The sequence below is a fragment of the Mytilus edulis genome, chromosome 8, assembly GCF_963676685.1.
Source record: "Mytilus edulis chromosome 8, xbMytEdul2.2, whole genome shotgun sequence".
Taxonomy (NCBI): domain Eukaryota; kingdom Metazoa; phylum Mollusca; class Bivalvia; order Mytilida; family Mytilidae; genus Mytilus; species Mytilus edulis.
In genome coordinates this window covers 74,290,092-74,434,270 of record NC_092351.1, presented here as the reverse complement: position 1 = coordinate 74,434,270, position 144,179 = coordinate 74,290,092, and the positions used below count along the sequence as shown (strand labels likewise).

The following is a 144,179-nucleotide window of genomic DNA, read 5'->3' as shown; positions in this document are numbered from 1 at the left end:
AGCATGTTAACAGTCGGTCAAGTGTATCAGGTATATGCGTTGTGAATGTCAGAGTTAGTTAATCGCTTATAGATTGTTTTTAAGCGAAAAAAAAGATCCGAGAATTGATTAACTACTAGTAATATATTTTTTTTTATTTCATTGTTACTTCGTACGGTCTCAAGTTTTTCCAATACTGCCCTACTCTTCCTTTCTTTTAGAAATAGGATCAGCATATAAGGCGATCGGGACCTTCAAACTGTTTTCATCTGCAAAAACTTCAAATTTCCTTAAATACCTATTCAGTGACAGCAACCAAACAACGGATGTTTTGATGCGTCTGAAAATCTCAGGGTAGATGTGTTTTTACATAAAGAACATTCTTTAAATGCTTTAGCTTCAGAGATAAAATGAAACACCCATGTTCTATTATAACAGTGGCAGCCATTTTGGTTGATGGTTTAGGTTATCGGATACCTTTTTAAAAGGCCAAGTTTGGTTTTGTTTGTCCCAAAGGTTTCATAGAAGAAGATTTTTATAAAATAATCAGACGACGGATGAGAAAAGCTCACTTAGCCCTTATGTATTTTGTTATAATAAAACGTACTATTAGAAAAACGATATTCCCAAATTATTCGAGTAGAAATGAAATTCGTTCATATAATTTAACAAAATGCTAGATTGTGATCAAATTTTCATCGAAATGTAACGTGTCGCGGGGGTGTCAAGTAAAGTGTCTCTAGGTAGTTAAGGCATTTATCAAAACCGTCAATGAATTTGCCTACAACTTGGTCTTCATTTGATAATTCAAACCTTTTTGTTATTTTGACTTTAAACAGTTTTGGATGTTTAATTTGCTTAATATCATAGTTTTTGTAATATGCATATTTATTTTTGAAATAGAGAAAAAAAACCTTAATCTTTTCTTGACGGAATTCTGTGGCTTTCGTATGTATGTCACACAAAAATCACGATCACAGTCAACATAACTTGAAAAATTCACTTGATAAAAAACACTATACCAAAAGACAGCTACACCTACCGTGAATGTAGCCATTAAAAGAAATTAATCATTGATATTCTACAAAATGATGACAGATTTTCATAGAAGTCTGTAAACAATAAGGAGATAAAAAATAGAATTACCCAAATCAATACAAATATCATAAATAAAGGCAACAGTAGTATACCGCTGTTCAAAACTCATAAATCCATGGACAAAAAACAAAATCGGGGTAACAAACCAAAACCGAGCGAAACGCATTAAATATAAGAGGAGAACAACGACACAACACTGAAACGTAACACACACAGAAACAGACTAATCATCAGACAAAACACCACGAGAATAACAAATGTAACATGAAAACCAAATACATGAATTTGGGATAGACAAGTACCGTGCCACGTCTTATCTCAATATCTCAAAAATAAGAGAAAACACAAACGACTCAACGTTAAAATGCAACACAAAGAGAAACGAACAATATTATAACAATGACCATCTTCCTGACTTGGTACAGGACACTTTTAAAGGGGAATAAAAGTGGTGGGTTGAACCTGGTTTTAAGGCATGCCAAACCTCGCACTTTAATGGCAAAGTTAAATATAACATTGAAATGACAACATAATATTACAGGACTACAATACAAATAAATAGGAGAACATATTAGACACAGAAAAACATGATTAATAGATAACAAAAAGCATCAGGTTTAAAAATTCAATACGCCAAAAACGCGCCTTGTCCACACAAGACTCACCAGTGACGCCCAGATATAAAAGATCGAAAGTGAAAAAAGTACAAAGTTGTACAGCACTGAAGATCAAAAGTTGAAAAGGTTTTGACAAATACGGCATTGTTTTTATGCACGGGATAAGAACATCCTTATTATATAGAATACTTAATGCTATTGCAAACAGTAAATTTTAACAAATGAATATGAAAGAGATATACATAACAGTTACCAAACGTGTTTTTCTGTTTTTTCTATTATTGACAATATTGTAATCCAAACGGATCGATAATTCTGTTTTTATCAAACTACAACTGTTTACCTTTACCAACAGGTATATCGATCGATTGAACGTTATATCATTTAAACATTAATAAACAATCTACCTTTAATTAAACCTTATGTTTAAACTTACCTAACAAAAGAACTTTGACCTCTTTTACCAAGTCGTTTTTGTCCTTCTTTATTCGTTTTTCATTTTTTTTTATTTACTTGCTTTTGCTTACTTGTAAAGCACAACATTCTTTTGATGGTTGTAAGGTATTATTACAATAATCAAAAACATTCTCCTACTTTGGAGCACCAGCAAAGTGGCTCAACAAAATTCAAAAGTGATTGGACATGCGAAATGTGTAAAGTCGTTGCTATAAATAAAGTAAACGTCACTTCATATCAATTTAAAAACAAAATTGAAAATTTGCAAATACACATAAATCAAAACTCATTTGATACCAGAAATTGCAAATAATTAAGTAAAAGATATAAGTCTAAAAATGAGGTGGAGTAAGCCGTCTCTGTTGTTTCTAGTTCTGGGAATGTATTTATGGAACCTAAGCTTTAATTGTTAATGAAATAACATCATCAATATATCTAAATATGCAATTAAAAGACCTAGTTGGTTCTATTTTTTTGTTTTTGACAAATGTCTGTAGGAACTCCAATTTATATGAAAATAGGACGAGGTCGGCAAGAAGAAGTTCACAATTCGTTCCATTAAGAATGTCATTTTTGTGGGACGTTTATTAACTTCAAATTCAACAAAAACGTTGTCATTAAAAACTCCAGCATACTGATCTCTTGTTCCTTTGTGTAGCATGTTTTACTCCTAATAAAATATGGTATCACAAAGTAATAAATTTATAGTGTATGCTTTCATTTTTATGTTAAAAAACTTTGTGGGTTATTTCTTTCAGAAGGATTTTCAAATTCTCATGGAGAATGGTGGTATTCATGGTTGAAAAGGTTTTGATAGAACTTGTTTCAGAAAAAGATCGAGATCGAAATTATCAAGTTGTTCTTTCGAGGAATTGTTTTAAAATCTACAGATGGTTAATACCACTTCGAGAATAAACAGTTTCACAGTATTTCTGATTACCCTCTTTAAATACGGAGAGAATGTTTTCAATCTTATGGACACTTCGAACATACAGATATTCCGGCAATGTACCGTTGTTTGCACGAAATTTTGTGAAGCTTATATATCCAATACGTCCTAGGTTAGTCCTCACCATAATCTCATCCTTATTAATTCATATGTCTTTGCAAGTTGGATTACCTAGTAATTATAAGTGCTCATGATTTTTTTAAAAGACGTTCGTAGTAGTTCAATTTTTACATACAAAGACAATAATATTTGAAGCTTTGTCCACAGTAATAACAAAATACATATAGTGAAGAAATGATAGACATTTCACAGCCTCTTTGTCTCTGAAAACGGGCGTTGGCCAATCATTCACACATTATGAATACATACAACGTTCTGTAAGCGACCTGATTGTTTTGATCCTTTTTAGCTAAGTGGGCAGTTCAACTTCTTCTCGATTAGCACAATATCAATAAACAAACCTGACTATTTAAAACTTTCTTATTTTCTACAAATATAAAGTATATATTCTATATAATTCAAATAAACCTTTCAACAAGGATTCTACAGTGATCCCAAGTCCCCAAGCTTTAATTTGATACATCAAACAACCAAATATGGCCGCAATTGACAAAGATACAGCTATGCGTAGGAACTATTTTGTTTTAAAATATGTACTACTTTCTTCTCATGTTCTTTCCAACCGGGCCTAAATCAGCGGTTCTATACATATTGGTCACAACGTGACAATCTGAGCGTCACTGGTTAGTCTTGTATGGACAAAACGCACGTCTGGCGTATCAAATTTGAAACCTGGTACCATTTTTTTAGGTATTATTCGTGTGTTTCTCTGTTATTTATTTTCTCCCATTTATTTGTATTGTAGTCCTGTCGTGAAATGTTGCCATTTTAATGTTATATTTAGCATTGCCATTATAGAGGGAGGTTTGGCATGCCACAAAAAATAGGGTCAACCCACATTTTAATCTTAAAATGTCCTGTACCAGGTCAGGAAAAGGACCATTGATATATTATATATAGTTTGTTACTGTGTGAGTAACATTTTAATTTTTTTTTCTATTGTGTCTCAGTTCTCTTCGTATATTTGAAGCGTTTACCTCAGTTTTAGTTTGTAACCCGGATTTTTTTTCTCAATCGAATTATAAATTTTGAACAGCGGTAGACTACTGTTGCCTTTATTTATACAAGAGTCTATAATGTATTTTGGGATGCTACGAATAACCGAATAACAAAGAAGCTAATGTCATCTAAGTGTGGACATCACAATATAGTAACTAATTACATGATTATTAATTATGTAATAAATATGCCATAATGAAATTAATCTTTTTTTGCAAAATTAACCTTTTTTCCTTCTTTTGGTACCTAATCTATAAAATTTAAAGCTGTATGAATGAACTTACAACAGTTTAAAGTTGTCTGATATGAGGTGAAAAAATCATAGTATTGTGCTACCGTATAGCATATTTATCATATTACCATATGACACACAAATGTACTAATAATTCTACCATTTTAATGATAATCTAAGCAACCAGTAACTAACCAAAATTAATTCACAGTGTAAGAATAAAATCTTTATACGTCGTACAATATCACCGGTGATCAACAGAAGCCAAGCATTAAAGATATATCAGTATACGTGTGTGAATCGATAAAATACATTTTACCGGATGTAAAAAGACACGTCACACATATCTTTACTCAACTCGCTACAGGTAATGATATTTTATCAGAATGGTGGTCTTATTCGATTATTTATAACAAACTATTTTAACAGTAACAGTGGATGGAAAGTATTGACTGAAAGAAGCGAAACAAACAATGGAAAGTACATAAACTATAGTTATCCGGAACGATCTTCATTAATATTAACGTAATATATTTTCACTATATTTAGTAAACTGTAAAATTTATCAATTGATAAACAACCAAGTTTTTTTTTGAACCATCAACATGATCAAGTAAATCAATAAACAAAAATCTGTATTAATGCATTCTTTCTATATTTAGATTTCAATAAAACACAACTTTACTTTAAAGACTGGATTGTTAACCGGACAACGTTTGACAGATACATTAAATATCCACAAGTCACTCTTGATTATCTTGGCATTTCTGAATGGCCCAAGCTGCAGCCTCGACTTGTGAAATATGTACTGCTGGACCTGGAGAATATTATTGCCAACAGTGTGATCAGTTATTTTGTGGAAGCTGTAAATTATCTCATTTACGCACGAAAATAAGTAAAAACCACACGTTTTTAAGTGGGCCAAACATCAACAAGGAAGAAAAACTCCTTTGTACAGAACACGACGAAATTTTCTTTTTCTACTGTAATGATTGTGATACTCCTGTGTGTAGAATTTGCTCCGTAGAGAAACATAGTCGCCATTTGATGACAGACCTTACTAAATCAACTGAAAAGCTTAGATCCGAACTTGTCAAGACCATTGAAACGAAGATAACAACATCGAGTCAAAACGTTAGCAAAATTGAAAGAGAAACAAAAGCCTACCGCGAAGAAGTCAAAGCAGTCATCAAAAACATAACTGATGACGGAAAATACTTGAAGAACTTGATTGATAAGAAAGTAGATAGTTTTGTTAAACTAGTACAGGATGAGGAACACAAAGCATTACAAAACATGTCTACAATAACCAAATTATATAAGGGAGTTTTCGAAAACTGTCAACAATGGCAAAACAATATCACAGAAATGGAAACAATAGCAGATGTACTATTGTTACGAAAGCTGAAACAGCTTAAAATCGATGTTTACAATATAGATTTAAAACACGTTCCCGAAATGTCTTATGTGTCATACAGGAAGAAAAATCCTTCAGGCACAGAAATTGACAACCTATTCGGAGACCTGCAATTCCGGTAAGTAATCTGTACATAGAACAGGGATAATTATTTGGATTAAACATGGAATAGGTATAAGAAATGTTTTATAACTTGAAAGTGTGTCCTATATCAATATGATAAGGACAGCATATACCAAATGGACATTCAAAAGCATACATAAAAAATAAACCGACAACACCTAGACCAAAATACGAAAAACAAAAACAACCAAAAAACTTACAACACTGCAAAAAATAAGAATATACCAATACAACAACGATCTTTTACCTCCAAAGTGTGATACATAAGCTACTGCCATTATTGTTCTTTTTTTTATATAAAAACATTTTGCCCGAAACTGATTGATCATTCTTGTTATGTTATGATGTTTGTGCTTAAATCATGTAAATAGGAACTCGCACGTTTAGATATGAAACGTCTCCATCTTTTTACCCTCTAAGTTGTAACTGTCCTCGTAGTGATTAAGTATGAAATGCGCTTCGGAAAACGTATGTGTTTTTTTCCATTATTGATTGTTAGTGTAAATAATAATTTTGTTTTTATTGTGTGTATTCTTATTTGTATAAGCATCGTAATTATTTCCCTGTTTTAAAAAAAAAGATGTTTGTTTCCTCAAGTTTGGCATCCTTTACATGTAAAATTTCTGAAACCTAAAACTTCTCTTAACGTTTGGCGTATGACATAATGAAATTCCGATCAATATTAATCAAATTACCTTATATGTGTTCCCCTGTACATTACATGTACCCACTGCAATGATTTAAATAGGTATTTGCTTTAAATATCTTAAAAAAAGTACGGCTTATTATAAAGTGATGTTTTGTGTTTTAGAGAAGGTAAAGCGTTACTGGAAAACACTGAAAACCAACAAAATACCAGGTAATATAATTAATTGATTGTTTAGCAAAGTAAATATAAGTCAATGAATCTTATACAACTTTCGAACACTACTGTTTTAAGAATATAAAAGCAACCATTGACCATTGAAGATGAAGACAAAGCTAAAGGCACAACACACATTTGCAGTCAAGCATTCCGTCATTTGAATTCACTTTCAGCATGTTCAGACCTTGTGAATAAACGAAGTACAATATGTTGATAACCAAGAGATGGCTGAAGATTCGTAAAAAAGCAGTGCAATTCTAGACGATCTTTAAAAACAAGGAGATGTGGTATGATTGTCAATGAGACAAATATTCACCAACGTTCCAATAAAACAGATGTAAATAATCACAGGCTGCTGTTATACTTTCAACAAATTACTACACCGTTTAGTCTGCTATGAAAGATTTTCTTTGTTGGCGGAAACGTGTTTGGAACTTGATTTTATACCAAGGTTTTTGTTGTAAATTTACACACATTTTTGCACAAATTTCGGTTCTGTCATATTCGTCATTTCCCAGTCGTAGTGTGCAAATATCAGCATACTTTCACAGATAAGAGTAACACACTTGATAATCATATTTCAGACAAAAAGAACCAAAAGAATCACAAAAGAAGTACAAATACGAATGTAATTCTTGTCGGTAAGTAAGACTAATGTCCACATTGAAAATGTTATTTCTTTAATTGTCTGGGTTGGTTTTTTTACTTATTGAAACGTCATGTCGAGGGTGTTGGTACATTTGATATGAATACACTAGAACTTGTCATTACTGACATTATCATCTGTTATGATATATTATAGGATATGGAAAATGTATCCAGTAAATAATAATATTGAAATTAATTAAGATATGTTAGGAATAAGTGACTTGTGTGGAAGAGTTGAAGTCAACAACATCATAGCGAATTATCTTAAAAACACTTGTATACAGTACCAATTGGCCGTGAAAGATGGAAAATAATAACTACTTTTTATATATGTAACAGGGTCAATTCTTGGGGTCAAGTAATAACCAACTCTGTTTAGGGTTCGGATGATTTAATACCAGTATAAGAAACAAACTGAAATAACAATATCACAATTATAAATAACAGTTCTATTATAAAACTGAAGTAACTTAAATTACACATTATCACATACGGTAACAGTAAAATACAATGTTTTTTATTATTGTTTACTTTACTTCTATAAAATATACTACAGAATCACTGAGCTGATGTCACGTGTACTTTGTCTTCTTTTTTTTTTCTTTTTTTTACTTTGTCTTCTTATTGCGGTGCACTACACAATAATATAATCCAAGATCGTAAATAATATATAGTGTTTACCAGTTTACTATGTGTACGGTACAAAACTAAAGTTAAACTGCAAATATACATAAAGGTAATCGAAACATACGATATTATTTGTTCTTTAGATACAATTACATCACAACACTCATTAAATTGTAAATACTATGTACATAAAGACTAATTAACCCAATATATCAAATATGCTTAAAACCGTATATTTAAAGGGAAATAATCCATAACCATTTTGTTTACAACATTACATAATTAAAAATAGATTGACTCTTACCCCTTGTGGAGTGAGTTTTTACTGGCAAGGACAAGTTCACTAATACATTCTCTATATAATTACATCAATGGAGTCCTAAAACCAAAATGCAATCATAAACATTCGGACTAGTAAAATATTAAAATATCCAATATGACAAATTAACTCAAGTTCATTCATAGTTATATACTTCTATCATTACAATGTATACTAGAAGTGTACAAACAAATATTTAATTTAACACTTTTTCCTTATTTTGTTTAATATGCCGCCATTTATGAAATATCAATTATCTGTGTAAATAATTATATTACAATGCAAATTATTTAGTTCTATATTCTATCGTGACAAATTAACGGTAGATAATAAAATATATGTAGCACGAAGCTAAATAAAATATTCTCGGGTACATCTATCATACTTATGTAATAACCAAACTTAACGAGGAGAACGAAATCATATAATAGAAACTTTGCTAAATTTAGCATTTACATGTGCAAATATTAATTATATAACAAAAGAAGTTAACTTACATTAATCAGGTTATTAATATGTTGTGTCCACAATAGAAGAAAACAATAATATACAGGTAATGTAAATTCGGGACACAAACTATCAAGTTTCTGCAATTTTCGAGTTCCCGTGCAAATCTACCTGGTCAATACAAAATATAAATTGACCGCGAAAATGACAATGACCAATCAGATACGTAATTTAACCTAGAATCATTTGAATATTCATGAACTAAATATGAAAAGTAAAGTGTAGATTTGGATTTAAATAATAATTTTCCTTGATCAAAATTCAAGAGTTAAACATAAATAATAATTACAATATTTTTACTATTATTGAATAGACGTAAAAATGAAACTACTACATTCTCCCCTCTGTTGAAGAACATGACTTCCATGTCATTGTGTCTTTCTCCCTCTTATGACCTTGTCGTCCTCGTCAAGCTGTTTACATTTCAACTGTTCTCAATAATTTTGATGACAGCTCTCCATAGTTCAATCTCTAGACCTCTAAATCGCCCTGTTTCTTCCTGCCTTTCTAACAAATGTACTTTTCTAACCAATCTGGTTTAGCAATAGCCTGCTTTGTTGTAGTGACATAATCTTGCAGGTACTACGGTGGTTTTCGGTTTCTCTGAGGTCTAGCAAGTGTGGTAGTTTCTGGTATGTGACGTGGTGGTGTAGGTAAGTATCTACGTCTTCTTTCTCTAACTGATTGTACTGTTGTAGTTTCATCATCTGTGGGTTCATCTGCCTTTTCATCTAGAGATGGATCCTCCGTCAATGCACTGTCAGGATCTAATTCTAAAGCGTCAGCTACAATATTCTGTCCAGTCGCTGCAGGTTTAACATCCTCTGTTCCAGGGGTAGGTTCTTCAGCATTTCCTATGTCTGAAGGTAAAGCGTCCTCTACTAAAACATTAATCTGGCTACTACCAACGGCATCATGATCGTCACCCGTGTCGCTGATAGTTACATTATATAGTCATGTCTTTCCACCATATCTGCTTCACTGTCAGTGTTGCTAGGTGTACTCCTCCCTATCTCTATTATCCAATACCTCTGCTCCGACTTCTCATCTGATACCGATGCAGTCATCTTTTCAATGCTGTCCCCAACAGACTTCGTCGGTGGTCGTCCAGACTTCTGTGGTTTACGCCTCTGTCTAGGTGCAGGAGTTATCTCAGACTCAACAGTCTTTGGCAAAAATCCAATTGGAAGTAGAAGATTGCGATGAAGTGTCTTCTTTCTTCCAGTTCCGTTCTTTCTTGACCTCATACACAGGTATCTCTTTGCTGATTAACAATCTGGTATGGATCTTCTTCCCACTTATCAGCTAGCTTATGATTCCCGTCGAAAGCCAAGATCTTTACTAGGACTCTGTCGCCGGTTTGTAAGATGGCTGATCTAGCTTTCTTGTTATAGTTGCATTTTTGTCTATCTTTCCCAATTCTTGAGTGTTTTGATGCCAACTCGTATGCCTCTTTCAATCTTTTCTGTACGGTTTCAATGTACTTGGTCACTGGTTGCTTCTGTTCATTACAAGGAAGGTTGAAGGCGATGTCAATCGGTAATATTGGTTCCCAACCAAACATATGGAAGTACGGTGAGTATCTGGTAGTTGTCTGTCTGGAGCAGTTGTAAGCGTGTACCAATCCAGCAATGTGTGCTTTCCACTCTTTCTTCTGCGTTGTTTCCAGTGTACCCGACATACTCAGTAATATTCGATTGAAACGCTCCATATTCCCGTTGCCCATAGGATGGTAAGGTGTAGTACGTGATTTCTGCATGTCTGTGATGTTACATAGTTCTTTTATAGTAATCGATTCAAAGTTGGCACCTTGGTCGCTGTGAATACGTTCTGGCAATCCATAATGTACTATAAAGTGGTTAAATAATGCTTCGGCGGTAGTCTTTGCTGTTTTGTTTTTCGTTGGAATAGCCAAGGCATAACGGGTAAAGTGATCGGTAATCGCAAGAACATTTTCAAAACCTCTTTTGGATCTTTCTAGTGACAAGTAATCCATACATACTAGTTCTCAAGTGGTTGGTATGTTTCAATGCTAACTAGTGGTGCCCTTTCATTAGTCGGTGTTTTTCGTCTTATGCATCTATTGCATTGTGTAATCCACTGATCTACATCACTTGTCATCCCATACCGTACAAATCTATCTCTTATAAGTGACAGTGTTGTTTAACTGTTTGGAAATCAAGTGTAGCTTCTCTGAATAGAACACCATCTTTCAGCTGTAACTTATCGAAGTTATTGATGAACCCTGTATTCTCTGATGATCTTTCTAGTTGTCCCTTAGTTGGCTTGCGATGTTCGGATACCCAATAAATCCACTCTTTTATCCTGTAATCGCTCTTTTGTTCTGATTTGATGTCAACCATGTGCTGTGCTGGTAAAGATGTATCATCCACGGTTGCAAGAGTATTCATTGACAGAGTATCGACGAAAGGTTGAGTATGTTAAAGATTTCTGATGGTTTTGACAGAAGTAGCATATAAGTTGGATATAGAACGTCCAAGTAACTCGGGGAATCTTGATAACGAATCAGCATCTGCATTCTTGGAACCTGGTCTGTACATGATGTTAAATTTGTTATGATGCTAATGCTGCAATTCAACGGTGACCAGTTGCATCTAGTTTGGCTGACGTTAGTACGTACGTAAGAGGATTGTTGTCGGTCAATACTGTAAAAGTGTTTCCATATAAGTAGTCGTGGAATTTCTATGTGACAGCCCATTTTTATGCCAAAACTTCTTATTTGTGTACTGGGTTATTTCGCTCGGTCTTACTAAGTCCTCTATTTGCGTAAGCTATGACACGCTTCTTGTTTTCCTGTTCTTGGTATAATACAGCTCCTAAGCCTTGCATGGATGCATCGGTGTGTAACTCAAACTGTTTATTGTATCGTGGAAATCCAAGTATAGGTGGTGAAGCTAGTGCTGTTTTGAGTGTTTGGAAAGCTTGTTCTTGAAGATCTCCCCATATCCATGATTGGCTGTTTGGTTCACGGAGTCTTGGCTTGCTTTTCTTTGATGAGCTTTTCTGTGGAGGCATTACATCGGTGAGTGGTCTTGCTATTTTCGAAAAGTCTTTAACGAACCTTCGATAGTATCCTACAAAACCAAGCATCGGACCTCTGGTGTTGTCGGACGCGGCCAGTTGGTTACCTTGTCTATCTTTGCAGGATTTGGTTGTATTCCATCTTTGTAGACGATGTGACCTATATATTTGACTTTCTCTTGAAGGAATGTGCATTTCTTTGGCGATAGTTTAAGGTTGCTTTCTCCTAACCTCTGTAATACTTTCTCTAATCTTACTAGATGTTCTTCATAAGTATCGGAGAATATGAAAAGATAGTCTGAATAGATAAAGCAGATATCAAGATGGAGGTCTCCTAGTATCTCTTCAATTAGTCTCTGATATGTCGCTGGGCTGTTGACTAATCCACACGGCAAGCGGTTGAAATCGTAAAAGCCTAGTGGACTGACTGTGAAAGCTGTTCTTTGCTTGTGGGACTCTTCTACCTCTACCTGATGGTACACACTCTTCATATTAAGTACAGTATATAGTGTGTTACCTCCTAGAGCGTCTAGTATCTCTTCGCTGCGTGGTAAAGCATATGAATCCTTCACGGACCTTTGATTCAGTTGTCTGTAATCAATACACATTCTGAGTTTCCCATCCTTCTTTCGACAAAGTACCACATTAGATGACCAAGGTGAGTGTGAGCGTCGTATTATGCCAGCTGTGAGTAGTTGTTGTAGATGTGTACGAACTTCATCAAAAATGGCTGGTGGTATACGCCTATGTCCCTGCTTGAACGGTGTATCATCAGTTAGATCTATTCTATGGCGAACTGCATCTGTATGACCAATGTCGGTGTCTGACATACTAAATACATCTCTATACTGTCTGAGGAGTTGTTAACCTTTCTAACTGTTCGTTACTGAGTACGTCTGTTGGTAAGTGGACGTCGTTCAAAACATTATAAGCTGTATCATCTGGTTTATCTATATCAGCAATTGAAACGGGTTGCAGCTCACAAAGGATGGCATTAGGTGAAACTGTTATGGTTCTGGTTTTTAATATTACTGATATGTACAGGTACTAGTCGGTTATCTCAGTATTGGTAGTTGACAAGTGTTCGAGCTATGTCTAGGTCTACAGGTACTGCTGCCTTATGTGTTGGTTGAAGTATTCCGCATACAGGGTGGTACGGCAACTCATGGACCATATAGCCTTGAAGCATGACATCTGTATTCGGTGGAATGCGAACAGTCTTCCCCTCTGTGCATTTAATCAATGCTAACCTGATGTTTCTCTTGTTCAGCTCTTTCTCTCTGAGTAAAAGGCATCGAAACGTCATATACCATGGAGTGATCAAGTTCGCGTTTTTTAAGAATCTATGACCAAAACGTTGTTTTACATCACCTATTGCTCTATGTAATACGTTGGTACCAAGTAGCAAATGTACAGCCTTGTTGTAGTTGCTATCAGGGACTACCAGTAGTAAGCAAGGTTGTGGTAAATCTGATGATGATGCTCCAGGTATTTCTAAATCGACAGTGATGTAACCATGACACGATAAGTTCTCTCCATCAGCACATTCAATGTGAAGAATACGGTTAGGTGTCTGTATAGTATGATCATGTACGTATTTTCTATGAAATTACTCGCTGACAGTGCTAACCGTGGAACCTGTATCTAATAAAGCTGTAGCTTGAATACAATGTATCTTAACAGTGACTTTGTTGGTGTTACCTAGTAGTTGGTCAGTGACATCTTGTTTTGACTGTTGCTGTTGGTATGCACATGTTCTATCTTCAGCGTTCATCTGCTGGAAGTTAAAGGCTTGTCGTGAATGGTCTAATCGTATACGGCAACCAATGGCTATGTGATTAAGTCCTCCGCATCAAAAACAAACGATAGCATCTTTTGGAATAGAAGTTGCAGTAGGTGAGTAGTTTTGGTTGGCTTGGTTGTCAAAGTCGTTGTCCCAGTAAGGTCGTTGTCTACGTCTACGACGATGGCGTTTCTTCTTTGGACCATACTGTTCCATGACTAATCGGAAGAATGTAGTAGCCCACTCACTTAATAAATGCCAAGAACAAAACCGAAAATGAAAAACAAAATACTTTCACTTCCAAAAGCCTATGTCTATAAAAAGGTGTTTCAAAACAAAAATGTTATAATACAACTATACACTACATAACCACCACACTACTAGAGTAGCATCATTACAATAAATCAAAATGGTAAATTTTAATCAATAACTTATACTCAATTCTATAAGTACTAAAATACACACATATTATATCAAATACACATGAGTGTGCAATAAGTACAACCAAATATTCAAATGATTAAGCATCATATGCAAATGAGTGCACACATATACACAGAATAGTATCTCATTATAAACAAAATAGAAAAAATTAAAGTTCCTGATGAATCTTTACTTGCTACTTTTGACATAAGTAGCATGTACACTAACCTTTATCACACTGAAATAATAGAAGCAGTTAAAAGAGCTTGGCAAAAAATTGAATCCTGCCACTACGAAATTCCATTACCGCCAAAAGATGACTTTCTAGAACTTTTGAAAATATCACTAGAAAATAATGAATTTGAATTTAACAGCAAAATATATCGACAAAAAAATGGTGTACCTGAAGGGGTACCAATGTCTCCTAGTCTAGCAGATCTACGAATGTTTGAAATAATAACCGATATTTTAAACAGATTTAGACATGCACAAGCAATCGCACACTTATCAATTTATAGGGATGATGGATTTATCTTATTTGAAGGCTCGGAAACAAATCTCCTTGAACTCTTCGAAATCGCCAATAGCATACATCATCTTATAAAATTTACATATGCCATATCGAAAACTAGCATACAGTTTTTAGATATTCCAGTTGTCAAGGGATAAAGATTCCTTGAACAAAATATCCTGGACTTGAAACTATATCGAAAACCAACTGATAATTCCCAATACTTGGACAGATCATCGGCTCATCCATCGTCTGTATTTAATGGCTTTATAATTGGTGAAACAATTCGCTTTATCAGATCCTCAAGTAAAAAAGAGGACTTAGACTCTCAAATTTCGCTCTTCAAAAGTAAACTCTTAAAAAAAGGATACAAAAAACAAGAAATAGATCCTTTGATATTTAAAGCACTCGATAGACGCACAGCTAGCACATTAAAATATAGAAACAAATCATGGGAAAATATTCCCCTATGCTTCATAACTTAACAACTAGGCAAAATCATACGAAAGCACTGGCACATTATTGAAAAAGACGAAACTGCTAAACAGCTCTTTCAGAGACTATTATAGCCTACAAGTAGGAAAATAGCTTGAAGGGCATGCTTACATCATCAAAACTCAGATAATTCATTAAAGAAAAACAAAGCTAAAACTGTAAACCATACTTTGAAAATATAGGAATACGCCAGGTGTCGTGCCCCAGTAATATTATACAGTATCGAATGTATACAATCAATAAAACTAGACTTTAAAAATACAGGTTAGGGTTACCTGATGAGAAATACCTTGGCATAAAGCCTAAACCGAAACACCAGGGGTATGAAATGATAATAGACTAGACATATGATTATAATCATTTAATGCTATTCTATGACAAGATTCAATCAATCAAACATTCATATGAACCAATACGAATCAATTAAGCCTCTGCATGGCTCATTGGATTGGTTAGGGACACGTCTTATATTTAAAACTCAATCAAATTTTATTTGTAATTGAATAAATTAAAATAATTCAACTGTCACTTATTTCAAATCTATTTAATCAAACTATAGATTTTTCAAACTCTGCCTAAGTTCAACACAGAGTAAAAGTACTATATACTATAACTGTATACGATAGTCTTGCTTTCTGTATAAAATGTACTTTTAATGTGTAAAAATATAAGTCAATAAATTCTACAAGAACATCTGTACTCCCTTATAAATATAACCAATCAATCACCAAGTGATGCTAATGTTCAATGAACAAATTTAAAAAAAATTGCAATGTTCGAATGTAAAATGTTTAATTGTGAAAAGGTCAATATGTAAGACGTTAACCAAAAAATTTCAAAGTCCAGAAGTGTATGTATGAATGAACAATGTCAAAGTGTAAAAAATGTTTAACAGGTTTAGAATAAACCCTCCATATGGTGATTATACCTGTATAGAGGGATAATCCTTCTATAGAGGGATAAGATTATCCCTCTATAGAGGGGTATTTTTGTTTATACTGGATTTAAATCAAAATAGGGCATAATGGCATTTTCTACTTATTATGGCAGTAACCTGCAACTGTCGATGCACCAATTTGTGTACTTAATTTAATATACACATGTCCAGTTTGCTGCTTATCTGACTAAATATACAATCTATTGTTCACCATGATTGAAAGCTGTGATGTTCAGGTAAATTCTACTCGTTTATGCCTCAATGAACAGAATTTCTGTTGTTAGATTTAACATGAAATTTAAAGGTTAACTATTCCTTTTGTTGTTGATCATGTGTTCAGATAGGTATACAATAGATTGCGAGTTTTGTCTCCTTAGCAGAAAACTGGTCATCCTAATTTTTAGTAAAGTGCATATGTTGATGCATATAATGCTAGAGATTATAGCCAAATTGAATATAACTAGTAAATGCCATTCTGCCATTCTGCCCTAATTTGCTTTAAATCTAGTGTAAACAAAAATCCTCTATACTAACTGTGGTATACCAATAATACTACATGTATGTAAATATGCTATCTAGCAATGTATGTTGCTGTAATAAGTAAGTGTTGGTGTTGCAATACGATATAGTAATCGACCAATATATGCTATCTAACTAAAGTCTCCTTTATGTAAACAAATTAATGTATGTGTAAAAATATTTTTTTCAAAGTGTGTACTAAGCAAACTATTTCAGTACACAATTATAATATACATATAAATAAAAGGCATACCTTATAAAGCAAAGTTACTTTTCTAATTCCAATCACAATAATAAGAATTAATTTAAACATCAAATGTCCTTTTTTCAATTAAGAAAATCAAAAAGTCTAAGTTACTAAAAGTAACTACCGGTTTCACAAATTTTCATAACTGGAACACGGTATAAAATGTTAATGTAAATAAACACATGTGGACATCAACGGATGTAAACACTGGCAAGTGCATCTTCGGACATCTGCGCATGGTTGGTAAACAAACATAACGTGGTCTCATCTGTCGTCTGCTTCGGTGGTCATACACACACACTGGTACCCTAATCTGACTGTGCCATCTATCCAAAAACTAGTTTGGGCGCCATTTTGTAACAGCGTCAATTCTTGGGGTTAAGTAATAACCAACTTTGTTTAGTGTTCGAATGATTTAATACAAGTATAAGAAATAAACTCTGAAATAACAATATCACAATTTTTAATAACAGTTCTATTTTAAAACACAAGTAACTTAAATTACACATTATCACATATGGTAATAGTAAAATACAATGTTCTTTATTATTGTTTACCTTACTTCAATTAAATATAATAGACCATCATTGAGCTGATGTCACGTGTACTTTTTTTTTTTTTTTTTTTTTTATCTTTATTTTTTTTATCATTATGTCCTTTTACTTTTTATTGTGATACAACCCTTGATCGTAAATAATATATAATATAGTGTTTACCAGTTTACTATGTGTACGGTACAAAACTAAAGTTAAACTGCAAATATACATTTAGGTAATCGGAACATACGATATTATTTGTTCTTTAGATACAATTACATCACAACACTCATTAAATTGTAAATACTATGTACATAAAGACTAATTAACCCAATATATCAAATATGCTTAAAACCGTATATTTAAAGGGAAATAATCCATAACCATTTTGTTTACAACATTACATAATTAAAAATAGATTGACTCTTACCCCTTGTGGAGTGAGTTTTTACTGGCAAGGACAAGGCACAGTTCATTAATACATTCTCTATATAATTACATCAATGGAGTCCTAAAACCAAAATGCAATCATAAACATTCGGACTAGTAAAATATTAAAATATACAATATGGCAAAATAACTCAAGTTCATTCATAGTTACATACTTCTATCATTACAATGTATACTAGAAGTGTACAAATAAATATCTTCTTTAACACTTTTCCTTATTTTGTCTAATATGCCGCCATCTATGAAAAATCAATTATCGGTGTCAATGATTAAATAGCAATGCAAATTATCTAGTTCCATATTCTATCGTAACAAATTAACGGTAGATAATAAAATATATGTAGCACGAAGCTAAATAAAATATTCTCGGGTACATCTATCATACTTATGTTATAACCAAACTTTACGAGGAGAACGAAATCGTATAATAGCAACTTTGCTAAATTTATCATTTAAATGTGAAAATATTATTTATATAACAAAAGAAGTTAACTTACATTAATCAGGTAATATGTTGTGTCCACAATAGAAGAAAACAATAATATACAGGTAATGTAAATTCGGGACACAAAATAGCATACGTCTGCAATTTTCAAGTTCCCGTGCAAATCTACCTGGTCAATACAAAATATAGATTGACCGCGAAAATGACAATGACCAATCAGATACGTAATTTAACTAAGAATCTTTTGAATATTCATGAACTAAATATAAAAAGTAAAGTGTAGATTTAGATTTAAATAATAATATTCCTTTATCAAAATTCAAGAGTTAAACATTAATAAAAAATACAATTATTTTGAAGTACTTTAAAGATATTTTTACTATTATTTAATAGGCGTAAAAATGACACTACTACATATAGCAGACACCATATCAATCCGAACCAAAATATAACGAACAGGTATTCTGTATCCGATGATGCGTTAACGTTTAACACGCTTCATTTCCTTAATGTTACAGCAATGTATTTATAATATTCAGAATACTGTTATGTTGATTGGACAGCGGCAATGTATTTGTGTTACATAACTGCATACACGTTTTCCTCTAAAACTTAGTTGGTCTTTTCAATTCAACATTTTATGAATTTCTAACAACATTTTGCAAGAAAAAATAAACGAAGTCTTTGAATATTTTATACTGTATTGTTATTTTGTAATGATTTTATATTTTTTTTTACAGGATTAAGCGGGTTTCAACGTAAGTATATAGCGCTTAATGGACGATTACAGAAAAACAACGTCGTAATTTACGTAATTGTGTGTAGGTGTTAAGTAAACTTTTGCTCATACTACAAACCATTCTTTTTCTTTTTATTAGATTTATACAATCAAGACGTTAAAGCTATTTGACTGTTTTGCCGAAACAAATTTGTATTTGTTTGTGGTCAGTGTAATTCAAAATTCGAAAAAAAGCTATATGTTTTTTTTTTAATTTGATGAAAATTATCGAATAAAAAAATCCAATTTCTAAGCAAACAATTAAAATTAAAATTAGTAAATGATATAGTAGGAAATTGTCCAGTGTTAACAAATACCGTCCAATCTCTTTCTTTCACTTCTTTTAAAGTAGAAAAAATATTGAAAATTGAGCATACTTTAAAATGAAAAAATATAACGTAAAATCACACGACAGCTAGACAGATTAGACATCAGGGTATCAAACTTGAAGCAAGCGAACATTCAAAATCAGAGACAATACTAAGACCAAAATTAAGAATTATATAAATGTGTAAACAAAACATAATCATTTGCATATTTGTTGGAATTATAGTGATTTTAGGACATGTAATAGCACACTGTGTGTCCCCAATAGAGTGTTTCCAATATGTTTTTGGTAAATACAGTCGGAAGGTTGCATTCAGAAAGTATAGACATCTTGAAGTACATTTTCTTTTCTAATTGTATTGAACCTTTATTCCGGTAATATTTGAAGAACACAATGTACACACAAGCGTCTCTTCTACTACAGTAAAGATTTGCTACTTTTCAAAAACACTAAATAAGACACAAACTTTTCATTTTTTACAGGACTGAACCTATTACAACGTTGAGTGGGTATGTATTAAAGTTATAATTCTTTTCAGTGCTTAAACAGTATGAAGATTGTTTTATTCACAAAAAACCTTAATAACTCGGTTGTGATCATATTATTCCGTCTATGTGAAATAACATTTTTTTGTATGAGAACAATGGTATATTGATGAAACTTCAGTAACTGATTGTATAATCTTCAGCTGACCAAGAGAGGTCATGTATTTATATTGATTACTTAAACAATGTAAATGATTCAACAAACATTGACCGTTCAAATATGTTTGGTTTAATTTATCTTTCGTGTTCATAGCATATTGGCATTGGCATGATTTTAAATAAGCATATTTATATTAACATTGAACAACTGTTAATATTGAAATATTAACCATGCAATAAAATTTTATTGTTGCGTATGTTACGACAGATTACGATTTTTACAAAACGATCATTTGCACTTTAATTGTAAAATAGTCCAACGATCAATATATTTTGTGTCTTATATTAGAGCAGTTATTTCTATTTTACAGTATGTAAATAGTTATCAAAGGTACCAGGTTTATGATTTAGTACGCCAGACGCGCGTTTCGTCTACATAAGGCTCATACGATCAATAAAAGTTAATAATAATACCAGACACAAAAATGTTTTATTAATTTTTGATAAGCTAATTAACACTTTTCTTATTTCATATTTTTGCAGTCAAGGTTTGCGCATGTAAGTAACACGTTTCAACCTTAATCATATCATATCACACTCATCAAATCCCTGGGATGTTATTGTATGGGAAAAAACACATTCTATCTCGCATCAATTAGTTGTCCTTGAAACTAAACACAATGGTCATGCCATGAGAACTTGCATTATGTCTTGTTGGAGTTTTCACAACACGATAGCCCATGTCTTTGTTTGATATACGGTTTACATTTATTTAAGAAAATGAAATTAACACGTTTAATAATTATATGCATCCGAAGCGCTTTTCTGGATTTACCTTCATCAGGAAAGCCAAACATTTGAAATCCGAAGATGTAAAAGTACCGAAACCGTTGAAGAGCTATATGTATAAACACTAAAATAAATATCCAAATTCATCTAAAGCCAACTTTGCCTGAGGGAGTTGAAACTTTAGATTCTTAATAATTTTAAAATTTATAAACGGATAAATTTAGTTAAGTTTGTTAAATCATGTCAGTATTTAACTGTTTTTCTTATTTTGACTGTTGTTTATAAATATACATATGTAGTGTCCTATTTATGGAATGTATCCCAAAAATAATCAAATTAGAAAAGCGCTATTGACACGTGAAATGTAGGTCCCGACTTATTATATTATTTTCCAAAATTCCCAGTAGATGAATTTACAAAATAAGAGACACAGGTTTCAACTTCTTTGGGCAAAGTTGACCTGCGACGAATTTAAATATTTTTTTGATACTTGTTCAATGTTTAATAATATAGCTGCTAACTGTTCTCCATATAAATGAATTCATAACTTTCATTTTTTTGGATTTCATCACACCTGATGCATATTGAAACCTGAAAAGTGTTTATGATTATATATAAAAAAAGAAGATGTGGTATGATTACCAATGATACAACTGTCCACAAAAGTCCAAAATGACATAGACATTAACAACTATATGTCGCCCTACGGCCTTCAAAAATGAGCAAAGCCCATACCGCATAGTCAGCTATAAAATGTCCCTACATGACAATATAAAACAGTTCAAACGAGAAAAACTAACTGCCTTATTTATGGCCAAAAAATTAACAAAAAACAATTATGTGACTCCTAAACAAACGACAATAACTGAATTACAGGCTCCTGACTTTAGACAGACACATACATAAATAATGTGGCGGGTTTAAACATGTTAGCGGGATCCCAACCCACCCATAACCTGGTACAGTGATAAAACAGTACAATATAAGAATGAACTATAAAAATCAGTTGAAAAAGGCTTAACTCATCAGATGGACAAACATACAATTGGACGTGGCCTGGTACTTGTACATTCCGACAACAAAAAGACGCTAGGAACAAATCTGAGAGTACCCGCAGTTATCTGACAGCAAGTTTAGAGCCACTAACAACTAAACAAAATCATATAAACATCATGCTAAACAATCAATCCGTACACATCCAACATCCATCATCAAATGGATTTAGTGTAAAGACGTCATAAACAGTCAGAAAAAACATGAAGTTGTGAAATCCAATACCATACTATATTTAGTGGGTTTTTTTTTTACCATTCAGCGTTAGAGTTAATGTATGTTCATTTTGCACATACGTTTTGATAATTAATCGTAAACTTGGTCGCTCTTAGTTTGTCCCACATTATGAATTTTATAGTAACCTTACCTCACTTATCACAAAAGGAATGTGTCGTATCTGCTCCTTGTTTATTTCAATGTATCCAATACATAATTCCAGTAAAACTACATGGTACTTCATTATATAACCGAGATATAAGAATTTATGAAAGTGTTTGTAGTGTAACATCATATTTTAAAGTTTTACAAATGTTTTGTTTCTGTGCACAATATGTATATTTGATAGTAAAAAAAAATCCCAAACAATACACCAATGACGATAGAAACAGGGAATGTTTTAACTTATACTTAATACACATAACAAACGATTTATGAAGTTGGTGCTTTTATAATGTATCAAACATTCCAAGATTATTAGTGTTTATCGTCTAAAAACTCAAATGAAACGACTGTTTTTCTTGAACATGTTTAATGGATGTTACTAGAAACTGTTAGATATTTCTAGTTTGTTCATAGATATAGAAAGATGTGGTGTGAGTGCCAATGAGACAACTCTCCATCCAAATAACAATTTAAAAAGTAAACCATTATAGGTTAAAGTACGGCCTTCAACACGGAGCCTTGGCTCACACCGAACAACAAGCTATACAGGGCCCCAAAATTACTAGTGTAAAACCATTCAAACGGGAAAACCAACGGTCTAATCTATATAAACAAAACGAGAAACGAGAAACACGTATATATTACATAAACAAACGACAACTACTGTACATCAGATTCCTGACTTAGGACAGGTGCAAACATTTGCAGCGGGATTAAACGTTTTAATGGATCCAAACTTTCTCCCTTCCATGCATGCATATGCACCAGAAGATTCTTCTTATGAATAAGATTTAATTATAGGTTAAGAATATGGACCTCCTTTTTGGAGATATTTGTGATTTAAAATATGGCGGGAAAAGGCTGCGTCGGACTTTTACCTTATATTTGCATTGATATTATTTGGTTCTCAAAACAAAAGAAAGAAATCAAGAATCTTCTAAAATTTTGATAAATTACCTTTCTTATATTAAAAAATAAATGGGTGTTATGAGGTAAAATACTATACCTTGTTTTGTATGGAAAAACACAAAGGAGTTTAAACATTTGACACGAATTCCAGAATCTCACCTAAATACATCATTAAACGTTGTGCGTTATTTTCTCTTTCATGTTGTGCCGAACCGTATAGAACGTGTACATATATATATATATATATTTGTTTTTAATCAGAGATGATTTTTTATCGATCATGTATAGCAGAATGGAAACAATTCTCCTCAATAGAAGCGAGTAATTTAATTCAGCTGTGTTTATACGCATAAGCTATATGTATAATGTATTATGTTTAGCGCTCTAATATACATCTACATCTCTATGTACATGTAATGCAGAGAAACACAAAAGTCTTATACTATATATATATAAATTACCGTTTTTGCTCGATTTTTATTTATCTTTTCAGGGATTGCATAAACAGAAGTTGTGTTCGGTAAGTATATGGTCATTGTACTGTAAAAAAAAACCGGTTTAAATAATTTTGACTATACTTTTCTTTGCAACGACCGACTTGTGATCGATTCTAATCTAGAGCATACAAAACATTATGAAATAGTACAAAATGCTGTTACAATGTCAGACAATTTAGACTTGTGGTCAATCTATGATTTGATCAATCATGCCCCTTCTGAATAATCATCAATAATTATAAAAAGTGGTTTACAAGATGATTATATTTCATCAATAATGAATTGGTAGCTAAATACAGTTATACAATAGTCTGTTTGTCTTTGGTTATTTTGAATTTACAAATTTCACCACCAGTATGCTTAGGAAACAACACTCAATCATTCGAACTGAAGGTTTAACAGGTGAATAAACAAATATTTCGAAAAAAAAATCAGGAATGACATGCTTAATTAGAAAGAAATTAATAAACTTAAACAATGCCTACTGGACTTTAATTAATCAGGTGCTGGAAACGTTGATATATTTTTTGTAGTAAAAATAAGTTTAATAATTGAATTGAGCTGTATCGCGTGCATCCAATAGGTTTTAGAATATGAACAAGGTTCAAATTAGGAGTTAGTTATGTTTCGACTTTATCGAAGTAGGGTTAAATTTTTGAAATAACTAAGGCTTGTCTACCTCAGGATGAACTTAGCTGTATTTTGCAAACTTTTTTTGGTCCTTAATGCTCTTCAACTTCGTACTCTATTTGGCCTTTTAAACTTTTTTTGGATTCGAGCGTCACTGATGTGTCTTTTGTAGACGATAAGCGCGTCTGGCGTATATATAAAATTTTAATCCTGGTATCTATTATGAGTTTATTCTCACATGATTCGAGTGTGGTTCAAACTCCAAGGCTCCATTTTAAAGGTCGTACTTTGACTGGAAAAGTTAACATTATATATGTTGCAATAAATAGGTGAAATTAGGAATTACATGTTATTACTAAAATTTATGAATTACATGTAATCCCCAATGCACTTAGTAAATACAAGTTATTCCTTAAACGGCCCAGTTATTACCAGTAATTACTAATTTTAAAATGAATTTTTACACCTATTTACTAACTGTTAAAACAATGTTGTAATATGGTCAGCTGATCAAAAGTTATGGTAATACCAACTATAGAACATCAGTGAGTACTCTTAAAAAGTGATTAGCCTAAAATGTACCTTTTTGTTTATAGGATCATTAGCTACGAGATATACAAAAAACAAAATATGACTTTTTTTGGTTCAATCATTTACAATGAAAATGATATTGTGAAATTATGTTTTAACTAGTCAATCTGGTACTGGTGCACTTGCAAGTGAATAATGTAAAATTTTAGAATTGTAAGGTTTCGCGGAACCAGTATCTCGCCTACTTTTGCTGTTAATCGCTGGCTCAACAAAAATGGGGAAAAAATATTAAAAGTTTCCTCCAGAAACTATCTTATGACAAGTGCTGTAAGAAGCTTCTGTCCAAATTTGGTAAAAATCCAGGATGGTTTATGAAAAAAAATGCAGAGTGTATGTTATATTAACTGGTGAAAAAAAACCAAAGTCCATTTATAAGGAATATATAAAAAAGGATTTTTTTTATAAACTTTACTTATGGGTATTATCTTGTGATCACAGACAAGCTTCTGTCCAAGCTTGGTAGAAATCCAGGATATTTTGAGAAATTATTAGAATTCTAAAAACTTTAACCACAGTGTGAATGTAATGTTAACTGACATAAAAACTAAGTTCATTTATAAGTCAAATACGGAAAAAATAATTTTATTTTTACAAAATTTACTTCTTGAAAATTATCTTATTATCATAAACAAGCTTCCTTTCACGTTTAGTAGAAATTCAGGATAATTTAAGAAAGTTATCAAAATGTGAAGAATTTTAGCCACATAGTGAATATGTGTGGACGCTCCTGACGACAGAATGGTTTGCTATGTCTCGCTTTTGCGACAATAGTCGCAGTTTCGGCAAAAAGAAACAGAATGACAACATTGAAAGTAAATTAAAATGAATGGACCAATTAGTTGACTTATACAATCCACAAAAAGATGATTCTTATAGAAGTAAAAACGATGATAAAATCTTGTTTCAGGTTTATAAGCTAAAGATTGGAGGTCTTGCAAAACTGATAAACTAGAGGCTGACCTTGGGTATATGTACAAACATATTACTTTATTGAACATTCCTGTTGTTACAATTATTTCTATCTATAATGAACTTGGCCCAGTAGTTTCAGTGGAAAATGTTAGTAAACATTCGTAAATTTTATGAAAATGGTTAAAAATTGACTATTAAGGGCAATAACTCCTTAAGGGGTCAACTGACCATTTTGTTTATGATGACTTATTTGTAAATCTTACTTTGCTGAACATTATTGCTGTTGACAGTTTATCTCTATCTATTATAATATTCAAGATAATAACCCATAACAGCAAAATTCCCTATTCAGGGCCAGCAACCCAACAACTGGTTTTCCGATTCATCTGAAAATTTCAGGGCAGATAGATCTTGACCTGATAAACAATTTAACCCCGTGTTAGATTTGATCTAAATGCTTTGGTTTTTGAGAAATAAGCCAAAAACTGCATTTTACCCCTATGTTCTATTTTTAGCTGTGGCGGCCATCTTGGTTGGTTGGCCGGGTCACCGGACACATTTTTGAAACTAGATACCCAATGATGATTGTGGCCAAGTTTGGTTAAATTTGACTAAGTAGTTTCAGAGGAGAATTTTTTTGTAAAAGTTAAACAGACGACGCTTGACGACTGATGCAAAGTGATGAAAAAAGAGAAACACAGAAATATGAAATGTGACCCTAAACACCATCAAAGTGTATAAATTTGTTTGTGAAGAATGTCAGCTTCATCGCAACAGTCTGACAAAAGAAGTCTTAAATAAACCTATTTTGTAAAAGGAATTTAACTTGTGTCATTGGGCAAGTATGCCTGATGGAGATTTAGATTTAAAGAAACTATGATATTTTAAGAACTATCATGATTATTTAACCGAATTTGGCATTATCGAATGTCTATCAGCAAAAAGAGGTGACGAAGTTGCCTATAAACTTCTCACAATTTAATGCATTTCTCAAAAGTGGATTGATATCATTGTCTTGCATGCTGAAAATGATTTTTAGGGAGTTTCAAAACTGTTAAAACAACGATTTTCATGTTTCAGTTCACAAACACTAAATAGTATACACTTTTGATGTGCTTTATATTCCTTAATCTTTAATTAAGTTAGCTCTAAAATACCTACCCTTTTACTTTCTTATTTAGTATCTTGAATTATATCTTTAATTTTATAACAAGAATATCAAGTTAGTAAATAGCTGTAAAAATGACAAAAAAAATCAGTGAATACCAGTAATCACTGAAACAACTAGTAAATACATGTAATTACTAAATTGGCTAGTAATTACAGGTATTTACTGAAATGTTTAGTAATTACGTGTAATTCCTAATTTCACCTATTTACTGTAACATATACATTATCACTTGAATAGAGATTTGTCTCATTGGCACACATACCATATTATCTTATTTATACACACATGTTGAATTTGAATGTGAGTCAGATTCTATAGTATGTTTTAGAACTTGTCACGTAAAGGTTAGATTAAAATCCCAACTGTTCAGTATGAATGAGTTGTCAGGCGAGTACAATTTTGAATGTATGAAAAAGATCAGTGCATTCGAGTACGACATGTATCAATGACCATTACTTGTTTTCCCCGTATGTATGTAGTAAGGCTTTATTGTATCTATAAAGCATATCTTTCAAGAACTTTTGTCATTCATTTACATATGGTTTTAAATGTGGATGTCCGTATATAATTAATATTAATTTCTGATTAGTTTTGAGGTAATTGTCTCTGTATGTTTTCAAATTAGTTTCAGCGTTTGAAGACTCATTGGTAGCATTCGGCTGTTATATACTCTTTGTTCGGGTTGGTGTCTCTTTGAAATATTTTATCTTTCAATTTTTGTTTGAAGAGTATGAAGATAGTGGGACATGTTGTACCTCGCAAGACGATATTGTCACTACATCGCAGAATAAATCGTGTTAAAACGCAAACATTCCAAAAAAATCAGCTTAAATACATACATAAGATCATCTTTACTGTATGTTGATATTTATAATTACAGTCATGTTCTCAATGTTTATGTCTAAATAAGTTATGATATTTTGATATATTTTTTAAAATAGCTACAAGAGGACAACTTGGCATAATTTGGTTAGTGATGCGTAGAACAAGATATCGGGTCAAGGACTAAAAGATGTCATGTATATTGGAAAACAACAATAACAGTTATCATATGAACATTTAAGAGACAAAAATTAACATTTTTTTTTATTTAAAGGTTTAACAGACAAAATGTCTCGAATATTTTTATGACAATGGTGCATTTCTAATTGTATCTTTAGGATTGTATATTCGTGTAGATATCTGTATGTATATACACAGTGTAAAGGTTGAAATAAAAAAAAAAACAAAAAAAAACAGAAGTACTCACAAAAAACCTATACAAACAAAACAAGTAAAAGGAATGGAAACTATGCATACGGAACGACCAAAAAAACGCAACACTAGATAATTGTTTTTAATTTTATTTTCAAGTATGCAGTTTTTGTTTATATAAATAGCAATTTCATTCACTACTTCATTGTTTTAAACAAAACAGTTCGACAGTTCAAAAAAATAAGTCATTGTTAATGTTCAAATGATATGGAATGCACAAAACTGCTGATTTCTATATTATTGAAATTCAATTTGTAACGCTCGTAGTCAATGACTGCCTGTGACCAACGACAAATTGATTGTCAATAACGTCAAATACTAGTCGGACTATGAGCACTTTTCTTCCTGATCTACATATCGATAACAAAAAACCTAGTTTTGTGATTGTATCAACTTTCCGACCCTCCCTTTCGACATTTGCGAGATTTGTCTTGGTATCCTTACCCTTTTAGGAACACCTTCACAACAATATTTTGTCTGGATGACCGTTGGACAGTTTCTACACTATGTTTCTTATCACATTCTGGCTGAGCTACAGATCGATAAGTTTGTTAACATTATTTGTATTATAGATTTTTATAAACTTTTTATTAGCTTTTCGGGCTTTTATACAGATGAAATAATTGAATATTTCTATGGCAATTTTATATATGCATTCGTTCGTGCATATTCATTTTGAACTGTTAATTTCGCAATGATGCTACTCTCCCGATCGCAATCTTGGATATTTTATATACACGAACAAAGACTTCGTCAATTTACGCCCTTCAACACGGAGCTTTGGCTTACACCGAACAACAAGCTATAAATAGGAACACTATGTCGCAATGTACTCCACAACAATGATGTATGATGATTCTTTTAAACATTCGAGTTTTTGAACTTTCGACACTATTTTCGTCAATCGAAATTTATTTAAGCTTTATACGAAAATAAGTTTGTAGTTCCGTTAGCGTCGTCCTACATACTAGTATTTACTTCGTGCTTAATGTTTTGAAACAAATACAAAGCTTTATGTCATGTCTCACCCAATCTAACTTTATTTTTTCAATACGACTTCAGTATCTACCATAAAATTAGATGCACAAATATAAATCTATTTTTTTGGGTTATAAAACGCTATACTGATTTCCACAACACATACACAAAATATCATTTTTTCCAATATCGAAATTTTTAATCGACAACAAGTTGAACAAATTTGTTTAAAAATAAGTATTGATTTTTCAGCCAACAGTCATTCCGATTTTTGTAAGTTGCCATGTAAAGCAAAGTTCATGCAATACTTTAAAATAAAAAAAAGCAAATAAGACCAACAATGTCCTATTACTCAATATCCAAAATGTCCAATAGTGCTTACATCACATAGCACAGCGAAATCGATAGTGAAGATAAAATCGCAGTTATAAGATCTGCTTCAAGCTTTGATATTTTCCTCGACCTTGAGACGGATGAACGTCTTTAAACTCGAAGCTTTGACAGACATGCTGATTTCAACTTTCTGTTTGTAAACCATGAATTTGTAGCAACACACTTTACGAGCGTTTGGTAACTTGAGTGTACTCCATAATGCCCGCGTCACACTGTCCCGATTTCTATATACGATGGACACCCGAATGCGAAAATTGTACGTTCGTACGAAATTGGTCCCGATCTCGTTCAAATACCATAAAGTGACCGAAGCAAGTTCGATGAATAACGAAGTCTATACGATGGTGTCGAAATTATATACGATAGCAAAAGATGGACATACGAAGGTTAACCGAAGACCGGTATTAAAGCTTCATATCTCAGCCAAAGCCTACACGATGGATCACGAAGGCTACACGATGGATTACGATGATGGCGCGATGGCCATACGATGATAAATAATGGTTAAATACATGTATGTACATAATACAAGTATACAAACGATCTAAAAATGCGTTTTACCTGTTTTGAACTTTTTTTATGATACGAACAGAATTTCGACAACATATCGTTTCTGTACAAGTCTGCCATGCATGTCGGGAAATCGATCTTTTTGTCTAATTCTTATAAAACTTAGTTTGTTATCCCCTCGCCTACTACATGTAAGTTGCGTGTAGATAAAATTGTTATGGACACTCTAGAACCTAAATGCTCAAAACTTGGTATGTATTACTCGTTAAGAATATCTTAAGCGCTATTAACTTTAAAGTGCAAAGTTCAAGGTCACAGTTGAAGTTGTATTAGAAGGTTGTATTAGAAGGTTGTATTAGAAGGCAATATCATCATTGTGGACACTCTAAAACCAATACGCTTCAAAAGATTTTAACCACATTTAGTATATTTTTACTGTTGTAATGATCTGACATTTTTTACGTTCAAGGTCATGTAGATGGACTTGTTTTCTCTCCTTGAAATAGCATAATACACAGGAAACTGGTTGCTAATTTTTTTACTTGCTGGTTTTTAAGACACTATTTAAGGTATATCCAGTTATTGAAAGTTTTGGTTGATTTCTAAAAAAATAGTTTATGTATCAAATATGCATATTCAATTTACCATTTTCTGCATGTATCATATACAAATATAGTGTCCATATTTGTCCCCAATATGTTACATACGAGGGGATGCCACGCTCAGCATTGCCTTGTTTGAACTGTAAAATGTGTGCACTAGTCTAAATAATCACCCATGATTATGCCCATGTTTACTGATCTATCTTAAAGGTAAGGTAATGGGTTTGTTGATCCCTTTTATTCAAAAAGAGCTCTTTCCAGGAGAATATCATAATAATATAGAAAATAGGAAGGATGTGGGGAAAGCAACAAATGAGGCAAAATATGACACATAGAAAAAAAATTGGTTAGGGAGTACCATTCGTGTAACAACAACTCAGACGATACATAAAAAATCAGAACAATGAAGAAAAAGTTGATTTCCCTATATACATGTACCTGCAGTGTTGGTGTATGAGGCGCGTTTATGATTTTCATTATGTTACTTGATATGAAAAATTGACAAAAAAATGATATTTGACTTGTAAAAGTAAATCCTGAGCCTGTAATAACTGCTCTTCTTGCTCGATTTGAATTAATAGAAACAACGCTGTCGCCTTTCTTGTTCTCATAGAATCATATGATATGAGCTCCATGTTTTGTGAAAAATTTTCTTAACTGTCGTATTAGACTGACCAGTGCATATCGCGCATGGCACTTAAGTAAATGTATTTTAGCGCGAAAACTAACTTACATTTAGCTGGATTTATTGACGTCGTAGTTCCATCTTGTCGTCTTCGTACTTTTATTCGATGGCAGCACGACGGGATTACGAGGTCTTCACAAAGTCGTGTTGCCATCGTAAGACCTTCGGGTAGCTTCGTGATTCATTCGTGTAGACATCGTAATGTTAAAACTGCCCGATGGTAACGATGGAAACACGAATGCAATACGATGTTCAAAGATGCATTCCCGGTGACATTACGATGGTGGGGATGGTGATACGAACTCAAATCGAACCCTCAATATCGGACACACCTTCGGGGATTTTTTAACATGTTAAAAAATTTAGAACCCTTCCCGAAGTTGTCCCCGAAGGCTAGAAAAAGTGGCCGATGGTTCAACGATGGTAACAGATGGCACTACGAATAGCCCGATCTGGATACGGTCAGTCCCGATTTTGAAAATTTCCATAATTTTGTTGCCATCGGCGTAAAAATCGGGACAGTGTGACGCGGGCACAAACATAAGTTTGCATCAACAAAGTCTGAGAAATAACAATTAAATATAGACGTTAAATAAAGGCAACAGTAGTATTCCGCTGTTCAAAGCTTTATTTACGCTCATTTTCGTGGATTAGGGTATTTATTCTCTAGATATCAGTAAAGATGTTGATATGTAATTTTATAGACTGTGTACTTTTTCGATGACAGCTTTATGACATTGTGTTGATTCGCATGTAGTGTGATGCATTCGTGTACATCACAGGAGACACTTACCTTTTTTGGTTTGAGTTCATTCGATTCCCTCCGAATGTGTGTGTTTTCTCGGGTTTTTTTTATAAGCTTTCCTGATTTGAGTACGGTCAAACAACTGACACCTCAATAACTATGTTTTTTTATAGTTCTTAATATATTTATCTCATCGCAAATGGAAAAATCAAAAGCAACAACAGGACTTTCCTTGGTATGTCTTTATATTTCGCTCTAATATCACATCTTTAACAACTGCAAAGATATATCTGACATTCTCTTTGTCTGTAATGAAAAAAAAATATCTCACCAGGTTTTGCAGTCATATATATCAATCTATTAAATATTCATAGGCAGTAAATTGAATGAAAATAAAGCATATGTTTTTTTTTTTATTTAAACGGAAATGTATATTTCAATGTTTAAACGACCCTGCATCGGACATTAACTTTAGCTTACTGTAGTTTGGAGAAAAATATATTACGCATTCTCAAATTCAGAAATCGCCTTATTTCAGTTATTGAAACAGTGCAATGGTTCAACGAATTAGTTAGCTATATTCAGTTAATTACCAGACAAACAGGTGAAATGTTCATAGATGATCCGATCCGGGTCTGTATTTACTTCTAAAAACATCTGCAAAATGAACTGTCTTGCTGCCTGTGCATCCTTTCTTGGTCCTACAAAAATCGACATGTTAATGAGCGAGAATAACTGAACAAATTATTGGTTCACAGCTTAATAATTTGTGTAAGGATTTGAACCCATAGTTCCTTATTGCTATGCATGAACAGTTTGTTTATGGTTACGCACAGAAAGTTGTTTTTTTGGCTATGTAGCGATAGTCACTTTCTGGCTTTGTACTAATAGTTGGTGCATGGTTAGCACTAATAGTTGGTTGTCTTCGATGCACTTGTATTCTAATTTTTATAACATCCAAATTACCTTACTTATTACAACATTATGGTTTAAATGCAGTCAGTTTTTGTTAATATAAAAAAGAAGATGTGGTATGATTGTCAATGAGACAACTATCCACAAAAGACAAATATGACACAGACATTAACAATTATAGGTCACCGTACGTCCTTCAATAATGAGCAAAGCTCATATCGCATAATCAGTATAGAAGGCCCCGATAAGACAATGTAAAACAATTCAAATGAGAAAAATAACGGCCTTAGCACCATAAAACTTTCATAAACTGTCGGTAAACCTTGACGAAAAATATGTACAGTTTTCAACAATCATTAAGAACTCACCTTTAAATTCAGGGAAGTAATCCACAATATGGGAAACCAAGATTTTTTCTTCTAAGATGTCTTTCTTATTTAAAAGCAGCAATATTCCACAGTTTCTGAACCATTCATTATTGATATATGTCTTAAACAGGGTTTTAGCTAAATCGATACGGTTCTGAAATGTGCACAGAATCGAATTTGATATTCATATTAACATTTTGCTTAATAAAACTGTTCAATATAACATAATAATGTTTTTCAAAATATTTATAAAATGATTAACTTTTTCATATAAAATGAGAAATTAACAATTAAATAAATTTATCAGCTTCGTTTGAATTTAATAAAAAAATATGCTGATGCACAGAAATGGAGAAGATGAAACCAACCACAATTTTGATATTCATTTAAAATTTTGAATGCGAATAACAAATACAAAATAAGATTTTTTCCGGACAAATATCCTACAATTAACAACAATACGATACTTTCAGAATGACAAGTCAAAGTTGGTGAATGTGACTTAATATTAAACGCTTGGTATCTTAACATTCATCATATTACTTTTCATACTATATTGTATTTACTTACTGTATCATTAATTTCAATTTGATCATAATCACTGAGAGCTAAGATAAACATCAGGACTGGAATACTTTCAAAATAATGAATCCATTTTCGTCTTTCTGTCCTAAGGCCTCGTATATCAATAATTCTATAAGAATTGAATGAATATAACATAAGAAGTCAATAGAAATATTCAAATATTATCTCATAATATCATTTCAAAACGATTGTTGTGTGATATCTAAATGTAGTGTTGTCGTTCGAATATCGTATATCGATGGTAGATCATAAATGATACATGCTTTATTTATCAATAAATACATTTGGTGCATCTACTATCTTCTGATTAGTTAAAAGTATTACTTTTATTTTCAATGATGTCAATTTTAATCGCGACACTCCCACTCTGACGTTGTACGTTCTCATACGCCAACATGTGTGTACGTTTATAGATAGGGGTACAGCAGTAATCATTGCTTAATAATCCAAATCAATATAAAAACAAACAAATAAATCTTCTATCAATTTAGATATAACAATATAAACATTTTACTACTTACCTGAGTGGAAGATCATCAACATGATAAAGATATTCTGCTATGCCATTAAAATTAACAGTGATATGCGAAATATCTTGAACCGTGGGGATATAGTTAGATTCTGTTACTCGGTCGATATGTTGCATAAAGCTGAAATCAGATGGCAACTAGAAAGTGTCTATACACGTGTTGTAAAACTAACACAACAATAATGTATACTACATCGAGAAATTCACCAAAATTAAAAGGATTTTAATACAAATGTAAATGTCATGTGTTTTCTTGTATTGCCAAAATATATGTGACTTATGTGACTGACTTTAGATAAGCCAATCAAAATACTTAAAATAAACCATGACACGTTCAATTATAAACTACGATACATCATATATAATTAGTTTACGATTTTTTGTAAATATTTGCTGATTTCTTTGATGCTATATTAATATTATAACGTATTATACAGACATTCCATTACTGTAACAATGGACAATATTTTATAATATAAATGCCTACTGTGCTCTCTATGTTATTTGATTGTTCATCAGCATGCGTTTACATTCTCCCTTTGTTGTTCGTGATTATTAAATTTTTACAAGACTATTTTATCGGATGTTTAAATCTCTTGATGATTACATCTTTGATTATCAACCTGCAAATAAAAGGGACACACACAAAGACACGGGATTACCTAGGCAGCAGTATGACATATAGTGATTGATATTTTCAGTTTGATTGAAGGGATATTTTTCAACATCCATCGAAAAACTTGGCCCTGGTGACTGAGTCATCTTTTTAGTTCACTTTAAGAATATTAAAAGCCGTTCAACATCGAAAACGGGATTGTAAACCCTGCTTCGACAAAATGCGTGCAACTTAAATTAATTGACTAGGATAACCAGTCTCCCTGTCGACTGTAGGTGGTTCTCTCCAGATTGACGATGGCGTCCTATTGTTACACTTCTTTGATAATTAAGGCTCCGTGTTGAAGGCCGTACATTGGCCTATAATGGTTTACTTTTTTTAAATTGTTATTTGGATGGAGATTTGTCTCATTGGCACTCACACCACATCTTCCTATATCTATTGTGTAACACTTATTATAACCCACAGCACTGAATAACTTACTACCGCTGGGAGTCTGATAACTGGTATGCACTCACTTCTTCGCAGCATTGTCTCAACCTCGGTTCTGACCATAATCTCTTTATAGTATGTTTATCTTCTCTGGTAAATGTTCTAACGTTCGAATATTCTTTTTGCATCCTGGCATTTTCCTACCAAAGAAATCTATCATGACAAATCTTATCATATAAGTAAATAACGAGTTAGTTTAGGAGTAATGTTTGTAATGTATTGATTTCAAGGCCATCGTCTTGGGAATGAGCTTTTCAGCATATGACAGTAACACAGGAATTTAAATTGATTTTCGTAATCTTACTTTCAATTTCTTAACGTTTCTCTTTCCCTTTTCTCTATCATAGAAAACACAACGGAACGCTTATGCAAGATAATTGTATACAAACAAAGAATAAAATTTAACGAGCAAAAATATCTAACTATTAGGTTAATAGTTACTAAGACTTTACCTTATTTTCAAGATTTTCGTAATCTTTGTTTAACAATTTCCTTTCAAAAATCAAGTCTTGAATTGTCTTAACAATGTTTTGATGTATAGGTACAATAAAATTCCTTTTCTCATCTTCAGAGAAATCAACTCCATGGACAATCTTCAACTGTCGTATAAGAGTACTTTTGGCACTCTGATTTGTGCCTTAAAAATCAAATATATACATCTTATTCATACATCTACCAGTACTTATTTGCATTTTAAAAGATTCAGTTTCTGAGCACACTATTGTTTTATAAGAAATCGTTTATGAATTGTATTTTATAGCATGTTAGGCATGTACATCAGTTAACTTAAATACTTTATATCAGAAAATACTGTGTTTTGATTTGAATTTAATGTGTTAACTTACCTAACAAAAGAACTCTGACCTCTTCCTTTTTGCCCTTTTTGTCCCACGTTATTCGCTTTTCAATATTTATACTTTCTTGTATTTGCTTATTTCTACAGCACATAAACATCTTTGTAACGATCAGTTACGTAAAGTGACAATAATCAAAAATTTTATCCGGCGCTGTAGTACACTTGAACAAAATTGTATTCCACTGAAATATATCAAACATGTTCATGATGTAAGGGACGTGCTTTATATAAATTCAAACGTCAGTAGACATGCTTGAAATTAAGAAGGATAACATCCGTGGTTAACAGTAGTTGTAAAACATGTAAAGAAAGTACTATAAATAGATGTGTACGTCAGTGCACAGGTTTTATATTAATAGTAATAATAACATCTACCTACAGTAGTAGAAAAAACATAATCGTGAAAAGGAAGTGATATATATAGATTAGTACGTCACTGCACATGTTTAAAATAAAAGAAACACATATAAAACGTGTACAAAAATTGCTATAAATAGATGTTATCGTCAATGCAAAAGATAATAAAATCCTGAAGGTACTAATATCCTACACACACAGAAGTAGAAAAGCATATTATCGTAAAAGGGAGTGCTTTTAATAGATTTCATGAATATATCCTTCTTACATGAGACAAGAAGGTAAACCCACATATTTTAAATTTGGTTTCAAAACATGGATTATTGTTTGGTATCAAGGTGGTACCCAACACGTTCACTAACATTAATTTGGCTCGCTTAATTTTCATAAAAATTTGCCAAAGAATTTACTTTGACCCTTTAACAAAAATATTAAAATATAAAAAAAAATCAACCAACAGTTTTGTCAGAAAATTACACTGCTTATATAGCAATTTGACAAACACTAATTTTGATCATTGAGAGGCTAATATTCCTTTTACAACACAACGTAGTTAAAACGTTAAGCTGACTTAACAGAGTTATCTCCCTGTAGTGTTAGGTACCACCTTAAACAGTCATAATGTAACTTTGAGATGAAGAACAGGAATACAACCTTTGTTGAAAAACAAGAAGAAGAAAGACAATCACAATCATAATTCGGCAAAACAAGACAACTATACATGCTATATAACAATAAATATACAACAAAAGTTTACAAAACACGACTCATACAGCTAATGTATAAACATTTCGCAAATCCCACAAATAGAAATTACAAGTGTTAATAAATGATATTGATCCTGATAGAAAAGCATAATTTATTATATTTGCGCACTTGTGTCTTGTGTCTTTTGTATTTTCTGTTTTTTTTAATATTTAGTGAACTAGCAAATATTCGGATATGTGATTTGAATTTTCAATTAGTAAAACAGATTTATACAGGAGAGGAAATTCAGTTATCATTGCGAAAACACGCAACGAGCTTTGTCCCGTTTTCTGGTTAAGAAAATATATTGCGTTATCAGGTATTATAGAGAAGTCCGACGAATTTCTCTTTACTGCCATTCGCTTTATGAAAATATCTTGCGAGTACAAAGATACTTATAAGTCTAAGCCCCTTTCTTATACCAGATGTAGGGAGATTCTACGGTCAGCACGTAAAGACATTAAAGGGTTAAGTATTTGCACGGACGGTTTCGGTTGAGGGTATATAAGGAATGTGTGTGGGTCTGTTTGATTAATGCGACGTTTGTTACAAAGTTAGAAAGGACGTGTTAATATATATTCCAGCTTTCCCTCCCTCCCCCTCCATCTAGAAATAGCTTTGTACATCTGGTGCTTATATAATTATATAACATGTTGACATTGATACATTTGTTTGATCTTTATTGTTTTTTGTTTGACTCGTTGATTACATAAAATCTATGCGATCTTTGTAACGAACGCACAACCTTATTTCTTGGTTGTTGTTTATTTTAGTTAGATCAGAAAATATTAATTTTTGTACGAATGAAATGAGATATAAATAAAATTTATTTAACGGACTTCGATATGGTTTTTACACAGCCATTAACGTACTACCAAGAAATCTTTGGAATGTAGGGATTTATTGTCTACCAAGAAATTTCCCGATGAGGAAACTGGTAGATGACGAACATCGTAAAGGATACCTTATTGGACCATTTACAAAACCTCCGTTTGATACTTATAGAATTAGTCAGATTGTTGAAGGAATATATTAAAAAAAGAAACGAATATTCTAGACCTTTCGGCGCCTCACAACAATGATGAGCATCACAGCATCAACGAATTAATTAATAAGAACACTATTCATTAACCTATGTAAGAATTGACGACGCTAAATATATAAATAATTCATTAGAAATTAAAACTCAATTAATTATGTAAGTTTGTCGTAATCGATGCATTCAAATGAACAACTGTGTGTTGTGTGTCAACTGCAGGTAGCATGTAATTTGTTTTGTTCTTGATTTACAATATGACAGAACTCAGTGATTACATGATACTAGAAAAAAAAATATCCCCAAGCATTCACACAGTGTGCAGCGCACAGTGCTCGGAATGTTAAGTATAATGTTGGTGTCAGTTAGTTTACATTCATTGCTTTTTATTCAATGACACCAAGAGGTTTTCTGTAACATAACGTGTTGCCCTTAAGCCGAAATATTTCTATAATCAAAATAATCTTTTATCATGTTTTAAATTTTTTTGAGTATTTCAACAAAACCAGACTGGGTATCTTGAAAAACTTCTTGCAGGGCGTTTAAGGCTTTATATCAACAATAAATACTTTTAGTAATTATGGTATATTGTATGTGATCGTTCTTGTAAGAGTACGCATCAATAGTTGTCAATTGTCTGCGGTCAGGGTTTCTTTCATGTATTTGTCTATCTCTAATCATTGTTGTGAATACCGACACAGCAGACCAAAGCCAATTAGCTAATAAAACATCAATGCGTTGATCTTAATAATACCACTTGATAACAGAAGTACAAGAGTGAAAGATTCCATCATTTAGATAACTCTCACAAAAAGGATGCCTACAACAGTTCTGAAATCACTATTAAGGACATGCAATTCGTCTTCGGCTCCTGAATTCTGCTTCCAAGGTGGTTGGGCCAGACGGCACCTTCTGCCGCAGACACATAAACTCAGCCGTTGGGTAAGACAAGCATATTACAAAATGCGAGTGAACAAGCAGATCAAAGCAGAATTAGGAGATTGGTTAGACCAAAAAAAAAAGAGTTGTTCACGGATAGTGCAGGGGGTTCCAAAGAAGGTATGGAATCTATTTTGCAGGTAAGTTGGCCCAAACCAGATGGAAAATGAATTGGGTTGACACTGAAATCTCCAGAGATATGATATTGATGTCATCCGAGTTGTTTCTAGATGTAGCAGCACTTAATTATGTCCATGTTTTGGTAAAAAACAAAAGTTATTTTTATGTTGATAATCAGGCGGTTGTTCAAATCATAAATATAAAAACTAGCAAATGAATTATCGATTTACTCCACCCTTGCTTTGGGACTGACAAGTTCTAGAATTTGCAGCTTTGCAAAAATATGGAAAAGGGATAACGATTGGTCTACATATAGGTACATTGTAACTCTACTCTGGGACCTCCTCCAACTCATCTTTTAGAGAGAAGGCCTACACCTGTCAAACGATAGGCCACTAATAACTGGATCATTGGTAATACAATTTTTCCCTGTCACTCCCAATGGTAGGTGGCAGTGTAACGGTGTTTGAGTACCAGAGGTTTTAAACGTCTATGTCAACATAGAAAGCCATTGCATTGTGTATGTGAAATGGTAATTGGTTGTTACGCTGACGCCTCAACAAAATGTTAAAGAATACCTTGTAGCCAAAAATTGCCAAGTGAAATTATACAAGTTTTAGTCGTCAAAATGTTAATACAAGTTGGTTTAATAAAATGATTGTTTACTTTTAATGTTGTTTTTTTTGTATTGGACAAAGGTTATCAATGCATAAAAGCGGGTGTAATTTCCCAACAACTGAGCAAAGTATGCCAACGTCATGTAGTATTTTAATCTTGGTATCTGTAAATTACAATGGCAACCATCATAGAAAGACACTCCCTTTCAATTTTAATCATATCATGCATATGTTTATATATTCTGAGTACTGACGTTGTTTATCATCTAAATAAAATGTTATACTATTCTTTTATTTGTCTGTATGCACATTACGCTTACTGTTTGGGCATTACGTGTGCTGGTCTGTGCGTCCGTTCGTCCGTTCGTTCGTCCAACCCGCTTTGGGTTAATTTTTTTGGACGAGGTAGTTTTAGATTAAGGTGAAGTCCAATCAACTTGAAACTTAGTAGACATGTGTCCAATAGTATGATCCTTCTAATTTTATTGCAACATACTTTAATATATAAAAAAGATGTTGTGTGTTTGCAATTGAGACAACTTTAGTCTAAATTCAACAAATAAAAGTAGTCGGTAAGACGTATTCGTTACATAGTGTGCTAGTGACCGATTACGATTAGTACTTGTCTGACCCGAGATATCATTTGTATAGTCACTTTGTACATAAAGCACGATTTTTTGTTTCAGATCATATCCGTATTTCAGCATAACCTGATTGATATGCAATATCTCAATTTCAAATAGGTTGATTTTTTTTCTGTTTTTTTCTGAAAGAGATATAAGTCAGTATAACTTATTAAATTAAGCTGGACGTGTTTTTTGTTCATGTCATATTTGAAATATTTATTGTGGATAACTTAACATGTAATGGTAATTCCAATACAAAATTTATAAGAAAGCAACGACTGTTATTTAGTTTTTAGTTATCTGCACACATATCATTGATACATTATAAATGAGATGATGACATATGATAAAGAATGGCGACGACATTGTAGAAAAATTAAGAATAAGTTATTTAGTCGAGTTCATGTGAAGATTGGATTTAGATAGTGTAATCCAGGTATAATGTTATTATAGATTAACGTGTAAAGTACTTCTTAGGGTCAAGTACCAGTCAACAGAGCCAAGTAAAATTAAGAGAGGCCCAACTCATTTATTTTTTCGGGAAAATGTTCGTAAAAATAATCTACTATAATAACTTCTGATTTCAGACTATCACTGTGGTGTATTTAAAGAAAAAAGGATACGTAAACAAATTTTAATCATAACCCCACATTCTTTAATTTTCATTTTGTCCACTACTGTTTGAACAACTCAAACATTTGACGTTTTTGTGTCGCAATATCATTTGTTTCGTTTGGCGAGAGGCCTGAAAGTAGAGTTTATTCTTTTGTTTTTGTTCGATATGTATATTTCGTTTTCAATATGACTAAGTACTTACAAAGCACATTTTCTATTATTGCAAGCCCTGAAAAAATATGAAAACAGATCGAAACAATCGTAAAAAGTGGTAATGTGTATTTACATTTCTTAAAAGCAGAGATGTTCATCATGTATATCGAACAGCAATTATAAATGGTAAATGATAAAACTAGCTTATTTTAAGTTGATATAAACAGCTTTTAATAAAAGAATAAAACGTTATTCTTCTAATGGCTGTTATGTGTTTCAAGATATTATACATTATCAGTCAAAAATCAAGTCTTAAGAACAAAAACATTATAGATTTACTCAGCACTTGTTATACGGTTCCATATAAAATTAAACAGAAAATGAGACAACATTTTAATGCTGTAATACAACAATTTATCAAGGCAATTATTGCAAATTGGGAATTACCGAATAATGAGATAAAAATAGCTAAATACATATTTTCCTGAAAATGAAATACATGTAGATATATTCGCTTACTATACAAGTTATGAACCTACAAAACAACTATTGTATCAGCGTCATCTGTTTTGTTGACGGCTTTGTTGAAATTATTTGTATTTTTTTAGTGTGTTTTTAGTTGTTTAAACCCGCTGCATATCCGAAGTCGGGAGACTTGGGATTCTGTTATTTTATATGTAATGTTTTAAATTTTAGTTTATTTATATATTTTTGACTTTAGTTTTTGGTAGGGTTGTTGTATCTTTTGATTCTTTCAATTTTATGTTTAAGATATAAACAATGTTTGCTGCTGGATAATAGTCACATCAATGAATCTCAATCATATTAAAATTGACCATTAAAATGTCTGTTTCTGTAGCTAATCAAAATCTGTCAATATAAGGGAGCTATTACATTAGAATTTTAGCTAGCTAAATTAAGTTTAATTAACTTCAATTAAGCTAGAAAATCAGGTTTAACTACAATTTTTATCAGATAAAAGACTCAGTGTTACATGAAAGAAGGTAGACATTAAATCAGGATTATGTTTTATCTAATGAACGTATACACTGATAGTCCTAATGTTTTAAACGTTAAATAATGTTGATTTCGGGGGGGGGGGGGGGGGGAGCGGAGTTGGAAGCCAAATTTACCAATTATCAATTTCTCTATTGAATGTCGCTCATAAAATATAAAAAAAAATGTATAGGTGTAAGGTTTATTGACTGGCAATTCCATATTACGCACTCATAATGAGACAATTGAAATGAACGAAAGTCGTGAGGAAACCGGGTTAAATATTTAACAAACCCAGTATAAATAGTAAAATACAGGAAAGTGAAGAATTTGATTCTTTCAAAATCCCGAATGAAGTCACAGATATTCAAGGTACTAATCACCTGCTTGTCTCATACAAGAAGGCATACATAAAGAAAAATGTGGTCTCATTTGGAGTTTCTGATGAAGGTCAATCCAGAAAAGCGCTTCGAACGTAAGAAATTATTAAACGTTTTGTTTTCAAATATTTTAAAGGCTGTTGTAGACAAATCTGGCGTCAGACGTGTATATTTGTATTTTCTGATATTGTAGATAAATGTGATTTAGAATCAAATTAGGCAACTTAATGAATAGATTGTTTATCAATGCACACAATTTCAAAACACTTCCCTTTCTGTGAACACAGTTATACTAGTAATTTTACTTTCAAATATTCGTATTGCAGTTTTGTGTACATTATACATGTAGTAACCTTGAATATTATTCAACACTAAAACACTTCCCATAATTGCAGTTTTAGAGCAGTAATTTGAAAATCTAATTGAGTAGTGCAATGCTAGTTTAATGGAAATATTTTAAATGTATCTATATTGAATTGCAAAAGTAACATTATATGATCTGTTTGAAATATAATAAATGAGATAAATATACGTATATTGTTGAGTCCATTGTTATATATTTATATGCAGTATGTGCTCCTTTTTTTCATGTATATGATGCCGAGTTTTTCACGTACTGCAATTCCATGTATAGTTATATAACTGGATTATTAAGGTTGAACACTGAAATAATTATAATACAAAACTATGTGTGTCGTCAACATGATATTGATATTGCAATAACAAAACTAACTTTCATCTGACTAATGGCTTTGTTCTCATAAACAAATGATTGAAGATGCATTTTTGTACATATGCAGCTCTTGGTAACACATGATTGTGATACGATACAGGCAAATATTTGTTACTTACATGTCTAAACCCTGATCCCTAAAATATGTGATAAGACAAATTATAGCTAAGAAAATATATTAAAACAATTTGAAATGTGTATTATTACGGACTAATAATCTTATTTTAATACTACAAATTGAAAAGTTTTTGCTCAAACAAAAGACACACAAAATATGCGAGCTTGATAATCGGATTTTAGCAAATGTTGCATACAAATAATGCTGTCCATAACTCACATGATTCAAGTGCAAGTTTAAATTTTTGAGAATCTTAATCTGTCCCAATATACGAAAAAAATGGCGAATATTGAGGAATTATTAGACGAATTGAAAACAACTGCCATATTCTTGACTTGGTACTTTCTTATGTAGAAAATTATGGATTAAAACTGGTTTTAAAGGCGCATACAAGTTAAAAGATGTTAAAAACAAGATGACACTACATATCATTAATATGCAAAGTCACCACATCAACATAACTAATGTGTATTTTGCGTACTTTGATTCCAACTGTAAGCAAATCGTTTTATGATAAAATCAAAAATACTTTGATTTTCAAAAGTAAACTAAATTGCGTTAGTTATTTCTTATCAATAGTCGTCTTTGGATCGCCATTTTGGCGATCTTAGCAGTCATCATGTTTCTTACTTCCTCGTTCAAAATTTACTTAATAGTATTAATGTTTTGCATATGCATTGCTTATGTATATATTATAAACGAAGAGCATTACTATAATTTGACACGTGTTATTTGTGTACGAAAGACAAACATTGAATGATATAGAAATACTAGTTTTGGTGCTTCATTATTCCGTAGATATAGCTTACATAGTACATGTAGTGGTTCATTACAGAAGACACATTGGCTCTATTCATTAAAAACACATCGGCGTTCTTAAAAAATGAAGGAAAAAGTAAATAATATAAAAAAGAAGATGTGGTATGATTGTCAAAGACATTTTATCTATTGGTTATATTTTACACATTGCGACTTGGATAGCAAATTGTCTCCTTGGTACTTATATGCGATATTCTTATTTCTGTATACACATGTATATGTCATTTAATTCAGATATATTTTCGATCTACATGTATCATTTCTTTTAAAATAATAAAAGTTTATGAGACTCGCTCACTATGTCTCTATTTATCTACTAAAGTTTCACCAGTATGGGGTTTTCATAATAATGAACTTAATTACATGGCCACTAAGCATTAGTATTTTAACACTTCAAATATCAATCCAACATAAAAGTACAAACATCCTCGTAGTGTTCAAACAATTAGGAGAAATAATAATTTCAATACATACCTGTCAAATATTTGAGGCTCTATACTGCAAAAACACACAAAACAATGCTATTTTGTTATAATTATATTGAAGTTTTAGGAATTAGTCTATGTTGTCTGTTCTATGGTCGGGTTGTTGTCTCTTTGACACATTCCCCATTTCCATTCTCAATTTTATGTTTTTACTTTTGGCACGTTAGAACCTCGCGCATCCCCAGTTTCTCAGCTTCATCTAAAACAGTTTATATTATGCTGACATTGACTTAATATTGTACATTTATATGTTCACACGTGGGAGCTGTCCTGAATTATATGTACCCTTTTAAGTGATATTGATAGGTATGTTAAAGAGTTGTTTTAACTTGTGTATGTTCACAAACGTTAAATTACACGATTATTAGCAGGTTTACATCATTTGCGTTCAACTTTGAAATTGCAAATTAAGATGTTACATAGTACATGTAGTAAAGTATACATCATGGTTTTTTACCATGTTGACCGACGAAAACAAAATGGCCATATTTACTCACCGACGTCGGTATCGTCCTAGATAACAGGTTTTATATCTGTGTAGTTACAAGAAGGTGTCAATGTACAATGCTTACTCCATGACCAGTGAAAAGTTTTATATACGAACAAAATGAAATAATTCTAATGTGTTAGCCTTTTTTTATATATTTGTGTATAATTACTTTCTACATAATATATGAAGCACGTATGATTGAACAAAACAAAGTATTATTTGACAATAATTTTGTATTTTGTCAATATCTATATCTACATAAAAATGACCACTGCCCTATCCTTGATCTTGATACCTATATCATTAACGGGAAACTCAATACCAAGAATTTTGATCAACATGATAAAAGAGATGATTGATCATTTCCTATCGTTGATTATCCATTTTAAGATGTTGACGTTCGTTTGTCATCATCTTATGATGTCTACATATATCAACTTGCAAGATTCGCTCGTGTATATAACAACGTAATATATTTTAGCAAAAGAAATTTGTGCAATATCGAAAAAATATTAAATCTGGGTTTCGATATCACAAACTTGTCAAAATATGTACTAAATTTCATCATCGGTACAAGGACATCATTCGTAAATATAATTCAACATGCTAATCAAATACGTGTAGGTAATTCACATCTACTATGGTAATATTCTTTACAAAGCACAAAAATTTCACATCAAAGCTAATAAAACCTTTAAACAGACTTAGTATGGGTCCATTATCACTCAACTAGTAAATATTGATTTTCAGGTGCCAGCTGGAGTACGCCTTCGTGTTCGGGACTTTCTAGCTTTATTAAATAACTGTTGGTCTTCGGCTGCTGTTTGCTCATTGGTCGGGTTGTTGTCTCTTTGACACATTTCCCATTTCCATTATCATATTTAGATTAAATTTCGATGGTATGGTGACAATAAAAAACGAAATGAATTGTTTTAATTGGTGTAAAAAAAAACTGATGTCATATGCTTGATAAGACATTTCGGTAAATGTTTAACATTGAAAAGTAATAACAGGATTTTTATTTACAATATTCGTGCTCCCAATTTAGCTGGTGACAGAAAATTATATTTTGAAACATATATACTTATTGATAACAATGATAAAAATATCGTTCTTGGGGATTTTTACGGTGCTCTTACAAACAAATTAGATAAAAACCGGTGTCTTTTCGAGACAACATAGGATCGCATGAATTGAAAAAAATATATTGTCGGGCATTTGGAGGTTATAGACATATTGAGAAAGCGAAACCCTTAAAACAAACAATTTACTTTTTGCTGGGGTAACCGAAGGTCACAGTTTGATTGTATTGTTATAATCGAAGAAAGCTTCCATATGCATCGTAAAAGGAAAAATAGTTATTTTCCGTTCAGTGACCACGACGGTGTACTCATGAACTGAAAAGTTAATGAACCAGAACGCAGTCCTTGAACGTGGAAAATGATCTCAGCTTTTTTCCACTATAGGCTGTTCCTGCGTATAAACAATGGTTATCAAAGGTACCAGTATTATAATTTAGTACGCCAAACGCGCGTTTCGTCTACATAAGACTCATCAGTGACGCTCATATCAAAATATTTATAAAGCCAAACAAGTACAAAGTTGAAGAGCATTGAGGATCAAAAATTCCAAAACGTTGTGCCAAATACGGCTAAGGTAATCTATGACTGGGATAAAAAATTCCTTAGTTTTTTGAAAAAAATCAAAGTTTTGTTAACAGGAAATTTCTAAAAATGACCAGATTATTGATATTCATGTCAACACCGACGTATTGACTACTGGGCTGGTGATATTTTCGAGGACGAAACCTCCACCATCAGTGTCATCGACCCAGTGGTGTAAATAGTTATCAAAGGTACTAGGATTATAATTTAGTACGCCAGACGCGAGTTTCGTCAACATAAGACTCATCAGGGACGCTCATATCAAAATATTTAGAAAGCCAAACAAGTACAAAGTTGGAGAGCATTGAGGATCCAAAATTCCAAAACGTTGTGCCAAATAAGGCTAAGGTAATCTATGCCTTTGATAAGAAATTCCTTGGTTTTTCAAAAATTTAAAGTTTTGTTAACAGGAAAATTTTGAAAATGACCACATTATTAATATTCATGTCAACACCGAAGTGTTAACTACTGGGCTGGTGACACCCTCGGGGACGAAACGTCCACCAGCAGTGGCATCGACCCAGTGGTGTAACAAACCTGAAGATAATCAGCGTCATTTTCTGAAAATTAAATATATGAGCAGATGTATCGATTTTATCAACTTATCTAGAATATGTAATTACTCCGCATTTTGATAACAGAGAACACACTATTATTTCATACACATACCAAAAAAAAAACACCAGCAGAAGTTTTATTTCTAAATATACGTCGGTAACATCAGACGTCACTGTAGACAATAATACTCCTTTAACTTTCACTGTGAATCGTCGAAGCTTGTATATTTTTCCGATGGCCATGTTATTACGGGGGACCTTAATATCATCCAGGACAGAAAGGTTATAAACTTTTTGAGAAAAGGACCAAGTTTTCGTGATCCATCTCAAATAGATTTGAAACATTATTTATTGAAACAAATGAATGACTGTTGTAGATAATAGAATATCACATTTCAAAAAAAAAGTTAGAAGTATACAATAGAGTACACACTACGCCTTTTTCAGATTAAGAAATCAACTTCAAGAACTTCCTAAGCGATTTGTGTTTTTACCGGACGACAAAGCAGCTTACATGTGGTGGTGTTATAGCATAATCATAACACGGACGTTCTTAAAAATGAATTTTTAAATTCATCTACATTCAAGTCCATGCACTACACAGAGGGTCATATAGTTAACAAACATATCATATCCACATCGTACAGCTTGAGGCTTCTTCTGAACATTTGAAGTTACTTTCTATGTATTAGTTACCTAAACTACAAAAAAATCCCAGTAAAATATCGTTTCATTACCATTGATTACGGCATCTAATAAGTGTTCTACAACTAATATTTCTGTGCTTTTAACATTATCCTCCATTGCTATCAAAGAGCTTGTCTAAACTATTGTAATAAAATATATGAAAATAGTGAAATCAACTATTTTTGGATTGTAAAAAAATCTTTGGATGTTTTAGATAAATAATGTGTTTTTGATGGTACTTTGATTCTGTTGAAAGTTTTGACTTTTTTACTCTTTACACTACAATTCCAAACAAAAGTTTTCCTATTTGTCTAAATGGTCGATTGGTAAATCTGAATGCGAATATATTTCTTGCAACTCATTTAAAGCTTTCTTCCCTGATGAGAAAGGTAAATATGCTAGATATACTTACTTGAGGTGTGATGAGATGATTGAGACTGTTATTTTTTTCCCTCGATAATATTTATGTATGTTTCAGCCACACAGTGTATGGACAGGTTGTAGGTGTTCCTATGTGCACTTATTGTGCCCCTTCAATAGCAGACTTGTTTTTTTTGTACTGTCATGAATCACAGTTTATGACCAAACTCAGTATAGGCATGTCTAAATTGCATTTAATTGATAAATTCAACAGCATTTAACGTTATATCAATAATATTTTTCGTTAAATAATCAAGAATCTTCTCAATATACTGCCGACATTTACCCAAACGAATCTACTTTATATTATTCAACATTAGAACTAGGCCGTACGTTTTCTCGTTTGAATTGTTTTACATTGTCATGTCAGGGTCTTTAAAAGATGACTATGCGCTATGGGCATTGCTCATTGTTGAAGGCAGAACGTTGACCTATAGTGTTAATTTCTGTGTCATTTGGTCTGTAGTGGAGTGCTGTTTCATTGGAAATTACACCACCTCTTTTTTAATAGTACGTTCGGGAACTGGAAATAAAACAAAATCAGTTCGAAAATAATTTGGAACGGTGAGAGGAAACTAAGATTAAAATAAAAAGTACTACTAAAGAAGTTATAAAGCACTAAACAGTTAATGAAAAACAAATGAATGAGTTGGGAAATTTTTGAATAATATTATTTGAGAGCTAAAATTAAAAGATTGTTATGACAAATAAGCCGAAGTAGCAATATTTAGGTCTAAGATTTATTAATACGAGAAAGACGCAAAATCTAAAAGGTTTTTCTTTAAACTAATTTTTTTAAGTAGAATAAAGTGTTCAGATGGAAGGTATACAGATCATAATCTGTCTACAAGAACAAGTATCTTATCTTAAAAAAAATCACTATCGAAGGTTGGGATACTGCATAAAACCGATTTCATCACCTATAACATGAACTAAGTGAGAGAAAAAAATATATGTGTGAATCGGAAATAATTTTTTGTGAAATTAGTAAAGCCGTTTCAATGTAGAAACGTGACAAATCCCCTAGGAAAGATCCTATTGTGAATAAAATTTATAAATAGTTTTGGTATTTGATAAGCAACTACTAAGTTTGTGAATCTCAATAAAGAGGTTTGATAATACTTATGTTTAAACTGGAAACATAGAGGACATAAGAAATTGACGTCATATAATACTTTTGAACACAAAAATTGATTTGGTTTAAAACAAAATTGGCAAATCGCAGAACAGAGGGCCTCAATGGCCATGTGGTCGAAGTTGGTATAATACTTTATTCACCACTTTAGCAACACTGTGATTTCGAATTCCTCTCGTTCGGGTGCACTCAACTCCAATCTTAATTGACTAGGATTATCAGTTTGTTTTTCTATTAAAGATCAGTGTTTTTGTTTCCGGGCACCCCGGCTTACTCCATCAATAAAATTGACCCCCACGATACAGCCCTCGGATGGTGTAACACGGGTATGGTGTATGGCATATGGCATATGGGGCAATCAAAGAGGTTGTAATATGCTATGGTGTAAGAGTAATGGTATAATGGAGTAACGTGCAATCGGGAATGGTGTATATAAATGGTGTATTAGATTGAAAACTTAGCAAAATATTGATAAGAATTGATTCTTAATTATACATGTCATATACATTAACTAACAATATTGTGATAAAAACTCGTTTTTTTTTCTCTCACATTAATAGAATTTGAAATTAAATTGCATCATGGTGTAATGTGTAAGATGTATGGTGCAAAGATGTACCCTGTATGGTGTAATGCTGTATTGTGTATTTTCAAAGGCAATAGATAACAACTGCAAGATACAATAGATTTCTGTAAATAAGAAATTGAGAAAGAGGTGCGATCTTATTCTTGGACCAACAAAAAGCGAATGGATAGATTTTTGTTTTTTTTTTACATTTAGGTTTAGGGAAAAAGTTATGAGTTGGGTAAACATTTTATTCATTAAGTATAAGATGTGTACTCATATTATACTAATTTCTAACTTCTAGGTTTGTAAGCGTAGCTTGTTGAATTCACCAAGGATGCACGAACATTCCCATGTTCTGCAAGCAGAACAACTTGCAGCGTCAGCTACTTACTAGAACCCGGATATAATGGCACAAGTTAAATATGTTTGCTGACGATATTCAACTCTTTAATAAAAATAAAGGGTCTATCGAAGAAATATTTAGAACTTAAATCTGTAAAAGTACGCGTATGGGGCTTAAATGAATATGAACAAGACTGTGGGTATGTATTTAGTGATCATAGATTTATTCTTACGAGATAGCACCAAACATGTTTGGATGATGCTCTGAGCGAGCCTTTTTAGTAGACTCTTCTCAGCGTAATAAAAAAATATATATGGGTTGCTGTATGCAATATTCTCATTTTTAAATGAAAATAAAATAAATGTTGAACCATCCGCAAACTGTAATTGACACTTACACATAATTCGTTAAATAAGAACATGTCTACATAGAAGTTACACAGAAACTTACGTTTTTCCGTGCCGATATAAGTTAATCTTTAAAAAGCTAATGTTTTTGTTTTCTATAATTTGTCATTCATTAATATATAAATATATATCTATATGCTTACTTTAAAACCTGTTCTGTCCTGTAACAAAACACCGATAAAATTATCAAATTACAATATAATACAGCATGCAATATAATACAGCATACTAGTCTAATAGGATAAATACGTAAATAGAAAAAAACACACAAGGATAAGTATGCCGGTTGTGTGGTTGTTTTATTGATTTTCATCCTGTTAAATAAAGCTTTATATTTCTATTTTATAAAATAACTGGTACCAAAAAAATATAATAGAATTTCGCGGAGTTCAATTCAATTTTTATTTAGTCCTTTTTTCCCGAGCTATATGTATTATTTTAAACATTATGCACCTGCTTGAGACTAAAGGTTCTGTCGATTTAATTTTTTTGCAAATATTTAAAAAAAAAATGACATTGGAAAACGATACATTTGAATCTACCTGGAAAGTAAATTGTAACAGTTATTAACAGTACATCTCTGGGTCGTCTTTTAAAATTAGAAAAAAACTAAACTACACTTGCAATGTGTTGATTGTTTGTACTTACCCGCAAAAACAGCAAAGGTATCTGTACCCTTTGTCCATTGCTTGTAGCCTGAAATATGATTGTTTACACTGCAATCTTTTTTGTAATATTTATTCAATGTATGTGTAACGAAATTATATACATTGTATATGTTTTGCTATCCTATGTAATTTTCCTTTGTTCTTACTGAAGGAGAATTTCCTTGCTCATAACACTAGAGTAATAATAAAAAAAATGATAGCTAGACAGAAAGAACGCCGTACCTGTTCTCACTGAAATTAACAACGTCGTCATAGATTAGATAGCGATAAACAGATTACCATTGGTCATCTTAATTTGATTGCTCTTCGAACCGGTACAAGCAAGAAAATCAATCTAATGGAGATGATCAACGATAATATATAAATATATAAACAATGATAAACATGTTATCGATAAAGACAAAACATACGAATTACAGATGGGTGTGGTCATAACTTGTACAAGTGTTAACTTGGAGCAGACTTGTTGACTGCGTTCTAAGAAAACTTGAGAAATTTTAATCAGACAATCAAGTTAAATTCGTCGTTGGTAGACCAGACGTACGGTTATCCTTTTTAGAACTGTTGCAACCTTTTGACATGTCTGCTCTTGACCAGACTTGTGGACAAGTCTTCTTTTGACCAAGTCCTGAGGACGGGTTTACACTAGACCTGACTTGTGAACAGGTCTACGCCTGACCAGACCTGTGTACAGGTCTGCTATTGGTTAGACAATTCAGATAAATAAGATTCAGCTTATCTGTAACAATTTCATGTTCATGCCTTATATTTATTGTACTCTTATATGCTTGTACGACGCTAGATTGAAACTGCAGAGCAAAAGGTTACAGCTTTTTTTAAAGAGCCTAAGTGGTCGAGTAGTCTAGCGCGTCGGTCACAGTGCAGTGTGATTTGGAGCCACGATATTAAATAGCATGAGTTCTAATCCCGGTGAGATAAGATAAATTTTTTTGGCTAACGCAAATTTACAGCATTTAACATTGATTGACTGATAGTTAGACAAATCATATATATACAGAATGTATTCTCAGTCTTGTATCATCATCACTGCTGGCGATCAAATGGATCAAATCTGTTGTAGAGTCGTCACTTGTTCAGACATAATTATATATAGATATATCCAATGATTTCTATTCAATTTATCTTGTTCTTCGAATGTACAGAAACAACAGAAGAATACCGTAAAGAACCAAAAAGAAAATTTATAAACGTGTTTAACGCCAAGCTTAGTGCTTAGTAGTTACATGAACAATAACGGTGCGTCATACTACTAATATGTTACGAACAATGACGTTACGTCATAATACTAATGTGTTTCCCATAACAACGTTCATAGTCTTGAAAAGTCCCAAGATGGATGAAAGCGCTAGACAATGCTGCTTTTAAAACTCTTTCTGTGTATTTAATTTTTAATATATATTCTTATTTTCATTAAACAATGGCTATAAAATCTCATACAGCTATCAACAAATAATTGATTGTGTTTTTTAAATAAGAAGGCGGATAGAAAGGTTATCCAACGCATCTGAACAATATCATTATATCATAAGATATCAACATCATTGTTGACGTTGCTTTGTATCCAGTTTTCCTAAAATTTACTTTATGCTTACATTGATATTTCACCGTAATTCATCTTGTTTGTGATTCGATTTTCGACAGAATAATCTTACCATAATTGTTCCGTTTTCGGAAACACAATGTGTTGTTTAATAATTAACAATCTCGTCAATTTCGTCAATTTGTCTTTGTCGATTATCAATTAGAATGGGACGTCTTAGAAATATACTCGTTGTGCACATGCATGAAATATTTGCCACTTGAAATTTGGTTACAAATAAGATCAATCAAGGCATGCCATCATTAAACCGACTTAACAGTATCAAAAGGGAAACTCATATAATTTTCAGTATAAAGTACAAATAATATCATACCCTTCACAACATCCGGAACTACTTACTTAGTGACATGCTGACAATCTAAATTAATGCATAAAAAGTTTTGCGTCCATTGTTTGCCAATATCATAAATATTGCATTCGTTTGCATTATACACTCCATCCTGACGTAAAAAAAATATGTCTGATTTATAAAATATGGTCAGTTTTGGTTGGTACGGTCAAAAATTTTGCTATACCAGTCAGTCTGAGGCACAAAAACTACTGAAATGTTGTTATGTATCAATATTTTGAACAAAAGGAGGACATGCTGGCACTCTAAATTTATATTGACACATTTTGTACTCAATGTGTTAAGATATGGCTGTCAATTTGTAATATACATGCTATACATTCTATCCTGACATGAAAATATTGCTGAGTTTTTCTGTGGATGTATAGATTCACATGCTTCAGTTCGGGTTGATGCCATCAGATAATTTTGACGAACAAATCAGCATGAGGTATCAAACCTACTGAAAGTTGTTACATAACAATATATTGGACAAAATGAGGACATGTTGTCACTCTTAAATCTATTCGGACAAAATTTTGTAGTATTTTTTTCATATATTGTTGTCATTTGTCTTATACATTTAATTCTGACATAACATTTTATTGAATTATTATGCCAATATATAGGTTTTACACAATTAAGTGCAAACATGATCAGTTTAGGTCGATGCGGTCAAATAATTGTGTTGTTCTTGTCAGCATGAGGTATCAAAACTGTTGTTGTCTCTTTGACAAATTCCATAACTTCCATTTTCATTTTTTTCTAACCTTGATATTGACTGTGGCACTAGTTAACTCCGTACCCATAAAAAGTAAAGGCGTCTATTTATTTAGCAGCAGCGCTTTAGAAATTTTAATCTTAGGTTTTTACGATGATATTTCAATGTACTTATTCAGTCAAACAATTATTACCTGTCACTTTGTGGATTGTCAGTGTGTCTAATTAAGACTGTATCTCTGAAAAAATAGAATTTTATGTATACAGAATATGTTTAATTGATTGTGAAATTTTTTTTATAAGTATAATGCAAAACCTATTAAAAGAGTTTAAGGGTATATAGATCATAATAAACTATATTTTAATACGCAAGACTCGCGTTTCGTCACCGTCTTTATTTCATATAAATCTCAAATTATTTCACCTCGCAATATTTTAAAGGAAGCCCAACATGTCCAAACTGTTTCAAAAATCTAGGTTTTTGTTTTATCGGCTTAAAAATTAACAGATCATCCATTTTAAAGTGACATTTTTTTTATAGAAAATTAAACTAATGTTTAAATTTGGTAAACGATTTAAGAATGGAAAGATAAGTGAATAAGTAAATACGTTCAATTTTTACCACGTCATAAACGTTCTGTAATATATATTGTAAGCTTCAATACGATTGAATCACTAAGTCTATAGATTCATTTATACTACTTTCACAGGTGATATTTAAAGAATTAAACATATCAAATCTTAACATGTGAAAACAAAGAATATATTAGTTCTTATAGATCAAAACCGGAACCTACTACAAATATGTATATACACATCTTCAAAAGAAAGATGAAAGATACCAAAGGGACAGTCAAATTCATAGATCGAAAACAAACTTATAACGCCACGGCTAAAAAAAAAGAGAAGACAAACAGACAAATGATTGTACCCTAGGCATAACATATAATTGACCTAATTAACGTTTTCTAATTATTTATGAACGGGTCAATACATTATTTAGAAATAGTATTTGATATCTTGAAGTTGGCTAAAAAATTATTACTCAGGGTAAAATTCCATCTTAAAATTAATTTTCGCAAACATTGGTATCGATTAAGTGTAACTACAAACATGACACCTTCAAACGTTGATGTTTTGAAACTGTTTTATGGGATACTTTTATCAGAACAGATGGAACAACTCAAACAAATCCATGGGTGAATTAGTAATTGGGTTTGTTAAAAGCCATACGAAAAGAAAGGACAAACAATGAACATACACCAAATTAATCGAAAGTCATTATATACTCATCATCGTTTTTAAAAGTAAACCTACCGATATTGCAACTCTCCAAAAAGGTTGCTTATTTCTGTGTCTGAATGCTTTTTGTTTTGGTATGACGTAGAAGGCACATCAGGAATCCTATGTAATACTAATTGGTCAATTTCAGTTTTAAGTTTTTTCAGCTTTTGTAACATTGGTCCGTCTGCAGTATTCTCCATTTCCCTGATATTCTGTTGCCATGTTTTACATTTTTCTACAACTCCCTTATGTTCGTTACTATTTGCAGTCATATGTTGTTTATCTACTTTTTCCGTATCCTGTACTTCCTTAATCAAAGATTCTACTTTCTCATCAATTAATTGTTTTAAGTTATTACCATCGTCAGTAAGAGACTTAATGACAGCTTTGACTTCCTCATGATAGGTGTTTGTGTTTTCCTGAAATCTGCTCAGGTTTAAGTTGGAGGTGTCTAATTTTGATTCAATGTTGTTAACCAGTTCAGTTTTGAGTTTCAACGTTGATTCAGTAAGGTTTGTCATCATGTGTTTTTCTTTGTGTTCTGTGCAAAGCCAGTTTTCTACGTTGTTGATTTTCTCTCCGCTTAACAACGTGTGGTTTTTACTTATCGTTGCACGTTTAGGAGATAATTTACAGCTTTCACAAAAAAACTGATCACAATCATGGCAATAATGTACACCCGGTCCCGCAGTACATATTTCACAAGTCGATGCAGCAGCTTGGGCCATTTTTAATGTTCTTAGTGACCACTAACAGTTACCTATTAGTTTATTTCGTTATCTGCAAGTGTAGTTCGGAAAAGATATTCCTGTTGTAAAATACAAAAATATAAAATATTTATGTAATAAACAAGGAGAAGAAAAATGAGAGTCTTAAGTAATTAATGCTATCGGTCATTCTAAAAATGAATATTTTCTTATTGTGCTTAATATCTGTTTTAAAACATTCCTTCAATATAGAACATACAGTAGAACATACAAGATAGGATAAAAATTGGTTTGTATTAAAGTGTTTATACTTACAGTAGTTGACGATTTGTAATGTTAAATCTGTTTCTAATATAAATCTCTTATTCATCTTAATTAGTCAATTATTAATTGTAAATAATTTCCTAATATCATCAGAATATTTTATCATTAACAATCAAATGTAGATCAAACAACTAATTGACTGTATTTACCTTTGTACCTCCAATGAATAGATGAAAGATACGTTTTAAATTGTAGTTTACGCATTGATGTGTTTAAATACCATTGTACTTAGTATACATTTGTATATACATTTAAATATGACTTCCAATACAATACATCAATGTATAACACACTACAAGTATAATAGACTTTGTTTAATGCAACAAACCTAACATTTATCAGAGACAATGATTTATATTATAATAACATAAAATATCTACATCAAGTATGGGTTCACCTTACGTATATTTCTTTTTAAATGTTGCATGCAATGACGATAAAAACGTGTAGACTTCCAATCGCAGATAACATTTCTCAATATAGCATTATTAATTGTGCATATCTATTTTTACCGTTATTTGCGGTATAATTTTAAGCATTGTAGATCGTCGTTGTAGGTACTGTAAAATTAATAAAAGTCCATACCCTGTCCGAGTAATATATTTTACGAACCATTCATTATGTCTGATATTGTTTCAATAATTTGCGTATCCATTTATTTTTTCAAATATTATTTTAAACGTTTATGTTGAGGAAAACTATATAACTGATGTTAAATGTGTACGGTTTTTGACGTTTTATTTGTGAAACAAAAAAAAAAACCCATTCCAACTACTTTTTTAATATAATCGTGTATGTTTAATTCAATGTAATTTAAAAAATCGGCGTTCTGTTAAAACAAATGTTCATCTATAAAAAAAGTACTTAATATGTATTGATTATAGCCTTGATATCTGGTCGATTGAGGTAATACGACTCTCGAGAAGCATACCGGCTGAGGTCGATACAACCTCGTATTGACCTCAAACAAAGGCATGCGCATTCTTTTTTTTTTCAGAAAGTATATCTTTCAAATGTTCTTACTGCAAAAGAGCATTATAACCTTTTTGTATGTTTGCGCCTGTCCTAAGTCAGGAGACTGGCCTTCTTTAGTCAAGTAGATTGTTTTTAATTCTAGTTGTATCTGTTTGAAAGTGTAGTGTGATGTCTATTCGAATTGCACAAGTACAAATGTTGGTTTAGGGGCCAGCTTAAGTCCACCTCCGTGTGCGGGATTTTCTTGCTGTTAAAGACCCGTTGTGGCCTACGGTTGTTTTCTGCTCTTTGATCGGGTTGTTGTCTCTTTGAAACATTTCCAGTTTCCATTATTTTTACCTAATGTAACAACAGAATTATCAATGTGTATAGACCTTTTCCGATTTAATTGTAACAATATATAGCACTAAACAGACTAGAGAAATATTTTTTTGTCAATACAATTATTCCACAAAGCCACTTACACTACATTATTTCAGAGATAACCGTACACTATTTGTATATGAAGCTGTTCCTTTGCAGGTTTGTTATCATATTGGTGCTGAGGTGAACATTGTAATGCATATTAACCGTTACATTGCACCAGTTAATTAAAAGTGTGATTTTTATATCTGGATGCAATACTTTTAAGAATTAAAGATTTTCTCTCAAATTCTCTGGTTCAATTATATTTAAATTTTTCTTTGACGCACTATTATCAATTTCTGTCAGAATTTCATCAAATTAAACAAACCACATATGCATTCTTTGAATAAGATGAAAGCTGATACACCATATTTGCATCTTCCAAGTCAACAGGAACATTTTCCTCTTCTTCAACTGTAACGATCCTTTGTGACAACAACAGTTGTATTTTATGTATTATTGATTGTCTGTTAGTCTTTTTTCCATAAATTTAATCATGACGTTGTCAGTTTATGTTCGACTTATGTGCTGAGATCTCCATTTCGCCCCTTATACAAAAAAGAAGATGTGGTATTATTGCCAATGAGACAACTATCCACAAAAGACCAAAATGACACAAACATTTACAACTATAGGTCACCGTACGGCCTTTAACAATGAGCAAAGCCCATACCGCATAGTCAGCTATAAAAGGCCCCGATAAGACAATGTAAAACAATTCAAACGAGAAAACTAATGGCATTATTTATGTAAAAAAATGAACGAAAAAAAAATATGTAACACATGAACAAACGACAACCACTGAATTACAGGCTCCTTACTAGGGACAGGCACATACATATATAATGTGGCGAGGTTAAACATGTTAGCGGGATCCCAACCCTCCCCTAACTTGGGACAGTGGTATAACAGTACAACATAAGAAAGAACTATAAAAATCAGTTGAAAAAGTCTAAACTCATCAGAGGGTATTCTTGAAAAATAACAGTGGTTTGCAGCAAAACAAAGTATTTTAATTATGCCATGGAGACTACAATGAATCTTTACTGTTATTAGTAGGTTTGCCCATTCATAGTTTCAACATATGCAATGTACATGGTATTTACCAACTAAACATATCACATTTTCCTATTAATGTCCGGTTGTAACATATGCAAATTACAAACAAAAACATGTATGGTGTAATGGTGTATTACATATGGTGAAATGGTAGAAGATGTAGGGTGCTATGGTTTATGGTGTAACGGGGAATGATGTAACGGTGTATGATGAATGATGTGATTGTGTAACGTGTATATAAAGTGTTGTTATCAAAGTTAAAAAATTGCCCAATATTTAATAAAAAACTGATTTTTATTTTAATACCTAAATTTACAATATTGTGATCAAAATAAGTTTTTTTATAACATTTAAATAATTTTATTGTCAAAGGAACGTCCAAGTACTGGTTGCCTAAGAGTAACATCATTACGTCTGGATCCCTACATCTTACGACAACATTTGCAGAAACGGTTCCTCTGCGTAAATCATACTGCTCGTCAGACAATAGGCATACACCAGAGACCAATTAGTGATGAAAAAGCCCGGAGTAAATTAAATTATCTTGACTTAAGTTGTCGTCGTCCTGTCAGAGGTCATATTCTCAAATCATATCATCGCCGTGAACGACTACAGAGTGCCACCCATCGACAAAATTGGCGAAATAAGCAGTGGATGATGGCTTTCTTTTCAGACGATGACCGTTACTACATTTCAAATTCATATGACATGACACGAATCTGGAAAAGATAGGACAAAAGGTATCCAAATAAATACAGGATAGAAAGATATTCATTGTGAGTTCCAATAGGTACATGTATGGGGCAGAATAAGCTTAAATGGAAAATGAGGGCCTGTTGTCTATCAGTATCTTGGATCAGGAAGAAAAAAATGTTTCAATTCAAACCCGGCTAATTTTACGACCAAATGATGTGCCGCATTGTGTACGCCAAAACCCTTGGTTTGTGTAAACTTTCCCCCAAAACGTGTATGGTGTAATGGTGTATGGCAAATCGTCGCTGGGCTTCTAAAATGTCGTATATGACTTTTTTGGCTAAAAATACTTTTTTACATTAATGGTCTGGGCGAGAGGAAATCTTTGGTATTACAAAATAGCATGCAGTTAGACCAATCAAAATGTGACATATTACAAAATTGCCAATGTCAGTTGTTTGTAAAGATTGCTTCCAAAATATTGTATGAAAACATGAAAATCGTTGTAGAATGGCTTTGGGAAAAAAATAATTGTACATTTCTTTATTTCTGTGAAAATAATTTAAGTTCTTGGATAATCCAGAAATGTCAAAATTTTTATTTCACTGCTATTTATAAAAATGTTCAAGTTCACATACGACATTTTGGAAGCATGCATTTTGCCAAAATTTTCAAAGCCTGTTTTTGAGATATTTTTTTCTTGAAAAATTTGTAATTTACAACATTTTAGAAGCCCAGCGACGATATGGTGCATTGGTAGAAGATGTATGGTGCTATGGTGCATGGTGTAAGGGGAATGGTAAATGGTGTATGAGGAATGGTGTGATTATGTAATTTGTATATAAAATGTGGTTGTCAGAGATTAAAAATTTGCAAAATATTGATAAAGAACTGAATTTTAATTTTATACCTTAATTTACAATAGTGTGATCAAAATTAGCTTTTTCAAACAAATAAATAATTTTGTAGTCACACGCCTACTTTGAAATTAAATTGCATTATGGGTGATTTCGGATGGTGTAGATAGAATGTGTTAGGTGTATGGTGCAAAGGTGTAACATGTTTAGTGTAATGGTGTAATGGGGTATGTTGTTAGTGGGAAGATTACAACATCCAAGGACTGTATCAACACTTTCCATTATGACAATGCACGTTTGCATACTGCAAGAACTTCAAGGGACTTTCTACAGCAAACCAACAGTACTTTAATGCCTTGTCCCGCTCTTAATCTGGATAACCCGATAGAAAATCTATAGGACGAGTTTCAGAGAAAACTGAATGACAAGGATTCCTATGCACTTTAACAACCGTCTTATTCATTCCATGTACATTATATGCCAGGCCGTACTCATCGATAATGGAGGACACACACGCTACTGAAAAGTGACCTGTATTAATTAGTCCTGTGATATGGTGTTGCAAAACTTTATTAATGAACAGTAAATTAGCCGAAATGACACAGTTTGTCAGGAATACGACAGTTGTTATACATTTTTTTTTATGTGTTTGAGATATTGATTTTGCCATTTCACATTGGACTTTCCGTTTAGAATATTCCTCGAAGTTCGTTTTGTTTTTATTTTTATATGGAACCCAATTAGTGGGAGATATTATGGACATAATTGTGCAAATCGTGATACAAGCATGAAATTTGGTATATGGGTGGATTAAATGATATTTAAAAAAATCAGCTGCTGGCCATAAAAAAAATCATTTTTTCAAGATGGCCACCGCTCATTTTGCAAATGGCGTCATTTCCAATTGGTAACATTTCGTAAATCTTTTGAAAGCTGTTTAATAGGTATAATCCAATGTAAGTTTTGATAAAACTTCAATTACAAATCCTAAAGTACGAACAAATAATACCTACATGAATAAAAAAGTGACTTCCGGTCCCAAAATGGCGGCAAAACGTTGAAAATTTCAATTTTATCATGCCTATCAACTTAACAAGAGATATCACTGACTTTGTTTAGTTAAAATGCATATATAGTTTGTTTAGAAAGACAGGTTGCTTATCTAATAATTTTCTGACAGTTACCAATACACAAACATGTACACGGAAGGCCAGAACGGTAGCATTTACAGTTAACAACACAGCTGAATTTCTTGCATCCGCATTTTAAAAATCCTGACACGAAAATTAGTGGCAACCAAAAAAGTCTACTTTGGTTTTCAATTGTCATTTTATTAACCGAACTCTTGTGTCCATGACTTGGTATATGAACCTGTCGAATGCATAAATCTGGACGAGCCAAAACATGTCCAACTTGATATGCTTCTCTTTTGATGTACCCCAGAAAGATAAAATCGTTTGCAAGGAGGCAGAGGCCATATGATGGTGTTCAACCTACCACAGTTAATGATAATTATTTTGTGGTAGGCGGAATAGCATCATAAGGCCGCTGCTTCCTTGCAAACGATTTTAATCGTGCCTCCTTATTAGGAAACGGTGATGTTTTCGTGCATGATACAAATAAATACGTCTATGATGTCCATGTCTGTGTCTTCATACAAAATTGGGCAAAAACGTCCGTGACATCTGAGAATACTTCCAATTTCTGCCAAGCTGACCTTTTCACTTTTCGATGAAGTGCCGACACAGTGTCACACCCACTAAATGCACGGAAGAAGGAAAAGCTGCTACACGAGGACCAATCCCATTTGATATGACTTGTACAGAAAGTCTTTATTCCTTCAAAAACCTACCCACAATTTGTCCACACATAATCTTGCAAGTACTGCAATTCCTAATACTACTACATCTATGTCAGTACTACTTAAAAATACTTTTTACAACCATTTTCAGCAGAATGTTTATCATGGACAATCATTCATTCTGCTTTTGTATGATTACAAGGGGATAACTGGGAGGTATCCGTATTGAAATTACAAAGAATATGTACACCTTGAGTAGCATAAGCATTTTCATTAGTCTCTAAAGAAGCAATTATGTCGTAATTCATAATTGAACGCCAGAAATTAAACTGTGGTCGATATGACTCTATTACCTTACACCCGTTGATCACATACTTCAACGTCACTGAGCCATGAACTATATTTTCTGTGTTTACGTCATTCTACAACAGATGATCATTCCAACGCTTTCATTACGACTACCATTATCAATTTAAGCAAACCACATGAAGTTATGTGATGCGCGTTTCCATTCCTAATTACATTTGAACATACTTGAAAAGCATCTGCCATTCAAGGTGTTTCAATATCGGTTTCAGTGAAGGCACTTGTCCATCCACTATCGCGATATATTTCACTCAGAATTTGAAAACAAGCCATGGACAATCCACCAAACATGTCGATAAACTTTTATTCTCCCTACAAATCTTGCCATTCCAACTGAAATTGCTTAGCCAATACCAAAGGGTTTATTTGCAGCTATAATTGATGTTTGCCCGATATTTAGAAACTTAACCATCTTTTTCACCTTATCCATCGAATGCTTGATCATTGCAACTGAAATTGCGTGTTTTCAAACAGTGGCGTCAAAGAAGTAACATTTTATATTCGAACAGAAGAGCCTCGATGCTTGGAGGAATGAATGACGACCAAGATATGTTTAAGAAATTCAAATCCTCATCTGTTAGAAGAACTACGATTTCCATCATTGTACCCATGTAGTGCGTGTAACTCGTTCTTTATTTATAAATAGTTTGCGCATGCCCGAAATTGTTTAACGCATGTGTATCATAACCTAAAAAAAGTCATAAAACAAATGCATAACATCATTAAAAACTCAAAAGCGCTAAACATGTAATAAATTGTTCAAATGTTTGTGTGAGAAGTTTGTAACATTTTCACGCATGCTCAAACCAAAACATGTCAAATATTTATTTTTAGTATAATTGTCACATGTAAAGAAGGTATCCATCAAACCTGATAATATTTTTTACTTAAAGAAGGTCAGAGAAAATGTTTTCCAGAAAAATAAGTATTTCAATCTTGAAAAAACAGCCATTTTGGAAAAGGTGGTGGCCATCTTGAAAAAATGAAAGTTTCTTATGGCCAGCAGTTTTTTTTCTTAAAATGTATATAATAATGATGCTTCGTGCTAATTTGCATGCTTGTGTCATCATTTGCACAATTCCCTTGATTTTGCTTGCTAATATCTTCCACTAAAAGTCTGCATACATTCCTCTACAAAATTTGTAATTCGTTGGACAATTGAATTTGTGGTTTTCGGATCACCACGAAATCCACGAAAATTGTTATCTAACGAATAATAATAGATTTATAGTATATGGATCCCTGACAACTTTGAGGCTGTATGCTTTTTATGTACTTTGACTTGTTCTTCTTCGAATATTTTTGCATTAGAAAACAAAATTATGATTCACAGTTACCAAATGACTTATTGCAGGGCATACAAAGACTACAAGGTTTTATAAAGATCAGATTTACTTAATATTTGATTTTCATCAATGATGAGGTGAATGTATTAAAGGAGTAGGTTCAGTAAGACCCCTTTTTGGCCCCAAAATATAGCAGTTTTACAAAATTGTTAAAATGTAAACCTTAAGTTATTTATTGGACAGTAGAATGCTTCTGCTACATAAATATCGGCTGTTTTTGACAATACAATGCACATATATCAGGTACTAGCACCATTAAGTCAGGCTAAATTACTGAAATCCTCATAATTTTAGCATTTTAGTAAAATTTTAGACGGTTTTCGTGTAAAACGAAAGTGGCCGCATTCGTGTTCATCCTTAATATTGTAAGTTGTATTTTATGATAACACATAACATATATAAAGGGATAAACCATGGATGAGTAACGAGGTTAGGCGAGCGATTCGCAAGCGTGATCGTTGCTTCAAAAAATATCAACGGACTCGAAGAGACGAAGACAAGTTATATCACATAGTTGCTAGGAGAGAGGTCAATCGCTTAAAACGAGACGCAAAGCAAAGATATGAAATTAATATCATTCGCTCATTTTCTAGAGAAAACCTTAATCCTAGGAAATTTTGGTCCCTTAGTAAATCTGTGTTAGGTTACAATTCAGATAGAACTATCCCCCCTTTAAAAGATAACATGAATCTGATATCTGATGATCTTGAGAAAGCAGAACTCCTTAATTGTTATTTTTCTGCTCAGATGCACTTGGGTCAACATGAAAATGACTTGCCCGCTCTACCGCCATTATCTTTTCTTACAGTAGAGCGTCTTCAGGAGATAGTAGCTGTCGGAGAAGATGTTCTTAAATATTTACGCCAATCTAACCCCCATAAGTCATGCGGCCCAGATGGCATATCAAACCATATCCTAAAGTACTGTGCTCATTCTCTGTATAAACCACTCACTAAACTCTTTAATTTCTCACTCCATTCTGGAGTATATCCATCTCTCTGGAAAGTATCTAATGTGTGCCCAGTGTACAAAAATAAAGGCGATAAAAATATCATGTCTAATTATCGACCAATTGCTCTACTATCATCTGTGTCCAAGATCCTTGAAAAAGTCATCTACAAGGCTATCTATGAGTTCTGTGAATTTAATGACTTACTCATCAGTGAAAATTCGGGCTTTAAGAAAAACGATTCAACAGTGAATCAACTACTTACTATTACTCATGAAATTTACAAGTCATTAGATAGCGGTAAAGATGTATGTACAATCTTTTTAGATGTTTCAAAGGCCTTTGATAAGGTTTGGCACAAAGGCCTGATTTTCAAACTTAAACAATTTGGCATTTGTGCCTCCCTTTTGTCTCTTGTAGAGAATTACCTCTCAGGTCGTACTCAAAGAGTCGTTATTAATGGTCAGACATCATCGAGTCAAAACACCTATGCTGGTGTACCCCAGGGCTCTATACTCGGTCCTTTGCTTTTTCTTATATATGTGAATGATATTAAAGATGGAATTGTCAGCAATATCAAACTGTTTGCTGATGATACGTTCCTTGTCAAACAAATTGATGACATCTCTGATTGTTTCCAAACTCTGAACAGTGACCTCGTCACGTTGAACACATAGGCCCAGCAATGGTGTGTAACATTCAATGCAGAAAAAAAAGGAGTATCTTATTATTTCTAAGAAGAAGCAAATACCACACTACCCTCCATTGATCTTAAATAATGTGAATATAAAGAGAGTTACATGCCATACACATTTAGGTCTTATCTTGAATGATAAACTTTCTTGGACCGATCATATTGCTGATATTTGTAAGAAATGTCATAATAAACTGAACACTATCTTGAGGATGCGACATATATTACCTAGATTATGCATTGAAAAATTATATAAAACATTTGTTCGTTCATTGCTAGATTATGCAGATGTCATCTATGATAACTGCACTAGCGCCGATTCTGCAAACATTGAACATTTACAGAGACGTGCCTGCATTATATCTGTAGGACTCGGAACCGCGATGGTACTCCGAACCGCGATGGTCACGCTGAAGTGCGATGGTCCACGCTGAAGTGCGTTGGTTAATACGCTGAAGTGCGATGGTGACATTGTGACGTTAACTAGTTGATAACTATACGCCGAAGTGCGATGATGGTTACGCTGAAGTACGATGGTCTTCCTGTGACATTGGAAAAAAAGCAAAATGTATATACAAGCTGGTTAAATGAAATAATATCATAACGATTTGAGAAAATGTATAGCCTTTAGCCTAGAATTATGAAGATTTTAATTTTCTGTTTATGTCAAACAAAACTTAAGGCTTTAAATTTTGATTTTTTTAATCTAATTTTAAAATATGCTAATTCTCCGATTAGCACGCAGTAGTTGAGAGTAAAATAATATGCCGTTCAAGACGAAAAAAAAAAGATACAGCGTGTAGGTCTGTATAATAGTACCTAGAAGGGTCCATCTCATTTTATTATATATTACGACAAAACTTAGAAATTGCTCACAACAATTATTCATCCATTTATATATACCCGATTGCTCACGGAGTAAAAAAACACTTTGTGCATTTATGTATGACAAATAGCGATCCTTGTTGATTATTCCACGAAAAAATTAGGTGATGACAAATTGGGAAGTACATGTAGGGATCAGTTACATTGTAGGTCAATTTTGGCCTAACATGTTGTAAAACATCAACACTGCAACCACTATAAAAAAAAGAGACTAGAATGACAGTGTTCTTACAAATCAGGATTCATCATCATAGCAACTTGATATAGCAAAAAACATTACTAGTACAATAGTACATTTTTTTTCTATTAAATTGTCGATATAGAATCACGAGACTTTTACTTAAAGGTAAATCCAAATTAATATTTAGATCAATATGCTTTATTTATTTGTTTTTGGTTTGTGGCATAATTCCTAACACTGGTTTTCCGATATGCAGACCAAGTTCATCCATCAGCTGCTTTGCTCTCAATGATTTGTTGCACGACTAGTTTGTAACCTCAACACTTATAATGCTCAAAACTCTTCGGAACTTGAATAGTTCGGTACTTTCTTTTCCCCTTCGTTTCCTTTGTTAACATGAAACCTTCATCTACACAACCCTATCGTCCTGCCTGCGAATCTATGTTGTATTTTACTAAGGCGAAACGTCACAATATGCTAACGTCAGACCAAACCATCGCACCTCAGCAAAAGGACCATCGTACTTCGGCGTGGACCATCGCACTTCAGCGTGACCATCGCAATTCAGCGTCCCCATCGCACCTCCGAGTCCTACATATCTACTGGGGCAATCAGGGTCACAAAACATGTCACTTTATTGAAAGAGGTTGGTCTTGAGCTTCTCAAAACACGCCGTCAAGTTCATAGACTTACATACTTGTACAAAATTAAAAATCATCTTGTCCCAGATTATCTTTGTAATTTTCATCCATTGTTCCATCATAATACTGAAAACTATAACTTAAGATGACATGCTAACCTGATACCCATCAGGTCAAGAACAGTAGCATACTATAACTCTTTTCTTCTAGCTACGATTAGAGACTGGAATAGTTTGTCAGCTGAACTAATTACAGCAACATCTTTGGCGAGTTTCAAAAGGTTGTTAAAGAAGAATCTCAATTTGTGTAGTAAAGTAGTAAAAAAATATATTCACGAGGACATGGTTACGAGAAAAAGATTCATACTAGATTACGCTTAGGGCTAAGTGCTCTTAATGACCACTTGTATAAATATAATCTAACATTAAATAGGTTTTGCGATTTCTGCCCAGGTAACTGCATTGAAAACACTGAGCACTATTTAATTCATTGCGCCCGTTACACGAACTATCGGATTACTCTTCTACTTGGAATTAAGAATCTGCTTTGTCCAGATATAAATATAGCAATGTTGCGGGATCTATGTCCCAACTATCTGAGCAAAATATTAATAGAAGGTAGTGATGATTTGTCTGATGATACTAATTTAGAGTTGTTTGAGTGTGTGTTTCGATTTATTAAATCTTCGAACAGATTTTCTCGATAGCTTAAAAACTTTTTTTGACCTGATTGTGCTCAAAATTGTCTTTCCATAATCACTATTTTATATTACTGAATCATACATGTTTGTTAATTCGTGTGCATGTGAGTAAGAATGAGCGAGTGATTGGATGGGTGTGTTGTATTTGTATGTTTTGTCCTGTACATATTGTCTTGTCTTGTGTTTAACATGTTTGTATTCAAAACTTTGATAATTGTGAATCTGTATATATCTATGTTGAGGAGATCCACGCGTAGCCTCTGGCTGTTGGCAATCCTCTTTAAATAAATAAAGAATTAAATTAAATTATATAAAGGTTGAGGATGAACACGGATGCGGCCACTTTCATTTTTACCAAAAACCATCTGAAAAGTGACATTTTCCGGCATATTTGGTAGATTTTTCATATTTGAGCTTGAATCGGATCGTTTTTAATGACTAAATCTGTTCAAATCTTTCACATAAACTAATTAATTCAAATAAAATAGACACTTGAGTGTTTCAAAAGTGGTCAAAATCTTTCGTCAGATGAACCTGAAATTTGCGGCCAAAATCGATCCTTACCGGACCTACTCCAAAAAAAATTTGAAAACACATTGATATGACCTCAGGAAACGCTTGCTTCATGGTCTGTGTTCTTTTCCCGTTATGATTCTTAGAGGAAAGTTGTAGCTGTAAACTCTATTTAAAAGATATTTTTTTACCGAGCCCATGTATATCCGTTCGTATATTAGGCATTTGTGGTGAATGCTTTTGTATACATGGAATTAAGGAAAATATTCATTAAAGTTCATTACGGGTTCTAAAATCTAATACATTGCAGTACAATATTTCCATAAAACAATAGTTTTTAAATCATTTTCGAATGAAGGAAGGGGTAGTATGGAATTTTAGTATAAGTTTAAACTCAAAAGTTTGAGGCACATATACATATATTGAAAATATGCATCACAGTCCTGTTTGTAAGTTTGATCTTTGAAACACAAAACAACAAGTAATGCATATGAACTGTCGAATCTAGAACCTATGATTCAAATTGTCACGAAACTTAATAGCAACGAAGGAACAGTTTTAATCGTAAAGAGAGTTCCGTTTAAACATTGCATTGTCAATAGTTACAGAAGTGCAACCTATATTTTTATTAATAAGTTTCCGTTCAAAAAAGGTAAGGTGAATGGATGTCGGGAAAGCAGTCGTAGTTTGATACAAAAATAGAATACTTGATCAGCTAGGACTAAAGTATTAAATATAAAAAAGAGAAAGAAAAAAGCTAAACTAGATTGTAATGATAATGGTTATATTATTAAGTAGGACAAAAGAATTACTACACGTAGTCTATTTACACGTGTGTTGTTCACCTGAATAGTTTACCCCATATAGTTAACGAGGATAGTATATAGTCTCTCTAATGAAGAATATTGTATGTAAGTCATATCAAAACTTCAAATTAAAAACAAAGATGCATATGTTTCGTTTTTATAACTTGTTGGATAGTTTCTATTATAAAACGTATGAATATATTCTTTTTCCTGAAACACATCCTTTTTTTAATTGTTGGCTTCCAGACGTTTATTCGCCAACATGTTTTTGTCTGTAGTAACCTTGGCATGTAGTGCGGTGACTGAAGGCAGGTTTTTTTGAATTTAATCTCCCCACCGAACACACACCTACATAATATATCATTGGAAAGAGGAAATCGTGTACTATAATAATATGCCTGTCGTCAGGACTTGATATGGTCACATTTTTTTTAAAATTGATGTCAAAGGTCATATGTAAAAATCTGTAAAAATTTAGGAGGGTTTCAATTTTGACATTTTTTTCTATTTCTAAACTCTACCTAAATACAAATAATACTGTTTTGTCTTTAGTAATGTTTGTTATTATACATAAACCTTAATCATTGAGATTTTTTTATCAAAAAAATTCCTAAAACGACGTTTTATAAATAAAACTTCAGAAATCAAGTTTTCAACCTATAAAATGTTTAGAGCACCTTAACCTTATGAAAATTATCAATTTCAGGTAAAAATCAAGTGTCATGTAGGTCAATACTTTAAAATTATTTTTTAAACTGTCATAGTGTGTGAGGTATCAAACAAAAGCCATTGAACACTACAGTCAAATATGACCTCATATTGAATTTGCGAATACTTCAGGTTTTTTTATAGACTACTCGTTGCTTTTGGGTTTTTTTTCACAATTATTACTGCTACCACAGTATTATCTTTTGTAATTGTGTATTTAACTCTGGTTAATATATATTACATTATAGGTCTTGTAACTATATCCCCCCTGTTTTCCCTTGCAACGTACTACAAACTTCAAAAGTATTCCATATAAAAAAAAGAAGATGTAATATGATTGCAAATGAGACAACTCTCCAAATGAGACCATATGAGACATAAAACAATTATAGGTCCCGTACGGGCTTCAACAATGTGTAAAATTCATACTGCATAGTCTTTAATTCCCGAAATGAATAATGTAAAACAAACAAAAATCTAACGGCCTAATTAACATGATTAATGTACAAAATAAATAAGAAAGAAACAAATATAGTATAGAGAAACAAACGGCAAACACTGCAGTACCGTCTCGTGACTTGAAACAGACACATACAGAAGGTGGCGGGGTTTAACTTTTTTAATGGCACGTCAACACTCCCCTAACCTCGGGGCTTGAACCATGTGTACCAGTGCAACCAGCTTTATACCAAATCAACCGTTATCTCCATCATCTTCATTTTCATCAACCGTCACAAGACGTGTTTTAATATTTCTACACATTTCACTCATGGCAACAGGTCTGCAAATGAATGGTTCTGCTTAAAGCGAACACGTTATTTTGGGTTTTTCTTTACAAGTACAGACAAGATATTGTAGGAAGTCCAAAGACATTTGTTCCTAAAAAATACCAGCTTCAAAACCATCCCTAGGCTATCAATTCATCCGAGATTTAACAGAGATCTAAAAGGGGGGTTAGGAAGGTGTGATGACATCCATATGCTTGTCTACAAAGATGTTGGGGAAACATACGAGACGTACACACTATCTTGAATTCGCTCAATTTCATGGTTGGCAACACATTAGATATCGTCGCACTTTACTTTAAGAAGCATAAAATGCTTTGGCACTCAATGTTTCAACAAGGTGTTCTGAACCAAACTCATGGTACATTTGTAAAACCAATCCTAAATTAAAAGGAGTAAAACAAAAACGATTGCCTCAACAATTGCATTTCCACAATTTCTCTGGTGCCATTTCCTGAGAAAAATCTTGGCTGTATGCAGTTTCATTGAGTAACCATAGAATGAATTGCAATAACTACGAAGGCATTGACTGAATTAAGAAGGAAGAGACAATTCATCCGAAGTTGGGTAGTCTCTTTAGAGTTTCGATGTCTTTTCTAAGTAAACTTGCAGCGAAATGAAATTAATATCTGTCCGTTATTTGTATCTATTACAGTTGACATTGAGATTTTGAGGTCAGTTTTCAATTGACTAGAAGCTTTATGGCATCATAAATAGTTATTTTGCTACTAAATATTACGTTATATTTGCCTTGAACTTGTTAAAGTTGTTTGACAACTGAATTTCTATAGAAATGAATGAGTTTAGACTGCATTTTACATGTAGAATATTTTAAATTAGAATCAGCGGTAAGAAATGATCTATATTTATCAAGTAACGGTGTCATGAGGAATGACCAATAAATCGTTGTCAATAGCCAAAATAAAATTAGTAAAAGTAGTTTCGTGTTCTGAGATATCTGCTTCCACGGGTTTGGATTTTTTTTATTTCGTTTTTAGCAAATAATTTGTAATACAACCAAAGTGACAGAGTGTTTGAAGTTTAAAAGATGGACGGGAAACTATTTCAACTTTAACTTTATCTGACACGGATGAAACATTTTTAATACGCTCATCTGATTCAAACTTGAATATTTTTTTTATCTTTCTAAAATGTTTTGTTGCAACAAAATATACATGCGCTCCGGTTGAACGACTGCATTCTAGAACGTGTACAAATACTCGAAACTGAGGGACAATTAACAGTCAGATAATTGTATGTGGTCATTAAATAATAGACTAGAAGCTTCTAAAAGGGGGAACACATATGTTTACTTGTTTAAGTTTTGTAATATGAACGATGATAAACTGCCTGCACGGAGTTCTTCAAATTAATAGATATGGCATAAAACATCTTTATGTTCACCTCATACAATCTTTTATGCAATGCAGATACACAAATCGACTTCCCTAAACTGGTAAATTGACTCAAAATTTCAATCGAGTTTTTTTTGGGGCATATTATGCACTTCATAAAATTTAAAGACTTTTGTCTTTTCTTTGGACTTAATGGAGCAAGTTGCAAAGGACTTGGTATATCACGGAATATTCACTGAAACTATCCGTCAATTATTTTGATTTTACAATAAGACTTTTCTGACAAAGTATATTTGATGTTTTATAACGAAAAAACATAGAATATAAACATATACAAACAAATTATGTGGCATATATCATTGCACTTTAATTGAAAATATGTGTATATAATAGCGAAAAAGGTAGTTATTTCATATAGCATTTGAGAGCAAATTATTGACTAATACACAAAATGTGACGGAAGGCAAGTGATTGAGTTCCGTGTTGAAATTGAAGATTTTTACTCCATTCTTTTTCCATTGATTTCTTAAGGTTTTTTTCATATTTTGGTTCCGAAATTTTTATCACTTATTAGTTTTATTAAATACTGTATGCTTAGAATATTATGGGATATTTTGTATTAATACTATGAAGAAGAAACTAAAGTTTGAGTCTGAATTTGCAATTAAAATTACCTCAATTTTAAATAGTCTAAACTTCGCAAATTTTATTGATTAGAAGGAAATAAAATACCGAATAGAATATTTTGACATATAAGAATAGCTTCAGGAAAAACTATTTCAATTAAATGAAAGCAAACATACACATTTTTTCATTTTGAAAAAGGGGGGTTGAAACTCTCCAATATACTACCAGTCATAAAAACGACTTTTTAGAAAAATGTGACCGTACAAAATTCTGACGACAGGGCAAAAACTAAAGAAGACATATTTGTCTTTAAGTTAAGATCATTTTTAGCCGTGTGTTATTTGGGGAGATTAAACTCGCGATCTAGACGACTTTTTACACTTCTGTCACCGCACTAATGACCTTTCTCGTAACAATTCGGTGATCGGAATTACGCATGTACGAAGAGGAAACTATCACCATTTACGTTTGCTTATGTAAAAGACTATTGATGGATAGCACATTGTTAATACCAATCGGAATACTAGTCTATACACAACATTCCATCTAACGCTATTAAAATACTCTACTATATTCTTTCTACATTTCGTACATATATTCAACCCATTAAATTCATCGATTGTGTCTCGGTTAAACTATTTTATTATAAGTTTGTGAGCTATTGTACTATCTTTTTATTTAAATCTATACATATCCATAATTTATCGCCCAGTGGGTTTTAATTGAAGAATATTTATTATGTATTACAAATACCAAATTTAATTATTGTGCTCTTTTATATACATAGCTATACAATGTATAATATAATAGTATAATGTTCTATTCTATATTTTGTTTACTGAGATTTAAATACTCATTCAACCAAAATATGTTTTGTAATTCATTCAGTAAAAAGTCTTGCATCGTATACTATTTGGATATTTGAAAAAAATTAAATAAAATGCCCATGTAAAAGAAGGAGATGTGGTAAGATTGTTAATGACAAAACTATCAACTAAGTTTAGATAAAGTGGATGTATGAAATAAAAGACAACCATACATTCTTGAACAATGAGAAAAACTAAAATGCACCGTCATGAATAATATAAAACAATTCAATTGAGAAGTCTAATTTATAACAAAGCAAATTACCAAAAGCAAATATGACAGACATCTACCAATGTATGTTTAAAATAAAATTTATGAAGATTAAACAGTGTTTGTACTCGTTTGGTTATTTTATGACTTTGAGCTCTTTTTACCAAGGGATATTTCTTCCTGACCCAACTCAATTCTTCAATATTTCCAGAACAATAACATACTTTCATATATCTGTGACCGTTTAAATGACAAAAAACAATGACATAATCAGCAGTTAAATAGGAAAGTGCGGTATACATCAATGTTAAAAGACAAAACGATGTATTTCATTACTACACCTTCAAAACTTGAATCACTCAAGCATTAACCGTAATTTTACTACCTTTCTTCAAGGATCGATGATATAGATTTTTGTCATAACTACCTGTAAACAACAACGAACATGGGTACGGCTGCTTCTAAAACTTGTGATATATGTGTGAATGGTTCAGGCATTAATTACTGTGAGCAATGCGAAGTCTTCTTTTGTTATAAATGTGAGGAATCACATTTAAGGAAGCCGGAAAACAGTGACCATCAATGTATAAGGGGACCGAACATTAACGCAGAAGTGAGACAAAACTGTGGTGAAAACAAGATAGAAAATTATGTGAAAACAAAGATAGATTCCCTTCAGTACATACTAAAAGAAATTGATACTGCAGAGCACAATTACCAGTCAGAGGTTAAGCAAATAATCCAAGCAATCAAAAATGAAGGAAGACGATTCAAAGAGCTAATTGATGAACAAGTTAAAAGCTTAATTGAACATCTGAAGATGGAGGAAGTGAATAAACTTCATCATTTTCAATTGATGATTAATGAGTACCAAACTGCTTTGTCTAGGGCACGCAACATGCAGAAAATGTATAAAGATACACAAACTATAACAGAAACCGCAAATTTGCATCAAAAACTTAAACAATTGATGTCAATTATAAATGCAACAGAAGATCATCATCTTCCAGAAATTCCATCAGTACAATATACTGCAAAGAATGTCACACAGAGTGAAATAGAGGATATGTTTGGAAAACTAACTTTAGAGTAAGTTTTTTTTACTATTAGCATCTGATGTAGTTCTTTTATTAGGTCTTTCCACTTTTCTGTGGAAAGACCTATTGTTTTTCTTATGATTATTTTTGTTTTCTTCCACCTAATTTTGTTCTTGCGATAAATATTTGTTTCGCAATATGTCGCTTAGATATTTGGTATATGATATCGAACAGTTTATGCGCTTTAGAAATTTACCCTGCGTAACCGAATACTTTTCTTTGTAGGAGTTATCTCCCCAAACACTGTTTTCCTTGTGTCCACGACTCCTTCGCAACCTTAAAAAATTATGACAAATTTATTTTATAAAATTGCTCGTTATATCCTTCGCATGATTTGTCCAATTTCGACCGAAGCAATATGGACACTCCATATGAGAGTTTTTTCCCCTTTTGTATTTGAAATTTTGAGATGTATTTCAAACTGGAACACCATAAGTGATAGAGACGTAGGATCTTTTGATTTGAGGTCCTTGGTCCAAAAAAAATGAAAATTAGGTCAATGTCAAAGGTCAAGGTCATATTCTAATTTTTGAATTAGGCTTATTTCCACTCATTTCCAGAAACCGTATACAAATTATTGCATATTCAATGTGCGCAATGAATATACAACTGCAGAATTGTTTTGTTTCATTCTTTCGCAAGAAAAATATAAACAATTAAAAACCAATTGTTCAGAGAACAATTGAAAGTCTTTCCACACCAAAGAAATTTTGATAAGATAGTTTCTTCATACTGATGCGATAAATAATGGTTTAATTATATTAATGAGTGATGTAAGGGAGATAATAAGCTACTTCCGGTGAAATGAATATCACTTCCGGTCTCATATGATAGCTTCTTTGACACTGATTCCAAAAATATATAGTTTCTATATACTTTAATATGTAGAATGGCAGATAATTGGCCACTTCCGGTTTGTTGGAAGTCATTGTTAGTCTTCAGTAATCAGTTTATGTATCTATATGACAAAATATATGGATTCTGAGTACTTTTATATGAAAAAATTGCAAAAAAGGCTACTTCCGGTTTTCTCAAGGTCACTTCCGGTAGTCATTTTTCAAGGTCATTTGTCACCTTACCTTTTGTACAAGGTCAAATGCCTTTATAATGAACTTAGTTGAAGTTATAATCAAATAACTTCATATCAAGACATATTAGGGGCACCAACTCCTATAAGATGCCATTAAATTGTATCAAACTTAATGTATCATATCTTCATAACAATAAAGCAGACATTTTGCAATTGTTTTTCTTTATGTATCTTTCAAAGCGTCAGAGAAAATGCAAAAACAAGCAAAAGTCACAAATTAGAACTTGACCTTGACCTTTGACCTTGACCTCATTTTCTAAGTTAGGACATAGGGGACTCAAATAAAAACATTCCAGGGTTATACGGTTAACTGTTATTGAGTTAAAAAAACATAACGACAAATTTATTTTGTAAAGGTAGATAACTACTATAAAATTTCAGCGAATCGCTTCGACCCAAATGAGCCAAAAATTCCTGAGGATGTAACGAACAATTTGTAAAAAGAATTTTGTCGATATCTTTTTTTGTTACGAAGAAGATGCACACAGATGATAAACAGTGAATAGGGAGATAACTCTTACAAAGAAAATGGTTCGGCTTAGTAGGGTGAAATTTAAAAGCGCATAAACTATACGATACCATATGAGAAATATCTAAGCGACATATTGCGAAACAAACATTTATCGCAAGAACAAAATTTGGCGGAAAAAAAAAAATAATAATAATAATCAGAAGAAATACAATAAGTCTTTTCACAAAAAAGTGAAAAGACTTAATTAACAAACAATTGAAATTTGAAATTTGGCTGATTATTTGTCATGGCATTTATTCACAATATAAACCAACAAACAACCAACATCAACAAACTGGCCAACAAGTTAAAACTTGATGACAATTGGTCACTTAAGGGAAACCAACAGTAAATGCATAATAATTTCTAGCTGCTGGGCAGATCCATAACAGCTTAATGAACGATATTTGAATAAATCACTGCCAGTTGAATCATGTTGATGATGACATCCAACGCACTTTCCATATTGAACGGAATGCCATGACGATAGACACTTTTTTTTTATCATTCTTGCAAATTCCTTGAATATTCAGGTTTCATTGGATCTTCCGATGAATATTGAAACGTCTGACACTGTTGATGATACATGACAATCTAATAGGAACATTCAACACATTTGGACCTGTTCACCATGTAATCTGAAAAAAACTAACTAAAACAGCAGCAATTTTGTTTATTAAAGGGAGGGAGGGTGGGTTGTGCAATATTGTTGATAAATATTCGTGGAATGAAAATTTAGCGGGAGCACGTGTTTTTATATGACCAAAGTCCACGAGGCGCTTCAAAGCATAGTCTTTCGTATGTTTAAATATATGGTAATAATTATTTAAATGGCAAAACGTAAATAATGGACTAACGTACATTTCAAACACAATAAACAACTTAATGTAATTTTAATGCAATAAATCAATTTAATTATTAGATCATTAAATTTTATTATTTTGACTAAATTGTAAGTTGCAACATGTCGTAACTTAACAATTTTACTTGAAGGGGTGCGTAGACAATGAATGGGAGTTTTTTTTCCCTATCATATCTAAAATTATGTGTAAAGTGATATAACTTATTAACCATACATATTAGAGACCTAGGGTCTTTTGATTTGAGATCCTCAGTTTGTTACCTTGAAATTGAGGTCAAGGTCATAGGTTAATTTGACGTTCTAGATTTTGACCTTTGTTTTGAATTCATATCTATACCTCATAAAGCCATATGAACTGACATTTTAGACTGATTTTTAATATTTTAATATCAAATAGATATTAACTGGTAGAAAGACCTTCAATTTTCTTTGAACAATTGGTTTTTAATAATATCCATCAATTGTTTAGATTCTCAAATTTGATAACAAGAATACGACAACAATATGTATACCAATCGGGATGATATATTTATAACACATTAAATATCAACACAAAAATGACAACACAGTTTTTTGGATTGACATCTATGTCATTACTCTAGTAGTGGTCTGTTTTGTCGTCCTTTGGAATTTCAACCAAAGATGAAGAACTGGATCTTTTCTATAGAACTTTGTTCACAAGGACGCTTTCATAACAAGAGTTGTAATTCGTGAATTAAAATCATTCCTTCGTTGATCTCATTGTCTGATCTTGACGAAAATAAATTGTTACCATCTAAAAATTGAATTATCATAAGTTGTTATTCTTTGAAACATTTGCTAATCTATCATTGCTTTAATTTCAGGACGTGGAAACTACATGAGTAAGTTCATTTACCTGTTCTCGAGACTGTTTAAGTGCATAAAAACAAAAATTTACCTGGGGTTTCGTGATCAAATTATATTCAATCAAAAGTCAAAAGATAGTTTTAAGGTAGATTCATGGTATACCGCCATCTTGGATTGCACAATCGCAGTACAAAATCGGTATAATTATTTGCCTAAATCTGCAAATTTGGAGACAAATTTGCAATTCAATGGTTAGACTGTTTTTTCTATATGAAGACAAATTGTTAATTAATCGTATTATTCAAAATATTTTAACAAATATCAATTTTTTTGGTATAAATTTTTTTTTTTTCAAATGAGCCATTTAAGGGGAAATAACTCTTTTAGTACAAAATTTATACTGGGCTAATAGGGAAATTTTTTATTTTTACTTGTAGCAAGAAAACAAGTTCGGTGACACCATGTTTTCTTTTTATTTTCTTAAAACATATAATGAAACCTTTCTTCTCACAATTTATTTCAAAATTCTATCTCATAGAATTCTTTTTATGCACACTAATGTGTTTTTTCATGAACAAACTAACCAAATTTTGGCAATTTTCAACGACCCATAGCTTGAAAAATAGCACGGTGACCCATACTTTTTATTAAATTTTTGAAAAGAGTAAATAAAATCTTCATTTTGGCAAATTATGAAAAAATTCTGTCTCAAAAAATATATACTTGTGATCTACCTTAAATTTATAACTTCATATCTGAATTTACTGCAATATTTAGGTCTATAAATCGACTGCAAAGAGTAAATAAAACTAATTTCTATTTTTTTGTGAGAGCCGTATTGATAACATATGACCATTTCAGTACAACATTGTTTTTTTTAAGAGATATGTTGTGATAAATTGTCGGACTGATGAGCCGTGAAGACGTGTCTGTTGTAATTCTTTTAGAAGTATTAAAACACTGACGGACTGATGAATGGGTAAGAAGTTGTTCCGAAATTAATAATGTCCATCAATTGTGTTGATTCTCAAATTTCGCAGCGAATTAAGGCAATTTCGATAAAATTTTGTCAGGGGCAGATAACCACGAAAGGACCTCATTATGCATTCATATATTCATTGATCGCGGAATCTGCGTAAGCTGCGTCTATCGATGAAACGGTATAAAATGGAATTACAAACATGTCTGTTAACTAGCAACGGGTATTCATATGATGTAATGTGATAATCGAAACTCGAATATTGTATGTTTGTGCTTTAATTATCATGGCAAACGGTTGCAATAACTGTTTTTCTTGACGAGATTGTCGGTTTGTGGACCCTGCCTCCTTTTGCGGATTAACCATTGAGTAGACGATCGCCGTGGAACAGATGTTTGCAGTTTGCAGAATAGAAGAACCTTGGAGAGAAAAGTATTCTCACTTCTACCTGAACATCTATCTAGAAAAGTAAGTGTAAGCCACCAAATTTGTATTATTTATGAAACAAACGTTGCATGTTTTGTTAATCATTTCCCTTTAATCAGCAATATATAACAGATACATTGTATCACAAATACTTGAAAGAAACTCATGTTTATTTGGAACTCTGCCTAAGAATCAATTTCATGAAACTTAGGTGATTTAGTTGAATTTATACAAAAGTTACCTTTCCATTCTATAAGATATATTTATTATCTGGTTTTTGAATATAGGGAATTTATTCATAATAAAGGGTGGAAGTTATCACTTTTTTTTGCGAACAGTGACTCAAACACACTAAAACAAATATTCATGAATAGTTGCTATAATGTACCATAAGTTCCCTTGTCCGTCCAATGAATTTTCGTCGCATCTTTCAGGAACATTACAAGGATGCCTGAAATTTGGTTTCGCCAGTTCACCTTATACTTTTAAGGGTATGGAAGGGGGGTTTCAGTAGTGACAGTAGCTCACTCATTCACTTGTTTGTTTGAGATACACACACACAGTGGGTGGTTGGGGAGGAAGATGACTATTTTGAGAAGTGCTGTCAGCATTTCTAGTTATTTCTAGTTAATCATAAAAATTGATTTAAAACATATCAATGAGCTAAAACGACAACATGTGTTCAATGTGTCCATGGCACAGCTCTTTATTTTGCATAAGATGAAGCAATTATAAAAATTCGAGGAAAAATAGGCATAATATTTAAGATGCAAATCATAATATCAAATAAGGGTTGTGTGGCTGACGTTATTTCTTTATTTTAGAAAAAAACTAGAACACACCCGCGAAATTGTTGGCATTTAAACGGGTTGTTGAAAGTATGTAAACTGTTTTAGGATGATTTTCTGTAAAAGATTTTATGGAGTAATTCAGGAAAGGTGACAAAAGTACTTGGTGACAAGACAATTTTGTAAGCCCTCCACTTTTTTCCGTTAATTTTTGTTTTTAATTTTTCTTTATACTATAAACACTCATGTACTATAAATAAAGTGTATTTTCTATTTACTATCAATTCCAAGTTTACTATCCAGGTGATATAGTCATAATAGAAACTGTATATATCCTATTTTGATCTGAGCGTCACTGATGAGTCTCATGTAGACGAAACGCGCGTATGGCTTATTAAATTATAATCCTGGTACCTTTGATAACTATATCAGTGACAGTCGCGGAAGGAAAGCATTGAAATGATCATAAATAGCAAACACATTAAATTGATAGTATATGGTATGATCATAGTATACCGAAAAACACGAAAATAATGTCCAAAAATACAATTTTATTAGTCCTCCCCGTATGGCATTCCACAATGAGCAAAGCCTTTCCAGCAAAGTTCGTTTTAAAAGGCCCCAAAAACACAATGTAAAATTTTTCAAAGGAGATACTGAAGCGGCCTAATTTATGTAAAAAAAAATGAAAACTAATTATGTAACACAGCAACAAACGACAACCACTGAATTACAGCCTCCTGACTTAGGACAGGCACTAAAGACACAATGTGGCGGGATTTAACATCTTAGCGGGATTTAACATCTTAGCGGGATCCCAACCCTCGCCTAACCTGGGACAGTGGTATAACAGTATAACATAAGAACGTTAGTCCATTCTTCAAAAATTATAATATTAAATGTCCCAATAATCATGATAGTTTCTGAATATAATGAAATATCTGTACCAGCAATAATATGTATTTTAAAACACAGACATGACAGATATTATTAATTCAATATACTGAAAGATAGTTATTATTTTTTACATTGTAGCTGCGGATTACTGATATCGATATTGAAGTATTTCTGTCATACATGTCATAGTATACATTTAGTAAAAGAGATACAAAACAATGTAGTTAAACATATTACTTTCATTTTAATAATTTTGTCATAATACATCTTATAGGCATATCTAGGTTTTTCATTTAATTCTAAAGTTTTATTATAGTAGTGCATCTTATTACATGTATAATATGAGCTGCATCGGATAGAAACCGACCTTATGCAAGTGTACGCATGTTTATATACGTATAAGACTTTGTATAATTTTGGAACATTTAAAAAACGATTCAAAGATAAATTTTGGTCTGATATATAGGGTTTTCATATCAACAAAGTTATCTTATATCAACAGTTATATATACTGATTGTTCATAGCGATTTTTTCAATCCGACAAAAGGTTAAAAGATGTATTGATATTCATTTGCTAATTTGCATAAGGTCGATTTCTATGTTATTTAAATGTGTGTGGAAAATTTAATTCTTGATCAAATGTTAAATGAAGACATGATGAAATAATGTCAGCGGAATTTTGTTTGTTAGCATTTTACAGTAACTTTTTGAAGAAGCATTTTTGCACTTACTTTTTGCATGTTGAACATTTCATTTAATATATATTAAATTTACATTGTCATATTTCAAGGATGATAACCTGCAGTGAGACAGCAGTAGAAAGTTACTTATAACTCATCATGGCCATTACGGAAGATCTGATTAACATTTATTTAGAAAGCCACCAGTTATGTCCACGAAAAGCAATGAAAGTAGAAAAAAACTGCAATTCTACATAATGTGCTGAACAGAAGCATTGACTGTTTCAAGACCAAATGATTTGGAATTAAGTGTTTTGATGCTGAAAGACAGAAGAATATTAGCTGGACATTTGTGCCTTTTTTCAGCATCATCATGTATCATTGAAGTTGATGTTTACTATCTGAGAGAGCTTTTAGCTCATTTAAAATGAATTCTAAATATAGGAAGATTATGATTTGTGAATTTTCTTACAATTGAAGTTTCAAAAAAAGATTTCATTAAAAAAAATGCATTTCGTGGATGTAATTTGTCGTCTCTTCAATGATATATTTGAAAAGTCTGATATATAACCAAGTTATTTGATTTAAAAATCAATCCTTCCTACAGATATACAGGCAATATATATAATATATATATGATATATAATACATGTTATTATCTTTCATGCTAAAATGTCGCCGCGGTTGACTATGTTTTATCGGGGTAGAAATCTGCTCTATCGCCCTCTCAGCTATGTGTTATTTATATATAGGCATTTACTGATGCACCACAAATGTTGTTACATGTAATATCAAACTAAGAATATAACATATAAGGACCAATGAAACAACTCTCCATCAGAGAACATTTAGTCATATATTGTCCACCAACAACAAAATCATATTTTATCATGATATATATATTTCAATTTCATAACACAGAATACAGGTATACAAAAAGTTCTATAGCTTATAAAGTGTTTTTCAATATTGGTACTGAGCAAGACCTCTGTAACAACCACAGAATACTTGAACAAAATAATTATGGGTATTTTCTTTGCTTCATTTATATCAGGTAGTAAATATGCACTTTTATTGCATAGCAATATAATATTTCCCACAAAAAGTAACCAAAAGTTATCGTGCGATAAATTCTAATATTGCACTAGTGCAATAAATCATCAAAATTTATGACGTCATCAACAACAAAATCTTAGTTTAAACCAATTTATACTTTCAAATATTATATTACTATACAATAAAAGGGTTATTGCATGAATATTGGGGAATATTGTCCCTCGTAGAACATATATTGCACTCGCAAGCTCGTGCAATATAAAATTCTACTCGGGACAATATTCCCCAATATTCATGCAATAACCCTATATTACTACATGACTACCTAGTTTGTCCTTACTTGGAAATAAAAAAAAATTGCAATGTTTTTACTTTTTGTTTCAAATAAAATTGGTTATACAATCGATACATTTTGCCAAAATTATAACAAAGGACACGACACGATTAGACCTGTTTTGCCCCCCCCCCCCCCTATTTTCTCACCTCACCCATTTTCTGAAATTAATTATTTTTCCAAACAAACTTCAAACCTTAGTGAATATTTTAACGTGATAAGTAGCTTTCCAAAACAAAATTTGAACAATGAGAAAATAGGGGGGGGGGGGGGGTTCAAAAACGGACCTTATCGTACCATGTCCGTTATTTTAACATGTTAAGTAATTCCATTATTTGTATACAGCATTTTCTGAAACTGCATTAATTAATCTCACATTTTTATACGCTAGTTTACGGAATGAATAATGATTAACAGTTGTTCGTCCGTCTGTCTGTCCGTCCGTCGGTTTATGAATTTGTACTGGTATTGTTTAATAGCTAATAATCTTGGGATTAAATTTACTAAAACATTTCTGAGTCTTTTTGAAGTATATATGTAAACCTCAGATCTGTGTACGACCTCAAATCGGTGTCCGTTTCTCAAATCTATGCCCCATCGTGACGTCAATCGCTAATCGTAAAATAGATTCGGCCTCAAATCTGTGTGCGATTTTCAATCGTGACGTCATTCGCAAATCTGTGTCCGTTAAAAAGATAAGGCCTCAAATCTGTGTAATGTTTTTTCCAATTTGTTTCGCCATGCGCAACTTTATGCCCGTCTATTAAGTTCGGCCTTATAGTTTTTTTTTCTTTTTATTTTATTAAGTAATTTCCCATAATTCAATATTAAGTTGGTGTGTGTTCTCCATGTATGTGCAAGAGCTGAAGTTTAGTATGCGTTTAAGAAAATCCGGCTAAATCATTTAGGGGGTATTTATAATATTGTTTCAAGTACGGTCTTATATGCTTTTTGTGTTATAAGTCATTTTTCCATGTGTGTGATTAAAATCTTTACATGCGTGGGTTATTATTGTATGCCGTCTTTAAGAATGAAACTACACATATTTATTTTACTAAAAGACAGCAAAGAATGAACATGTGTTTGCAACTTCGACGTACTTCGTTTTGTCTTATGAATTTGTTCATATCGCTGTTTCATTGACATTTATACCACTTTATCTATGTTTCTCCTTGAATACTAGTATAAAAAGATCATTCTACATTGATAAAAAAATAAAACGTTCTTTATATTTGAAATATTTGTGAATCACAATAGAACATATATCAATTGTTCGTTCTTAGCTGATATCTATTTAGTTCAAATGTAAAACTTGTAATAATGTCTTTAATAACGAAAATATTTCGCCGAAAAGAATCATTCTTTATGTTTTGGCACATTCCTTTTTTCAAGAAACCAGATGTAAACACTGTAGTCCCTTTGTTCATGGCTGGATTTGTTTTGGATTATAAATATTCCCCAATAGTAGTAGTAAGTAAAGATATCCCGATAATTGTCAGAAAACATTTCAAGAGGATAAATCTCTAGTTGACGTTTTTAAAAATATTCCATCAGTCCACTTTTCATAACAGATTTTCCTCCAGTTTAAAAAACAAAACATGTGTAATAATAGATAAAATGTTAACCTTGCTTTTGTCATATAAACCACTTCTTCAATGTTTGTTCGGTGTGAGTTAATGCTCCATGTTAAAGGGCGTACTTACACCTGTTAACTTTTCATTGTTTACTTGATGACGTTTTGTTATGTTTTACGTCAATGAAAGGACATAGATTTGGGTCAAAAATGGACATAGATTTGAGTAAATAAAGGACATAAATGTGAGACAATACAGGACATAGAGTTGGAACGTCTATGACGCAATATTAAAAAGGACATAGATTTAAGGAAAGGACATATATTTGAGGCCGGACATAGATTTTAGGCTTACATATATAAACTTGCTAACTTGTGAATGAATATTTTCACAGTGTTAGATTTTTTTATATTCTGTATACATGTTATAACTGTATCTAGTATGTTAAACAAACATGTTAGGTAGACATGCACAGAAAGGAGACTGCATCCTCAACACAGACAGAAATTGCTATCTTCTTATTTTGAAATTGCATACATATTTTTGTTGTACAGATATAATTTGATACAAGAATGAGATGATATCATATGGTATAATTGCCAATAAAGTTTTGACTAACAATTAAATCGTTTTAGCTTTTGTGATTGTGTCAGGGAAGGATTAACCACTGATTATACTCTGTCAATGATATTTATTAGGCAGTAGTTCTATGAGCATTAACATATCATTTTAATTTCCATGCTGAATAGTTTGTCCTGTCCCCTAATATGCCTATACGTGTGTGTCGTGATTCATTTACCTGAAACATTTGGATTGTGTACATGTATATGTAAAAGTTGTGATTAAGTTAATAGTCATTCCTGTACATTCATACATAATAAATATATAGTACTGATATCTATAATTCCTTTTATTCTGACAGAAAAGAAAAACCATTCATTTCCCTCCTATCTCAGCTGGTGACGGAGAAACAAGTTTCCTGATTTTAGCATGTTTAAGCATGTTAAGATTAACCTTCAAATATTATGGCACTTGATAATAAAATTGATTGGTTGTGCTGAATGTCACTTACGAACTTTTCGCTATTTCTTGGCTGTCCATTTGTATTGGCAGATTGGTGGACACTTTCGTAGGCAGGAATTTAATGTGAAATGAGCCGCAGAAAAAAAAGTTCACTATTACCAATTTCATGGTACAGATGTATACTATAACCTAACGGGAGGTATTGTGCCTGATGTTCATATGACGAAGACATAATCTTTCAATCAGTTTAATTGAGGTCTGGAGCTGGCATGTTAGTTAACTGCTTGTAGTCTGTTGTTATTAATGTATCATTGTCATTTTGTTTATTTTCTTTTGATACATCTTCTAACATCAGACTCGGACTTCTGTTGAGCTGAATTGTAATGTGCGTATTGTAATGCTTTTACTTTTCTACATTGAATAGAGGTATAGGTGGAGGGTTGAGATCATCTCATAAACATGTTTAACTCCGCCCAATTTTTGCGCCTGTCCGAAGTCAGGAGCTTCTGGCCTTTGCTATTTTTAATTTTAGTTTCTTGTGTATAATTTGGAATTTAGTATGGGGTACATTATCACTCAACTAGTATATATATTTGTTCATGGGCCAGCTGAAGGATGCTTCCGGGTGCGAGAATTTCTCGCTGCATTGAAGACCTGTTGGTGTCCCTCTGTTGCTGTCTGTTCTATGGTCGGGTTGTTGTCTCAAAGAAAACAAGAAATTAAGATGATATATATGACAAGGTTTCTAATTAAATCATAGGAAAATGTATCTGAAACTAATCGGATGTGGATTTTTTCACAGATGAGCTTTCAATTAGTTGTATATGCATCCGATATTTGTCAAACTGATTATCACTTTAGGGTATAGAGTAAGCATAAATATTGGGAACTCAATGCCATAGCTTCAAATCATTTTCAAATTTTATAACTAACTCATTCAAAGGACACCGAATTGAATCCCCAATGTCACTGCTGGTGTGTGCTTTGGAAAATCTCAAACTAAATTAAATAAGTAAAAGGAGGGCAGAACAGTGTTAATATTTAACTAATTAGAATGTTAGAATAAGTGAAATATTGCTTCAAATGGGGTGAAATGGAATATTGTAACAACATGCAGGAAATCACCAGGACATAATTTAAAGAAGCAAGCCATACAAAATAATGGCCTGGCAACGGGTAAAATTTATTTTCATTCGGACGCAATTACAAATCACCATGCCTTCACCAGAAAGAATTAAAAAAAAACAAAAAAAAAACCTCCCAAATATGAGTTACAAATTAATACCAGTCACACTTGAGAAACAGAAGAAATTCAACTAGTGAAATCTAAATATTTATATGCAGGTGGGAGTTCATATTTATAATTTTAACATCAACGTCACAGAGCAAACAAACAAATCTTGATTTTTGGTATAAATTAAGTTCTTTGTTAAAATGCAACTTTTTTCATTAAAATATTAATGTTTTCCAGAACACAAGCAAGCACTATAAAAACCTAGTACGCTATTATTTTCTTACAATGAATTTGAACTCGCAAAATAAGTACTGCACTAGGACCCCAGATGCGGATTCCGGATTTGGATAAAAAGTAGGGGGGCGTGTCCCAACACTAAACAAGTATTGAGTGCGAAAAAAAGTGTAAGTCTGTATTAACCAAAAATTGTTTGATAAACCAATCTGAATCCACCTATGAGCCCATCTGTATTCGCCTCTGCCATTTGCGGTAAATATACACAAGAGGTGGAATGCAAATTCTTAACAGAAGATGAAAGTACTCTATTTTATGAGTCCAGCCTGTCACAATTAAAGTTGTATGGTGTGAAAAAAAAATCATTTTTGAATTGGAACCTTCAATACATTCAGCAAACAATAAGAAAATATGTGTTTATTTGCTCCAACATGTCCTTAATTAAGGTAACGCTAGCGCTTCACTGTGAGTACAAACAAAATACACTTATCTTTTCCGACAGCCGATTTTACTACTACGGGGTCTTTCAAACGTTTTTCTTTCGCATTTCAAGGCGTTTATGCTACTTCATGTTAAATTAACTGGAAAGGGGAGTTGCAAGAGCTATACCAACACACTGGTAGAAATGGGCACATTTTGCAAAAAATGATGTGCCTATTTATATAGCGTTCTGTAAAAGAAATTTCCCAACCTGAAGTGCCAAAAACTCAATAAATCGGAAAAAAATCTCCTGGTTCTGTTGGTTTTTTATTTACAAATCCTCTTTTAAAAACTAGCAACATCATTTTTCTAGTGAAGTAAGTTATCTTAACTACAGGGAGTTCAAAACCAGGAAGATCCGATCTCACCTTGCACCTGCCCTTTTGACTTTTTTAGAAAATGTCCTTACTTTCAGTTTGAAGTCACGTGACACTAGTGTATTTATATTTTTTTATAAATAAAAGTTTGAAATATTTTTCAGAATAGACCCTTTTCCCTCTGGTTACGCTTTTGACGTGCATTTTGGCCTTTAGACAGAGGAAACTAACTTTGAGTTCAATATGATTTTTCCTGTGTATAAAAAATGGAAATTTCTTGAAACGCCCTTAACGTCCCTACGTTGATAACAACAATACCAAAACAATATGTATACCAATCGGCATGATATATTTATAACACAAAAATGACAACTCAGTTAACTCTAGTAGCGGTCAGTTTTGTCGTTCTTTGGAATTTCAACCAAAGATGAAGAACTGGATCTTTTCTATAGAACTTCGTTCACATGGACGCTTTTATAACAAGAGTTGTAATTAGTGAATTAAAATAATTCCTTCGTTAATCTCATTGTCTTATCTTGACGAAAAACAAATGTTCCTATTTCAAACTTGTATTATTATAAGTGGTTATACTTTAAAACATTTGCTGATCTACCCTTGGTTTAATTTCAGGATGAATGAACCACCCGAAAACCTGTAAGTTCATTTACTTGTAATCGAGACTGTTTTAGTGCATTTAAACTACAATACAAATAACCTGGTGATTTGTGATCAAATTATAATCAATCAAAACCCAAAAGATTGCTTTACATTAGTTTAAAATTAATTGTTTCGTTTTTGAATTTACTTCAATGTGCAAAAATCGACTGCAAAAACTGAATAAAACTAAATTATATTTTTCGTTAGAGCCGTGTTGATGAAATTAGACCATTTCAGTACAACAAGAATAGTGATTAAACGGTGATGATTTTTCGAAAATGCTCATGAAATTTAAATGAAATGATAATTTAATGCAGATTCGGTGTAGTATTTAAAAAAAAATTAAGTATTTTCGTACTTATCTTAAAATATTTGTATCGTGATTGATTTAGCATTACTTATTACAAATTACATTGCTGGAACCTTTATAGAAAAAAGATATATTTGAAATTTGTTTAAAAAAAAAGACATGCCTTTATGCTATGCAAATAACATTTCAGCATATTTCCTGTATTTTTTTTGTGAAAAATAACCTATTATGAAGCAAATTAGATAAAAAAAAATTGAAGGGTCAATAATTTCAAGTAAAGTAAAGATGTGATTGTATTTTTATTAAACAAAATCACAAGTTTATGCATATGTATCTTTTAATTATTAACATTTTATCAAAATTATTTATCTACATGTAAAGGCGTTCTCAATTACTTTTTGAAACTGGCATTGCATTACTTTTAATATAAAAATGTAGTGTTTGCATTTTCAATATCACAGGAAACGATTTTTAACTTTTGATTTTTTTTATTAGATATAAATTTATTAGTTTTATGCGAAATACATAAGAATTATTGTCAAAATCCGCATAGGGTCCATAGAAAAACCCTCCGAAAGTTCTATCAGTATCGGTTGTGCTCATTACTTACATCCCTTGAATTTAATCTTTTATCTACGCCATACGTGCCAAAGCTCTGGTTACAGCCGTTCAGCACCCTTATTATACAACCGATCGTTAAAAATTGTTATGTATGTCTAGTTCCGATGCAAGTGATATGAACGAATTACAAGAATTAGAAACAAAAGGTTCGTCTGTGTAACCGTATGAGTATGAACAAACAATTATACATAAGTGTCCTCACAAACAACGTTATATTGCTGGGTCTTTCAAGTGCTCCACGAAACTTCTTTCTAAATTATTAAAATCCATTTTATCAGCAATTCAAGACGGGCTTCAACATTATTATGAAACTGCCTATTCTAGAGGTGGCGTGAATCAGATGTGGATACTTAAAATTTCCAAAGATCTTTTAGAGTAAATACAATCTAACTCTCTTTCATCTTGTAATAGTATTAAAACATTTGACTTTTCTACACTTTACACAAGTATTCCACATTCCAAACTAAAAGACAAATTGAAAGAGTTGGTATTGCTTTGTTTCATAAAAAAGAATGACCAACGTAGATACAAATATCTTGTCTTATGGTGGAATAAATCCTACTTCGTAATGGATCACTCTGATTCAAAGAAAAATAATCTCTAAAATTGACATTATCAAGATGCTTGATTACTTGATTGACAACATATGTGTTACGTTCGTTCGGAGGACGTATTTTTCAACATACTGTCGGCATTCCAATTGGAACAAACTGTGCCCCTCTTCTTGCCGACTTGTTTCTTTATTATTATGAAGCTGACTTCATTCAGGAACTTTTAAGGAAAAACAATAAGAAGTTAGCAATATCCTTTAACTCTGCTATCCGCTATATAGATGATGTTCTTTCATTAAATAATTGAAAATTTGATGACTATGTTGAACGCATCTATCCCATCGAACTAGAGATAAAGGATACTACAGATACAGATGACTGTCCCTTTGGTATCTTTCGTCCCTCTTTTATGACTTTTGTATCTTCATGTAGTGTTTTCTGTGTAACCAGACTCATTTTGACTACATCAGAGGCGGTCAACATATAAAATAGTTCAGAAAAAATATTATGTTGTCAAATTATCGGCATCGAATGTCAATAGTTTCAGCATATACTGATGCGTTTGATATGTTACTTTTATATGTTTGTTTTGTATTTATATTGTATAAATGCAACTGTTTCTTTATCAACAGGTATTACAATGATTACAGTATGGGTACAAGCGTAGATCATGCAAAACTGATGGGTCTTAACAGCTTTATGATTCCTAGTACAACACATAATAAATGGTCTGATGATTTATTCGACAAATTTAAAAAAGATGATCCAGACAAAACATTTGAACATAAACAGTCAAACTTTTGAAAAAAGCTGTGTATCTTGTTTGTTTAATTTGTTTAGGAAAATTTAAGTGTTATTTCTAGATATAAGGGGATTTGATTGCATAGTGGTCTAAATACAAATTGGGTGCAGACCGAGCATTTCAGGTAAACGGACAGAAAAAAGTTAACGCGGGTTTTACTTGCGTCCAATTTATGTTAACACCGCGTTAACTATGCGTTAGCTCCAAAATTTTAGTAAACATAAAGGCTAGCGGCATTTGCTTTCACGTTTACCACTGCGTTAACGCGAATAAGGTGTGTCTTCTATTATTTAAAAAAAAAACCAGCGTTTACTATTTGTAGTAAATACATGTTAATGCAGATTGTAATCGTTTTCTGACATATCACATGATATTCTCCGTAAAATGTCTAACTGCACATTGTCAACAAATATATAGACAAATAAGTACAATGTATGATACATGTGATGTGAAACTTTTTAATTTTTTTGAAAATAATATGCCTTTTAGAAACGTAAAACCTTTTTTTATTTATTGTTTGTCAATGAAAATGGATTTTAAATTATTAAGTAATCCGAAAGCATAATTTGTCTTGAAGCCTGATCATGATCAATTTGCCTAACGGAATGGTAGCAACAATTGACCACTTACTCCTGATCATATCCTGGAACGTTATGCGTTAGTTTAACAGGTAAAATGCTATCTTAAATATTATTTTAACATGTTTGCACCATATGTATTTATTTTTGGCTTATGCTTTTTTTTTTTACAAAATTGCGTAAAGTGATAGCCATTCATCTATTATTTGTGATTTACACATTTGCAATTAAAGACAAAACCTTTTTTTTTATATGCTTGAACAGACGTTTATACCTCGGAATGGATTGTTAGACATAAACGTGGAGGAAATAAAGTTGTGGCATTACCAATAGGAGCCAATATTTTCCATATAAAATATTATACAACACCATTAAAATTTGTTCTTATGATCCTGACCAATGAATATCTACACTTATTCAGAACTCTTACGGTCTACGATAACTTACTTAATATGTCGATTACAATAAAGATTGACAATATTTCTATATTTCATTATTGTTTAACATAACAGGGAAGAAACCAATATCTTAAAAACCAAATTGTTTCATCAACAAAAGTTCGGTACCCTAATGATGAATAGTTTCACACAAGTTGAGAGTTTTTTTTAAGTCTGCGGTTATTAATATTTATGTCACTAACAATCACAAATGCCAATAATTCGCGTTTTATATACATAATATTTTACTGGTTTCATAATTTACTTTTTTATACTTTAGGATGAATTGTTAGATAATAAATTGGGCACCTTCAAGTTTAATTTGGCATAATGTGTTGTTGCATCAACAAAAAGTGCCAATATTTTTCATTTGATTAGAATAAAATGCAAGGTCTTTAATTTTTTCTTTTTGTCCTTAATGATGAATAGTTTAACACAAGTCAAGAGCGCTCTAAGTCTGCAGTTCCTAATATCTATGTCACTAACAATCCAAAGTGCAAATATTTTTTTTTAATCAATATTATTGTGATGGTTTGATCATTGAATATCTTTTATACCTCAGGATAGATTGTTCGACATAAAAGTGGGAATTGTTTTTTATGTTTGCATAATGTGTTGTCGTCTCATCAAAACAAGGTGCAAACATATTCCATTCTGTTATAATATAATACAAAAGCATTAAACTTCTTTTCTTTTTGTCCCTAAGGATGAACAGTTTTACACAAATCCAGAGCTCTTTCAGTCTTTACGGTGCGAGGGACTTCATATGTATAAGGAGATACGCTGCAATGGGTCACCTGTTTTAGGTTAAAAAATATGTGAATAGGTAGGGAAGTCTATCCTAAATATATGATCGAGCTGGTCAATAAGTTTCTCATTACTTGTTATATGAAAAGCCCTGTATTTTTGGCTTAGTTTTTCAACAGCCGAAAGTACCACCGTTGAGCTCGCCGTAGGTAAATATAATAAATCTTACCGTCAACTTTAAGCATCGCTCCGAGCCACACTTCAAGAATAGGCGATATTTTAACATGTTTTAAACGGCTACTAATAATTGCACACTTTGGAGTTAACAAATGAAAGACGAGAAACGCGTTTTTCGTCCTGTTATATTTGGTTTGCACCCAACTGTATTCTAAATATTGTATCGGTATTCTAAGGTCGAGTGTTTAAAATACTTATTTCCTATCAATATACTGTTTGATCGCTGTAAACGATTGGAGTTCAATCAAGTTAATAATATGCAAACTTGCCTTGAAAATGCTCACCAAGTGTTTTTGTAATCACTAGATTGGATAGTTTGCCAAGAAAATTGCATAGTGTCATCGGTAGTAAAATTGTTATCACATAGTCGCTTACGCATCAAACAAACCAAGCTTTACAAAGTTATTAACTACTGCTCTTGTTTTATATTATCGTTATTGCGTATTCTAATCTTAGTCTTTATGCGCGGGCGGGAAACGAAAAATCCTATTAAATTTCTGTTTGTATGTCGCGGTACAAAAATGTGTAGTTTAACATTGTGTTTTTTCAATGTGATAACAAAAGTAACAACTGTTCGATAATAACGGATTAGTTTGTTTGTTTTTTAGAAAACCCCATCTTTAATCACTACAGTTAAGATAATTTGCTAGTATAAAAAAAGGTTGTGTATCATAAACCGAGCATGTTCGATATAAATATAAAAAAAAAATGAAAACATTGACAGCATTGCCGTTATTCTGAAGCAGGGCACGTTGCTGCATTGTTCGATTGCTTTTTTCTACAAACATATGTAAGGGTGTACACCTCAGAGGTTCCAAAACACTATAGAATTAACCATTTTTGCTTAGCATGATTTAAGTTTTTGGTTTATTTGACAGTAAAAATGTATTTGGTTAACCAAAATCAAATTGTGGAACACTTCGGCTTTGCTACTGCTATTTTTGCTACATATCTTTATTCAGAACACAAAACATATTATTTACACTGCATGGCTATTACTGTGTAAAAATCTAATAAATTTGAAAAGCATCATTTCTTGTACCAATTTTCTCAATATTTTGGCTAAAAAAACTTGCTTGATAAGTACTAATATTTGAAAATATTAAAAAGCACAAAGTACCTATTGTTAATACAATTTTTTGTTCACAGGTTAGGTTTAATTATTTTAGTTTTTAAATTCGTTCATATTTTCAACCTGTATAAAATGATTTCCAAAAAAATATTCGGAACGATATTTCGACAAGAAGAACTTAAATATGACCTTACCCGAATGAGTATGGCAATCAATATCTTTTCCTACAAAATGAAGGAATTTTGAAGAAAAAACAAGTTGTATATCAAACGTAAAAGTCAGTTTTGTGTTAAATGCAGAAGTCATACTATCCATATATGTTGAATGAATATTTTTTTTCAGCAGAAAATCCCCCCTTTCACTGCAAATACAATGTTCATTTTGAACAATTTACATGTGCAAACGAAATCATACTGTTTACATGTTTTACTGAGTAGAGCAAGCTTTCAGTTTTTGACATATATAACTATATGTATATATAACATGTATAAATATATACTAGGTAAAAACTTAGTTCATAATATTAATATAAGCATTTCATTTAATATATGTAACTCTATTAATTATTCATAATAAAATAGATGTATTTATTATCAAGTTTAGTGTACACTTAACCAACACAAGGCCGTCGCTTACTAATGAATGCATGTGGTCAAAATCTAATGTAAACCGCATGTGAACAATGATTTTATTCAATGTGAAGTGAAAACATATACAAATGTATATATGAATAGGCAAATGTGGTGTGATTGCCAATAAGACAATCTCGGAGTACGTCTACCTAAGCGGACCCTATAAAAAATATGGAAAACTGTAGTAAATCTTAGTATATAGAGATTGGTCGCGCCAAAAATTTAAAAGCAAAAATAGCCCGAAAACAATAAAACAAAGTCAAAATCAAATTCCCCAGGTGAAGTTTTGTTTAAAAAAAACTGTTGTTTAAAACAGTTGTTTTAAATCAGAATTTCAAAATCTAGCAGAAATACGTCTTGGTAAGTGTAAAAAATGTCCACGCTTCCGTTACTTAGGTAGGTTTATCACGTGATAAAAATTCCATTATCTGTGACCTCTACGTCATGAATATTCATGAAATAAGTGACGTCATAGTCAACCGTAACGTAAAATCAGCTGTGTTTACGAACAGTACAAAGTACAAACGGAAATTCCGATGAAGTTGAAAGATTTGTTTAGTATTTGTATAAGTGTTAAGAAGATATTTCAGTGGTGTATATTTATTAGGACTACTTCTGGAGTTATCTGGAGAGGAATGTAAAAGGTGTAGCCATAGACATTTAGGATTAAGAAAAGACATTCCCGTTTTAAATGACATTGTTATTGGAAGTGCAGCAACACAAAATGCAGTTCAAAAGTTTCTATCAGAAACGGATCCCGGTTTCAATGACATAATCTAAGTTTGGAAAAAATATTATTTGTTATATATTTCTGGATTTATTAATTATAGCAAGAATTTGTTAAGCATGAACTTTCCATTGTAACCAAACAATCGTAGATTGGTACAATTATTGCCGTGAAGTCTGTAAAGAAATTTTGGAAATAGACAGTGAAAAAATAGGAGATGATAGCGTAATTGTTGAAATAGATGAAAGTAAATTTGGAAAAAGAAAATACCACAAAGGGCGTCGAGTTGAAGGTCAGTGAAGGTTTGGTGGTATCGAAAGAGACAGGGAAAAAAGTTGTTTTGCCACAGTGTCAAAAAGTTCAAAAGAAACTTTACTCAAATTAATTAAAGACAATATAAAACCAGGAACAACAATAAAAAATGACTGTTTGAAGACATACGATTGTCTAGGATCTGAAGGATTTGGGCACTTAAAGGCCAACCATTCTGTGAATTTTGAAGACCCAGAAACCGGAGTACATACAAATACAATTGAAAGTACCTGGCGTGTACTGAAAAAATCACTACTAAAATACGGCACAGTAAAATCATTATACGATACTTATTTCAGTCAACACTTTATACGAAAGAAATATATTATCGGCTCTGAAGACCCTTTCTTATCATGTGTAAACCTCATTTAAAGGTATATAATCCAGAAAAATAAAAAAATAAACATTGATTACGACAGAAATTATCAGCATCAGTAAACCTCGTCCTGTAACTAAAAAACCCAGAGTACAACAACAAATAACAAACTCATTTAATACTAGTCTGGATGAATTTCAAGCTTAAATTGGTAAGTGCTTTAGATTTTTTTTTTAATTGTTTAGTTACACTTGTTAAAATCAATCTTTAATTATAATTTGCATCGTTTCTTTTGAAGCGGTGAACAAAAATGGCCGCTGTTTAAGTTCTAGCATAGGAACGTAAATTATGGTTATCGGTCATGCGCATAAATGATCCGTTTTTCATCACAGATGCTTAAACGTGAGGAGCAGGATCTGCTTACCGTTCGGAAGAACATGTGATCACCATCAGTTTTTGAAGGGATTTGTATTGCTTAGTCTTTACTTATCTATGATGTGTCTTGTGTACTATTGCTGGTCTATTGGTCTTTTCTTCTTTAGCTTTTATGTTTTCGACTTTTTGTACATCTATGCGTTTAAGTTTCCCTATGGTGTTTTTTCCCCTTCTTTTATAAACAGCTAGTTAATTGCGATATAACATATTATTATAGTAACATATTTGTTCTAAAGGTGAAAGTGTATCAACAGAAGTTGCAATGATGACAACTCTTGTTTCATGGCAACCAATTGTTGCAGTTTTGCATTTTCTTAAAAGTAGTGAAAATAACGTTTTTTTTTAGCCATTCAGCTTCCTTTTTAAGAACAGGGTCTTATGAATAACTCTTTGTTTTCATTTGTTCATTATGCATTTGTTCATAACAGATTACAAATAATTGTCTTGAGCCTTTTAGAATTTCTAGTGAACATTTTACATACAAAAAAGAAGATGTGGTATGATTGCCAATGAGACAACTCTCCACAAGAGACCAAAATGACACAGACATTAACAACTATAGGTCACCGAAGATTTTTTTTAACGTGTATATTTGTCTATAGGGACAGTGGTCAGTAATGGCTTATTTTCCTTAGCGTTATAATATATTAGAAATTCTAAAATATCGAAAAAACGAACAAAATGTGTTTATTATATCTGTGTTTTCCATGGAAACTGGTAGTTTGATTTGAGAATAAAGATAAATAAGTATTTTTTATATCTTAAATTTTTTAGGTATAATGAAAGTTAAAAAGACATAATCAAATAAAGTGAAAATATAACTGTAATGACTGTAAAAATAAATTATTAGCAAACAAAACTCCCCAACATTTTTTGAAAAAAAAATCAATTTTCAATTGTTTTAGTTTTCGTAGCAATTGTACATCTGCTATTGTTTGCATTTATGTGATGTTCTGTTGCAATTTTTGACAGTTTTAAACTGTACGATATACTGTTGTCATTGTCATTAATGCTTTCTGTTCTTATCCTGCACTCGCTTAACAAACTATCTATTTTTTTATCATTCATTGTCTTCCATTAATGGTTTTGAAGACTGCTTCGACTTCCCCACGGTAAGCGTTTGTATCTTTTCATTATATTTTGTTAACGTTTTGTCATAAGGTTTCTATCTTCGATTCGATATAATGATTGTGATATCCTGTGTGAGTAGAATTAGTACCGTAGAGACACACAGCCACAATTTAATGACACACTTTACTAAATGTACTGAAAAACTTAAATTTGAAGTGTACAAAATGACATTAAAACGTCTGATATAGCATTCCGTATATCTACTATTCCAAAGATAAACAAAAAATGAAAATTTTGAATTTACTATTTAGAACCATATTAAAAATAGACTTATAAACATTTTGCAAGTCCCAATATAGTGCGGTGACCGAAGGCAGATTTGTTTTTTAATTTAATCTTCCCACCGAACACACACCTAAACAATATATCATTGGAAAGAGAAAACCTTGTACAACAACAATATGCCTGTCGTCAGGACTTGATACGGTCACAATTTTTTTAATTGAGGTCAAAGGTCATATGTAAAAATTTGTTTTAATTTAGGAGGGTGTCAATTTTGACATTTTTTTCTATTTCTAAACTCTACCTAAATACAAACGATACTGTTTTGGCTTTAGTAATGTTTGTTATTATACATAAACCTTAATTATTAAGATTTATTTATCAAAAATATTCCTAAAATGAGACTACTCTCCAAATGAGACCAACTGAGACATAAATGAACAATTAAAGGTCCCGTACGGGCTCCAACAGTGAGTAAAGTTCATACTGAAAATCTTAAATTCCCGAAATGAAAAATGTTAAATAAACGAAAAATCTAAGGGCCTGATTACTGTACAAAATAAATAAGAAACAAAAAAATATAGTATTTTGTAACAAACGACAACCACTGCATTACAGTCTTGTGACTTGAGACATACACATATAGAGTGTGGCGGGGTTTAACTTTTTTAAAGGCGCACTTACCCTCCCCTAACCTGGGACAGTGTGTACCAGTGCAACAATCTATATATAAAATGAAGCGTTATCTCCATCATCTTCATTTTCATCAAACATCACAAGATATCTTTTAATATTTTTACACATTTCACTCAATTCATCCAAGATTTAACGGAGATCTAAATGGGGGTTTAGGAAGGTGTGACGATATCCATATGCTTGTCTACAAAAATGCTGGGGAAACATTATACGAGACGTACACACTATCTTGAAATCGGTCAATTTCATTGTTGGCAACACTTATCACGGTACTTGTCTATCCCAAATTTATGTATTTGGTTTTGATGTTATATTTGTTATTCTCGTGGGATTTTGTCTGATGCTTGGTCCGTTTCTGTGTGTGTTACATTGTAGTGTTGTGTCGTTGTTCTCCTCTTATATTTCATGCGTTTCCCTAATGTTTAGTTTGTTACCCCGATTTTGTTTTTTGTCCATGGATTTATGAGTTTGAACAGCGGTATACTACTGTTGCCTTTATTTATTAGATAGCGTCGCACTTTACTTTATTTTACTTTAAGAAGCACAAAATCCATTGGCATTCAATGTTTCAACAAGGTGTATCGAACCAAACTCATTGTTTGAATCATGTTGAATCGCTGTCAATAGCCAAAATAAAATTAGTAAAAGCAGTATCGTGATTTCTGCTTCCACAGGTTTGGAGATTTTGTTGTTGTTTTTTTCGTTTTTAAACAAATATTTTGTAATGCAATCAGAATGACAGAGTGCTTGAAGATTAAAAGATGGACGAGAAACTATTTCAACTTTAACTTTATGTGACACGGATAACACTTCTTAATACGCTCATCTGATTTAAACTTTCGTAGTTTTTGATCTCTCTCAAATCTTTTGTTGCAACAATATACAAGCGCTCCAGTTGAACGACTGCATTCTAGAACGCGTACAAACACCCGAAACTGAGGGACAACAATCCGATAATTGTATGTCGTCATTAAATACCAGATTAGACGCTTCCTCGATCTTAAAGGGGGAACAAGCATGTTAACTTGCGTAATTTTTGTAGCATGAACGATGATAAACTGCCTGCACGGAGTTCTTTAACTTCACAGCTACGGCATGATACATCTTGATGTTCACCTCATCCAATCTTTTATTCAATGCAGATACAAAAGTCGACTTCCCTTTACTGGTAAATAGATTCAAAATTTCAGTTGAGTTTTTTTGGCATAAGAAGCACTGCATAAAATGTAACGACTTTTGTCTTTTCTTTGGACTCAAAGGGACTTGATATGTCACGGAATATTTACTGAAACTATCCTAAGACTTTTCTAAAATAGTATATTTGATGTTTTATAACAAAAAACATAGAATATAAACATATACAAACAAAGTATGTGCCATATAGTAGTGTACTACAATTGAAAATATTTGTATATCATAGCGAAAAAAGTAGTAATTTCATATATCAAATTATTGACTAATAATCAAAATGTGACGGAAGGCAAGTGATTAAGTTCCGTGCTGAAATTGACGGTTTTTACTTCATTCTTTTTCCATTGATTTTGTAAGGTTTTTTTTTCATATTTAGGTTCCGAAATTTTTATCAGTTATTAGTTTTATGAAATACTATATGCTTAAAATATTATGGGATAAATTTTATTACTACTATAAAGAAGAAACTAAAGTTTGTGTCTGAATTTGCAATTAAAATAACCTCAAGTTTAAACAGTCCAAACTTAGCAAATTTTATAGATTAGAAGAAAAGAAAATACTGAATGGGATATTTTGACACATGAAAATAGCTTCAGAAAAAAACTATCTCAATTAAATGTAATAAAAAATACACATTTACATTTTGAAAAAGGGGGGTTGAAACTCTCCAATATACTACTAGTCATTAAAACGGCTTTTTAGAAAAATGTGACCATACGAAACTCTGACGACAGGGCAAAAAATAAAGAAGACATATTTGTCTATAAGTTAAGACAATTTTTAGCCGTGTGTTATTTGGGGAGATTAAACTCGCGATCTAGACGACTTTTTAAACTTCTGTCACCACACTAATATAGCTTCTTCTTCATATCAATTTGATAATATTATATTGTTCTGGTTTGTAGGTCGACTGCTGATTCGAAATTGCGAATTTCATATTATCAGACTCCTTAAAAATAAACAATCGAACATGGCCAATGACACCTGATTTAATATATATTTACCTGTAATGACTAGATTAAAGACAAGTTTTACATGTCTGGTTACACGCGATTGTTTTATGTGTCAATGTCGTTTTACTTCACACAAAAATTTATATTGATCCATCTAGATACTTTGTTATTTTTCTTTAAAGGCTCCTTGGATTTCTTCATCTTTCATTCCTTTCAGTTCCTACACTGGTGATCATGATCAAAAGTAGGAGAATTCATATTGTATTGACTTTTCAAACCATTTCAAAGATGTTTTGCTGTAGACGGAAACAATAGCGAGTAAAAAAAAAACAAACGAGAAGCCAATACAGAATAGCAGATACGAATTAGAGAAAGAGGTTCAAGTTCTAGTGATAGGTACGTTTAAACTTTAAATTCAAATCAAGATAGCACTTTTAGTAGCTGGTAATAAATAGCAATAAATAAGGATCATACAAATTAATCCTAACACACGATTATTCAAAACCTTACCCATCGATTATTCATAACTTATCTAAAATTTATCGAACGTTCATAGTCGGTAAGGTGAAGGGCAATCGATATAGGTAAACATTCGTAGTTTGATAAGGAATAGAACAATTGATCAGCCAGGACTCAACTACTAGTGTTGACAAAAGTGAAAAAAATATAATCATAATGTAATGTTATTAGTTTTTTTTTTAAATGTAAATCCAAGATTGTAAATACAGTATTTTAGAAACAAAAATAAATAAGGCCAACTTAGCTTTACATTTAGTTCAAACCACTTTGCCTATATATGGACTAGTTATAAAGCTGATATATTCTAGGCCGTTTTGTCATATAGTAACAACACACCTTGATAGTTTGTTGAAATGATTTATCTAAACATTAACATTTCGGGGTCTTTTATAGCTGACTATGCGGAATGCATGTTGCTCATTGTTAGAGTCAATATGGTGACCTTTAGGTATTAATCTCAGGGTCATTTGGTTCTTAAAATTACAAGATATAAACAATTGGGTATTCAAACGTAATGGTTCCTTATTTTTGCGAAGTGAATGTATGCTGGACTCACAGACAAATGGCTTTAATACATGTTATAGATAAATATTTATGCTATTTACTTTTTAGGGGTCGTATTACTATCATGTTTTAATGAGATAAACAACAGTAAACTGCAAGAAAGAAGGAAAGTTAGTTTTATAGTACCCGTTCATTATTCTATATAAAAAAGGGATGAGTTGGCCATTATTGTATAAAACTTGAATCAGTTTGATTTAAGAATAAAAACACTTAAAATGTTCAAATCGAAACAATAAAAATGATAAAGGAACTCTAGTAAACTAATATTTGTCGGATGAATTTAATCGTCATACATATAGGTCTAAACACGACATAGAGTGGAACCAATAAACCGAAGACCCGAACTGAACACTTGACCTACTGTGAACAATCCATGAAACATGTATCTTCAAAAAACTGTTTTCAAAACAAAAGTTATCTGGGAAATAACTTTTTCAATATGTGAATTAAAACTGCCATAAAGGAGTTATTGGGCGAAATTATTTATACTAAAGGAACACACCCGAGTGGTAAAAGCACACTTGTACGGATGTTGAAATTGTCCATGCCAACGGTTACTCTGACGATGAGATGAAAAGCTACATATATACAATCAGATAGTAAATGCAATTCAGGAATTAGTCTTTGGAATGGATTTTCAAGACCCCTGCAAATGAGGTAAAATCTCAAAAAATTAGTTACAAATAAAAATAAATAGTTGTATGATTTCTTTCTCTTTATATCGTTGTTCTTTTTTTTCTATTTAAACCAATCTTATTGTTATTGAATTGTATTGAGGGAGAAAAACATGATCAATCTTAAAAATCTTAATTTTTAAAATTGACTTGATTACTTAAACCTTTAAACAGTTGACAGTTCGTTGAAAGGAAGAACAACTTGTTAATTGCAATTATTACTCTGTTAAATAATGTGTGTTATATAATTTTAATTGGCCATGTTAAATGTATTTTGTTGATGTTGGAAAATGCCAGAAAGATAATACAGAAGAATTATACGTGCAACCAAACAAGTGACCGGGACGATATGGATATACTAAAGAGTTTATGGGCAGATATAGGCATGCTCACATACGAGAAAGTTAAAGAATACCGGCTTACAGATGCACAACAATAACCAGAAATACTGTGCTATGTCCAGTTATTTAAGCATTCGATTGTTTCAAATAATATTCGATTTCTGTTGGCCTTAAAACTTTCGGATTTAGACATCACATACAATTCATTTAAATATATAAAAATTAAATAAAAATATTTGCTTGTTTTGATATTTTTTTAAGTGTTTTATTGTCATTTTATCAAATCGTTTGAAAGAAGCATTTTTAAGTCCGGAATATGTCAATTTTTATATAATAGTTTGTTTCTATGAATGTTGCATTATTGTTTGTTTTTGTTGCACTTATATATTTTGTTATAACGTTCTTTACCTCTTGCAGTTTGTGTATTTCCCTCGTTTTGAGTTTGTAACCCGGATTTGTTTGCTCTCGATTGATTTAAGATTATTAAACAGTGGTATTTTACTGTTGCCTTTATTTCATATGATTTCAGCTTTATTGGTCATATATTGAAAACAAGAATACAATTTTAAAAAACAAGAACAGATACAAAAAGGTAAATTGAATCAAATAAATGGAAATAAATGAAAATAACATGAGGTCGACAACTTCTGGCATAACTGCTAGAGACAAAACTGTGCATTGCTTTCATTCCTTTTAAAATCAAATCAGATGCAATGACAATTTGATGTTATTTTTAATACAAAGAGGTGACAAATAACAAACATATTAACTAAAATGATTATATTATATACATATCTCGGGAAAACCAACATAGATTTATCATATTTTTTATCTTTTTAATTTTTACAGATTTATTGATGTAAGCGGCAAAAGGACAGAGAGATGTAAACATGGTACATAGAGTCATTATCTTGAAAATATTTCAGTCCTAATTTTTATCGTAGCTATCAGTGATTATGACAAATGCGAAGATAATGAAGTAGGTATTTTATTTTAATTTTTTTTTCGAAAAAACAGGAAAATATATGCTTGTAAAGTGCAGACATACAGTGCTGTTTTATTCCTTTACAACCTTGTTTTAATTACAAGATGAATGATGTTATTGGTTGTCAGTCGTTGTTTTCTTTGTTGCGTATTGGTATTTTGATAAAAAAAATCACCGTATACGTTATTAATGTTAATCGCTGCTCTCAGTGATTATCATCTTTGACAATATTCCAGCACTGATCTTTATTACTGCTCTCAATGGTTAAATTCAAATGGAAATTGATAACACAGTAAGTGTAGCAATTTGTTAACCCTGAAAAGCATTATCATATTAAGATACCATACATTTAATAATTACCCCCATTCACCAATAATTACTCCCACCCATTCACCATTGATTACCCATATTCACCAATAAATACGCTCACCTACTCACCAATAACTATCCCACCCATTCACCAATAATTACCTCCACCCATTCACCAATCATTACCCTCATTTACCAATAATTACCCCCAATCACCAAAAATTACCCCCAACAGTTCACCAATAAGTACCCCATTCACCAATATTTACCCCTATTCACCAATAATTATCCCATTCATTTCCCAATAATTACCCCAATTCATTCACTAATAATTACCCACACCCATTCACCAATAATTACACACGCCAATTCACCAATAATTACCCCAACTCATTAACCAATAATTACTCCCATTCACCAATAATTACCCCAACCCATTCACCAACTTTCACCAGAATTACTGCAGGTGTCGTCTTGTTGTAAAATTATAGGATATTTTTCCGGAAAAATGCGTGTTAAGTGTTTGTTATTGTAATGAAAATACAAATTGTGGTTGGTCTCATCTTTTCCTTTGTTTGTCAAGTTTATAGCCTGAATACAAATGTTTTATAATTTGTTATCCGCATTTACAGGTATCAGGATTACCTATGTTTTTTTAATTCAAACGAAGCTTTATTATTTTTTAATTGCTAAATTCTCAATTTATCTTATAAATATGATCATTTAAGAATTGTTTTGAATTAGTTACCTCCTATAATTTCACTTGCAAATATTGATGTGCAATCACTTCGTACAATGCGTAACAAGCTTGTTATACACAAGAAATGCGTTTTTAAAGGAAAAGGCAATGTTTAATGAAAACGTGAAACTTTTATAACTTTACATTACAAAATGTTACTTATATTTTTTTTAAACTCATACGGGACTGCTACATTCAACTACAAGACACCCTTTACTTGTAACTAAGTCATAATTATATATCTGTCTTCCTTGTTAAAATACATAGATAAAGGTACAGCAAATTATTCAATCAATTTTCTTTATACTAAGTTGTTCCTCGTGCAAACCTGACCAAAACACTGTTATTTGGTGAGTTTGAGACATCATTTTGACTAGGCTATTCGCTTTATAGTATCTGATCCACAAATGATCACAAACACATTATTGTGTAAGGCATACTATCGAGTTCAATAGTCGTAAATAATTACTTTCAAGTGTCAAATAGGAAACAATTCATTATAGAACAAGATATCTGCCATTTAGGATCAATTGTTGCCAGTTTGGTAAGAATTATGTTCATCAATTTTGATAAATTATGTATTGGTTTAAATATGATGACGTTTGTACTTAAAGTAATGGAATGTTGTTGCTATCCTTGGTTCTTCTCAAAGGGTTATTTCATGATTTAGAACATACGAAGTGAAAAGTCAAACCCGTTGTATTGCCCACATTTTGCTAAATATATTAGGTCAATGCAATGGTATTGCAGGCCATTACTCGAATTACAAACATCATAATTAAACCAATACAATACTATTGTATTGACCACATATGCATGTACCGAGCAAAATGTTACCATGAATATAAAATATGATTCTGTGCATATTTCAGAACTGTATGGATTTAGCTAAAATCTTGTTTAAGACATATCTTAAAAATAAATGGTTCACGGGCTGTGGAATAGTGCTGCTTTTAAATAAAAAAATCGTTTTAAAAGAACAAATCCTTGTGTCCAATCTTGTAGATTACTTCCCTGAATTTAAAGGTGAGTGCCCAATGATTGCATATAACTGTAAAGAGTTATCGTCAACGTTTATCGACAGGTAAACATATTTAATGATGTAACTAAGACTGAATGTTTAAATGACCATAATGTTGTAATAGATGAAGATATATGTATGCTATAAGAGTTTGTGCATCGAAACAAACCAACTGTTAGTGCAGAGACAGGTTCCAACTATTCTTGCAAAGCAAGAAAGCAACTACCATAGCCGTGAACATGCCATATATAGTGTCCGGCTAGGATCATGGTTTTTCGAGTGATTTGATCTGGCTTTTTCGAGTAAGACCACTGTTTTCGAGTGAATATGAACAAAATTGTAAACAAACAGTCTTCTTTTCTAATAAGTCGTGATATAGGCGATTGAGATTAATATACTAAGTTAAATTATGTATTGTAGTATTTGATATAGAAAGATATTACTATTCTTACATTATTTATCTTTAAAAAAAGTTAAAATAAGCCTTGAAATGCGTTAATTCCAAAATAGAGAATAAAGTCATTTTTGTTCACATAACACTGATAATGTTGAAGGAATTGCATACATGTAATCTATATATCCTTTGAAATACATACACTTTACAAACATTTTTGTTTTGGCATTAAAAACGTCATTTGAGACTAAATTCATTTTTTAATGTTCAGGTTTTTTCGAGAGCAGTCCGGGCTTTTTCGAGTGTGTACGATTTATACAAATTTCCCATAGCTTAAAATGCTATGTGTCAGTGTATTTACTTTGAATTACAATACACAAGGGTTCAAATTAAGACCTTTGCCAGGCATGAACCAATGCATCCGTCAGTTCGATAATGGTGTTCTAATACTAACATGTTATAAACATTCGTCCATTTGTATATATATTGTTGTTTGTCATACCTTATAACTTACATGTAGAGTAAATACTCTCGATGTAAACAGTAGTATGTAGCCATAGATAATTTGGATTGAGACGAACATATAGATAGTTTGTATTCCTAATGAGCTATATTCATTTCATTGTTAAATCAAATGTATGTGTCAATTAGAATGTAAATGGGGCGGAAATAGTGTGTCTGTTTGGTTTTTGTTGGGGTTTTTTCATTTTTTCTTCATGGATCTTTTGTCTTGCAGGCCTCCTTTAGTAGAATGTATTTTATTAAATAGCATTTTTCTGATTCTTCTTTGCTGTACAGTACTTAGGTTTCTTACTCTGTTTTAAAAAAAAAACAGTTGCGTCTTGTTCGCATGATACACATGCCACGTGTTCAAAGTTCAGTTTACTAATGCATGGTTGTGTATTATTATCTATTTCTTGCATGAATAGAAATTTCTCGTATTACCCTACAAGGAGTGTGATAGGAAAAAGTGATACGAAAATCTGCGTTTATTTGATCTGCTTATACATCATCATAAGACGATATTACGGCATTTCCACTGGGTATTCGTGAGGTCATTTCGTGTTCAAAATACTAGACCAACGATTCGCGGGAGAGTGTTAACCATTAAGACAACTAGGTTTAATAACTTGTGAGAATGGGATATCGCTTGCAATCAACCCTCGTTATTTAACTCAAACACAAATAATAAACTCAACAAAGGCTCGTTAATTATCGTTTTGAAATATACATTTAGCTCAACTGGTCCAAAAAGTGAGATTTTCTAATCACTCAAGTGTTCGTCGCTATCTGTCGTCGTCCACTAATTTAAAAAAAATCTTATCGTCTGAAACTACTGGAGCAAGTTCATTGATAGATAGAGACAACTGTACACTGCAAGAGTTTTCAGTAAAGTAAGATCTACAAACAAGTTACCATCACCAAAACAGAGAATTGTGTCACAAATTGTATGCTTGTCTCTAATTTATAAGCGTGTCCTAGCTTTTTTTAAATGCACTGCAGCAAATAGACCAAGGTGAATGACACGCTCTTTTATAGTAATAGATACTCTAGATTGTTTATAAAATTAGAAAGGACTAGGATACCTCAAAAGATATAAGCAATGCTCCCAAATTTCATGTATATCGATAACAGCGTTTTTAGTTTTGAGTTTTTATCCGACATGTTGACAATGGACGGATGGACAACGGGGTACCATAATACGTCCCGTATAAAAACTCTATGGTTCAACACGAAGACTTTTCTTTACTTTGACAACAAAAGTACCATGAAATGAAGTTGGAAAAATTATGATTCCCGTTACCTATGTTCTACAGACCTTTTCAAAAATCCAATAATATTTATTTAATACTGGAAAGTTGTGGTAGAACGTTTTCCGAACAAAAAATTTGCATTGAATTAAAAAAAGGTTAATTTTGATCAATGTAGTAATATTTTTTTGTTATTTATTGAGAATATATGGTATTTAAAATCACTAAATTACAGGTATAAACTAGAAAAGTCATTGTTTAAAGCCTAGAACTCCTTTTTCTTATTCAAATTTTCTGTAAAAAAACACGGACCATTTGTCTAAATACCCGGACGATTTCACAGTTGCTCTCAGAAAAAGATTGGACAAACACTGAGTTTTGGTTAAATACAAGGAAATTGTGCTTCTTTCTTGATCAAAACATATTTTTTTTCATTACAGACACAGATAATGTGAGATGCATCCTTGAAATTGTTAAAGATTCGATATTACAGCGAAATTTGAAGACATACCACAGAGATTCATAAGTCATGTCGTTGCGGTTGAATTACCGAGAGATAAATATTTGAAGAACACTTAAGTCAAATAAAAATCAATAATGAAAACGTTCTAGCGCACTTGCAAAGTCAATTTTCGTAAAAAAAAACTTGTAAGACGATGCTTTCCATTTCTAAGTAGCAACATTCCAGCAGCACCTGCATACGGGGTATATATCTCCCAATTGATACGATATTCCCGTGCTTGCATTTCCTATCATGATTTTCTTGATAGAGGGTTGCTGCTCACAAGGAAGCTATTAAACCAAGAGTTCCAAATGGTGAAGTTGAAATCATCTCTTCGTAAATTTTACGGACGCCATCACGAGTTGGTTGACCGTTATGAAATAACCGTATCACAAATGATATCGGATATGTTCCTTACGTCGTAACTACATGAACTACAATCCCCTTCCCTTTCCTGAATGTGACCTACCGAATTAGACTATTTAACGGATTTGTTATCACATAAGCAACACGACGGGTGCCGCATGTGGAGCAGGATCTGCTTACCCTTCCGGAGCACCTGAGATCACCCCTAGTTTTTGGTGGGGTTCGTGTTGTTTATTTTTTAGTTTTCTATGTTGTGTCATGTGTACTATTGTTTTTCTGTTTGTCTTTTTCATTTTTAGCCATGGCGTTGTCAGTTTGTTTTAGATTTATGAGTTTGACTGTCCCTTTGGTATCTTTCGTTCCTCTTTTATCTAATCTAAGACATTGAGAAAGCACACTAAAACAGAGGAACCGAACGGAAAGGATAAATTTTTCCTCCAATGTCATAGAGCTACCATGGAGAAACGGACACATTCTATATAATTACTTTTAGGAAACTTTTACGTATATCTTAAAAAATTAAGACCCCTATTCATTATGGTGACCTGTAAAACTGTTTTAGTGTCGATTTTTTGTTGTTTTTCCTGAGACATTGTTGATGCAACTTGTGTGTATACGGCACATTCCACTTACCAAAACTCGTAAAGTATGTGCATTAATTTACGTTTACTGATTGAGTTAAGCCTGCCAATTGATATTTATAGCGTGTGTTTTTCTATGTTGCGATGTTATGCTATTGTTTCAGAAAAAGGGAGAAAGTTTGGTACTATTAAAACGTTTAATCCCGTTGCAAATGTTTGCACCTGTCCTAAGTCAGGAATCTTATGTACAGTAGTTTATGTAAATTATACGTGTTTCTAGTTTCTCGTTTTTTTATATAGATTAAAGCTGTCACGTTGGTGCATTTGTTAAAGCTTGAATGAGGCGTGAACGAACAAACAGAACACATTCTGAATGAATATAAAAAAAGATGAGGAATGACATAGAAATATAAAGCTTGTATAAAATGCGCCAATGGCATAACACATTTTAATCACGTGACGCCTAATTAAAGACAGGTTGTCACTTTGGTTCATTTGTTAAAGCTTGAATGAGACGTGCACAAACAAATTAATCATCTTCTGAATAATGTTTGTTTAAAGTCAACCAATGCCATTAAACAATTGAACTACGTCAACGCTTAATTATAGACAGGTTGTTACTTTGGTTCATTTGTTAGCTTGAGTTAGACATGCTATAAAGCTGTGTATCAGTTTAAATAAAAATCAGTAAATTTCTCGTTACAAAAGTTTCTTGAAAAACTAAGGATTTTCTTATCCCAGGAATAGATTAACTTAGCTGTATTTGGCACAACGTTTTTGGAATTTAGGTCCTCAATTTTGTTCAACTTTGTACTTGTTTTGCTTTATTTCTATTTTGATCGGAGCGTTACTGATGAATCTTATGTTGACAAAACGCGCGTCTGGCGTATTTAATTATAATCCTGGTACCTTTGATAACTATTCAAATTATTAAGAACGAAGTTAATATGTAGGACGACGCGAACGAATGTACATCACACTTTCTGTATAAAGCTTACATAGATTTTGATTGAAAAAAATACAATGTAGTGTCGACAGTTCAAAAAATCTATCATTGTTGTGGAGTTCACTGCTACATAGTGGTTCTATAATGGGTGAGTTGCGTTTACATATTCGAAGGCTATGCTCGTGTGCATCGAAAAGCCAAGATGGCGATCGAGAGAGTTTCATACTTGCGAATTTAACAGTTCAAAAGGAATATGCACGAACGAATGCATATATAAAACTATCTCGTAGATTCCATACACATATTCCATAATTTTATCTGTATAAAAGCCCAAAAAGCTAAGAAAGTTTTTAAAATCCCATAATCAAAATAATGTTAACAAAACCTATCGATTTGTATAAGCAAGAATGTGATATAAAATACATAGTGTAGAAACTGACCAATGGTTATCCAGCCAAAATATTGTAATGTAGGGGTTCCCCAAAGAGTTAAGAAAAATTATATAGATTCAGAAATCTCACAAAATTTTAAATAAAAAGCTTGTGTATTTGAAAGGGGATGGAGGGTTGGAAAGTTTATAAAATCACACAATTATTTTTTTTTTACAAATATCGATCTGTGGATCAGTAAGAATAGTGTCGATACTCACTAATGATCAGACAAGTATTGGTTGATATTTCTGAAAATCAATTTGGCGACGGTCACAGGCAGTCATTGCCTTTGACGATGACACATTCAATGATAAGAGGAAACCAGGGTTTTCGTGCATTCCACATTATTTGAACATTAAAACTGACGTTATCAATTCAACTTTTGAAACGCGCTTTTTTTAGACAATGAAAAAATGAATGTAAGTTTTGTTTATTAAAACAAAACCTGCATATTTAAAATAGGAAACTAAAAAGAATTATCTAGTGTTTCGTTTCTTACGTCATTCAGTATACACCTTTGCATTCCTTATACTTGTTTTTTTTTGTATAGGTTTTTTGTAAGTACTGCTGAAACACCTGTATAACTAATCTAAACAAAATCATACATAAACATAAGCACATATATATACACGAATATTCAATCATAAAGTTAGAATTGTAAATGTATCATTGGCATGAGAATATTTGAGAACGGTTGTCTCTTATACCTGTTATATAATATATCTTTATGTGTAAATAACAAAATTATTGAACAAAGATATAAAGCTGAAACTTAATGTCTTTCCTAAGAATAAATAGAAAAAAAATGAATGTAAATATTTTGTCTCTAAAATGTTAAACGGTTCAAATGATGACCTTCATTGTTGTTTTTTAATAGACATCTTTTAGTCCTTGGGTCGAGATTTTGCTCTATGAATCACATATCATATTATGCCAACTTGGCTTCCTTGAGCTATTTTGAAATATAGCAAACATATGTTAACATATTGAAACATTAACATTTAGAACATGTATTTACAAATATCAACAGTAAAGAATATCTAATGCTTGTATTTTAGCTGATTTTTTACTGGACAAAAGTATATAAAACAGCCGAAGGCCACCAATGGGCCTTCAAACGCTGAAACTAATGTAAAAACATACAGAAATAATTATCTCAAAGCTTAACAAAAGTTGATGTAAATTATATACGGACATGTCATTTAAAACCACATTTTAATGAATGACAAAATTCCTTGAAAGATATGCGTTATATAATATGATGAAGCCTTAGTTAATACATCGGTGTTGACATGAGTATCAATTATATGGTCATTTTTATAAATTTCCTGTTAACAAAATTTTTAAATTTTTCGAAAAACTATTTTGCATAACTTTCTGGAATTTCGGGTCATGAGTGCTCTTCAACTTTGTACCTGTTTGCCTTCTTTACTTTTTTGATCTGAGCGTCACGAAACGCGGGTCTTGCGTATAATATTACAATCCTAGTACATTTGATACAGTTACTATTTATAACACACTATTATGCATACAATACAAAAAAAAATTAGAAATAGTCTAACATCGGCATTGTACGTACTCGAACGCACTGATCTTTTTCACACATTCTAACTTGAGCGTCAATTAACGCAATTTGACTCGACTGACGACTTATTCATATTGAACAGTTTTTTTATTATCTCACTTTTACGTGACAAGTTCTTAGATATTTATCTCTCCACTCAAATATCAATGTTAACAATTAGAGGTCAAAGTACGGCCTTCGAAAAGGAGCGGTGGCGAATACAGAACGGCATGTTCAGTTTGATTCAGACTCGAATTAAGTAAGAACCATACTATGGAAATTTGAAAATACATAACCGAAACAAAGACAAATAGACTATTACATAGTTGAATTTATGTACACATTCAAAATTAATGATATATGATCATCTTGTGAAATACTTTTGGTTATTATTGATTATGATTCAGACACTAAAAAAGAGCATAGTTGGTCAAATCATGGGTTGACCACAAGTCTAAATTGTTTGAAACTGTATGATCTTCATGGGCATGGTTAAGTGTTAATTTATAATGTTAAGTATGCTCTAGATAAGGATCGATTACAAGGCGGTCATTTGCATAGGGAACATATTGTCAGAATTATTTTAACTATCAAACGAAAATACGAAAATAACAAAATTATATAGAATGTTCGAGTACAAATAGTACCATTTTCAGACTGTCACTGGGTGCCACTGAAATGAATAAGGTCTCGATTTAAAAAACAACAACAGCAAAATCATTTTAACGCCACACTACTTAGTTTTCATTTTGACATGTTCACCACAAATATAACTTCTTATACATCTGACATGTGTGTGTATGTGTGTGTGTGTGTGTGTGTATCAATGTCATTTGCATTGTTTGCTTTTATTGGTGAGTCGACTAGAAGTATAATTTAGTTTAGATAGACCGGATTTCGGTTTTCGTTTTACAGTGAAATGAGCAAATACTTACCCGCGACATGTACTTTTTTTGCACACCCTTAAAAAAGATAAATAAAATTAACCATAAAAAAGATTACGAATATACTATACTATATAAAAAACACTAAATTAAAAACAGTCATCAGAAACACTTTTCTGATTTCAACATGCATCAGGTGCGCAGAAACCCATTAAATTGAATAAAGGGGTGTATTTATATAAAGAACGGTTAGGAGCTTCAAATGTATCTTATCAAACATGGAAAAAGTATTTAAAAAAGAATAACAAAATTCGTATAAGGTCAACTGTGCCTGATAAAGTTGGAACCTATGTCTCTGATTTTGTGTATTTATCTACTGGGAATTCGGGAAAGTTATGTAATATAAATTTCAAGTGTCCGCAGCACTTTTCTAATTTGATTGATTTGTAGGATACATGCCATAAATAGGAAACTGCATATGCATTCTTATCATTTGTAGTGTAAGCTACGTTATTGCGTTTATCTCAGTACATTTTTCACACACATCAAACTACTAATTTATATATCGTTATTACCTGATAATTTACGCTGTACGCTAGGATAATAGAAAAACTAAAGTAATCTTCAACACGACATATTTCAATATCTTATGACATTATTATTGTCTTTAGTCTCAAGGACAACTAATTGATGTGAGATATAAGTTTCTTGTTTCATCCATTAACACCTCAAAGAACGAATGACTGTGATATGAATAAGGTAAATATGTGTTACTTACATCATCAAACCTGGACTGTAAAGATAATGAAATAACAAAAGTGTAAGCTTATCAAATATTTTTAAACAATACTGTGTCTAGTATAACTATTAACCTTTGATGATCATTATCACATACTGTAAACAAAAAATGTTTATAAGACACAAAATATAATGATAATTGGACATACGTCAGTGGTGTATTAGATAATGCTTTCACAATTTAAAGTGCTAATTATCTTTTTGTCAGAATCTTAATCTGTCGCGATATACACAACAATAAAAACATCATGGTAAATATTTCGGAATAAGCAGTACATGTATTTCAAAGTTAAAATAAATAAGCTGATGAAGAATCATACAAATGTGCAGATATGAGCGCAAACAAATGTTTTATTAATTAAAAAAATTGTTTAAATATTGTCGTTGGAGTAGCGATGTATCGTACGTAGCAATTATCGTGTAAACACCTTCTGAAATAAACAATAAACACGAAAACAATAAAAAAAACAACTCTCTACTTAAAGTGTCTAGGGCGTCGTGATTAAAATTGTTAGATTTTTTTGATAATTTGTCAAAATGAGATTTATGTCATTCTTTTTTCAAAAATTCAATGAACAGACAAGACTTATTTCACCTGGAAAATCAAACTGTATTTGATAAAAAGAAAACTACATGATATAATTTTAAGATATTTTGTGAGAAGATAGCTCTTATATCGTGCTTTCAGATAAGAATAAAATAAAAAAAATCGGATCAACGAATTTGTTTTCTTGCTTCATATTAAAATAGGTAAATTCACAACTCTTTCTTTTATAAAAAATACTTTATCTAAGTTATCAACACTTATTTGGCAAAATGGAAAAAAAATTACAAATAAGGTGTTTTGGAGAAATTACAGCCGTAATTCTGATAAAACACACAATTTTCTATATTTACATCAAAAGTCTTACACATTCTTTTATAAAAATTTGCACATTTCATGAAAGATCCACACCAACGTTATCTGCTACTTTAAAATCACAGATGGAGGAAGACCCCCAAACCAACTTAATCGAAATATACTCTAAAGTATGTACTATTAGCTATTGGTTCACTGAACTATAATCAATATACCATTATTTTCATATAAATTAATTTGAAGTAGACTGCAGTATTCGGCCAATGATAATTAAACACTTCAGCTATTTAAATTTTGTATGTTAAAAAGATCTTCACAATGTTTAACCAATTAACCGAATTATAACTTTAATACATACTGGTACTCCCATGGATCAGGTTGCTGTCTGCAAAATCATATATAGATTATACATGGAAAATCGAACTGTATGTGACAAAACAACCTAAATGATATAATTTTAAGATATATTGTTAGAAGATAGTTCTTAAACATGTTAAAACATGCTTACAGATAAGAAAAATAAAAAATAAAATGGGATCAACGAATTAGTTTTCTTGCTACATATTAAAATACGTAAATTCACAACTCTTTCTATTATAAAAAATACTTTATCTAAGTTATCAACACTTATTTGGCAAAATGGACAAAAAATTAATCAAACACAAATAAGGTGTTTTTGAGAGATTACAGCCGTAATTATGATAAAACACACAATTTTCTATATTTACATCAAAAGTCTTACACATACTATTATCAAAATTTGCACATTTCATGAAAGATCTACACCTACGGTATCTGCTACTTTAAAATCACAGATAGAGGAAGATACCCAAGCCAACTTAATCGAAATATGCTCTAAAGTATGTACTGTTAGCTATTGGTTCACTGAACTATAATCAATATACCATTATTTTCATATTAATAAAATTATTTGAAGTAGACCGCAGTATTCGGCCAATGATAATTAAACACTTCAGCTATTTAGTTCTGTATGTTAAAAAGATCAGTACAATGTTTAACCAATAAACCGAATTATAACTTTAATACATACTGGTATTATCATGGATCAGGATCGTTTCTGCAAAATCATATATAGATTATACATGGAAAATAAAACTGTATGTGACAAAAAGAAAACTACATGATATAATTTTAAGATATATTGTCAGAATATAGCTCTTGGAACATGCTTTCAGATAACAAAAAAAAAAGAAAAAATGGAATCAACGAATTTGTTTTCTTGCTACATATTAAAATAGGTAAATTCACAACTCCTTCTACTATATAAAAAATACTTTATCTAAGTTATCTACCCTTATTTGGCAAAATAGAAATTTAAAAAACATTTTATCAAACACAAAAGGTGTTTTAAAGAGATTACAGCCGTAATTACAATAAAACACACAATTTTCTATATTTACATCAAAAGTCTTACACATACTATTATCAAAATTTGCATATTTCATGAAAGGTCTACACCAACGTTATCTGCTACTTTAAAATCAAAGATGGAAGAAGACGCCCAAGCCGACTTTATCGAAATATGCTCTTAAGTATGTACTATTAGCTATTGGTTCACTGAACTATAATCAATATACCATTATTTTCATACAAATTAATTTTAAGTAGACTGCAGTATTCGGCCAATGATAATTAAACACTTCAGCTATTTAGTTCTGTATGTTAAAAAGATCTTTACAATGTTTAACCAATAAACCGAATTATAACTTTAATACATACTGGTATTCCCATGGATCAGGTTCCTTTCTACAAAATCAAATGACATGATTTTTCTGATTAAGTATTTTTTGAGAATTCGCACAGTTTAAACAATATATATGCTGTGTACAAGTTGTTATGTTGTACAAATTATAATTTGTACAAATTTTGTGTAAAAGTTATCAGTGATTTACGGACCACTTAACACAAAACGATGAGGCAAGCACACAGTCTTTTGTTTTACATATTGCTGTCATATTTCCACAACCACATGATTCAGTCTTACAATGAGCATTGACACAAAAACCTTATAAGAACACAAAACGATAAGGATATGAATTTGGTATAAGGAGAAAAATAAAATTAGAATTTAAACCATTCCGGTATTCTCATTTCCAGTTTCAGGACAAAAACAATAGCACTAAATGTTTGGTTGACATATATACAATTGAATTTAAAACATTAAACTGATACATTTTAGAAGATTAACTTTTATCACAAGCTATGTGTCAAAAAACTTATAACTTGAACAAAAATTATAATTTGTACAAACTTACATCTTGTACACAACATATAGAAAAGAAGCATGTTTGTACGATGCGTTTTTAACGGATATTACCGGAATAACGGTTCAATGCATTTTTAAAATAAAATATCACACCAAGATGTTTCTACATTTTCTGAAGTCAATCCTCCGACTTAATTTACAAAATATTTTTTTGAAACTCACCACTAAATTAATGCTCTCACAAAGTGTTGTGTCATTTCCAAATATCACTACCATTCCGACATAGGGGCAAATGATTATTTTCTGTTTACATATTCTATATAAATGACTTGTCGTTTTGATTGTGGTTGTGGTTTTTTTTCTTTTTTCTTAGACGTCTTATGTTTAATGTTCGACCTCTCTGATAACCTGATACCTTATCTTTCTAACGATAGTGTGCTTTTTGCGTTCTCTTTTTACATTTTAAAGTATTCTCAATTTTCAATACTTTATACTTTAAAATAATTGAAAGACAGAGAAAGGACCCGAAAAAACATAACACAGTATTAGTCTAAGCAGGCAAATATTATTTCTATCATTAATGACAAACGCACGTAAATCGATTAAATTGAAAGAGAAAACTTTTTATGGAAATATCATCACATATACTTAGAATTGATTGTAAACGAAACGTTAAAAGTAAAATCACAAAAATTGTGTGAACTCCGAGGAAAAATTCAAAAAGGAAAGTCCCTAATCAAATAGCAAAATTAAAAGCTCAAACACATCAAACGAATGAACAACAACTGTCATATTTCTGACTTGGTATAGGCATTTTATTAGAAAATAGTGGATTGTCCTTTTAGAGTAATTGGTTTCTTTTTACTAACATTTTGACTTCTTTCTCTGACCCAAATTATATGTGTATTATAAAAAATCAAATCCTATTTTTAAAATACAATTACTCCTCAAATTTTAGAAAATCATCTCTAATATTATATATATAATAGACATAACCTTCCTGGACAACTTTATCAAAATAAATGACATTAATATTAAAAGCGCTCACACATAACCATTCGAAATCCAGGAAATTTATAAAAAAAAGTGTAAATTTTAGAAACTACATGACAACAGGGGGACCTTCAAAGAATATCTTTGTTATAAGATAGTACCTACTATCTTATATAAGATATAAACGTTAATACTAGCTTCCGTTGGTTGCAAATCAAAATCATAGCAATGCATTGTGTACAAAAAATCACCTACTATTTGTCTATCTGTTTCGTTTATTTTAAGTAAAAAGTAAAATCACAAAAATGCTGAACTCCGAGGAAAATTCAAAATGGAAAGTTTCTAATCAAATGATAAAACACATCAAACGAATGGACAACAACTGTCATATCCCTGACTTTGTACAGGAATTTTCAAATGTAGAAAATGGTGGATTGAACCTGGTTTTATAGCGCTTAACCTCTCACTTGTATGACAGTCGGATCAAATTCTATTAAATTTACAACGATGCGTAAATAAAACAGACATAATAGGTAAACTTGTCAAAATAGGGGTGCACCAGTCATCAACGTGTCACAATCTCAATAAGAACAAACACACAAAAATATTTAACAAAGAAGCACAACAAAGCAGATATCAAAGGAGTAGGTCCGGTAAGGGCACATTTTGGCCTCAATTTTCAAGTTCATCTAACGAAACATTTAAGACACTTTTTAAACACTTAAGGTAGCACAATACAAAGATTTCTTCACTCCCTATCAGACAACTTTAAACTGAAGTAATTCATTTCATCCTTCTTTATAGGTTATAAATGAGGTACCAAAAGATTTCCAAAAAAACATCAATAGAACAAATTTTATACCCAATTGAATTTAGTGGTCTCTTATGAATGGATGTTGCAAACTTCATTGAAGATTTATGAGAGATTGAAATACAATAAAAAAATCTGAGACAGGTTTTTGGGGGTCAAACTGTGTTGTTCAAGAATCTATAAAATATTTTGGGATGCTATGAATAACAAAGAAACTAAATTCATTCAAGTATGGACATCACAATATGGCAACTAATTACATAACAATTAATTATGACATAATTATGTCATAATGAAATTATCACAATTTGAAAGATTAATCCTTCTTTATTCTTTTGGTACCTCATTTATAAAATTTAAAGTAAGATGAGCGGAATTACATCAGTTGAAAGATGTCTGATTGAGGGTAACAAATCTTTGTATTGTGCTACCTTTAGTGTCTATTTTAATTGATTCGATTAGTTTATGTGAAAGATTTTAACTAATTTAGTCATTAAAAAATGCTCCAATTCAATCTTAAATATGAAAAATCTATCAAATATGCCAAAACACGTCACTTTTCAAATGGTTTTAGTCACAAAAAAAAAAGTGGCCGCATCCGTGATCATCCTCAACCTTTATATATATTATGTATTATCATCAAATACAACTTACATTTCGATATTATAAATGAACACGAATGCGGTCACTTTCATTTCAGACGGAATATATGTGTATTGTATTGTCAAAAACAGCCAATATTTATCTAGCAGAAACATTATACTTTCCAATAAATAGTTTAAAGATTATATTTTCACTACTATGTAAAACTGCTATATTTTGGGGGCAAAAAGGGGTCTTACTGAACCTACTTCTTTAACAACCACGTTCATTGCTTACTTATATTTGTATTTTAAATCAACGCATAAAAGATTGAAATATTTGAAGTCATGTGACTGAATGACAAGGTTCACATCAACTCTGGTGTTGAATCGCGTGTTTGACGTCAGAATGTAAATTTGCTCGTGAATTTAGGTTTAAAGTTGAAATTTTGACTTCTCCTTTCATACACAAGAGAGTCGTCCGGTCAAGTTTTTGCCCGTTTTACGTAACTTATTTGTAATCTTTTTTTTATATCATATTATTTGTTATTAAATTGTCTTTAAGAATCATGCACACGATTTTGACCGGGCTTAAATTTTTTGTGAATTTTAGTTCAAAGTTGAAATTTTGACATCATAATTTATATTCAAGGGATGTGTCCGGTCAATATTTTGCCGTTTTTACGTAATGTGTTTCTTTTGTTTTATTTCATATTATTTGTCATTAAATTGCCATTAATAATCATTTTACAGATATTGACCGTGTTATTTGCTTTTTTCGTAAATTAAGTTTAAAGGTTCAAAAGTGGATGGCCAGAGTGTTGCTTCGCAAGGCTTCTGGTCAACTTTTCGGTTATGATGCATATCTAAAGAAATTTCTTTTTTATTTCATCATATACCTATTATCATGATTATGCAAGCTTTTAGAATCCGTTTTGATTATTAATTTATTTTTAGCTGTTCCACAGATATTAGTTATAATACACCAACTTTTTCATTTCAGCGTTTAAGGCCTTCACTAATGCAAACGTCTCACAGGAAGAGATAGGTAGAGATATAAAATAATGTTTCGTTCAAAGTATTTTCAAAATTATAATAAAACAAAACACATAATGGCGGGATGTCTACAAGTACAGAGTCACGTCATATGTACCAAAGAAACACAAAAAGTCACACGTACAAAGCACTCCAGCAAAAGTGAAAGATAATACAAACAACACCATGACGGGATGCATAAGTACCGAGCCACGGCAAATGGATATTACCAAAAACAGAGTAAACAGTAAAAGTAATACTATCAATAGAACAAAGACACATAAAAGAACAATATAGCACGTTAATAAGATGATAAAAAATGTCAGTACGCAGAATCTATACACCAAGACTATCATGTATTATTTGTGAAGTTGATACGGAATATTTTTCAACAAGGTCTTGGTACCAGGGATAGGCACGATTACTGACAAATATAATCGATTAATAATCGATTACATGAAGGATTTTTGTGCAATCGATTAATAATCGATTACTCAAATTTTAGTATGTAAAATCGATTACTTTATCAAAAGTAATTACATTACTTTTCGATTACTGTCAATTACATACTTCAACATTTCAACAAAGAATAACATTAGTAAAACACAATTATATTGCTCAACATTTGTATAGTGGAAATTAAGATCTTTACCAAATGCATCATTCAAAGCAATGTTTCTAAATTATAAGTTAATAGCTGTTTTTTTTTAGATCAAATCTCTTGATGAAGATTAGAAATATTTAAAAAATCTTGAAATTTTGACTTTCAACATAAACAATGATAAATGAAAGATGTCATCACATAAATATTGCAATAATCACTTATTCATAACTAATTGTTTTTCAAAAATTTAGCTTTCTAACTGACTTACGTTAGCTTTTTTGTTTTTACTCTTTAATTTTTTTTTTAGCATAGTTAATTATAATCAATGTTAAAATGTTGTCTTTATTAAGATTTGGTGTATTAAAACTAAATATGGAAACTGGTCGTTACATAAAACAACAAAGGGAGGATAGAATTTGTAAATGTTGTACTATGCAATGTATAGAGAACGAATATCATTTTATTATGGTTTGTCCAGCATATAGACAGTATAGACTTAAATACTTCTCAAAACATTATCATACATGGCCAAATATCAACAAACTTTATTCACTACTACAAGTTCAAATATTATTTACAATTTGATGTGTTTTTTTGCGTGAAAGTTGGAAACTCAGAACTTTCATATTAACGTAGTTATATATATGCATCTAATTGTCTTTTTCATTAACAAAATGTTCACAATGTTAATTCTGTTCTCTGCAGTTTTGTATACATATGTATTAATATAAATTTCATGTTGCTTACACATGATAATGTTGTAATCTAAATGTGCTATAGCATAATTGTGCTTATTGCAATAAACGTATTTATCTTATCTTATAATGTTTAAGGAAATATAAAAAAAAGTGGAATAATTAATTAGTTCAGCTAATTTTTAAGATCAAAATTTATTTTTATAATGACATGCTTGATTTAAACCTTTTGTTTGGATAACCACCCTAATTACAGATTATTTAACTGCCACTGGAGTAAAAATTATAACCTGGGGCTAAATATTGTAAATTTCCTTCTTAATTAGACATAAGATAATTGAAATAAAAACAAAGTATGTTCGTTATTGCATAGAAGACTTTGATCATCTCATTAGTAAAGGCAAGAATGTTGTTAAGATTTGTTAACTTCTTCAATCAAATTATATACAAAATATATTTATAGTGTCAAAGGGATACATGTATCTATTTCTAAAAAAGAATTGCTATGCATTGCCATTAGTTCATTGTTAAAAGGATTTTGTGTTCTTTTTTAATTTAATTTATATACATGTATATCATAACATTTAAGAAATCAACTGTTTATCTATTCTAAGCTTTAATTTCAACTCTGATTGAAAATGATGTTTTCAGGAAATTTAATACAAATAAGCTTACTACTTTTAAAAAATGTAATACAGAACTTAACGAAAGACAGACACATTTATTATTTAAGATCTATTTTATTATTTCAAATCTATTTTCTTATTTAAATATTAAAGCTCTTGAATTATTGACAAGCACATACATCCATTTGTTTCAAAAGCTAGATATACAGTAAATTTAGGTAGGGGATCTGGTTACTTATAATGCAGCTTGAGACAATAGATAGAAATAAGATAGTTGCTTAACTCTCAAGTATTGTTGATGCATAATATTTGATCTGTACTACAAAGTGATAACATACATATTTTCCTCTGAAATAGGTTATTTTTCATCAAACTATTTTACTAAAGTAATCGAAATGTAATCGAAAAGTAATCGATGTTTACATCCAAATTGTTTGCTGTAATCGATTAAATTACGATTACAGATTACTGTCGATTACTTGAAAAAATGTAATCAATTACAATCGATTTCGATTACAGATTACGATTACTTCTTCCCTGCTTGGTACCTTCTGATAAAATTTAAAAAAAAAGGACGATACGTTCTTTGACATACCCCTGGTTCATAAACTTTCTGCTCAGATACTATGATAATACTAGCTTACTTTGATTGCCGTTTAAAACATGTATTAAGTGCAAACACTTACAATTTTGTTTCAGCAAAACAGTTGAATTGCTGTCTCATTCATATAAATTTAGTAAATGATAAAGAATGATTTTTAATTAAAGTAAACTTTACTTAGCAGATATACACAATTCAATTAATTTTGTCATGAATGTATACACATAAATAAACATTTTCCGTCTCAAAATAAGTTAATCCAGACGAACTCTGTATATCTATTTTCTTAAATCGTTAATTTTAGTACAATAGACTTACGTTGAAACCTGCAAAGTCCTGTAACAAGAATCCAATAAACATATCAAATAACAATACAAGAGTTTGTTATTTTGTTGCAAATTCCAGATATAAGTATGTGTTAGCAATTCATATTAGGTTGAAATGAAAAGATTACACAATTTTTTTTACAAAAATGCCAATGCCCAAACCAGTGGAGTGTAAGCGGGACAAATGTGTATTCAGTTACGAAACATAAATACATTATTAATTTCAACATACACTTGATAATATTTTGAATATAATACACACATTGCTAATTAGCAAAAGGAAACATGTTTAACGCATTATCGAACACAGAAAGAATGTTCTTTATGTTTTGATGCATTTTAATGTGGTACCTGATTTGTATACACTAATACAATTGGAAAGTAACATCGTCTAAAATATTTGAACCTGCAACTTCATGTCACGTTAATTACATAATATATATAGACCCTGCTACAACGAAATTTGTTTTACATGAACACGTATAAAAATTGCGGTTTTTATTAAACGCAATCATAGGTTTAAACGTAATTTTCAATTTAGACTCGTTTATATATATATATATTTATGTCATATATATATAATTTAGGTCATTTGGCTAACAGCCATTATAACAAATTTTTAGACGATTTGTTATTGTGTTGTTTTAAAAATTAAAGTGTTTTGTTTGAGTTGAATACAATTCACATATTTATTCTGAACATATATAAATTGACTGTATTATCATCAATTTTGGAATGACAAGTTCTATTATTTTCATTTTTAATTTACTAAAATACTCGAAATTACTTATAAATATGTCAGCAAATACACTTCAGACAATTATAAAAAAACACCATTTTCAAAGTGGACAATTTTAACTTACCCACAATATTCACAGGTGTATTTGTACCTCTTTTGCGATTTTTGTGACCTGAAACATTATTATTTAGAATGTAATCCATATCTTTGAAATCAACATGTAGGTATTTGCAATTAGGAAGATATTTATATTTCACATCCGTTTTTTGTACCAAAAAAATGTAAAAGATTAACAGCGAATATATTTACATAGAGTCAAGTTCAAGCACATTTTTGTCATTAAAGAGAGTTCATCATTGTTCATGTTGAGGCCTACTATAACTACTTATTCATTATGGGTTTTTTGCATCGTTGGAAGCCTTACTGTTGCCTATAATTGTTTACATCCACTATATTGGAACTTTGGTGTATAGTTGTCTCATTGGCAATCATATCAATGCATATCACATCTTCCTTTTCATACAGCATCTGGAACGTCGATGCTTCTTTACAAATCTCAAGCCATCCATTCGTTATCAAAATATTGTTATTCTTTTTTCAGGAGCTCTGTTGGTGACTTTTAATGAGGGAATGTTGGAATGCCAGATCCGGTCTTTATATCTTGTATCTGAGTTGTGCTTTTTACGTTGTCTTTATCTATAACGACCAATGATATTTTTCATCTTTTCTTAAATCATTAGTATTTAAGCTCGATAGTCGTATTGAGCGTATGTACTTACATGCACCTTGCTGAACAATACATGCATATTATTACCTGGTAATTTGTTGGTTGTCAGTGTTTGCGATGACCGCTGTAATGTCCCTTAAAAAAGAAAAATAGAAAATAAGGTTGACTAGTGTTTATAACATTTACAGTTACACATTATTCCTAATTATCGACATTCAGTTTTTTAATGTTCAGAATATCATTACTAATCATCCGAAATTCATTATGTCATACTCCGAATTATTGTACATGTTGTAGAAGAGGTTTATAAAGATATTCGTGATTTTGATGTCAATTAAGGACTAGATGTGTTTAGAAAAAAGTGACATAATTACGTTACTTATACAAATCATTGTGAATACAATTGAAATACAATGTAATAAACACACATGTCTTTCATATAACATGTATAATTAGTTCGAGTTGCCTTTTGTTCTAAGTCATGACAAGGACAGCCACAAATTAAACAGTTGACAGATAGAGATGTTTGATAATTTAAGTATGTGAGTTCTATAGGGTTGTTTTGTTCACAATTTGTTTCAGTATATGGAATGGTATGTGACTGATGTGCAATTGAAAGGATTCGCTAGTTATAAATCAAAGCAACAGTAGTATACCGCTGTTTGAGAGTCATAAATCGATTGAAAGAAAAAAAGTTAATGCCTACTGTTCTGCATAAGGAAATGTATGTTCTTATTCAGCAATATGACAGTTGTATTTGAGATACAACATGTTGCTGCCAGAGAAAGTTATAATTGAATAAAGACGACATCACTTTACTGTTCTTCATCAACAAATTTGATAAACTTTAGCATCTATAGCTGCAATGCCAGATGCTTTAATTATGCTACTCTATCAAACTGTTAGTTTTCAAATTTTGCTGTTTTGTAGGCTACCGCTCTAAACCATTTCCTATCATATAAGTAATGTACATTTTTAATAAACTACTGTGCAACCAATACCAAACAAAAAACATTTCTTTTATCAAAATATGTATACGAAACTAGTCGTTTTAAATATTTGCAATCAATCTTTTATTTCCTGTAAATAGTATTAATCATGAAAATATACAACTGTTATCTAACATCCATTTTAACACGTGCTAGTTATTCTTTTTCTTAAAATTGATGACTTACCGAAACTGCAACTCTCCGAATAGGCTGTCTATTTCTGTGTGTGAATGCTTTTTCATTCTGTATGACACAGAAGATCTTTCCTGAACTTGCTTTAGATCTATGTTGTCCACAGAGACTTTAAGTTTCTTCAGCTTTTGTAGCAATAGTACATCTGCTACTGTTTCCAAACCTTTTATGTTCTTTTGCCATTGCTGACAGTTTTCGAAAACTCCACGAAAAACTTTGGATAGTGCAGACATATTGTGTAATGCTTTCTGTTCCTCGTCCTGTACTAGCTCTACCAAACTATCTACTTTTTTATCAATTAATTTCTTCCAGTAATTGCCCTCTTCAGTAATGGTCTTGATGACTGCTTTGACTTCCTCACGGTAAGATTTTGTGTAATTTTCAATTTTGTTTACGTTTTGTCTCGATGTTGTTATCTTCAATTCAACATCCTTGGCAAATTCAGATCTTCGTTTTACAGTTGTTTTAGTAAGGTCTGTCATCAAATGGCGACTGTGTTTCTCGACGGAACAAACTTTACAGACAGGAGTATTACAATCCTGACAGTAGAATAAGAAACATTCCTTGTGTTCCGTGCAAAGAAGGTTTTTTTTCTGGTTGATATCTCGTCCGCTTCCAAAAGTATGGTTTTTACAAGACTTTGTGCGTAAATGAGATAATTTACAGCTGCCGCAAAATAACTGATCACACTGCTGGCAGTAATGTACACCTGGTCCGCCAGTACATATTTCACAAGTCGATGCCGGAGCTTGGGCCATTTTATATGTTTGAGTGACTACTTACAGTTACCTTTTAGCTCATTCTGTTATCTTCCAAGTATAGTCTGGACAACTTTCCTGTCCTGGAATACAAAACATTTATCTAATATACGAGGAAACAGAAAAGAAGTAATATATTAACGTATGTATATTTTTTGAGTGTCTCACACAATTAATGTTTTCGACCATTCTACTATGTCTTAAATCAAATACTTCGTATTTCTGCTGAATGTTTAAAAACATTCCTTACAATAGAAGTTGGAATAAAAGTTGTATTAAAGTGTTGATACTTACAGTAGTACGGCAATTGTTAAGAAGGTTCATAATGTCTAATCCGCATCTAATATAAACTATAATAATAATATATTCCTTATGCCACTTAATAAGTCAATTACTGATTCTAAATGATTCTACTAATATCATCAGAGTACTTCATTATTAACAATCAAACGAAGATCGCATACTTAATTTGATGTTTTTAACTATCTCCACTGAAGAGATGAAAGATACATTTTTAATTTTAGTTTACGCATTGTTGTGTTTAAATACCATTGTACCTAAGATACATAATGTGTATTCATTTAGATTTGACTTAAAATACTGATTACACTATCAAGTATAATTGGCTTTGTTTAATATAATAAACCTTATGTTGCCAGATATAAAGATTTAAATGACATAAACACGAAATATCTCCATCAAATATTATTTCCTTTGCATATATTTTTTTTTACATTGTACATATATAGAAGATAAAACCAGACTACCAAGTATCTTCAGTTTTTAAAGGTTTTCTTATACACATGTACACTTATATAAAAGTAAAATTAAAAAGTGGACTTTTTTAATTTGTCAAAAAGACAACAACCCCACAAAAGCGCATTTAACAGCCCAAAGCCGCAAATACTTCTGCTGTTTTAAACAAACACTCGTTCTAAGTCCGTAACGAATGGCGTCATACTAAATTCGTAAACATTTAAATAAACAAAAATATAAAAAAAAACAATAGACTTTAAAAAAGAAACCTCATTGTAAAATTAAGAACGGAAATAGGGATCATGTCAAAGTGACAACAAACAGACAGCAACAGAAGGTCACCAACAGGTTTTAAATGCAGCGAGAAATTCCCGAATCCGGAAGCATCCTTCAGCTGGCCCTTTAAAAAAATATATATACTATGATAATAAACGCCATACTAAACTCCAAATTGTGCTTATGTTTTGCCTCGGTGGTGTCACTTTTGATTCGATGATCTTAAAAAGTTCCAATGCAAAGACCCTATAAATGAATCAATATTAACGCCAAATTATGCAGTCTTTAATAACCTGGCAACAGTATCGGAACTATATCCCTTCTTGATTAGTCTATTTAAAGGTTTTGTTAGCTTCTGACATTTTTGTGCTTTATAAAGAATATTTATACAAAATTTTACGGACGCCATCACGAGTTGGTTGACCGTTATGGAATATATAACCGTTTCACAAATGGTATCAGATATGTTCCTCACGTCGTAACTACAATCCCCTTCCCTTTCATGAATGTGACCTACCAAATGAGACTATTTACTGGATTTGTAATCACATAAGCAACACGACAGGTGCCACATGTGGAGCAGGATCTGCTTACCTTTTCGGAGCACCTAGTTTTTGGTGGGATTCGTGTTGTTTATTCTTTAGTTTTCTATTTTGTGTCATTTGTACTATGGTTTGTCTGCTTGTCTTTTTTCAGTTTTAGCCATGGCGTTGTCAGTTTATTTTCGATTTATGAGTTTGACTGTCCATTTGGTATCTTTCGTCCCTCTTTTTTTAGCTATATTTACGAATGATGTCCTTATACCGATGATAAAATTTTGTAAATGTTTTGACAAGTTTGTGATATCGGTGTAATAATTTGTGAGAAAAACATAATTTTTTCTCGTTAAAATCTGAAACATTGATGCATACACGAGCGAATCGTACAAATTTAGATATATAAAAACGGTAAGATGGTGACAAGGGAACGTCACCATTTAAAAATAGATAATTGACGATACGAAATGAAAATTCATCTCTTTTGTCATAAGTTTTAGTATTAAGCTTTCCGTGAATGATATAGATATCAAGGTCGAGGAAAGGGCAGTGGTCATTGTTAGTATTAGCTTCATTTAAAGTAAAGTAAGTTCAACAGGATAAATGTCTTTAGTATACACACTGAAGTCATCATTTTTGAGAGCTAAAATATCATCCAAATATCTAAAAGTATTATTAAATTTGTTTATCAGATGTTGTTTCGATGGATCTTTGCTGATTTTTGTCATAAATTGTAACTCATAGCAATACAAAAATTAATCCACAATAAGTAGTGCACAGTTAGGCCGTGTTCACACCAAACGCCGTGTACAGTAAACATGCTTACACTTAGTTTAATGTAATGGACACTGGTTTCACATTAAATTTGTTCACATTTATACACCTTGTTTAATTACCTGTACATTAGATTTGTTCACACTTGTAAACTCTTTGTCATTTAAATGTTCATTACGTAGACCCGAATGCAAAGTTTTCTGACAACTTTTCTAGCAGTAAGGGAACGACCATTTGACTTCAAATCGGAAGGGGGGAGGGGGGTATCGATGGAAATATTCCGAACCCAAATTGGATAAAAAAAAAGGTCCTACAGATGATGCAAATATATTCTAAATCAAAACAAAAAAAAACCGGAATAAAACGTTTTCGCGGCAAAATTTGTATATGCAATGATGTTTTATGTGATTTTTTTCTATATAACTGGTCAGGATAAACCTTAACTCATGCCAAGTATTTGTTTAATTGAAAAAAAGATAAACTCTACACATTTTTTGGTAATACAGCTAATAGTCTATTTCAGTGCACCCTTTGTTCTTGTTTAAAAATAATCCCGATATTACCCATGAAATCGGGGGCATTTGGATCGTAGTTGAAATATGTTCACTGTTGTAGGATGATTTTTCGTAAAATAAAATTATGACAGGGAATTTCAAGATGAGTTTCAAAAGTATCTGACACAGGAATTGATACCAGAAGTATTTTTTTACACCAGTTCAAATTATTGAACGTGAATTTCATATATTTTTTTTTTATTTGCACATGGCATGGGTAGCTACATTCGTCAATTGTATATGTTGCTAACGCGTTGAATAAATTTCAAAGATAACCCAGTTCATGTGATTATTTTTTACAAATCTATGACTTGCAAGAATTATTTCTTAAATAAAACATGATTATATACCGATTTCGGGGTCCCCGAAAATGGATTTCTATGGTTCACAGGGTCCACAGGAATGTAAGATACCGGTTGATGTAGGTCAGATACCCAAACATTGTGTGTAATCGAGTTAGGGAAATCTACCAAAATTAAGTGTATGTTCAAACAAAACAGTTTCGAATGGGAGACATGTTTACGACTTAATAGTCCGTCCGATGACTGGAACACTTACGGACGCCTTTTTTATCATTGTCTTTCCAAAATAACCCAACAGAAATAATCATAAGCGAGAATGACAAATGCGACTATGAATGTTACCTTTCTGACACAGAGGGAGAAAGAGAAACGACACAATGCATGACAACTTTTTAATTAATAGTAAGGAATCAAATAACTGCATTCCAACAACACTACAATGATTCAACAAGCTCTCATTTTGTATATGGGGAAAAAGTTTCCTATAAAAAAAGATCTTAACATATAAATGAAATATTGGATGATCGTGAAGTCTGAATATTGTCCATGTTGTCCTGTGACTGTTTAGCTGAGTGTAAGTTTTTATTGCTTTAAGACGTGGCACGGTACTTTTACATCCCAAATTAATATGTTGGGCTTTGATGTTGTGTTGGTTGTCATATTTCTTCCTTTATATTGAGTATGTTTCGTTTGCTGTCTATAATGTATATATTTGGTCTTATCGCAAGCATTGTGAGATTGTTCATGTTTTGTTTTGTGATGAGAGATGAATAATCAATATTCGTCTTCAGAAATGTTTTTTTTTGGTAAATTAAACAAAATCACGGCGGTTGCCACATGTGGAACAGGATCTACTTACCCTTCTGGGGCACCTGAGATCACACCTTTTCTTTGGTGGGGTTTGTGTTGCTTATTCTTTAGTTTTTTATTTTGTGTCATGTGTACTATTGTTTGTCTGTTTGTGCATGTTGTGATTTTCATTTTAACTATCTGGTGTCTTTCGTCACTCTTTTAAGTCCACGCCAAGTTCAAACAGAAAAATGGAGACAATGCAAAGCTATACGACTTGTATATCAATAAACCATCTGAGAACCGGCTTTTGTTGATATCCTGTAAACCAAATTTCATGCTTGTATTTCATGCTTGTGTTATTACTTGTTAAATTGATGAAATTACTAAAATATTTTTTACGTATTTGCATCTAATTTGGAACCGGAAACCACTATTTTCTTCAGTTATGTGTTGTTTTGTCGTACTAAGGAGCTGTGTTTAACGTTTTATCATAAATAACATTGAATTATACATAACACATCTTTCAAGGATTAAAATCCCTTGTAAAATTGCTTGAAAGTAAAAAAAAATCGAAATTTTGGACTCGTTAGCCGACAATTTTAAACCGGAAGTCACCTTAAGTTTCATTAATGTATTGTCTAGTCGTTATTTATGAACTGTTATTTTCTTTTTATCAAATCTAACAATCGATTTCACTTATAACACACCTTTCAAAGGATTTACAAATATTGGCTAATTTGTTATGACGCCATTTTCAAAATGTGTGGTGGCCATCTTGAAAAAAATGATTATTTTTTCTGGCCAGCAGCGGATTTTTTATAAGTATCATTTAGTTAACCTTCATACCAAATTTCATGCTTGTATCACGATTTGCACAATTATGTCCATAATATCTCCCACTAAAATCCCTGATTTTAAATGTAACCTATTTAATTAGAAAACATTCAGTAGATATATATATGAAGATGTGGTATGAGTGCTAATGAGACAACTATCCATCCAAATAATAATTTATAAAAGTGAACCATTATAGGTCAATGTACGGCATTCACACCGAACAACAAGCTATAAACATGATAAAGGGCCGCAAAATTAATAGTGTAAAACCCTTCGAATGGGAAAACCAACGGTCTAATCTATGTAAAAAAACGAGAAACTCGTATAAATTACTTAAACATACAGTCATTTTAAAAAGGGGGTTTCCAACCCAGGACAAAGGGGGGATCAAACTATATGTCCCTATTCAAATGTCTTGATTGGCCAAAAAGAGGGGTTCCAACCCCCGGACCCCAGCCTGGATCTGCCAATGCATTCGAAAACTACAGTACATTTAGACGAGACAAAAAGAATGTGTGTTAACTGCACTACCCTTACCTACCATTATTTTAATCCCTACTCCTAAAGGAGCTTGACAGGATTTGATTTAACACCGTTACAGTCACAATGTAGCTTCCAAAGAGATGTGAACTACCTGTCTTTATTCATTCATTTACCAGTACTACATATGTGCATGTACACTGAACAGTGCAACTAGATTGATACAATATGGTTTGCAAACTCAAAAAAATGTTTTACAGACTATGAGCTGGGTTTTTGTTTTCTCTCTAAAAATTGGTTACTGTGAGACTTTTCTTTTACAAACTCCTTAGTGCAGGTCATGTATCACAGTTATTAACATGGAAAGAGAACATATATTTACTTCTATCAGTTAATGAAATAGAATCTAAATAGAATATGCTTACAAATGTATTCCAAATTAAAGGGCCCAGAAGCGGCAACATGAGATTATAACATTACAGATTACTCATATTAAACAAATTTAAAATAACAATACTGAAGGAAAGAATTACTTGATGATGTGGTTGATATCATAGCATTTAATGACATTTACACAAACTAATTATCATATCTACAAAACTTTTTTTTTTCAATGAACCCATGCATTATGTTAAGCCAACTCAATATGCGATGTAAATGTACAAAATGTAGATGTAACTCACTGTACTGATCATGCAAATGCACAAATATACAATATCTTATTTCTTATCAACAGGTTAATGTTGAAGATGAAAAAGCAAAAATAATAATGTTAAGATAAAAGCAGATATGATAGGAGATTACATAGGTAAATATATGATATAATTGATAAAAAAAATAGTGAATCAAACAAGTCATAACAATAGACTGCTAAAAAGACAGCAAATAAGACCTGTGTTTTTGCATTATTTGTGAAATATAATCATATATAGAAATAAAAATTTTACCAGTTACATTTATTATAATAATTGTAAAAACATGATAAATAATCAAGAAATTAGATTCACCCTTCAATTTTAAAAGTTTGAAGTTGAATCTGGTAAACAAAATTATTAAAAATTACTCACAGAACACTCAAATTCTGATTTTATGATCAATTAAGGTCCATACCGTTACAATTTACAGAACAAATTGTGCATTACTCATCATTGAAATTGTTCTCTTTATTAAACCTGGAAAAACATATGTGTTCTTGTTAGCTTGACAGATCCTCATTTATACATGTACATGCATATTGTAAACCTGAAGACTACATTTGTATTTTTCATTTTGAAAAAAACACTTTTAACATTATTGAAGCTAATTTCCTAATGTGTGTAGAGTAAAACTTTGGTAGGTTTGCTTGCTCTGTTTGTATAAATAACAATTCAAGCTTTGTAATTAAGGTTGATATCTTCAAACAATATATATAGGCATATTTGAACCTTTCACAGATATTCTTGTGCTTTCATTTCCTATCATGATTTTCTTGATAGAGGGTTATTGATCACAAGGAAGCTATTAAATCAAGAGTTCCAAGTGGTGAAGTTGAAATCATCTCTTCGTAAATTTTACGGACGCCGTCACATAACCGTTTCACAAATGATATCGGATATGTTCCTTACGTCGTAACTACAATGCCCTTCCCTTTCATGAATGTGACCTACCTAATTAGAAAATTTACCGGATTTTTTTATAACATAAGTAACACGACGGGTGCTACATGGCACTGAACAAAATGGATATGATTGCTGTATGCAATATTTAATGCTGGATTTAATATTTTAAAATTATGACGGATGTATAATGAATGTTCGGATGTTGGATACAATTTCCTATTGAAAAACCCCGGTTTCTTTTATTCCTGTTTTTTTCATATTTTGGACATTGATATTTTTCTATCAGAACTGCATTCATCACATTCAACATGTAAATTCATGAAAGCATAATTTAATTAGTTTCTGTTTAATATATATTAAGTCAATACAGTGCTTGAAATGTTTCTTATGTCATTTTTGAAATGTTGAAAGTAAAATAAAAATTCAAATGATTAAGTTTTTACTTGTTATATTTAAACTACAATAGATAGCCAACTAAGCCAATACCTATCTGGAACACTGACTTTCATCGCACTCCCTGAAAAATAAAAAAAAAATATGAGCCAAATATAAAACTGATGACGATTATACTCTGAAAAATATCTACTTCAGTTTTAAGAAGACATCAATATTCAAGAGCATTACACATGATTACTAAAGATGATGTGTATGCAAATTGTTTAAACAAAATAAAATTAAAGTGTTAGCTGAGCGCAGCCTGATTCAACTGCAGAGTGTTAACCCTAAACAGATTGGGAAAGTTTGAACACCATTTTCAAGCTTGAAACTATCTCAATTTTGGTTGTGATCAAATGTTGACATAATTAAGGTTTCTGACACAAAAAGAAATAGAGTAAAAAAAATCTGATAATATATTGGGCAAAACTGTGTAATTGAAGATTTCATCTTGAAACTTTGAAAAAATAGAAACTTCAAGATTTTGAAGACAAAAATTATGTCAATTCCCCCTTTCCCAACCTTTTTGACTCCTCCCTTAGGTAAATGACCCCCAAACTCATTCTCGGGATTTCCTTTGTTGTATGAAACCTTGTAGTACGATTTAAGAGAAATCCACACACTTAAACACAATCAATTGTCTGGATACAAGAAAAATGTTTGTTTTGGCGCACTTTTTTCCATATTCCTGCATTTTTGGGGCATTTACCCTCAACTAAATCGCAGCCTTCCAATTGTTATATGCAACATGGTTGTACAATTTCAGAAACATTTATTTACCTACATACAGGTAATTTTCCAAAAACTACAACAATGACTGCTTTTTATCCTTTTTTGGTCCTAAATTCCTTAATTGTTGGTACCATAACGCCCCAAAAAACTCCTTAACTACCTTTTATAGTATTGTGAAATTCCATAGAGATCCATTCACTCAAACTAAAGTATTGTGTCTTCGGATGACAATGACATCATAGCATTATACGAACGCAAATATTTTGTTGGCGGTTGTATAAAAACGTTATTTTTCTGCTGACTATTGATTCTTTTTTCATTCTATATTATACATTATCGGTATAAACAATCAATTATTGATGGCAAGAGCATCATACATTTGCACGTGTTATACAATTTGAATATTTTACTGCGATTATTGCAACTGAGATAGTAATAACTCCTTCCTAACGTCAGATATGTGAATGACCAATTCCCTGAAATAACATAAATAAATCAAGCAATTCTGTCCATTATATACCAGCAGTCTAAAAGTTTTCACTTTCAGTTGAGTGTCGCTTTTAATAAATCATTCGAAATGAATGGTTGTATGGTATGGTTTACTTGCATATCATTCCATATTACTTATATAAACACACTTGAAATAAATTAAAGGATTTGTAAAATGTAAAAATGTTTTGTGTACTTTGGAAGGTTACTCACTCGTTGAAACATGTTATACAAGTCATGTTAATATCAGTTAAAATATCAAACTTGATGCATGCAGAAACGAATAAATAATGTTTAACCTTTTAGTACCAAGTATTAACGAAAAATAGTTGTTTAATCTTAAGTTAGTAGTTTGTAGACGAATCGCACGTGTACAGAATGATCTTTTATCCTTTATGAGTTGAAGAACAACCAGAGCACATAACTGCATTAATCGTTTTCTTTTATCAAAGCATATCAAAATACATTTTGAAGTGTTATATATATATTTATAAACAATAACCTACTATTTTAAATATAATTTTAAACGGACGATTCCCATTGTACATTTAAATAATAGAAAAACTAAAATATAATTCAGCAAGACATATTGTAATATTCATTGTCATCAATATTTTGGTTTAGTCTCAAACACAACTGACAACTGATTGATGTGAGATGGAAGTTTTTTTTAAACATTTACATCTCAAATAACGATTTGGAGATGATTTGGGATGAACGTACTAAAGGTATGTTACTTACATAGACAATCCTTGACTGCAAAAAATATGAAGTAAGGAAAGTGTTAGCTTTGCAAACAATGTAAAACAATTTTAACTGAGACTTGTATTTTTAATAACGTTTAATAATCCTACTCAAATACAGTAATATTCAGAAATGTTTGCTCTAACGTAAGTCACACAATGCGATTGTGAATTATACATATTTAGGTTCGTGCTAATGTGCAGACATCATTCTATTTACTCGTAAAAGGTTAATTGGTGGTGTTGAAAATAAAGCGACATTTATAAGAGGGGGTCTTATATTGACATTAAGGTTTGACTTGTTTATTTCAGTTAAATGTGCGTTTCACACACCTCTCGCAACTCCATCCAACCAACCCCTCCTCCGTTCCTCCTTCATTGGTACAGTGCTGTAACAACACAACAATTTATCACATGAATTAATAACATTAAGACACAAATTATTGAACAACGCATACTCGCAGCTACTGAAAGCTAGTTCAAAGACGCATACGAATACTAAAAATCTGGACTTGAAATCAGGCGTATAGGTACCGTACAGTTTTCAATTTGTTAGGGGGCATGACGTAAAACAGCTAATCAAAGAATTCAACTTTATTTATAACTAATATAGGACAATGCTGTTGATTAGAAAATACTCCATTTCAGGACCTTTTGTTTTCCAAAGTAATTAATATTACCAATAATTGATAAGTTCCAGGTCGGCGGGTTCAAACAGAAAGATTTTGAAAGCAGAGAAAACTGCATCTTATAATCGGCATGACTTTATCAGATGACAATCCCAATACTAATATAAGGCTTACGCAAAGTTATATACTTTAATTCGTTCACGGACCCGCGATATCACGGGTGTGTTCTAGTATCTTATTAAGATTGTTTCTGTTAAGAATAAATTTCAATTTTCTCAGAAAACAAAAATCTGTTTAATGGCACTACAGCAAAGGTTATCTATATGTACTGACAATTATTAGAAAAAGTAAAACCCAAATGTTTGTGGTCATCAACCTTTTTAATAAATTGTTCATTATTTCAGTAGAGTGTCCAATATGCACTTGCACTGCACTATTATTTATATAGTAGAAAAGAATGATATACAAATACATAAACATTATATATACATGCAGGTAACTGTAATATACATTTATTTATACTTTAAATAACAATAAACCAGAGTATACTGAGTTGTATCACTACAATATAAAAGTTATTACGATGAGGTTGAACTCCGTGTCATTAATTTATCATCCACGCCCAGAAAAAGAAATTATATCTGTAAGCAAACCTCACTTTCAGGTATAGAGATGTTATTGGTTTTCGAACCATCCACAAGAACATGTGGTCATCCGATGTTCAGTACATCAGTCTTTTGATTTTTAACTGTTATCGGTTTTAAAAGTTAGACGTAGGTATATAATTAAGTGTTTTTTTTTACATCTTATATACTTGGATAATTATACTCAATTGGTAGTATGAAGCTATGATATATTTTAATTTTTGAAATTAATAGCACATTTATATATTTTAAATCGATTTCTGTTGGTGCAAACAAGTATAAATTCAAGTGAAAAAAAAACTTACACGAAAAGATAAAATATTGATTTTAATTTGCATATCTGACCCCTCCCTCTCCCTATCCGGCAAAAGTTCTTTTTTTTTGGGGGGGGGGGTAAAAATGGGCAAACATTTTATCGCATTTTACTTCCAAGGCGTTTTTTTTAGTCTTTTGAGTCCTGAAAACACATATTACTTGGGGAAAAAATGTTTGATATATCTGGCTTTAGATTCGATTTTTTACAAATATATATATATATATATATATACAAAGGCTACATGTTAATGTAATAATACAAAGAATTCACTGTATCAAACATTGAAATAAATGCGTGAAGTGAAATACCCAAGTAACGAGTCATTAGTACAGCGAAGGTGTGTTTGGTACACAAAAAACCTCGTGATATTACCAATATTAGAAGTGTATTTCTGAGTCTGGTATTTTTTCCGTTCTGTTCACTCATTTTCAATTTAAATTATGGCATATTTTTATTTTTATTCAAGAAATATATTTAAATATATAAATATCATTCACTCCCCTCTTAATTCTTTATCAAACATCTTTGACAACAGACTTTCTTTTGGAATTATAAAATGCAAAACTTTAAAAATGTTGTTTATGTAAGTGTAATTTAGGTTATCTCATCTTCATTCTCCGACAAATTCTAGTTTGGCCTTCCATAGAATAGTCCTACATTTTTTAAGTGTTCCATCGATCTTTCGAAAATAACTGACAACTGTTTAGACAAAAATTTTATGTTGAAAAAATCAACATCAATTTTTAGAATTTCAAAACTACCCCAAGCTACTGTTCCCTCCCTCTTCCTACCCCATCACCCCTTCCCAATAGAAAAGGTAAAAAAACTCAAAACTATAGTCATCCTTTTAATCAGCACTAAATTGCTTACAAAGAAATCTGATTTAAGCTGCTGGAGACACATGATTCAAACCCACAGAAACAAGGCTAAGATTCATTCGGTTGAATAAAAAGAAAAGTATCTACAGTATCGTACAAATTTGTCAGAGAAACATTATTCAGGATGTTTAGATTACACTGAATTTATTATTTAAACTCATCTAAGAGGTGTTCAGGCTCACCTGAATCCGATTGTTTGCCTTGATTAACTTTGATTGTGTCTGATTCGTATACGAAACATGTTAAATCCTCAAGCATTTTAGCGCCCGGCCCAAGTCAGGAGACTCTTGGCTTTGTAAGTCTTGTACATATTTTTATTTAAATTTCAGTTCATTGAAATATTGATAACCGATAACAGCTTTTTAAATCATTTTAAATGAGAAAACAGAAAACAATAAATTAAAAAATTATGGGTTATTTTTTTTCATAATAACAGGAAACATAGTCACAATAATGTCTATTTTAAGAAAACAGATAACAGCTAGATATAGTCAATTACAGTTAAGCATCAATGATCTGGAATATTTGCCACTTTTGACTTAAATATAAAGGCACAGAACCAGGACATAGGAGCACAGAACCAGGACCATTTTTTAAATCACCAGCACAGCGTCAGGACAATTTCGTTTAGCGAACTTGCACGACTTTTGCAATAAAATATTGTTGTAATATGCTTTTTATGGTACTTATGACGTATCACAGAAAAATTTAGCAACAAAACGGTTGTTTTATTGCCATTCTGATACAATGTAAACATACCCACCAGCACAGAATCAGGACCCACCAGCACCCGTCAGGACCAAATCACCAGCACAGAACGTTCTCTCGCAGGACAACCATACCCACCGTGGAGTTGAGACACATACATATCGTATCGGTAAAACAATATTTAACAGGGGTTTTAATCTTATGGAACATTGATTTCTGTTATTTTTTTCTCATAAAACTGTTTGTGTTGTGTATTTATAAGAATTGCACTTCTGTAATTAAAATACATTTTTATAGTGTTCAAATGCAGAAGCGAAAATGATATTATTACTAAGAAATTCTAAATTAAAACCACAAGCTTGTCCTAGAAGCCATACATTGTATGTGCTCCTATCGAGGAAACGTGCAGATAAGAAGTCGAACTTCTACTGTTGTACTTAAGGGCATACGATACAGTTTTGATCCGGTATTGACAGTTTTATGAAAATTTCCATATAGGCTATTTTTTGCTTGATTAAATCAAATATGTAATAAAAAATATACCTCCATGTGCTACTTTTTGAGTTAAATGAGGTCAAAATTTTGTATATTTGCTCAAAATTCGGATTTGTGGCCGTATTTTTCCTTTCGAAAGAAAGGCATAACTTTTTTGTTTTAAAAGATAAACACAAATTGTTTTTTGTTAAATAATTTGTAATTTCTGTATTTTATAAGACTTCTAAAAATTTATGTATTTTTTATTCAGAAATAACTCATATTTATCAAATGGTCATGAATTGAGAAAAAAACGTCATTTTTTGCTGTACATTTATCAAAATTTAAAAAATTGCACTATTTACAGTTTTATAAAATTTGGTCCACATAATCTCCCTGAAAAATGAAACAGAATGTTGTTAAAAAAAAAAGGTGTCCATGCACTCGTTTTCAAATTAAATCAGTTTGAATGATAAAAATCAGTCGAAAAATGCATCTTTTCCCGATATGTCACAGTTTGACGTCGCTAAAATAACATTTTACGTGAGCAACGTCATATTACCTCCCCTGTAACTGTATCGTATGCCCTTAATTGCAAGTTCAATAGGATATATAAGATGTAAAAAATGATTGAAATATGTGTCGTTGAGTTTAGGAATATAATGAATATATATGAAAGTAAAAAAAAAAAGACTTTGCAATATATCGTTTCTTTTTTTTCGTTCGAAAGGAAACAATTAGTTATATACAGATGACTGAATTTGGTTATAATAATCACTAAATGATAAATATCATAATTAATTCATAGGATTGTCATCATAAAGTTTTAAAAGATATATAATAATTCATATGTGCTGGGTTGTAAGAAAATGTTAAGAGACAACTGCATATATTTACAAATAAGAATAAAAATGGTCTCAAATTAAAATTACTTATAATTATTAGTTAGGAGTGCTATATATACATCGGGAACTATAAAGAAAATCATATTTTATAAGACTTATGTAAAATGGTTGGGGTTTGGAAAAATTTAAGCTATAATATATACATAAATTTTCTTCACAGTTTAATTTGCTATATGGGGATCTTGTCATTATTCTTTAAATTATAACTGATATCTTACAATTTTAAAAAGAGAAGATTTATTATAAAGACTTATAAGTCATAAAATAGTAAGATGATATACTATTAGTAATGAACTGTTTTATTTTAAAAAGTTTGCTTATACTGTACTTGTGATCAAGTTTTTTATCCTTTTTGTGCACAGCAAGTGCATCTCATAACACATATTTCTAGCCAGAGTTTCAATGTGTTCATACACAGTTGAGTAACAGTTTATGTCCTTGCTAGTACAGTCCATTATGAGCTGCAGTAAATTCCCTTGTTGTATGATCTTCTTGTATGTTGAGGTATCATTTCATCCATTGTCTGTTCAATTTTTGAGCAGTATTTAGATCTTATTTGCTCTAATTCTTTGCAGTGTAGAATAAAATGTTCTAGATCTTCATTTCCCTGTTCACAGATTGTACACATCGGGTTAACTTTCCGATCGAACTTAGCTCTTTTGGCTTGGAATATGTACGTTTGAGTACTTATTCTTGCTTTTATTTCTCCTGCCTTTACATCTTTACTATTGTTTTTTACACTTTTCCATATATTGTGAGCTTCATTTAATGGATTGTTCTGTATCTCTATGTATTTAAGTGATGTTTTTTCCATTTTTTTCATTATGACATTCATTTTTGCAGTATTCCTTGATCTGTATTCCTACTAGTCTTTTCCATTCGATTTTATTCAGTGGATTTTCTATGTAGTAGCTGCTAGATTTCAAATTGTATTTTGATAGAGTTTTTTTTTACTCTGTTGATAAAGTCTTTTCCTCTTTGGTCTGAAAATGCTATTTGTCGGCGCAGAATTTCACATTCTATGGTTCCTGAATTTCGAACAATATTCATGATTTGTCTAATGTGATGGCAATAGGTTCTGCTCCTACCAGGGTATAGACAGCCATGTTTGCTGTATTATTTGGAAGCCCTTGAATTTGTCGGAGGATTTTTCTCTCTGCCAGTTCTAGCATACCCTTTTCTTTTGCAAGTAAGTTCATCACCTCAAGTCCGTATATGCTTCTTGGTACTGCATATGTTCTCCATAGCTTGTATGCGACCATGGGTGAGAATCCCCTTCTGACATGTAACCCAGCTCCAAGAAGGCTGTATATTGTTGCCCTACCGGTTCTTATTCTTTCTGAGATATTTGCACGGTTTTGCACGTTTCTTTTGATACCTAGATGTTTTGTTTCATTGGTTATATGGATGGCATTGTCTTCAAATTGCAATGTTGATATGTTTGAGCCTTTTGCATTGTATAGAACACTACTGGACGAAAAAACAACTGTCCATACCAGTAACAGTCATTGTACGACTATTTTAGTCTGTGGAAGACTGAAGAAGACTGTCAAATCAACCTTATTTCGTTGTTACAGTTAAATTATGTCTGTCCCAACACTTTTATGGGTTGTGAAAAACATTAAATGCTATCAACAGTAATTTTAGGACTGTTGCAGTGGTTTACGGCGTTGTCACAGCCAAATACTATTTATAACAGTTTTTCTAAAAGTTGTGGCAGTTGTATAATGTTTGTCCCAACCTTTTTATAGTTGGGACAGTTGAAATTTGTTTGTGTCAACTTTTCAGACGTTTAAGCAGTCAAAAAATGTTTGTTACAATGTTTTTAGAGTTGTAACAGTCGTAAAATGTTTGTTACAACTTTTTAAAGGTTGTTACAGTCATTAAATGTTCATTACAACTTTTAAAAGGTTGCCACAGTCGTAAAATGTTTAAAACAAACATTTCATGGGTTGTTACAGTCGGTAAATATGTAATACAAATATTTTTATTTAGTGTGACGGTTGCGAATGTTAAAACAATGTGTACACGTCTCAAAGTTTGATACAGGATAAATGGATAAATGTATTTTATTTAAGTGTCACGTATTGGTGATACAGTTGTGAAATTACCCATAATTTATATGATCCCTCATCTTATGTTGTTGTTGGTTTTTTTTTTTTTTTTTTTTTGCGATCGTTCTATGTCTTTTGTCGTATTCCGTTTATGGCATTATAATTATGTCTGTTCATTTGTGGCGGACTTGTGCGTTTGACGGTTTATCTTTATTTTTTATTCAGTCTATTCAAGAGTCTTTTATAACTTGTTTTATACCAAAAGCCTTCGTTTAAAAATAGAATTAAAATATTATTGCAGAAGATTGATTTAATTGTCTTAATTTCAAATTGCTACGTCGGGGTACCTGAAGTAAATTTAAAAGAATATGACTAAGTTACATATATCATACAGAATAATAAAGCTGATTAATTTTAATTGCTATCCATTAGGGACATTTCCCGACGATAATAAA

General features: G+C 31.7%; 5 protein-coding genes and 1 pseudogene across 5 annotated transcripts; 3 read left to right on the top strand and 3 right to left on the bottom strand.

The window, feature by feature from the left end:
- The first annotated feature begins 5,125 nt into the window (after positions 1–5,125).
- On the top strand, positions 5,126–20,785 carry LOC139487100 (transcription intermediary factor 1-beta-like). Its single transcript, XM_071272101.1, has 6 exons — positions 5,126–5,985; positions 6,802–6,849; positions 7,440–7,496; positions 19,085–19,102; positions 19,933–19,959; positions 20,638–20,785. The coding sequence occupies exons 1-6, from the start codon at positions 5,222–5,224 to the stop codon at positions 20,654–20,656; spliced, it is 933 nt and encodes a 310-aa protein (XP_071128202.1). The 5' UTR covers positions 5,126–5,221; the 3' UTR covers positions 20,657–20,785.
- Positions 20,786–32,402: 11,617 nt separating this feature from the next.
- LOC139484349 (guanine nucleotide-binding protein subunit alpha-11-like) lies at positions 32,403–36,813 on the bottom strand. The gene is made up of 7 exons (XM_071268086.1): positions 36,545–36,813; positions 36,152–36,336; positions 35,691–35,839; positions 34,584–34,712; positions 34,048–34,171; positions 33,478–33,631; positions 32,403–32,500 (listed from the first exon to the last, which is right to left on the bottom strand). Exons 1-7 carry the CDS (start codon positions 36,651–36,653, stop codon positions 32,403–32,405), a joined length of 948 nt encoding a protein of 315 aa, XP_071124187.1. The 5' UTR covers positions 36,654–36,813.
- A 19,404-nt stretch (positions 36,814–56,217) lies between these two features.
- LOC139484347 (uncharacterized protein PF3D7_1120000-like) lies at positions 56,218–56,916 on the bottom strand. The gene has a single exon (XM_071268085.1). The coding sequence runs from the start codon at positions 56,914–56,916 to the stop codon at positions 56,218–56,220; it is 699 nt and encodes a 232-aa protein (XP_071124186.1).
- Positions 56,917–75,045: 18,129 nt separating this feature from the next.
- Positions 75,046–95,592, top strand: LOC139486258 (uncharacterized). The gene is made up of 4 exons (XM_071271044.1): positions 75,046–75,731; positions 79,048–79,065; positions 89,684–89,707; positions 91,825–95,592. Exons 1-4 carry the CDS (start codon positions 75,088–75,090, stop codon positions 91,994–91,996), a joined length of 858 nt encoding a protein of 285 aa, XP_071127145.1. The 5' UTR covers positions 75,046–75,087; the 3' UTR covers positions 91,997–95,592.
- Positions 95,593–95,711: 119 nt separating this feature from the next.
- LOC139484346 (uncharacterized) lies at positions 95,712–97,131 on the top strand (annotated as a pseudogene).
- A 29,913-nt stretch (positions 97,132–127,044) lies between these two features.
- On the bottom strand, positions 127,045–127,812 carry LOC139484345 (transcription intermediary factor 1-beta-like). Its single transcript, XM_071268084.1, has one exon. The coding sequence runs from the start codon at positions 127,810–127,812 to the stop codon at positions 127,045–127,047; it is 768 nt and encodes a 255-aa protein (XP_071124185.1).
- Positions 127,813–144,179: the final 16,367 nt, after the last annotated feature.

What these genes read in the sequence shown, in the direction of transcription:
- LOC139487100 (XM_071272101.1), top strand. Translation starts at nt 5,222, where the DNA reads ATGGCCCAAGCTGCAGCCTCGACTTGTGAAATATGTACTGCTGGACCT. An exon ending in TTCGGAGACCTGCAATTCCG is followed by an intron (nt 5,986 to 6,801) that starts GTAAGTAATCTG and finishes TTTGTGTTTTAG; the next exon opens with AGAAGGTAAAGCGTTACTGG. An exon ending in GAAAACCAACAAAATACCAG is followed by an intron (nt 6,850 to 7,439) that starts GTAATATAATTA and finishes ATCATATTTCAG; the next exon opens with ACAAAAAGAACCAAAAGAAT.
- LOC139484349 (XM_071268086.1), bottom strand. Translation starts at nt 36,653, where the DNA reads ATGTTTATGTGCTGTAGAAATAAGCAAATACAAGAAAGTATAAATATT. An exon ending in TTATCAGACTCCCAGCGGTA is followed by an intron (nt 34,713 to 35,690) that starts GTAAGTTATTCA and finishes ATCTGATTTCAG; the next exon opens with CTTTATGCAACATATCGACC. An exon ending in TTACTTCCCTGAATTTAAAG is followed by an intron (nt 32,501 to 33,477) that starts GTGAGTTCTTAA and finishes TTTTCATTACAG; the next exon opens with ACAAAGAGAATGTCAGATAT.
- LOC139484347 (XM_071268085.1), bottom strand. Translation starts at nt 56,916, where the DNA reads ATGGCCCAAGCTGCTGCATCGACTTGTGAAATATGTACTGCGGGACCG.
- LOC139486258 (XM_071271044.1), top strand. Translation starts at nt 75,088, where the DNA reads ATGGGTACGGCTGCTTCTAAAACTTGTGATATATGTGTGAATGGTTCA. An exon ending in AATGAACCACCCGAAAACCT is followed by an intron (nt 89,708 to 91,824) that starts GTAAGTTCATTT and finishes CTTTATCAACAG; the next exon opens with GTATTACAATGATTACAGTA.
- LOC139484345 (XM_071268084.1), bottom strand. Translation starts at nt 127,812, where the DNA reads ATGGCCCAAGCTCCGGCATCGACTTGTGAAATATGTACTGGCGGACCA.